Consider the following 123,431-nt stretch of genomic DNA (forward strand, 5'->3'; position numbering starts at 1 on the left):
CTGCGATGTTCCAAACAGAGTGACAGGATGCAATGCCTAATAATCTCACTGCCTACGGCATAACTGCTAACAGTGCGCCTAGGCCTACTGTTAAACACCTGAAAAATATTAAGCTGCCGTTTTCTTTTCATGACGATCACTAGGCCTACGCTTGAATGATTTATGACTGAATGGAACGTTGCGTTTTTAAGCGCCAGAACTGCTTATCACGTCGTGTGAGTTTACAATAATCATCATCTTCTAATGTATCCTTATGTTGAGATGAGATGTCCATTCTCTTTGCCCTAGGCTATCATTTGTGCGTGAAGCATGTTTCAATTAAGACAGTACACAAGCTATTTTTATTGTTGTAATATTGAATGATTTCATGAATAAATTGTACGCACAGTGCGTAGGCTACAGGATTACGGCTGGCGGCGCCACTGACCAAGGCCACAGTAGCCTGTGAACCTCTGATTTTCAAAGGGGGAATCACGGCCAACGCAGGGGGCAACTATTACCCTTCCAAATTACTTTTTATTGTCTGAAGACATCTATCGCAAGAATTCAACATTCTAAGCAACAGCAAAGCAAATGCAAGCTAACCAAAGTGCAGTCGGTTCTCCCGCCATGGTTTTGGAAATCACACACCTGCTGCATCTGAAGGCCCACGCATAATAAGGCCTACGACTATCACTCTACACGCCCCTGTTGCACGTCACATTTATAGCTGATCCTGCCTCCTGGCTCCCCAAATGCCGCATCATGTGAACAGATCAGCAGGCCTGCAAATAATTTTCACCTCGTTTTGAGACACACGTTGCGGCAATAAGACTTCTCCTATTCCCGCAAATTTAGCGTGATCTCTGTGTGAAAAGGCCTTTTGTTGAAGCATATCCTACAGTGCAAATTCTTCTTGTTTTAGTGTTTAGTTAATAAGAAAGCATTGTCTCTACCTCAATATAAACTGCAAAGGATAGCCTAGGCTATAGGGACATTGTTTTTTTTTGTCGGTTCGGGTCAGGTTCGGGTAGTTAATCAGTGCATATTTTTTAGGGTCGAATGGGTGCAGATCGACTCTCCTGACAGGTCGGGTGGGTGCGGATGTTAAAAAACCTTAACCTGCGCAACACTACTGTTGAGCATATTGTAATGCAGCGTTGAATGGATGAATAGCTTACATAAGGGTACCCCGCACTTTTCAAACCACACTCAAGCTTATGGTTATTGTCCCCACCACTTCTAAAAACAAACTGACGCCCTTGTTTAAACTCAATGTCTGTTATTATATAATGTCCATTGAGCAGGGAAAAAACCTGATATATGATGTCCTAGAGCCCAAAAAACTTTCCTTTGGACGGGTGGGAGAGGTATCAGATAGATATTTGAATGCTTTTGACTCGCTCCAACATGTTAGGTGGAGTCCCTGCCAGTCAGAGGCGAGTGAGTATCCTGTGGGACAGCACAGGCCCAGTGTGGATTTATTTGACTTGGCAAGACGGCCTAAGCACATTCTGACAGTTGTCCTCACTTGTCGGGCTTCAGACGATGTCTGCTGTGTAACGTCGGCCAAAAACCAAATAGCAGCACAGATCGGATCCTGTGAAGCCCTGTGAAATGAATCGTGACTGTCTTTGCCACTGGTCTTCAAAATCCCCAATACCATATCATTTTTGTATTTTAAATAAAACAAAACTTTTCTGACTTCAGTGACCTCATATCAACAAATCATCCAGCATAAGAAGTCCACAAGAAATTCCTCTGTTTAATTGTAGCACAATCTTGATTGATTAAAAACATTGTTTTTTTTTTTTTTATTATTAATCTGCTGCTTTTTCATTGTAATTCACCATGCATGAAAGGGATAAGAGTTAGAAACGTGACATGCTGGTCAGATGTCCCAATTAAATATATTCAGGCTGGCTATGCCAACAACGAAAAGCTCCAGACTGCCTTCTCCACCAGACCATTAAATCTCTGGCTGAAAGGCCAGTCAGGGCCAGTCCACAGTGACTTCTCTCTGATTTTGCTGTCACTCCGTCTGGTTGTCACATCATGGCCGCAGGCTAGCATCCAGATTTTGGAGGCTGCAGACCTGGACGTGCTCACAATCTTCCACTTAATCTGAGACTCCCAGGTCCTGTTTATTCTGCTGAGTTCTTTCATCAGGCTATTCATTCCAGGTTGATCATTTGTCACTTTCTCACTGTGTTTCTTCTACCACCTGTGTGTGTGTGTGTGTGTGTGTGTGTGTGTGTGTGTGTGTGTGTGTGTGTGTGTGTGCACGTGTGTGGACTCAAAGGGAGCTGAAGGAAAGAAGGGTGCTCAAGGTCTGACAGGAAGTCCAGGTGTTGAGGTGAGTGACCTCTGTAGACAGCAGCTTCATTTAGAAAGTTCATTTATACTTTGAGCTCAATGTTTCCGTTTAAATGCAAATAAAGCACCGTCCTCTTTGTACTTGAAAGTAATTTAACTGAGTACTAAGCACTCAATAACAATGGTCATTGTAAATGAAAAGAAATGAACATTCTTACAGTCTGTGAGATATCATGTCATCACTGTAATCACACTGCGTCACTAGTAGAGGTGACAGTCATGTTATAAGATGTTCCAGACGATGGCTGGAGATGAAAGGGAAAGTGGGGTCTTAGCACAGTAAACGTGTACCAAGCCCAGTGTCTTGTGCTTCCCAGGGCCCTACAGGGTTTCCCGGCCTGAAAGGCATGGCAGGATACCCAGGAGCAGACGGCTCACCAGGACTGCCGGGGTTTGCAGGGTTCCCAGGCATGGCTGGACACAAGGTGTGTGTGTGTGTGTGTGTGTGTGTGTGTGTGTGTGTGTGTGTGTGTGTGTGTGTGTGTGTGTGTGTGTGTGTGTGTGTGTGTGTGTTTGTTGGGGATGGGTAAGGCAAAGGTTTATACACAAAAGAAACAGGCAAGAGAGAAGTACACATTACATACTGTACACAAAGTCATACACTCGCGCACACACACACACACATACACTGTCACTGTACTTACACACACCCTCTGTCACTGTACTCTGCAGCTGGGTCTGACACATGCACACAAGCACACACACTCACCCTCACACACATTCTACCTCCGGGCCCCTTAATCTGCACTCTAACAGATGGTTATCCCCATCATCACATTAAATGAAAGGTCAATAGGAGTCAAACTATGATATAACCTCCTTTAAAATTTACTCATAGAAAACATGCCTCAGGGCCTCATTTGGCCATTGCATTCTCCCTCCATTTAAGAGTCAATTTAGAAAATATCCCAAAGTCATACGCCACACCGATTAGGCCAAATAGCTGCTGTTCAATCTGCAGAAAGATCTGTTAGAAAGGCAACTTGTACAGTACAATAATCAGCTTAGAGAAATAAACCCATGTCAGTACTTCTTGCCTCATGCTGAGTTCCTGCCATAATCCACCTTAACATGAGTCAGTAGACTTTTTCCCAGGCTAAATGGTTGCAGCAGAAGAGGAACATTTCCTCTAAAATTTCTCTTGATTGACTGGGCTGAGGAATAATTTGACAAATTGTATGTTTTCTTTTTAGTGTGTAGTCTTTATGAAGGTGCCTGTAGCCCACGCTGGTTGCATAACAGTAGGGAACAGAGGAGCAGAGTGGAGAGGCAGGGGGTGCAGGCTAATGTCCCTGCAGTTAAGAGGAGCACTGAGAGCCCTTAGCAGTGTCCAGCAGGAAACAGGCTGATTTTACACCCACACACACACCACACAGGGGGGAAACTCAAGACCCCGGCGATCTCTCAGAAGTGCCCTGGGAGAGCAGAGTCGACCTACTCCAGTCCTTTTTATTATTATTATTATTATTATTGCTTCCTACTTCCATGTGAATTCACAAAAGAATGAAAGGGTTGTCTCCCATCCCAGCCGAGGGTGAAATCTCTGGCCGGCAGGTGTTTTTGTTGGCAGCAGGTAGACAAAGCAGTGAGGAATCTGTCATGGCAACCTCCAAATCAGACCCACTAAATAAACAGGAGATGGGGAGGAAAGATAGAAGCCAGCTCCTGTTTCCACTCTAAACAGACCGAATGGAGTTCCTGCACCTCTGTCTGGCCAAGACTTTAAGCACGGTCACTTTCACTCTCCCTCTTCTCCTTCGCTCTCTTCCTGTAGTCCTTCTGCTCGTTCGTTTCGTCTTTGACTTCTTCACCTCTCGTTTCCATCCACCTTCCTCTCAGTTTTAATAATGCAAACACAAAACAGGCAGGAAACAGCAGCATGCCAGAGACAAGATTAGACCACATAGCTTATAGACTATGTACAGTATGTGCTCCTAGATTGGTTCAGTACTCACTGAGGTATGTCTGCAGCCAACTTTCACAGTTGTCTTGGCAGGAGACAGAGTGCCTTGCCATCTTTTAAAGTCTTTTTAAGAAAAGTCTGCTTGAGGAATCCTGAAATGACCCTACAAAAGCACAAGTCTCATTTTAAGATTGTGACAGTTGGTAATATTGTGGTTTCCACCACAAGCCTCTCCTGGCTTAGAAACACCAGTTGAACATTTGCTCCACAGCAAGTTTAGTCCGACAGGCAGCGCTAGATACCAGCCCACTGTGACCATCACCAGGGGAACAACAGTCTACATGTCTGCCCCTCTGCATTTTCTCTTTCTCTGTCTCTTTTTCTCCTTTGTTTTGCGTCTGGATTTAAACACAATCATGAGTTTTGTGAGTGGCCTGCCAGCAGCAGAGCCTGTACGTGCAGCTTGTCACTCGCCATCTGCTATTCCCATACTGTACTCACCCTCTCTTCAACTTCTCTCTCTCTCTCTTCAATGGAAAACCAGTATGCACTCGTTTTAATAACAGAGCAAAGTGTGTTTGGAGACCTTTTAAACACATTGTCACGGACTATGTGGAGGTTTGATGTTTTGTGGTGCAAAGCTTCACCTCGATGTAAGCCATGCTTGTAATGTTAGTGATCAGAATGATAACATAACTCAGCCTCAGTTCTTTGTTTTGCTAATTGCTAGGTAATTTGTTTGCATGTGTTTAAATGCCACAATACAATACAGGCATGTGCAGTCTCCGAGACGACAGAAGACATGAACCATATCAACAGTTCAGGCTTAAAAGCTCTGAAAGTAACCTTGTTTAGCATACAGTATTTTACAAACATTTTGTTTGTTTTTGTTAACAAATATCCGTCATAATCAGTGTAAAATTTGTCATCATTAGAGTCATATGGACATTGCAATGCTAGGACATAGGACAGCTGAGGGAATCCTTTACTCAATGATTTTGGTAATATGTGAATGGTAGGCTTGATTCGAACAGTATTCCACCACTGGCTGACTGACGGTCTTGCCATTAGGGTCCACGTGGCATTCCGGGTCCAGAAGGACGAGCTGGCCTGCCAGGGCCGAGGGGTGAACCAGGATTTCCAGGTTTAATTGGTGATAAAGGACCTCCAGGCCTGAAGGTAAGGAAGCTGAAGAACCAAGTGGTCACCACAGCATCTCAACCACTGCTCTGTTCCCTTTCACTCAACATCCCCTTTTATTTAAGACCCTCTGGTAGTGATACTGTGGAATTATCTGACTTCAAAAAGGCAACTTTAATGTTTTTGGCCCCCTCAAACCAAAGCCTTTGTCCAGATTGTCTACACAAGTCAGGATCCCAGATGTGTGATGAGAACCATACTCAAGTCAAGATAACTGATGTAAACACTAGGCTGGTCAAGGTCTCCCGCTGCCAGCCCGGCTGCCATTGAAACAGGGAGGGACTGAAGTTCATTTGATGGCCGCCGCTGTACTCCTAACTCCATCTGGGGTGGGTTTGTTCTCCGCAGGGCGAGACAGGTCTTCCAGGAGAGAGGGGGCCTGCTGGAATGAAAGGTCTGGAAGGCAGCACTGGAGACCAGGGAAGGGAGGGTGACCCCGGGGCCAAAGGACAACTTGTGAGTATCTCTGTGCCCACAGATCAGCCCATCCATCAGACAGAACACTACCACTGTCTACCACTGTGGTCCTCAATAATAAAACACTGTTGAAAATGCAAACGCTAGGCTCCATTAGCAGGCCAGTCAAGGCCTTGTTAAATGTAAGCATTCACAGCAGTGTGTGTGTGCTGTTTGGAACAAATGTGTCTGTTGAATGTAAATTAGATAATAGACGACTTTTGCTATGTTGCTTGTTTGTAGATGATAGATAGTCCCTTGGCTCAGTTAGTTTACTTGGCGTCACATGAAACACATGCATCGAGAGAGGCAGAGAGAGAGAGAGATAGAGAGATATAGAGAGAGAGCAAGAGAGAGAGAGATGAATGGGCTCATCGCCTTGCAGCTGAATCAGGCCTCTTGTGTTTTCGCTTCCCTTCTTCTTCTTCTGTTTGGGTCGTTCTATGCCAAAAAGGGCCCACACAAAGTCCCACACATGCCTTTAATCCATAAGTGGATCTATATATAGCAGCCAGGCAGAAGCTAAGCTGCGGTGGGTCAGATATGCGCCTCTTTCCGTGCCTTTCCGACACTTGGATCACAGCGAGGCGAGGACTGGAAGCATTCCGCCTGGCAGAGATGGCTTATGTAAGACACAGAGGCAGCGAAGAGGGGGAGACTGGGGGGGGGACCTGAAAACGATGTGCTCCATTTTTCTTACATAACCGCTGCTGGCGGTGGGCGAGTAATGAGAGCGCTGCCAGGAGGTGAAATGGAGACTGCAGGGCCCGGGGCCCGCCGGTCAGATCACCTTTCCCTCTTGGCGAGGGCGGCCGCCGCTGCTCCTGCCTTGCCGTCCCGTCTCGACCAATCCCAATGGAGGTGAAAAAAGGAGCTCCCACTGTGAATGATGTGGAAAGAGAGAGAGAGAGAGACAGAGATACCCCCATGTCTACAGACAAGCAGTACCCAGACACAATCACCGCTGTGTGCCCCACTTTTTGTGTGTGTGTTTTGTGGTGGGTGGGTGGGTGTTCCTGTGGGCCTTGTCAAAGCCAGACAAAACGGCATGTACATGGGTAAGGGGAGATGGAGAGACGGGAAGTGGAGGCCGACGTGAAAATGGTTCACATCGCTCTCCTGGACTGGGCCCGTCTGGGTTGAATGACTTGTCAAAGACTGGGTGCTTATTTTCCATTTCCTGCAGGGGGAACCAGGAGACCCAGGTATGCGCGGCCTCCAAGGATTCCCCGGCCCAAAGGTTAGTGTACCCCCTTTCACTCGATCTGCAACCATTCTCACCATTCACGCTGTTCTGCTGTCTAAGAGCCTCACTGTCCACTCTATGGCTCTTTGATAAAGTCAGGACTGCAAATGAAATCAATGAGGTTTCAGTTATGAACCAAGCTGAAGGCTCAAAGTTTCTTATTTGTTTATGAGGCTTCAAAGTGTCTTATTTGTTAATTTGTTTGTTTGTTTTGTTGTAGGGACCAGACGGAGACTTAGGCTTCAGAGGCATAGCTGGTCCAAAAGGCCCGATCGGTGTTGTGGTAGGTTTTTAAGGCGGAAAAAACAAGATGTTCTCTCTCTCCATTCTTTGGCCCGTGTTTGTGTTGATGTGGAGTCGCTCCTCTGCTCTCTGTAGGGATTCACGGGTCCTGTCGGTCCTGCAGGGATGATCGGGCCAGTGGGCATGCCAGTAAGATTTTCATTTCTTTAACTGTTTGTGTGGGAGTTACGTGCGTGCGTGCGTGTTTGTGGTTGGTTTCCCTGTGTATGTATGAGAGTGGACATACTGTGCATTATGGATATGAGACAGTGGACAGAGTTGGATTCACGTTGAAGGGGATGTATGCACAAAGATTGTGAGACTGACTAGGGGGGGGAAATATTACCTGCTGCTCCACAATGAATTAATAGAACTCCCTGTTGTTTGCAAGACAAACAGACTTTTAACGAGAACTTTTTTAAGTGCAACAGAGTGCCAGAACCCTTAAGTGTTTCCATACTGACTGTTCCCTCAGGAGATGGGAATAGGGCAGCTCTGTCAAAGTGAGGTCACAATCACCTGCTTAATTTTATGTGTCTCCAGAAAAAAAAAGCTAATTTGGAAAAAGTCAAATATAACATTATTTCCTCTCTCCCTATCTCTCACTCTCTCTATCTCTCACTCTTTCTCACTTTTGATTCTTTCCTCACTCTCTCTTTTTGACTCTCTCTCTCGCTCTCTCTCTCTTTTGACTCTCTCTCTCGCTCTCTCTCTCTCTTTCTCTCTCTCTCAATCTAGGGCTTTCGAGGTCCAACAGGAAGCCAAGGGGAAATGGTAAGCACAGAAGTCTTGTCACTTTAATTGTACATCAGAAATTGCACTCTGGGTTTCTTAAGACCGCATAGACATGTTCAAATGTAAACATTTGCATTTTGGTTACATTTTGACATGTGTCTCCAAGGCGTTGGACTTTCCAATGTAGACAGCCTAACTGTTAGCGAGGTGCTGAGCGCTTGTCCTAGAGAGACACAATAGGTCAAGTAAACTTGGTTGCTGATCATGGTTGCATCGATTTAGCCACATTACTCTCCGGAAATGTGCAGACAGGAAATACACTGTCATAATGTTTGCACTGTAGATCACAGAGGTGGGTCGCTCTATGAGTCAGCGCTCGGCTCCAGCCTAGTCATGTAAACTGTTTATGATTCCTTCCGAATGGAAATATGTAAGCTTACATGTACTCACTCACACACACACACACACACACACACACACACACACACACACACACACACACACACACACACAACAAACACTGGTATGAGGGGAGAAAGAGTGAAGAGAAGGAGACTGGCTTGTATGCTGGGGCCTAACCATAGTACACTCCATAATGGAGGCCAGCTTCAGCCTGCATCTCCCCCAGCTCTCCTGTGTTTTTATGTGCAGTTCTCACAGTCTGCCTGTAGGGGCAGTCACATTCTTCCCTAGTGTGCTTGCACTTAGTTATACAAGCCTGTCTGATTTACTGTGGCCACTCTGAAAGCCCCTTAGCCTTGTTGACTGGCTGTAAACAACCATTACTATTGAGTCCGTCCGTTATTGGTTTGACCTCATCATAGTCCTAATGGGCCTTTTTAATGCTCAGAGGAAGGGTCACTAGTTAGACCCCCCTTGCAAACATAATGACACAACCGAGTTAAATAATCGAACACATCTCGTGAATCTTCTGTTGTGTTCATGTGCTGCGGCTGGCTTGCTGCTAGATGAAATTCGAATAGTTCTGAGTGTGCCTCAGGGGTTACCATAGTAACGCGAGGCATGTTTCTGTTTCTGTTTTAGGGGCCCCAGGGGCCACGAGGGACTCCAGGGCCCAGAGTAAGTGTTTCTCTTGCAGGATGCTTTACTGTACATATGATGGATGGAAGCCTCAAAGCTGTGACTATTTTTGCTTCAAGCTCCTAGCTCATATGACCATATTACTAATCAGTTTAATTTAAAACTTGCCATTAAATTCTGGGTTATATTTCAGCTTAAACTGGTCATAAACTCTGCAGTACTACATTAAAATAGCCACGTGTGTCTGTATAGGTCTCTGTAGTGCAGTGCAACATTGCAATGCGTTTTGCATGTTTTTTCACATTGTACAGTAGTTGCACCAATTCATATTCTACAGCGAGATTCCACTGTTTTTATTAATATTGCATCTTCTCTTTCTCTCTCTTTCTCTAGGGTCCTCCTGGTTCTCCAGGCCCTACGGTGATATATCTAATTGTATCATTACTGTTGACCTCCTTTTGATTCCTGCAGTCCTTATTATGGTTGTGTGGTAACAGGCCATGACTTGCACAGTCCAGGTTCAGAAGCCTACAAAGCATTTGATATAATGCTACGTCTATTTGGCAGGAAAGCTGCTAAGTTGACCTATTAGCTCTGTGTCCTAGATCAGTGTTTCTCAAACTTTTTCAGACGAAGGACCACTTAATCAATAAAAAAGAAACCACCTAAAAAAAAGATTAGACCTACTTCAACAGTATATAAGCCTACACAATAGGCCTACTCACTTAACCACCTTGCTTATTGTCTCGGCTCCTTGCTTATTGTGTCAGAGGACTGTTATGATTTAAACTGGCATATCTTACATAGACAGTGTTGCAGAACTGTTGGTTCAATATTGCAAACAACTCATCTATATTATATTTTACCACGTCTGCTCACGGACCACTTAGGATAGCTTGCGGACCACCAGTGGTCCCCGGACCAAACTTTGAGCTTTAGCTGAGACTAGCATGTATCAGGAAAATACCCCCAAAAAAAACTCCCTGCATTTACCGGCACTAGCAATTTCCCCACGTGGAGAATGTGACCACACTCTGTGCTCGGGGAACGTGACCTGTCTCATAAACCCCACTGGAAAACATGAAGCCCTGGCATTCTATATGGCCCCTGATGGGTAGCATCAGCACCTCAGGAAAGATGAGCCGAATCCGTGGTGTGCCACTGTTACCCCAGACCCCCATGAAAGTGCAGAGGCGCCCTGCCTAAGTGCCCCCTGACACCCTGGGTGGGTGGTGGGGAAGTTTGTTCAGTCACTATTGAGCCTAGGCTCATTAAAAAAAAAATGATAAAAAATGATGAAAACGGGTGGAATGTGATGTTTGTGTACACTTCACGGGAGGATAGCGCTCGCAGTCGAGTCCAAGTCCGTCGGGGTCGTTGTCTGTCCTCTGCCCCCCACCCCCCCAACCCTCACCCCCCACCCCCACCAACCCCACGGTGAGTGGTGGAGTTGGTTTGTTGACTCAGGCTCTTGTTTGCTTTCCTCTTCACTCTCCTCCCTATCTCGCTCAGAATCCTAACCCTCTGTCTCTCACTTTATGCCCCAAGAAACGTGTGGATGTTGACACAGCAATGGAGATACTGATGGAGTCTAACGGTCCCTATCGCATGGAGGTAATCCCCCCTCTGCCCCGTCCCTCCACGCCCTGCTGTTCAGTCACTTGACCTCCTTCCTTTCTCCGTGTCTTGCGCCATCACATTTGGCATATCTCTCCCTTCCATCTCTACATCAATCTGTTTAATTTCTCACCCTCTTGTTCCAGCAGAACGGAGGAAATTGGGGGACTGTGTTGATGAAAGCTTGCATGTCTTTTCTGCGTAAATGGTTGTGTAATGCTTTGATAGGAATGTGCTTGCATGCAAAGAGCTGTTTTCTCTTGATGGACAGAAAAAACATTTTTGGAACATTTGGTTCAAACCAAAGTTTTTTATGTGAGGGTCAGGGTTAATAAGACTACCACACCACACCGAACAAACGATACACAATTATGTAGTCAATGTATTAACATGTTTTCCATATCAGTTTTATCTCAGTCTTGTCAATGATCTTACATTCATTACTTTTTATAACACAAAATTATAAAATAGATTCTGTATTCATATGTAAATTGTGAATTATTATGAGATGACGTTCATGACATCAAGTATGGCTTCTACCTTGATAATTTGTTGGTTGTGTTTAATTGTAATGTCTTATTGTGTTTATTTCTAATGTCTATATTTTGCGCATGCATCTTCACCCTTTCCCACATGTGCCCACTCCTACACCCACAGAACTTCCAGAACACAGAGATGGCCCAAGTGGATCAGAACTCGGAGATCTTTAAGACGCTGCGCTACCTCAGCAGTGTCATAGAAAGCATTAAGAAGCCCATCGGCACCCGAGAGAATCCGGCCCGATTCTGCAGGGACCTGCTAGACTGCCAACAAAAGCTAGCCGACGGTGAGTGTCTGCCTGGCCTCTCTCAATGTTTACCCTCTGAGCTTCCTGTTATTACACCAATCAAAAAGGAACATGGCCCCTATGTTTTGTTATATCCGAAGAATGTGTCTATTTGCAGGAACATAGATTTCCAACAAAGTTGTTGTTTTTAGTAGATGCAAGCCAAAAGATACAAAGGTAAAGAAACATCTGCAAATTACTCTTCTGGTATTGTAACGGTCTCTTTCCTGACCCCCATCCATTAGGACCGTTCTGGATTGACCCAAACTTGGGTTGTACGTCAGATGCCATTGAGGTGTTCTGCAACTTCACAGCAGGTGGCCAAACATGCATCCACCCAGTTGCAACAAACAAGGTAACCTCAACACTCCTCCAGTATAAAGTATGGGGGGGGGTTATTAAATAACATTTCGATATTTTGGAACAGAGAATTAGAATATTTGAACATATAAACTGGACTGCTTTGAACACTGAATAGCCTGCATACACATATTTTATATAATAATAATATACAATATTATATGATGATATAAAATGATATTGATATATAAACAACTGATATAGAAAGTAGCCTACTGAATTTCTGATATTCATGACAGCACAAATTATAAAGAATATAGCCTAGGCTAGGTACTATTTCTTTTACAGATTCAGTTGTCAGCAGCTCTGGTTGAAGCCTGGAAATATTGTAAACAAAGTAGCCTAGGCCTAGTGTAACAGAGTTGAACTGAGCTAGCATGCTAGCGAATTACGACCTCGGTTACAGTGGTGCCGACCCGGATCATGGGAGTGATCAGTCAACGGAGTTGAACTGAGCTAGTATGCTAGTTGCTTGTGTAAATCCTCACACCCCTAACCTTAAAGCTGCAGAACTTTGGCAAGATTTTTTTGATCATATTCACTGAAACCGACACTATGCTCCAACAGAACAACATAAATCAGCCAGTTTTAGGGGGAAAAACCGCACTTCTACCTCCACCTAGAGCCTGCTATTTGTTTTGCAAAAATCCACAGCTCCCGGTTCTTCTGGTCCAATCAGAGCAGGGCTGTGTGAGATCGGATTGTCAATCACAGTCTGGTGCAGTCTGCTGCGCACTGATAAGCACAAACTCGATGAGAGCGTCCTCGATGGTAGTGGGGGAGGGGCATGAGAGTTGTAAACATTCAAAATGTTGGTCCCCTCAAGTCCACTCAATCTGTCAGACTTGCCAACTGCAGCTTTAAGAACGGTTTCAACTGCGGAGTTGGATGCCTGGGCTTTTAGCTCAGTGGTTAGAGCGTTCGACTCCCATGCCGGTGTGTGTTGAGGTGGCAAGTTCAAGGGCCGTGAGCGGCGGACGAATTACGACCTCGGTTACACTAGCCTTAGCTATCTTATCATAGTATACTGTTCAGTTTCCCCATGTGTGTTTAAGTTTCAAGGTAATACTTTTTCTCCTTGGGACAGGGCCTTTTGAGTCTTTGAAACCATTGATATTGAGATGATCAGTCAACTTGAATGCAAGAGTTTTAAACAAATTTGCGCAGCGTAGCCTACTAATGATGCTAAGCGGATTTAATAACAATTTAGCTTTGTCATCCTTGCTTTCACAATTTAATTGTGAATGTTTTATTTGGATTAAATGTGCATGCTGAGGGGCGTGTTGATTGAGTGAGAGAGAGTGTGCGGGGCAAGGAGAGGGGGTTTAGGGTAGGCTACTTCTATAGGCTACTGTTTGGTAAAGTTGCACGCATAGCTCTACAATGAAAACTACAAGATTTATTTATTTATTCTTGGACAATGCAATGGCGGAAGACGTGTGTTGGTTAAGCGGCTGCCTAAGCTGCAAAGTGCTGCAAGAACCACTGGAAGGGGTGTAGCGTGATTCTGCCTTATCAAATCGCGACAGGTTCATGCATATGACTGTTGCGATTTCGGTTGTGATACGCATATTGTTACAGCCCTACAAAATAACACTTTAATGTGTGCATGTGCATTTTGCCAAGGTGAACCTTTATAATGTGGCTGTCAATATAGTAAGTATTGTAGTTATAAATGTAACTGTCTCTGCTGTATTTTTAACTGTATAGATAATGGCATGATGCGGTCTTACTGTTCATATTGGTATCTTGAAGAACAATTAAAATGTTGCTTGGCCTGGTGTTCATTCAAATCAATTTTTCATCCTGGCAATCATAGATGACATTTGGCATTGGGAAAGTCCAAATGAAGTTCCTTCACCTGTTGAGCACAGAGGCCATGCAGACCATCACTGTCCATTGCCTGAATGACCCACCACGAGGGTCAACCACGGCGTCACAGAGCCAAAGACCACCGTTACAATTCAAGGGCTGGAATGGACAGATTTTTGAGATGGACACTTTACTTGAACCTTATGTGCTCTCGGATGAGTGTGAGGTACGGTCCAAGTCTCTGATGGTAAAATACTGTGAAATAATTTAGGGAATTTGCTTGTGTGGACTTTATAGTGCAATTGAACAGTGGCTCATTTAGCCCTCAATAATGGCTTATAGCTATTAGCCCTTGATAATGGCTCAATAATGACGAATACAGACTGAGAATAGATTGAATTCTAAATCAGTAAAATTAACTTTGTTTATCTCTTGAATGGCCATATCTTCTCTTGTCTCCTGTTAGATTCAAGATGGCAGCTGGCACCGGTCGCGCTTTCTTTTTCAGACTCAGGACACCTATCAGCTTCCCATCGTTAACCTCCAGGGGCTCGCAGCTAGGCAGCCAGGAGAGCTGCGACACATTGAGGTGGGGCCTATCTGCTTTCTTTAGGAGGGAGTGCTCGCTCGCCCACCCATTCTCTTCCTCTCCCTGTCAGGTCAAACAGCCTGTGAACAAAAAAAAAAAGAAGTAGAACACCTCAGCTTTATCCATTCAAAATGGATGCCGTCAAGGGGTCACAAGCAGAGTACAGTGCAGCTTCCTCTGAAAAGCCACACCAGTCCCCCTGCGATGGCCAAACGAAGTAACAGCGTTTATCTGTAGGACTATTGACTAATTCTGAAGAACTCAACAGAACTCAACGGAGGGATTTGTGTCCTTAAAAGGGAGCACAGGACGAGGGTCATTTGCCAACACATTATCAAGAATATTGTATTCTCTGTTTGTTGGTTGTTTTTATTTTTTTATTTTTTTTATTTTGTTTGTTGTTTTTGTCCAAGTAGTGGTGCTAGGGTATGGTGTGTCCAGACCAAGAGTGACTGCTGTACCCAGAGCAAGGTTGCTACCCCGTTTCCCTACCTGAATCCCCAGAAGGCCCGAAACCCACCTCCTTTCCCCTGTTTTCCCCACCCCATCTTACCCGTCTCTAGCCAACCAGGCCCATTTGCCTATGGAGGAATACAGACTCCACCAGTGGAGCACTGTCTACATATAACTTCCTAAGAGTGCAATAGCTTGTGCATTATTTGCGGGAATAAAATAATTGCATTTTTCAATCAAGTCTTTTTTTTGTTATTATTTGTAAATTTAAATCCGTTGTCCACCCTGGACTCGTACATCGTATCAGATGGTGCTCTACCTCCTGTATGTTTTGCCTTCAAGTGTAGGTGCTTGTGTCAAGATTTTATTCAAAGTTGTATGTACTGGCTACATCAAGATATGTTCTGTTGTACAAGTACTTATTTGAATTTGGTCATTTCTTTCGTACTAAACTTAATTTATATGAACATTGTGTTAATAAATTATGTCACATTGGCTTTTCCATGGTGCTGCAATAGACACAAATAGTTAATCAGTGAGTTAGACATTTTTCCTGTGTATATTTTGACATTATATGGTTAATTATTTATATTAAGTTTTGTTTTGTTTTTGTTTTTTTGTTTTTTTTCTCTCTCTCTCTCTCAAATTACTGCACCCCAATAAATTATACTATCTCCCAGAGATCTATTTGGTCAGTTACCAATTTTTCAAATAACTATTTATGTTAAATTTGTATTTGTGTATATATACACACACACAAACATGTGACATGTTTATTCCTTTTATATTTCCACTCTCAGTTGGTGATTGTTGAAATGTTAACTGGCAGCTTACAGATAGCCAGAGCCAGACCACATCATAAACAGGAATCTTCATGTGTTAAATTATATAGCATTGAATGAACTGTAATTAAATAAATACTTTGGAGGATTTAAATAAAAAAATGTAAATATGAAATGTGTTGACATTAAATAAAAACTGTTTTAATCCCAAAGTAGTTATTGTTCTGGTTGTAGCTTTGTTAAGGTCGAAATCTCTTCACTAATACTAACTAACCACTTCCAAGATTCTCTTTGTAACATTACCTAGACGGGCATTTGGAGGATTCCGAGGGCCATAAATCGATAGGGGGCCCTCATGGAACATAATAGCCAATATTATTATTTTTGGAAGGAGCTGCAAATATATTCTTTCATAGGGCCCAAAATGATCCTTATACGCATATTTGTGAATGGATCATTTCAGTTGCTGAGGGTGTTCACTGTTTTTTGTCTGTGTTTTTAAAGACATGCACTCTGATGTAGGCCTAGACAGAATTTCAGTGTACTTATTAGAAGGCCAAGCAAAGATTCAGGTAAGATTGAGTGTTCGTGGAATAAATGCATCCAGCACATCATGAACCCTTCCATTTTGTGTGGAACACAGGAAACAATCTGAAGTGAATAAAGTGTCACAGGGAAAACTATTACCAAGAAAGCATCATCCACCTCCACCTGTTGCCTTACTGTCCAGTCCTCCCCACCCCACCCCTCCATCTCTCACACTCTGTCCCTCCATTTATTTTTATCTTGTAAAATTCTACTGGGATAGACATAGGCAATCTTTGGTCATGGTTCTTTTCAAAGAGGGAATTATTCAAGTCCTTGGTGGATGTCGGTCTTAGCTTTTCTAAAACGCCCTGGGGTGATTGCTCATGCCAATATATTGAATTGAATATATTAAACTTGAATGTATTTTAAATGATATATGAAAAATGGTGCAGTTTGAGACTGCTACAGTGAACAGTTTATAAATATATCATGTTAGAGCAAAAAATCTTTCAAGATGGAAACCCCTATAATCCATAGGCCAGGAGCCATTTATAACTCAATTTCTAATCTAAGCAACCTCAGCCACACATGTAGCCTACCATTCAGTAACATTTAGAAAAATAATTGTGACATTAGGCTTGTAACATTATAGTACTAAGGCATTAATGACTTTCATATGGGTGAAAGACACTCAGTCTCCAGGTAAGAGCAATGGTCCAGCAAGTCATGAATATTTTCCACCATTGCAATTTGCCTGTGTTGTTCAGATATGTCCTTGCATTAGGTTTTGACAGCTCTCCTGAAATACCGCGCTACACATTCTTTCTGGGTAATTTATCAACATGAAACCTTATCCTTGCATTTTTTCTTGGAGGCCAGTGGCTCATAAAGCATTGTTGTCTTCATATGCTAGCACAGAACAGGGTGAGGTGGAGGAGTTGTGTAGTAAACTAGACCCTGAATGTAGCGTGAAGCTGGATTAGGAGCAAAGTACCTGTTACCTTGGATATGGTCATACCAAATAAAAAAAGCTAGTGAAAGGAGAGCCTCCTCTTTGGCATCAATGATATAGTTTTGATTTATGTTGCACAGTCCTCTCCAGCCATAAAACGGCATATGACAAAGGAATTATGGATATAAAACAATGATGTTAACAGAAACCATGCGTGCATGGTGTGTAGGCCTATTAATTGTAGATAATTAAAATATGTTAACAGTTGGCTATAGGCTACATAGCAAGAGTTCGCCATCTTCCACATACAGGTTTAGTTTCCTGTAATAAACAAAGGCATTATTGATAGCCTGACGCAGAAATCATTAAGCAATTGTTGTCATTCGTTGCTTTATCCTAGATTCATAATATAAAAATTCGATTTTCCAAACACCAGGGTGCGCTAGCAGTTCCTAACCAAACTGTACTGTCGTAATTGTCAACACGAATCGAATTACGGCATCGGCATCTCCACGTGTAGTCAGTGAAAGAAGTAACGTTAGCTGTTATCAAAACACGTTTGTGTGTAGAGGTTTTGCACAAATTTACTTGCTTTAATGTATGACAATATGGAATCATTGATCCTTCCAACAAAGAATGACTTCGATAGTGAATGCGACTTACCTGGTGAAATGAATGAAAGAGGAAAGAAGCGAAAGATATCCCTGACAAGGTAAAGTTAGCTAAGTCAAACGCTTACAAACAGAACATGAAGTTCACAACATGGCAATGGACAATTCTGGCATATCGTTTATTTGTGAAGTACTTTTGTCTTATACTGTGATGTTAAACTAGATGAGTAACAGTTAAGTGAGAGTGTGTGATATGCAAGACGCACGTAGTGATACTCTGTTAAACTACGTCTTTTGACAACCAATGTGTTACTGTTAGGCTGTCTATCAGCAGCCAACAACGTTGGCTCGTGGTTGTTTGATAAGATAACGTGATCTAATTGAATTTCATACCACATAGTATACTTTCCATCTTAGCTTTCATGTGTAAGTTCCTCAACTAGATACGCATGAGCATCAGCAAGCAAGAGCAACGAGTTAATACGCCTGGCAGTCTATATCTTTATTCCATCTGAGTTCCAACTTCTCAACAGGTGTGGTATGTGTGACACAGAGGAGGCGAGATATAGGTGTCCTGGCTGCATGACGCACTCCTGTAGGTGAGTTTGGAGAACAACATGTGTCGTAGCATTTCACTATTCTTCGAATTGCAAGACTTACATCCCAGATTCTCCCTCTTATATCACTCTGTAATAACCTTTTCATTCCTAGAATCCACAATTTATCTTCAATATTAAAATATACTGCCTTGAATATTAGAATTCCATGCTCAATGAAGTGCCAGTTGGCATTAGGGGTTGTATAAACGGTGCTATATCAATTCCTGAAAGAAAAGTTTGGGGAGTCCAAAGATTTTCATATGCAAGGTGACCTGTAGTATTCAGAGGAAGGGCACACACATCTTTTTGATGTTGTCACCATAAGATTGTTATTACAGCCTTCAAAGTGTGCCAAAGATTTGTCATTCGCTTGATTCTGTTTCTTGGTATAGTTTGATCGGACCAATCCAAGGCCACTTTCACGCTCATATGTTCTTGACTGATTTAAAGACAGTGCGTGTCTGTAACTAAGCTATCCATGGATGATTGAGCTGGTCAAAGGATTTATAGCCAGGCTTTTAAACAGTAAAATGGCTAACTTACGCCAACAGTCTTGCAAAGTGGTAGCACATTGTGTAATTGTTGGAACATAAAATAAAAGAACATTCTAGGATGCTTGAAGGCCTAACTTTGAGAAACCAGTATCAATCAATCAATTCAGTGTAGCCTATCATTCTGATGGAGGTAATATTGACCATCTCTCCAAGTAAAAATGGTAAGTGAATATATAAGCTAGTGTCAATAGTCTCACTATTACATAGTCTGGTTTCAAGTGGGCCTTTCTATGGCAACTTTTTTCCAAGAATCACAACGACTGATTTCACTCTTTAGTGTATAAAGACATCAACAGTGCACCTGCCGAACAAGTTTATTTAAAAAAAGTAAAACTGAACAGTAGTATCTGCATCTGCATTTTTGCCATGGTTTCTCATTGTTTAGGGGCTCCAGTAACATTTTTCAGCAACAAGTATTCAGCGATAAGGTCTGCAAGAGGGTCTTGCCAAATATTTTGCTTTCAGCGAGTCCCTGAAACGTAGGCCTACGGTATGAAGACAGATGATTTGGGCTTGGACAAGGTCCAGCAGATAGCTGACTCCTGTCTGTGGTGACCCAATTGTGGTCAAGAACCTGTCACCTTCTTCTGTGTTTATGAATTCCTTTTGTGATTAGGCCTATTACATAGCTTAGAAATCTAGACGCACCCTAGCGGCGGCAAATTAATTTGCTCAGCCTGTACGTCTAGTAGCAAACCATAGAAATTTCTATTGGCTAACACCGTGGATGTTATCCAATCACAGCGCTCTATTTTGTTAGAGAGTCTTAAGGCGGGCTTAACAGGATAACGACAGTCCTGCGACGGTGAACAACAAGGAAGGTGGCTATGGCGAACGAAGAGCGGTTGTTTGAATCGGCGTTGGCGTCAACTTTGGAGGAGTTGGACTTGTGCTTTTCTTTGAAAGTTGAGCAACACAATGCACTTAAGTCATTCCTTTTCGAAGAAGGATGTATTTGCCGTTTGCCGACCCGGATACGGATATGGTCAGTAGCGCTGGCCTGTTGCATGCCTAGGCAGTTTGAAAGACAATTCTCTGCCCGCCCCTTGGATTAAGCGAGGTGAATGGCTCGATTCCAGACTATACATTTCAATGATATAGGATGGCCCGCCAGGCTACCTATTACAGTTATTCTCAGTCACTTTGGGGCATTTCTCAGATCAGAATTGAAATTCTCAAAACTATGTGTTCAACTTCCACACCACACCATCTAGTTGTTTGTAATATATATATATATATATATATATATATATATTTTGTGCAAGCAACAAATGCTTTTGCACATCATCCATGCAACTGACTGTGTATAATTGTCTGCTGTTTTTTTATATCATCAGTTGCTCCTGTCATGTTGGTCACAATGCATTATAGGGGAAACACAAAGGGAAATGTAGTGATCAACCAGGACTCTAAGCTCAGAAATGCATAATCATGAACTTTCAATAGTGCAGTACATGTAGGACAGTTACTGTGTGTATATATAGTTCTGTCAAAGGGATGTTTCCTACATTTTCTATTATTTCTAATGTTGTGTATTTTCGCTTACTATAAGGCGTTGGGGTACTGCAAAACTGTCTGCTTTTTCTTTCTTGTTTGACTGTGTAGTAAATTACATGATCTGGCAACAAACTGCAGTATGAATTCTGGTCAATCTCCCACATAAAGTAATGTGTAACATTGTAGAACTGAAATTGATATGCGACTCAAAAAAGAGTAATATTTTGCATTTTTATTGTCATCAATCAGTAGGAAAATACTTATCAGAATAAATATTTTGACTGCCTTGTTCGTAAAGAATGACGCAAGAAGTTGTCATTCTGATGGCACTGACATGTCCATTAGCGTAAATACTTGTACTTGCTTTTGAGACATAAACTAAGCATTTTGGCCAAGTGACGTGCATTTCGGGTAATCCACTCTGTGGTGCTCTGTGGTCTACAAATTGTTTTGAGAAATGCATTTACTGTTTTGCAAACATTCATGATTTGAGAAATGACCCAAAGTGACTGAGAAAAAGTGCCATGTGTCCCATTCCAACCTCAGTTCTTTTGGCCCACAGAGCTAGTGAAGTGAGGACTTGCCAGTGTAGCATGTAGCACCCTAACATAGAGTGGTAGTCATTAGCATGTTTTATCCTCCTTCAACATGCTATTTGCCATCACCAGAAATGCAAGTGCAGTAAAATCTCTAATTAACAAACATACAATGGTGTGTTTAGCTTTTTTCCATGTAATTTCATAATGATATTTGCTACTGCTAATGGTTGGCAAAGTCACCAGAGACATACAGCAGATCGAGCAGACATGCAGCAGATGATTAAATGAAAGTGGCATGCTTATGGTTAAAGCACAGGGTGTCAACACTTATCATGTCACATTGGTCAGGCGTGCCCCCTCAAATAGATTTATGAACAACTCGAGGCTCTAAAAGTCTCCAGGCTGTCAAGACAGTGTGGTTCAAAGCCCAATCTGCCAGTCTGTCATGGCTAAATCTCCCCTGCCCAGTGTGGGTTTTGGATAGATTTACGCCCTCTCTCTCTCTCTCTCTCTCTCTCTGCGCCGGTGGTGCACAGAGTTTTCCAGCTCCTCTTATATAACACTGATTTCACATTTGGCAAAATGAGCTCCCACGGCAAGCACTTTAGTTCTCATCAAGACACCGAGTCGGGATAGTGCCGGCTGTCCTTAGGAGTTGAGTGTTTAGATTCAGGCCAAACCCGAAGCGTGTGATCTCGAACCACCATCACCACCACGTTTTCAAAGAGCAGCTTAGCATTGTACAGTGGAGTTTGTTTTGATTTGGCCTTGTAGCTTTTGGCTGGTGACCCTTGAGTCAGGTTTTTCACGAGGTGTTAGTGTGTGTGATTGTGTGTGTGGGTTTTCTTATTTTTGTAACAGTAGGAATGATTTGTCAGGAATTGCTGAGGTGTTGATATGTCCTCTCTGCTCTCCCTAGTTTGGTATGTGTAAAGAAGCATAAAGTGGAGACAGGATGCAGTGGTGTTCGAGATAAAGCTGCTTTTGTACCCCTCTCTGAGTTTGATGAGATCAACCTCCTCAATGGTAAGGTTGTGTGTGAGTGTGTGTGTGTGTGTGTGTGTGTGTGTGTGTTTCTCTACATGTGTTTCTCTACATGTGTTTATCCAGCAGATCCCCATTTCATTTTTTTGCTGTTAGCGTTATGCTTTTCCATAATGTTTCCATTTCACCCAGACTACAGGTTTCTGGAGGAGACTGGGAGATTGGCAGATAGCACCACAAGGGATGTCTTTACTCAGCTACCTCAACAAACCCAGAGGGTAAGACAGGGCTCAAAAGCCCTACTACAGGTGGGACTGTGTAGTGTTGTTGGGCTATTATTTTACAGTAGATGTTTGAGATGAGGGGTGCGGGATGACATACCGGTCTTGTCTACAGGTCCAGAAGCTGGCTAAGCAGGCCAACGCAGCTAAAATCAAACTGAAGGTCCTCCCCAGAACATTCACCAAAAGGAAAGAGAACTCCACCTTTTACCACAGAAGGTAGGCCATATTCCTTACAGCTAGATGTGGAAGTTAAAGAAGCTACTGTGATTATGTAATAGGACTCACTCTGAAAATCACTCATTAAGTCTTTAAAAGTAACATAGATCAGCCATAAGTCCTTTTGTCCTTAATTCACCCCTGTGTCTCACATTTAAAATAGATTCACTCATTCTAAACTGAGGTAATCATGTGTTTGGTTGCTTTTGAGGCTACCTACAGACAGACAACACAGGTGTGCGGTTCATTTGTTCCCCTTCTTTTATCAGCCTGACTTAGGCAGGGATCACACTGGAAATAACGAAGCGGCAGCAGTAAGCGTGACGCAATGCTCAGACCATAATAAGTTCTATCTCGTTCCTACGTAATACAAAGCCGCCAGTTGCACACCTGGTTTAACTTGGCTGTTGCTCACCTGTGTACTCTAGTGTCCTGCTCAGATTTCCACTTGTGTAGCCTATCGTTCCATGTTGCCACAGTGTGCTTTTCATCAGTGAGGAGCATTCCATGCAAACATGGGAATGCTGTTTCTTCAGACAAAGAACAAGATGAGGATCGTTAGTGTCATTTTACATTTTTGTAATATGGCAGCTAGACATCTGTGTGAAGCTCAAAGGGGATATGCTTACATAGGCCTTTATTGCCAAGTGTGCTAGACTAAGACATCTTCTACTGATCATGTTTTGTTTTGATTGGCTTGTGGCTTTGTCTTGCTGTGCTGCTTTGATGGGCCTCATTAACACAACACAAGCAGTCTGCTACTCTACATTTCATGTGACGTGAACAATGTACCGCAAGACATATCAGATTCTAGATCGCACTTATCACAAGTAAGATCTCGGGTCCCCCACAGAAATGCTGTCTGAAGTCTGAACCAGAGGATGAGCTGTCAGTCCAACAGGCCTACCACATGGTGTCGCCCTTGCTAAATTTACAACAGTTCAGTTGATGCCTCCTCTCACTGCTCGGCATCCACTTCAGAGGGGTGTGAGGGTCACCCCTTAAGATGACCAAGGATGATGATTTTATAAAAAAAAATAGAACACTGAAACTTTTTTGTCGTGTTGTTGAATGTGTGTAATGCACTGATTAATTTTGACAGGTTTTTTGTTTTGTTTTCAGGATTTGTTCATTTGCATATCAAGTTGTGACTTTACTGTATGGGTAATCATTGTATACAGTAGTGAATTTTTTTCAGTCGTGGAGCAAAAATTTCACTCATCCTGCACGTAATTATGCTTCTGTTGCTCTGTTGGCTCAACATCAGTTGCAAAGGTAACAGTAGTATATAATGCAAACCAAGCACACAGTCCCAGAACAATATGTGAGGGCTAATGGCTGGAGAAAAACAATATGCAGTTTACTACAAATAATGCAAGTTGGCAAGGTCTGGACCAGCTGTTCAGAGTCATAAAGTTGGCATGGACATAAATCTCAACTTTTAGGATGGTGCTTGAACACTCCTTGTAGGGTTAATAATGGCACTGACAGCTTGTAACTTTTACGACTTCATGCTGATTCCTCGCTCGTGGTCTTGCCTGCACAGCACACCCCCAAAGATAACTTACTGTATGTTTTTGTGCCCGTGTTGTTGGGTTGCCATGGCAACATCATTCACACTTCCCCAGGCCCCCTAGCCCACCAACACCCCCACCAATTGTCCGTACAGAATGTCCGCATGTTGGCGTACCATAGGCCCCTATATTTTCGCCAACGCTTCTCTTCCTGTTTCCACATCACCGGACTTCCTGTTGTGCTGCTGGTGGTCCAGCCGATTCTCAGAGCGACGCGCTCCTGAAGGGGACTCCCCTCTGTCACTCTGGAAGAATAAATATTTATCCCTAAAATTGACTCGTAAAAAACGGGAAAGGGGGAGTGGGTAGAGCGTGGTGTTCTAATGGATCTTTGGCGTGGCACATTAAATTCAATATTTGGGCGGCGACATTCTGTCATGTCTAGAATGGAGCCGAGATGTCAGTCAGACTTGCCATGTGTGAATGAGAGCATTGTCTCGCAGCACCCTCGTTTAGGTCACTGCTCTAGTCCAGGCCGACCGCCTCCCAGCTCTCCTGACATCTTTCGTGGATGCCACTGACATTGGAAAGAGTGGGAGTGTGGTCCAAGGTGAAGAGTGAAGGCCTGTGTGAAAGTTAGCGAGTAGCAGGGATGATGAGATTATAGCCTAAATGAGAGATCGATCTATAAAACTGACTGAGTAAGTGACATGGTTGAAGATGGGATATTTTTTCTCAAAGCCAACAGACATGGATGTCGGTGACAGCCCTGGTTACCTGATTCATCACATTTTGTATCTGTTAGTTGATAGTGTTTTGAGTGTAAGCCTAAAAAAACACACATTATAATGTCCTCTTGGCTAAGTGTGATGGTTTCCTTTCTAAACAGCTATTTGCACATGCTAAAAAAAAAACTGTAATTCAACCTTGGCTATTATAGCTATTTGAAGCACTCCTTAACAGAAATACTGTCAAAAACACTGCATGTCAACATAGTACACTGTGCAAAGACCACTAATGCTGTGCCGAGACGTTTGTGATACTGTGCCTTTGCAAATGAAGCTGCTTGGAGTCTGTCCTTGTTTTTGTTCAACAGAAAAAAAGATTTAAAAACTTCCCATAAGGTGCTTGAAGTGTGTACTTTCAAAATTTCCCAAAATAATCCTATGTATAGTTCCTCAGCATTGTTTCCCTCGAAAGCCTCCCTGCTGGTTGTCAACACCCTAAGATTCTGAGGAACAGACGCGCGGATTCCAAATCCAAATCCAAACCCAACCCGGCTTCGCATTGTCTTCTTGCTCAGCCTCATTCTTTTCAAGTGTCTTGTGCCAGCAGTAGGCTGCCTCCTACTTATTAATGCAAAATCCACCGGACAATAGTGCAAGTGAGTGGGCTTAGGTCAATAGCATCCATCCACTATCATGCGCACTACCACTGAGAGATGGATGCATGATAAGTTGCTGGAGGACAAAAATGGGTTTCAGAATGTACCAAGTACATTATATAAAAAGCAGATGTTTTTACTCAAGTGACTGCAGATGGTTAGCGACATATTCATGCTACGCATTTGCGCTGCCAGAGAGAGAAAGAGGAAGATAATTATTGTCGGCTGGGTCTTAAGGCTTTCGTGCTTGGCTGATGGGTTGGTGTTGGTTGTGGGTTGGGGTATGTGTGTGTATGTGTGTGTGTGATTGAGAGATTCTATTTTTATTTTTTTCAATTTTATTCACTCTCCCTCTGCCCCCTCTACCTCCTTTTCCATGGTGGCTGATGTCAGGCACAGGGCACACAATAAAGTATTTAACGAGAAATTACGGCCCCTGTAATTCCAAAGCAGCCATAGGGGCACAGATATGTAATAACTGGCACAGCATGTGGAACATTTGTCAGCTGCACAATTCTCAGTGGCTTCGCATGACATGGCAGTTTTCCTCTTTTTGCTCATGCACGGCTAGGTCAAAGGTCGTAGAGATGTGTCTTCCTTGTAAATGTTTTTGTGCTTAGAAATGTCTGATTAGATATGCCTGCCTACTTCTGATATGAATACTCCTATGCTTGCACCTGGGCGATATATAGGTTGTAATTGATTCGAAGCTCAAATTGCCAGACATTATTTATATATTTAGTTTTGCTTTCAAAGCCAGTTGAGTAACAATTCAGCAATTGCACAATGACAGTAACAGAATCACCCGTCCTGAAGGCTGTAGACCCGCAGAGGAAATGTCTTTCATCACCACTTAAGTTCCTAGATGGTTTGGTGTTCTGGTGTGTTTTTTCGTCTTTCCGAGTGATTGTATGTCTTTGGGGGAATGGGAAGGAACAACGTGTTACCGTCCGGGCTTCAAGCAGTTTAGGTAATGTTGTCCCTGCAGATGTGCGATGAAACCACAGCAGGCCCAATAAGAATGCGACCCTGTGGTCCGCCTCGCAGCGGGAACACCCAAACAACGCGACTGTGTTCTGTCGTTTCTGCTTTATTTATTTCCCTCCCCGCTCCATGCACGGGATGTGTGGCCGCCTTCCCTGTCCAAAATCATTTTACCTATTCACTTGTAGCAGGACGCTGGCCTCCTTCGGGACCAGTCTTTTCCACGTACTATAGCTTTTTGGCTCGTCGTCGCACTCGCCGCCAAGGATTGCCGGACCAAGCCCAGCGCAATGCAACAATTTGCGCATTAAGTGGGACTGCAGCAAGAAGCAGCCAGCAAATGGTGGGCTTAAGGAACATCTGCCTGTGATCCGGCCTGGGCTCATGAGAGACCCGCTGTCCCTCCTGCACGGAGCCAGTGGATTTCTCAAAGTGGACCCCCACCCCCCTCCCCCCCATCTACCAACCCCACCCAGAAACACCTGGACCAGGCGCAGTGGTGAGTGTCGTGTGGCACTGCCACCACCATCATCTCCCTCCTGTCTCTTGTGGTCCTGCAGGTGGTTGGCGAGATGGATGATTAGAAGGATACATGGAAAACGGGTTCTTATGCCTCGCATGAAGTTGAGCCCGTTTGCCTGCCAGCCCCATGCTCAGCGCTTACTCATATTCCATATGCGATCGTGTTGTGTTTTGCGGGGCTTATTACTGGTTAGATGACAAAATCCCCAAAGGCCTATTGGATCCATCTGTCAGCAGCCCTGTTACACATGTGCATGTCTTGCTACCATGGCAGCGCTTCTTAGCTGGTTTATCCTTCTTTCTTTTTTTTATGTCCTCGCTTTTTTTGTGGCAACAAAGCGTATGCGGCGAGGAGAGGAAGAGCCAGACTGAGAAAGTCATCATTCTGTCATAGCAGCCGTCTTCAGTGTTGATTCTTTTGATATTCCGAGCATGTCTAGAGCCCCGCCCGCACCTCTCGGCTCTTTGATCCCGAGCATCTGTGAGGGCGCACATAACGGCAGCTGCCTATGGTTCCACTCAGTGAGAGTACCCCTACCCACCCACCCACCCGAGACTGTGACATTAATATATGCATTCAGGAACGGCTTAACACATGGCAGAGACCATGGGTGTGTTCCAAAATATTCCCTATGTCATGCACTACAGTTGAGGTCATTTCATGGAAAATGCGAGTGGTGTACTGAAGTGTGTGTGTGTGTGATTGACTGCATGCCTTGCCAGCCCAGTAGTGTGATTATTACCTGTTCATGTTCTTCATTTCATAATGTCCTGGAAACTCTCTACCTCTAAATGAATGTGCAACGTGACTGGGAAGTGAAGGCACACGCAAATCCACTGTCGTCTATGCTACTGTAGATGCACAAACGTCTCTAGCATCCTTTGTGCACAAAGATTAAAACAAAGAGTCCGAATAATGCCATTTGCCTTTGAAAGGACAATATTCCCACAGGGACTGTTATGACATAATCCGCAATATCTTTGATTTAATGACAAGGATATCTGTTGCTCTCTGTGTGTTTTTTGAAGTGATTTAAACATGAGGTCATTGCATCGCCAAATGATGTTATTGGTTGTTTTGTTTTGTCCTCAAGGCCTACAGATCAAGACCATTTCTTCCGTTGTTTTCCCAAATTAGAACCGTGACGGTTGCCTTGTGGAAATCAAACACAGGGCAAACCTTAAATGGCTGGCTGACTCTGGATACTGTAATCAGTGACACCAGAGCTGGAGGTTTTTGGGGCTTCAAGGAGGGCTGGTACATCTGGCAGCATCAATGATGGCCCCCGGTATCCCCCCACCGATGGAGGCATGACAACAAGGCTCCGCGGCATCTGCGGAGTATGGCTGGATGTGGAAAAATGAAGCTATTTTCAGTATTTGTGCCTCCACGCTCAGAAACAGCACTGAATGAGAGGAATGTGGAGCACACAAGATCGTTTCCAGAGACCACGCAGCATAAAGTACAGTGTGTCACTGAGGCTGTTCTGTTTTGGTGGGATGCTTTCAAAAATGTCTTGTTGACCCAGCATTTGACCATAGCATCCCTGTGTTTGTTTTTCCGACCCAAAATGTAAGAGATGGTTTCATACACATAACCAGGTGTAGCCCAAAGTGAACTGCTATTAACTGTTTTAAAAAAGACAACGCATATCTTTCTCCTGACCTCATTCGGGTGAATGTGCATGGAGATACGACTATGAAAGTGAAGATGACCCCTGAAGCGTGGGTATGCAAGGTAGGCGCCCTAGTTTTCGAGTTGTTGTGGCTCCTTAAGGTTTTCAGGCAGTCCACTATAGACACTCTCATGTCACCACAGAGACATGAGGTATAAGCACTAATGTATGTGTCTTTTCTCATGGAGCCATCTAGTCTTTGACTTTTCACTTTCTCTTGGCTGGAAGGATTGTTTTCTTGCTGGTTATTAGTGCCATCCCTCCTTCATGCCTTGACATTGAGTGATGGCGTGTGTGTGCTGCTGGAATGCATCCTGACCTCTCCTGACGAAATGCCTATGTGCGTCCTCCAGCCAAGCCCTTTTTCCATTGGAAAAATGCTTTCCATTCGCAGTAAAGGCAGAACAATGCCCTTACACCTGGCATTCCAGCCCTCCTCCGACACGCTCCCTCTCCCCTCACCCCTCCACCCCCCACTCCGTCTGCACCACGCAGTCCAAGCAAACACTCATAAATTCCTCAGCCCTGGAGGGCAACGGAATACCTCCGCACCTGCACAGGGAATCCCTCTCAGCGCACACCATAGCTCACCTCTACTCTCCGCACATCCCAGGCCAGCCTGCCTCTGCCAGTAACCTGTCTGCCAGTCAGCCTTCCTGCCCACCCGCCCGCCTGCCCACCTCCATGTGGAAACTCATAACAACCACCTCTGATTAGGATGTTCTGCCAGCTGTGCATATTTCTGTGTTTGGCTTCTTCCTCTTCACCCTCCTCTCTCCTCTGTTTTTCTTCAAAGAGAGAAGACTTTGTGGGGTGGATCAGAGGGGGGAAGGGAGGGAGAGAGTGAAAAGAACAAAAAAATATCTCCCTGGGTTGTGTAACATTGCCATCTGGTACAGAATATTCTCCACCATTAGAAACAGAACCAGAACTGGAGTTTGGCTGGTGTTTGCGGGAGCGTTGGGAATTCCAGGCTAGGCTGGGCCTGTTGCACTGTTTTCCTGTCTACTCCTGTTCAGAAGGCAACAAGAACCTTTCGACTTTCTGCTCCTGCTGCCTATCTTAACTTCCAGTTGATTGCTGTGAGCTGCCTATCAGTAAATAACAGTGCTATTTTCCAAAACATTTTTGATAGTTAAAAATTAAGCAAGTAATCTTGAAGCCCTCCCCACACTGGTTTTGTTGATATTTTTTGCACCAGTCTTCAGGCACTGCTAAAAGAGGGCAGATTAGCCAATAATAAACAACCAAATGAGGACCATAAGTGGCTGCAGTGCTGTATTTTTAGTACAACCTCTCTTGACTGAATCCCTGCTGGTGAAACAGGGCAAGCTGTTCCCCAGCCATGCCCGCCACCAGCCTCAAAAGTGGTTTGAAACAAAGTCAAGCGCTAACGTCCCTCAGCTGCGGTGTGGCAGCCCTCGAGTTAACCGGTGTGGCCCGTGCAGGGTCAAGCTGTTCACAGACCTCTACTGAGCACTAATAAGGAGCCGTGAAGTTGCCCAGAGCTATTACAGGACTGTGGGGAGCTGTTGATCAGACAAACATCGCCCTCTGCCTAATGCACTCGCTGATTGAGATGGAATAGAGAGAAAGTTGTGTGTGTGTGTTTTCATGTACATCTGTGTGTGTATGTGTATATGCTTGGGAGAGGGGGAGCGATGGGTAGTATCGAGTTGAACCCCACCCGTTTAATTGGCACCACACCCTCTGCATGGATGGCTCACAGCAGTGACCACATGAAATAAAAGCCGTACTTTATAGCCTGCTTGAGCTCGTGATGGACCCGGTGCCAGCAGAGCTGTCTTAAACAGATGCCCCTGCTGTAGTAGCTACACCCACTGTCCTTTGCGAAGTGAATCATGACCGGGCCCTCGTCTGTGTGTCTGCATTTTGTGTGTATGTGAAAGTATGAGAGAGAGAGAGAATGTGACTATCGAAATTATGACAACGACTTGTATAGAGCATGTATATTCCTCCAGATTGGAAGGGACCGCACCTAGTTTGTCTCTCCACAGTGCGAGTATGTAGAAGACGGTCCCAGCTCTTAATTGTCACCATATTATCTTTACATGTGATTACAACAGCACCCAGGCTACAAGAGTTTGATCTGCACTGCACACGTCGAAAGGGAATCCCCAGTGGACCCAGAGGAGTGATCCGTCATAAATCCCAATCAAAGTACGAAAGTTCTGTTTTGATTAGACCCGCGCTTGTCAAAATACACTTCATCATTCCCACTAATCCCAGTAGGCTCAGTTGCTTCGCTGGGGTCCCTTCACCCCTATCGACGCTGTTTATGGCAAAGCGAGCTAGAGTGAGAGAACGTCACTGTGATCACTGTGTTCTCCCTCTGTCCGAGGAGGGAGCATGGTGGTGGGGGGCAAATGTTTTGCGCTCAGCGGAGAACACCTAGCAACCTCTAGTAACTGCAGCCCCAGTCGACACCCCACAGCCGTGCCTCATTTCAGCATTGCTTGCCAGCTGGAGCACCACTGCAGAGCCCTCGTCATCGTCGCCTTGACGACTGGGGTCAACTCGCTCCACACATGCACACACAGCTACGTACACACACACACACACACACACACACACACACACTTCGGATGTTGAGCCAGTGTGTGCTGGTTGCAGTGTGCGTGGCCAGCGAGGCCTCGAAGGACAGAGCTGAAGATCCGAGCCGCTGGGATCGGTAGTAGTTCTGGACGTCTCGCTTGCGAAAGATCTAGGCGAGACCTGAGGTTGAGAAAGTCCTATAATTATTGCCCCTGTGATTAGTGATAATTGCAATGATCCAAAGTATGTCGCACAGTAAGAAATATTGACTGCTGAGTGTTTTTCATTTGGTGGCCTCGAAAGGATATTCTTTCTATCAGTGTTGAATGAACCTCTAATTCAGCTGTCAATATCTGACTAGTGTCTGTAAATAAGCATCTGGGTTATGGCAACCTTTAATAAGTTAGCACCATCTGTCATATTGTTGTTTGCTGTTGCATTGAAAGTCCCATTGATCATTTTTCATTTTCTGTTCCCACAGAGAGGGACGTTTCTACTGGCATCTGAAGCTCCTTTTCCCCCAGAGCAGTGCTGAATACGCAGAAAAGAGGTGTGCACTGTTCCTTGAAGGAACTGTCGAGTAGTAAATATGTAGAACTTAAGTTTAATACCTATATTTGTAACATCTGTGGAATTATGTTTTTATTGTCTAAAATAGCTGTATATAATCCTGAAACTATATAAATCTTGAAATTGAAAAAGAATTTCCTTGTGCACTCTCAACATCACCTGTCATGTTTGGACTATTTTTCTTTTTCCAGAGTTCCAGATAATCAAACCTTGGAGGAGATTCTCAAGTCTTACATCCACCCCACAGAGTCTGACCCAATTAGACGGCAAAAGTAAGCTTGTGTCCTCATGTTGTCAAGGTTATCTAGTCCCAACGTTGTCAAAGCTACCAACTGAACACTCCTTAGCTCTGTGTTCTTAAATAGATTTTTGTCCTGTGTGTCATGTATTTTGTAGGCCTTCCAGAGCCAATGTGCATTGCATGTCACTCTGGTTTGTCACTGCCGTTTAACTCCCTGCCGTCCAAGTGTGAGCTCAAACTGCGTCAAAGGAAAACGCTTATAACACCCGCCTCGTGGATTAAGAGAAAGGTAGAGAGAATCAAGCCTTCAGCACATTTACTTTGGCAAGCTGGCGTACCCCTGGGTTTCTTGACAGACAGACAGACATACAAATATATAGCTTGGGGACAGATTTAGAAATCGGTGAACCGTGGTAAGGTTTGGTCGTCCAGATGGCTAAAACACTGATGTGCTCCTCCAGGCTATTAGCGGTCTCTGAAGAAAGGATATGAACAGAACAACGCGTCCCATCTCGGCAAGCTGACAGAGTGATGAAAGCGATTTCACCAGTGGCCCTAGGAAAAAAGAGCTAAAATGGAATTATGTGATATTTTCACAAAGGTCATTGCTACGGGGTGTGGGTTCATCTCTGGGTTAAATGGGTGCCTGAATTCAGATTGAATGCCTCATGCCTGTTAAGTGTTTGAGTGTGTGCGGGGGGAACCTTACACCGTTCCAAAGTTGAAAACGATCATGACAATGGGATGAAAGAAAAGGTTAACATGTTGTTTATCCTCAATCTGTTCCATACAAATGAGATAGGAAGGCAGACCATGTGCACCCATCAAGCGAGAGCTATTATCTACGACCTCCTGCAAAATGTCACACAAAGAAAACTGACTTTGACCTTGCGAAACACACTTAGCTTGCAGTCTGGCTCACTGGAGAGTTTCACACATTTTTTTTCTTTTTCTTTTTATGAGACCAGAGTGCCAGGCCTTGTTACCATCTTCAAATCTGAACCAGCGATTCTTTGAAAAGTGTAAATACACTAGATTACCATATTTTAATGTCACCATATTTTAAGAATAGTTGTAAAAGACTAACAATGTGATAATGGTCCTTGAGAATCAGCAGGCATTCTTTCTCCACTCTTGAATGACCCATTTAGCAAAATTGATTTGAGTGTTTTGTCCAGCATTGTGTCTCCACAAACTAAAACGAGAGCCATTATAGTCAGGGAATGTACTCAACAAACAGCACCGTTTGGTTCTCATTTCTTTTTCCAAGTAGACCACTGAAGTGAGGGTGTGGACCACACTGAGCTCATTGTGTCTCTTAAGAGTTGCGGTTCCCAACTGAGATGAAGATAAAAGCACCATCGTAGACCTATTGACATGGACTGTAATGCAGCTACAGTCTCCCCTATGTCCTCGGTGTGAAGGCCATCAGAAAAGTCCGGAAGAGACTCTAGACATTCCGCTCAGCCCAGATGTCACTGGATCCTTCTGTCCCCCGCTGCTTCTTGGCCGTCCTGCCCTAAGGATATATCAACAACCATCAGCAGATTCTCCGAGGGGAGGGATTCATTAAGTCTTTGTATCCTAGCCAAAAGAATCTGTCATCTTCGCGAGGCGGAGTGCCATTATAGCTTAACCAGACACAACAGCCGTGTTGTCGCTGTCGTTCTCTCTGATATGTCTAATTGACCCAGTTAGAAGACAAGCCTTGTCAGAGACGCCAGTTTGATCCGCAGATGAAACCTGTGCCATGGATACCCTCCCTCACTTTATCCCCCCATAATCAAATTGTGGTACATTATATCTGAGTATTTCCCAGACGAGTCCATAAATCAAATCTTGCACAAATTGCTCTCCATGTCTGGACATGGTAGGAATGCAAAAAAAATCGGGTACAAATATAGCTCTAAGCTGATAAAGCTATGTCCATGGTGAACTCATTAGGCCGTACACCAAGCTCCAGTCTAAACTATCACTTACTATTATTGTTACAAGTTGCGTAACACGGGGGAGGGTGTGCGCGAACACAGCCATATTTCAATAAGGTGTTGGCTTACAGAAAATGATTTTCTTTCACCTTCCTGCCATACGTCGTACCCTCAGCTCTCCTTGCTAGGGCTGCAAAGTGCATTTGGAGTGGCAAGAAAAGTGGGGTTAGTCTTACAGACATTTACTGGAGCTTGTGGTTCGCTGCTCTGGTCAATCACGCCAAATAAAACCCTTTTTAGTCTGCACACGTCTGAAGCAGATGTAGCAATTGACGGAGGCGAGAAACTAGGCCCTCGGGCGTGTCCAGGACATAAATCATCTTCCAATGTCGCCTTTTCCTCCCAGTCTTAGGCTTCTTATTCACGTTTCTTTACACAGCAGTGACTTCTTCAGTCATCTCTCGTAGACGCATGCCCTCACGCTCTGCCCTACTCTGCCACGGCCTCTTCCGTTCTCGATGGAATCATTAGGAAGTAATGCAGCAGTATGTCACCCTTTGGCAGCCGTGAGCCAGCACGCCTGTCGTCTTTGGTAAGTGCGGTGGCGGTGACGCGCAGCTTGGTTGGCTCAGGCAGCACCATGACCGAGCAAGCGGTGGAACAAGGACTTTTTACACTCCCGGCGTGACAAGGTTGCCCATAAAGCCATGTAAACGGATCCAGTTGATTGAGCAGAGCAGGCATGTGCGCCAGAAACACTCAAGCTGGCGTGTTAGCGATTAGAGTCCCTATCAGACCTTCGCTTGCAATCACACACAAACACACGTTAATGGTCACCTTTTCTTCCAATGACTCACCATCCCAGTCCTGTAAAAAGGGCCTTTGCTTAGTCTAGACTCAAGTGTTGGGGTTAACTGGACAAGAGTCATTGCTAATTTGTTTAGAGAACTGCAACGGTGGCATTGCTATAGGTTCTCACAGCAGGGAGCACTTGGCCTTGTGTCACGCCCAACAGACAGTATGTTCTCCGGGTTGTCTGGACCTTCTCACCGATCCTCTTTCAACATCATTTATCATAGATAAAGGAATGTTCCCCTGTTAGGTCAGTGTTATGTCAAGAAGCCATTGTGTCTAGTAGTGTCTGCTGTCTCTGCTCACTTACCAAGCCATCCTGTTTGGGTGAGCACTGGTAGTCTTGTCACTAGAATGTGTAGTGTGTATTGTTCATTTTTTTTGTCGTTTTGTTTAAAAGAAAAAAAAATAGTTTGACTAATATAATTATTAGATTTTTGCTGTGTGTTTGTATGTATGTATATGATTTTATCATGTAGCATTAATGAACACTAGATGTGAAAATGTGATATAGATGTGTTTTTATTATTTTCCTTTTTGTCTTGCAGGTTAAAGATTTATGCTCATTCCCCAGTGGACCATGTTAGGGTCTTTATGAAGGCAGAGGAGAACAGGCCTAATTCGCTAAGGTAAGGCTTACTTCATTTTATATGAGAACTCTCATACGAGAACATGGGATTGTAACTTTTTATGGCATGAAGCGTTCTACTTAGGTACCAGTGTTGTGGGGGGAAGTCAATCCCAAGTAATTAAAAAAATTCACTCAAGCATGCACGCTCTGATGAGGTGCACGTTGAATGTTTTAGTTATTGCGCCCAATTGGTTGGTGCCACCATGAGGTCTTCACGCTCTGAAATTCCCTCGGAGGCTGCTGGCAGTACAAAGACGTCTCCGTCATCGCCGCGTTTTACCCTGCCCATCCAATCCTGATTGATTTATCTTGCTTGTATGAAATCGACATAATTGCTTCATGAATACAACATCACTCCTTGTAAATTCCTTTCGAGTTATGTAGTGATAGCAGGCCTGGGATTTTTTTCTCTCTCTCACTTTCTCTGTCTGTCTCTCTCTCTCTCTCTCTCTCAATCTGTAGTCATCTCTTTAACTCTTACGAATGCCATAGATTGTGTTTAAGAACAGAAGGTCAGAAAGGAAGTGATCGTTGTGATTGACCCACCTGTGTGTAGGAGTTGTGGGGCAGGGTTGGAACAGAGCCACAGGTGTGCATGCCAACTGAATGCCCCCCCCCACCCTCCTGTTCCACCTTGCCCTTTCTCAACCTTCCTCTCTTTCTTTCCCTGGCTACACTCCATCTGTTTCTGTCAGGCACATTCTGAGCGATAGCCTCCCATTAATACCCTCTACTCATGTACTTGCCCTCCCTGCAGCATTCCTCTACCCTATTCACCTCCACCTCCTTCAGCCTCATTACCACTCTACTCCATAACGGGTACAAGGCGTTCACATGTAACCTTTGCTCCAACATCCCTTAGATACCCCCCCCCCCCCCGCCCTTTCCTAGCTTAACTTATTAATAATTAAATAATAAGTTAAATATTAATAGTTAACTTAATATACAGACTTATGCATCTCTGGCGTTGTAAGGTTTATGTAAGTAGCTGTCTGTGGCTCAGCTTGTCAAGGGGAGAGAGCACTTTAAAGCCCTGGATTACGGCCCACTGAATATCACTGTCTGTCTGCGGGGGGATTCCAGGCACGGTGTGGCGCGTGGGGGCAGGACAGAGGACAATGGGCCCAGATGTTGCCAGCGTGGCCCCATCGGCCAGCTTTTTTAATGGGTGCACTCGAGCACCGCCTGAGTTTACACTGCGGGCCTCGTGGTTTTGCCCACCATGGGGGTGAGAGTTCAGAGTTGGCACGCAACCACTATCTCTCTGGATAAGCCACCGTGGACTGACCCGTGAAACCGCAGCCCATTATTTGTTGCCACGATGATGAAATAGTAGCACTTGAGATGTGAATGAAGGGTTTCACTTGAATGGGCTGTTAAAAGACGTCACCACTCTACTCATGAAGCAGTTTTAGATTTCGGCAAGAAAAGAATTCTCTGCAATTTATTCTCTGCAGTTGCGTGCTCAGCGGGAGGTTGCTAAAACCACACTGTCAGATTTGCAGGGTAGCCTTACGGTTTAAGGTGTGAGCGTGACAGCTGGTTTACTCGGCGTGAATCAGCCTGTGACACACTTCCCGCCCCCATTTAATGGCACATCCATCCGTCGACACCTCATGTGACTCCTCCGAACCACTCAGCTCCACTGTCAGGAAGTGGCACGGACATGCCAGGAACCCGAGAAGCGCTTTCTCTTTCTCCCTCCCTCCCTCGCTCCCTCGCTCGCTCCCTTTTTTCTCTCCATTAAATGGTCATACAGGTGGAGGTCGGGTGTCGCAGCATCCGCAAAAAAGTGCAGCAGTCAGCAGTAAAAGAAACGTAAGCGAGGTGTCGAGCCTGGTTAATGAAAGGTGACTGTAATAAAACACTCTCCCTGAGGCCTGCGTGTCAGCCCTGTGCACACGGGCGGCAGGGCTTTAATCACCGGCCCCTCTATCCCTTACCGACCACTTTGCGCCGATGCGGTAATGGATCCCAGTGTGTCCAGACCTGAAACGGAGCCTGGGCGGCGAGTGCACGAACAAAAGTGTTTCATTATGGATCGGGTTTGACTTAAACATGACTTGTAACGCGACCTGTGGCCGTTGTGGGATTACAAGGCACCATGAGGCATGGTTATGTAAGTCTCGAAAGAGCTGTGTTGTGGGGATGGCACGCGATGGACCCATCCCAAGTGGTTAGACTGGGCACTGAAAGAGTTCTCAACAAGACTCGCATTTCCATTGACAGTTCCCACTCATCTCAATCAAATCATCTCAATTGAGAGAAATGTGAGATGTTTGATTTAACTTAGAAGATCTGTTACATCTCGGCAGATGCACTAGGCCTATGCATGCTTGACATGCATTCATCTTGCACTGATATGAATTTAATTGTGCATGACTTCTCAGTGAATATAGACCTTTTTGAGGAAACCAGACTACTTTGATGTATTATGTAACAGTTCTGAAGATCTGTCTAGGATTTTGCTTGCTTGGATAATGGCTTTTGCTTATCTCTGTTCTTTTTGGAGTGTTTGGGGACATTTGAGACCACGCAGATGAGAACAGATTGGAGGCTACTTTGCAAGGTTATCCGGGGTCAACTCCTGAAACAGAACGTTTCAGACATTCAAAAATGGAACGAATGAGGAACGAATTTATTGCTGGCCAGAACCGCAGAGGTTGTGCCATGTTGACTCTTTAACTGGAGGTGTGCAGAAATGTACGGCCCCCCAATAAAATAATGCTGCCACTGTACTAAACATAGCTGCCTAACCAGTAAACATCCTCTTACGGGAAACCTGGGAACCAAGGCACAAGTGGGCCTTTGACACGCAAGGTAGCTAGTTTGTTTGTGTCATGGTTTATTCGTCTCCTTGCTTCTCTCTCTCTCTCTCTCTCTCTCTCTCTCTCTCTCTCTCTCTCTCTCTCTCTCTCTCTCTCTCTCTCTCTCTGGATGTTTTGTCCTTCTGGGCTCCAAGGCTATGGAACAGCTGGCAAACCTTGGGAGAGATGAAAGTGAAAAACGGAATCTTTTCTGAATCGACGCGTCTCAAATGACTGTTTTCCACTGAGGGCCCGTGGTGGGGGGGGTTTCTGAAGCTTTGCACCGCAAACGTTCCTGCACCACTCCCGAAGACAGTGGTGCATACCTGTGGTACAGCCAGGCCTCCCTGCATGCAGACCTCCTCCCTCTACCTCCTACCCTTCCTTTGTTCCAAACTCTCCTCCAAAGGCATTCGCATACCTGTGGTGAATCTCTCCATTGGCCAGAACCCTGATCACAGTGTCAACAAGAGAAAAAGCCTGCGTCCTTGAATCATGGTGACCATAACTAAAAGCCTTTGTCAACAGCACTTCTCGAAACATAATGAGCAGAGATGACCTGAGAGTGTGTTTGAGAGAGAGACAGAGAGAGAGAGACCGAGAGAGAGAGACCGAGAGAACGGGAGAAAGGGGTGGGTTGACTTGACAGCATCCCATCTTGGAAGATAAAATATGTTGCATTCACCATTCAGTAGAACACTATATACAGACCAGATGTGTGCAGGTCTGCAGCTGCCAGAGTTGTGAGTTTCATGAATTGCACAGGCTCAAGAGGTTCAGCAAGTGGGTGCTGGATGAGCTGCCCTAGTGCCTCGCAGAGATGCACATTATCTCTTTATTAATGCAGATAAACACAGATGTGCTTGTTCTTTTTCTCTTTTCCGCTCAATCTCGCTCTCTCTCATTCTTTCTCTCTCAAACGTTGTCTTTGTTTAGTCAGTGTCCCTCATTTCCTGCCCTTTGCTAGCCTGTTCGCCACGCAAACTTTGACACTCTCCTTTCCCACATTTGGCACTGTGGAAAGTGTCCATGGGTCACGTTTTGTGGAAGTTTACCTCACCGCTTGGCCAACGAAAGGTTATGCCATCATGCCAGGATACCAACGAGCAGACGCACTGGCCATCTGTGTGTGTGTGTGTGTGTGTGTGTCTGTCTGTGTGTGTGTGTGTGTGAGAGAGAGATGGAGTGGAGAGTCTTTGCCATGCCTGGAAGTGTTTTTGCGGTGGCTCATCGGATCAGTGCCTCAGAAGTGAGATATGCAAGTGTGGTGACTTTCCAGCGCCTTATACATGAGCTAAAGCACTCAGAGTGATTTGGACAATAACAAACTTTGAGGAGATAATTCTGTGGTCCCCTTCCAGGCAGGCTTACTGTCCTGACGGCAGGACCGAGGAAAGGAGGAGGGGGTAGATGGTGGTGGTGGTGGTGGTGGTGGTGGTGGCGGCGGCAGCGACATGGCATATTTTCATATAGCATCATGTCTCTCGGCTGTCACTTGTGACAGGCCAGACAGAACGTTCTCTGCGCGGCTACAAACGGGAAAGGGGGGAAAAAAGTGTTCCCATGAAGTCTTGCAAACATATGATGGGATTAGCTAAGGGCTCGCTGATGTAATCTCTGCAAATGAGAACGTGGGCAGAAAAGAGGGTGGCAGGAGGACCAGCAGCCGGCAGATCAAACAGTTACAGGAGATGTTATTCAATCAGGTTCATTTAGTTTCCATTCTAGACGATGGATGGAGTTCAACACTGAAGTGTTTTACTGCGCCAAAGCATAACCACTGTCTCCATTAATCCTCAACACGACCGTAACCCGTGAAGTCACCACAGGATTCCTGAAATGGAACGCTCTAGGCATTTTGTGAGTAGGGAGGGTTGTCAACAGTCAATTAACCCCTCAGGTTTGATAATGGAGTGCTGTCATTTCTCCTTTTTGTCGTGCAGGTACCATGAGCTAGACCTGAAGAAAAGCTTAAAAGACAACCTGATGCACAAAACCATCATTGAGTATCCTGCCCTGCATGTGACTTTGAAGGACCACTGCCAAGACTACCTCACTCAGAGACAAGGTAAATCTGCAGACATCGAAAACCAGCTGCCACGCAGCTATAAACAATTCGGGCTTAGCCCATTTCGCATTGCATAATGTCTTTTTTTATTTACATTGCTGACACTCAATCCAGACCTGGAGTTACTTAGCCTGTCACGGTACATAGAGTACCTAGCGTGTCCCATGCATAGCATCACAGCAGGGCCCTTGCAGGGAAAAAAACCCTCCACAAATGCAAGTTTGTCTTTCCTTCACTAAACATGACATGCCTGTGGCTCTGAGGCAAACAGAGGTGCATGAATGCACATCCTGTGCTGTGCTGTGGCAGAGCCTATTCGTGTGGGCTCTGTCAAAACTCTCCCCCTTTCTAGATACTTTGAGCAAGGCCAAAACCCCAGAACTCGTTTACACACACACACACACACACACACACACACACACACACACACACACACACACACACGCTAAGAGGCTGTGGGGTGGCAAGAGGAAAAGGGGATAATGGCGGCTGTGGGGGTCGGTGCAGAAATTGGCGGCCAAGTCCTTTCCGAGCCGGCTAATCCCAGAGGAAGTGCGCTCAGCACACACCTTTCAGGTTTGACTAATGAAGGTAATGAAAGTCAGCGGGAGGCCTCGTTTGGAAGACGGGCACAGTGACGAAGGAGAGAAGTGGAGCCGAGACTTTACCCTTGCGTAACCGCAGTTTCCTATCTGCATGGTCTCCTCTATCTTCTGTCCCTGCTGCTGACAGCCCACCGGTTTGTTAACTTAAGTTTGTCATGTGTTTCAGCCCCCCTCGGTGAGCACATGGGTCTAGCTGTCAAAATAATATCAGGCCTAATTATGGTTATCGCATGCAGCGCACCGTGTGCTGCTGAGGAAAGGAAGGGACAGTGAGAGCAGCTTGCAGTGCTTGATAATAATAATATATAAAACACACACACACACACACACAGTGGTGGCTGCTTACTCACTGCCGGAAAACAAAAGAAAAGATATCCGCACACTGTCTCTAAAGCTCCCAGTTTAATGGTGCGTGATACACAACGTTTCGATCACTCAGGTCTTCGTCAGGTGTGTATAATAAGACACGCGAGAGCATCGAAGGTCGTTCTTTAACATTGTTTGTTCTGTAAACACACCACAACCCCCTTATGGCACATTCACCCTGAAATATACATTTCTAATGCTGGTTCCGTTTGTGTTACTGTGAGCTGGGAAAAGTCTGTGTGTGCTGTTCTGTTCTGTTCTGGGCCCCAGCTTTGTGTTAATAAAGCCATGTTTTCACGCTGACCTCACTCCCAGCCTGTGTGAACAAGAGAGTGAGCGAGCGAGAGAGAGCAAGCGAACGCACATGTGCGTGCCCTCATTTGTGCGAGCCGGGAGAGAGGGAGCCGGGGCGTGATGAGTGGAGCCGATGCTGAACGAGATGACCGCTACAACCCCTTAACCCTCCTCTTCCCCCACCGCACCACCCCAGGCCTTCCCTCCCAACCCCTTCCCCAATTCTAACATGGTTCTCCTCACTGTTTCTTCTCCAGGAGAAATGTGGACACCTCGCTTCACCACCACCACCACCACCACCCCTTCAGAGAGTGTTGTCCTTGCTGGTCCTGAAGCTGATGCAGCGACAGAGCTACCTAAGGTGGACCCCCATAGCCTTTGTGTAACCCTCTCAGCCAGACCCCTGGCGAAGAAGGTGAAGAGGGCCCCGCTCAGCGAGGATGAGCTGGAGGACGGCGAGATCCTGAGTGGTGGTGAGGAAGAGAAAGATGATGAAGGCAAACCTGCCGATGGACCCGGTAGTGAGATTCTGGGTGCAAATCACAATAAGCAAGGTGAAAGTGAGGTTGATGGTAGTTGTCAAGAGGATAAGACTGATGGTCATCACGATGAAGGGTTGACCGGTGATGTGAGCAGTGATGAGAACTGAGTCGAAGGCAGTCACAGTGAAAAAAGACTGCTACAGAGGACAGATGGCAAGGGGATGAGAGAAGAGTTGATCTCTACCATGGAGACACAGAGCTGATTGATATTGTGATGAAACCTATGTTTGGACTTCATCACAGAGAACAAAAATGTGCATCTTGATCATGAAGTTTATTGTTACAGATAAGTTGGTCTTATAGGTCTAAATGAATGTTTATGTGGAAAAGGATCATAGATGCAAGTGGTGTAGGAATTGATTACTTTTTCCACTTAAAACACTGACTGACTGACTGACTGACTCACTCTTCTGACATTAACTCAATCCAGAGAAAACCTCTTCGACTGCGCATCAGGAATGTACTGTATGAAAAGTGATCAGTGCTTAATGTGTTATTTCAAGCCACATATTATGCTTTTAGATTAATTAACATATATTTGTACTTGCACAAAGTAATATAATTGACACCACACCTTTGACAAGTCATATCTTTTTAGTGTTTTTTATACATGGTGGTCCATTCCATGTGTTTTTATTTTGTTCTATTGTTTGAGTCATTCCTTCGTTGCTGATGCGATGGATAATGATTTGCAGACTGTGCCATTTTCAATCAGTGAAATAGACTGATGAGCCTGGATCTAAAAGTTCACAATAAAAGCTTCATGTTATTGTCCCCTTGGTCATTGGAATTCTACTCAGGACATCTAAATTATTTCATTTGCTCGGACATGAACGAAGATTGACCCAGACTTTCCGAGTGAACGTTTGCCATGTTGTGTTAAAGCCATTTCCCGCTGACCGAGAGAAGTTCAAATCATAAATAAATGTTTGATGCCGTACTCCCCCTGCAGCGTAGGGTTGTGTCTGTGTTGCATATGTTACCATTCAATCAGGGCCCTCTGTCATAAACATAACATAAACCGACCATATGCAGCTAAACCTGGGAGAATTGAACACATTGCGGCGGATAAAGTCAGCATTTCGCCCCGGAGAGTAATTCTCTGTGAAGGTGTAATGGCTGTGTTCTCTGTTGCGTAAACGCCGGCAAGCCAGCGTCGTAATAAAGCAGAGAGGACTCTCCACGGGCCTCAGCTGTGCCGCTGACACCTCCATCGTGTTATTGGTATTGATAGCGGCGCCCAAGACCGCCCGGACTCCGGCTGTTGCCACGACTTTGATGTCTGAACTCCAATGACGTATTTTTCCTAGCCCTTGCGCAGTGGGGAGCAGGTGACCTCACATCCCCTGCAGGCCCCCCGCTCCCATGGCGCCCTCTCAGCCCCATCTCCCCACCACCCCACCCTACCCTTACTGTCCCCCTCCTCTCTCTCTCTGTACGTTAAATCCATTTTCATCCCCTTTTTCCCCAAATCAGTTGTGATTCTTCTGTCTAACTTCATCTCTGCCTTGTATTCTTCCTAAGTAAAATCCTGATTCTGTGTTCTATGCTTCTGATGTTGCCCTCAAAAGATTAGGGTTAAAAGAGGCAGCTGATTTCTACACAAAAAGCATCAATCTTTTCTATCTGAAACAGAAAGCGAGTGAGTGTGCCAACTCTTGAGTTGGATTGCCTTGCGTAAGAAACATAAATGAAAAGCTGGAACATTGCTGCCCTTCCACAAGCTCTTACACAATTTATTTATTTCCCTCCCACAAATAACCCCTCGTAACCATCGTCGTCTTCATTTATCTCCTTGTACCTCCAGCCAATGCCTTTCGTAGAAGTTTGCTTTCTATCAATGGTAAACCTGTAGCAGCGGTAGTTGTGGCTGCCGCTGCTGTTGCTGCTGCTGCTGCTAAGCAGTCCAAGCTGCCGGTGTTTGTGTGCTACAGCCTGCTGCCAAGGCCTCTCCGCAGGACGCCCACAACACCGCAGGGCTGTTTACTGTCTACATGCAAGCAAGTGCCACGGTAGACAGGAAACAAAGCTATAAAAGTAAGGTGCTCTACGTAAGCACATACCTACCCATCACTCTCCCTGTCCCGTCTGTGTCCTGGTCCAGGGACGGCGTTTGGGCCCATGGGGGGCCTGCCTGCCTGCCTGCCTGCCTGCGTCACAGGGAAAGAGTTGTGGCTGCCTCGACGCCTGCTCTGAGGACGATAGCTTTTCCAGTGTTAAGGTAGCAAAGATGAGCTATGTTGTGTGATCGTTAAGAGACAGGGCTTTGAGGAAGGGGAGGCGTGCATGTGTGCGTGCGATTCTATTTTGCCTGGTTTTATTTGATGACTCTCAAGGCAAATATTTCACCTGTGCTCAGGATGCTTCCAGCTGAACTTTTTGTTTATGGGGAAAAGAAGTCTTACATTCTCTGTATTTAAACACGTTATGGCTGTTTTATCAGAATCTCCCATGTGTGCGCCAACTCTCACTGTTGTCTAACAAACCACTTGGAAAACATATTCAGCTTTTATCTATCTTCCATTGCACTTAACAATGAACACAGTTTTGTCACCATGGCCTTGTGTGTCTGCCTGTTTAATTGGATGCAATGTGTGCCTATTGTGTAATAAAATGTTATGAAAATCTTTTACAAAGTTATTTACGCAGTGCAGAGCCAGGGCAAAGCTTGAATACTTATTATCAAAGACATGAAAGCCTCTTGAAACAAAGTGCTTCTCTTCTTGCCCTTGAAAATCGCTTGCTGTGCATGTTCTTGTTTTTAGTAGCAGCATTTTCTAAATTCTCTTTTTTATTAGAACTGATTCCTGAAGTAGATATAAAGGCATGCTTTATGCTCTGGTTTTCGGCAAAACGGTTTTGCAATAAACCCGGCCCATTGTGAAGCTCACTGGGATCACTCATCTCCTGATGTACGCGGTTCAGCTAAACGATTCCTGATATTTCTGAACATGTTTGTAACTCATTAGCGTCAAAGTCTTGGTTTTTTTGTTTCTTTCTCCTGTTTTTTGCACCAAGTTGTGTGCGTAATCAGTCCTTCATGGCCCAGGCTTAGGGGACCAAATGTGCCCCTCATGGTGTTTCTGTGTGTCAGGAATGCTCATGGATATACGCAGGAGCCGCATCTGCAGTAACAGGTGTCGAGACACACACAGACACCCCCCACCCCCGGGAGCGGCTTGGCTTTGTTGCGTGTGTTCTCCTGGTCTTGTGTTCATGGACCGCCGCCAACATGGACACCGTGGTCCACGTCCAATGTGGCCCGTTCTCCTCGTGTCTGCTCTGTGTGTTTGTGTGTGTGTTAAGAAGAAATCTTTATGTAACAGCATGGTGTGTTTACCTTCGCCACGATACCAGAGAGGCAATCTGCGTCAGTGCTGTGCAAACAGACAGAGAGGAGAGTCACGAAAGCCTTTTCAATCTGGATGACATTGTGTTCAACTGGCAGATCATCAAGGATGGCAACTCTGACTTAATCCTCTCCCTTGTCTATGCCAGTCTCCTAAAGCAATTGTGTATCGCTTCATTGAAACTACATGTTTTAATTAAGAAAAAAGATGAAAATCCTGTTGCTCATAACCAGTTGTTTTATGGTTTTAAAAGGCTTCTTTGTGCTTGTGTGCACAAATTTATTGGGGGTTTCTGGGGATCAATAAAGCATCTATCTATCTGCATACGTGCATGTTTGTATGTACTGTATATCTTTCCTGACTTAAATTCAGTAAAAAGTTTTTTTTTTTTTTTTTTTTTTTTTTTTTTTGGGGGGGGGGGGGGGGGTATTTTTAGTTTGAAAAGACAAACACTGTAGGTCATGCAGCAGTGTAATCTTAGTCTTGAAGGATGACTGTGCACACAGTCCGCGGAAGTTGAATTGCTACAGTCTTCTTCCTGAAGTGGCCTAGAGGGTTTGAGCCCGGAAACAGCTGCTACTAGAGGAGAGTGGACTGGCTGCTCATGGAGAAATAACAGGACTCTGTGTGTGTGTGTGTGTGTGTGTGTGTGTGTTGTGCATAGGGCTAATGATGTGCAGTTTATGTGCACTGCTCTTGTCGGACATTCTAGTGCAATGAAGACAAAGACCAGGCCAGCTACGTCACCATGGTGCCGTAAGCTTCTTGTTCCATCTGTCCTGCTTAACTCTATGTAAATGATAGGTACTTAAATGAATAATGCGTCACCCTCTGCACTGGTGTGTAGAATATTCTAGAGATCGCTTGGCTCTGCTCTCGTCCAGTCTTGCGGATCTCATTCGCTAGGGACAATGTTGGACAGGCCATATTGATCTATGTTTTCGGCGACCCTTTGAAGAAACCACCACCTCGGATACATCTTCGATGACGCAAGGCGTTAACTGCATCAGTCACGGCTTGTGATCGTCCAGTCCATGCGTAAGTACATCACATTTGATGACACTCTCTTCCCCATCACATTGTGTTCCGGGACCATTGTTCCTTCTCAAACTGGAGAAGCTGCTGGCTCCGGAACCTTCTTGGTGCCTGGCCACGGGCTCACATCAAACGTTCCCTCTCCCATCAATGCACTGCTTGTTTGAACAAATAAACACAATCCAGCCCTCGCTTTTCCCCCAGTGGGAGAGTCCGAGCAGGCCTGGCCTGGAGGCCTCCGAACGAACACAGTCTAATTTTCCTTAAGCCAGTCTCATCAATTATTCTTACGTAAGGGACTGGAGTGGGGAGACGCGGGGTGTTTTCTGCTGAAGGTTGCGTCATTGCTTATATCTCCAAGCTGTGCGCCGGCCGGGGTGACGTTATATGGAAGTGTTGCAGCGCTCTGCCTCGCTAATCGACTTTTGCTACCCAGGGCCATGCGACTTAGGGAGCCCCACACCCTCCGTTGGACTCCGTGAAGGGCCTTCCACGTCGCATCCCCACCTACGCCCTCACGCCTCATTGCACTGAGTGAGTGAGTGAGTGGGAGACGGAGAGTGTGAATGTGTGCATGAGTGCGTTTTAGTGTTGTTGGGTGAAGGTGATGTGCAACTTGGAAACTGGCAGTACACGCCCTCTGTTAACAGAGACCTCTTTCATTCAAGAGTGATGAGTTTGACGCAAGTCAGGATCCATGGGACTTGAGATGTACAAATGAATATGCAGCCATCCTTTGACTGCCAACATTTTTTCATTCTTTCTTTTTTCTTTCTTTCTTTCTTTTCATTAAGTCTGTCCTCTTTCTTTTTGTTCGCACATATAGAAAACAGGTAAACAAACATTCAAATCTGACGATCTGAATTTGTCTGACATGCAGTAAATTCAGATCGTCAGATAGCATTTCAAAACCTTGTGGAGATGCCCTGTTTTTTCGAGTGGGGTTTACTCTTGAGCTGTCTGAAGGGGAAAAGGCCCAGTGTCTGTTCCCATGGCATTATGAAACAGGCCTGAATGAAAGGACTGGTGTAAACACAGGGGGAGATGCTATCTCTGTCTCGTCTGTCTCCTCCTCGCTGGCTTCCCCTGCACCACAGACATCACAATAGCTCTACTGGGTCTTAAAATTACAAAACACCCTTACTGGAGCCTTCCAGGCACCAACAGAGGGAACAGTTAAAAATGTTCCCACTTAATTTTTTATTCTTTTTTCCTTTCCCACTTCACTCCTTTTTTCTCTCCCTCATCTTTTTTAATCTGTCTCTTTCTTCTGTCTCCTTCATTTTCATTTCACAGCTCTCATTAAACAAGCTCGCTGTTCCATCTGGATGGGGGGAGAGGCGGTATTATCAGGCTCCCTGGGAGAAGATGAAACAGAGGAAGGCATTTATATGACTAATAAACTTGGCAAGTCATTAAGACTGGTGTCTAAATTGAGCTGCGCCAAGGCTAATTGCAGCGCTCCCAAACCTGTCTGCATCCTGCAGGTGTCTCTGAATCCACCAGGTGGCTCTCTCTCATGAAGTACTGCTCATCCTACTTCACCAAGGCACTTAATGGCTGTTGAGGGAATGAGAAAGAGTGAACGAGAGGGAGAAAGGGCCCTCCTCCCTCTTCTGTTGGGTTCCCAATAACACTTGGTATTAACCTGGTGTTCTGAGCTCGGGGGCTGTTAAAAGAACTGACATCAGTCCACAGACCGTTTCCAGCATGCTGTAATGGCCACTTTTTACTCAGTTATGTTCTTAGGCACCCAGCATTACGTATCTTTTAATGAAGCCTGCATGTTAATGTCTTTGTCAACACACTGTTTTCTAATGCAATGATGTTGTCTGTGGCTGATCATGAACCTCTGACCTTTGAGTACTGTGCTGTCAGTAAAAACATACATTCACATGTTAGCAATTAAATATTGCAAAACTATACTATTATGGACTTAGATGATACTAAACATTGCAGATAATTGCAATATATCATTTGTATGCATAGCAAACATTTTGGCATGAAGACCTGGATTAACAAATCTATATGGTGACTACCATTTGAAATTATGAAGTAGGCAGCACCCATGCACAGCTCTCATGCTTGCAGAAAAGAGAAAAGTTGTTTTCTTGACTTTTGCAGAGCACAGTGGGTTTCCTGCCTATCCTGGCAGAGCCAGCATTATAAAATGGCTCCACTAGCTTTGCAGTATTCTGCTTAATGCATGGTTGGAATGTAGGGTAATGCAGTTGTCCCAGTTCTGCTTGATGTTGTGTTTTTCTTTTGCTACTCTGTTATGGTGCAGTGCAGCTTGAGAGCTATGTGGTGGAGCTCCGACATTGTGTATTTTTAGAGGGAACTCCAACCAAAGTGAACATGTTGCTCCGAAATATTTTCCAACATCTGCCGACCATCAGGATGTCTGCTTTTCGAGCCACTACAGCATTCCTTAGCCATTCCTTCTCACCTGGATCAAAACCTTTCTGCATATATATCACTTTTCCCCCAAAGGGAAGCTGATGTTGACTGTGCTCAGGGGAGCAGGGACTCTACAGTCCAGTAGAGGATGGGCTATAGGTTTTCTTGGAAGAGGAGACATATTTGGACCAAGCCCACACCTTCATTGTGGTCCACATACCACTTAGCTCCTCAGTCTCTCTTTCACTCTTTCTCCCACACCATCTTGATCTCTCTCTCTCTCTCACACACACACACACACAAGCGCACACACACATTCTGCAATCAATTACATTGATGTTAGACTCTTACTAGAAAGCAGTGTGAGGAAACATCAGATCACATTCCAAGAATTCATATCAATTGGAATTACTGTCCCCATTAGTTATTTTACCTCTTGATTCTTCCGTGCCTGTGAACAAGCCTCTCAAAACCCCAATAGGCTACAATGGCTGGAAGAAGAAGAAGAGAAAAAAGGCACTCGTTAGAAGCAGTTCTCTTAGCAAGCCTGCCAGTCCCATTTGGAAAAGCACTCAAGATTTTTGGCATAGCTCCAAGGCTGATTGTCATTGTCAAGCTTTTGATCATTTTGTTAATAGAATTAGTTGAGTATGTGGCTTAGGCTGGTCCGCAGTGTTAGCCACCCTTTGAGAGTCCACAATAACATTCCATTCCACATAAACCCTCTCTATTCCGGAAGCACTCTGTTATATAATATGACTGACCTATCCAGGCTCTCCCATTCCAATTGCTCCCATTCTGTTTCCTTCATTTTCCCTGAAGAAGACAAGTTGTGTTGATCTACACAGTTTAAGATTCAATGTTTGTTTTGGAGTTGAATGTTCTGTCATATAAAGACAAAATATGTATTGTTGATGTCTGTCTTTGTGGTAGTTATTTTGTTGTTTGTACCCATTCTTGCCCTGAATTATTGTTAGAGTTCATGTGGCAGAAAGACAACAGAGATAATCCAGTTTTCATAAATAAATCATTTTTTATTTGTTACATATAAAATTAGATCATTTTACAATTTATTCCAGTATGACAATATCCAAATAAAGTAGCTACATTTTAGATAAATAATATTAACAATAATAAAACATTCATTCAATCTTTAACATGTCTCATTCGTCTTGATGTACTAATGGAGTTGGAATTCAATAGCTGCCGTACAATGCGAACATGATGGTTCACACTTGGAAGGAATGTTCCCACAGACTTGCTGAACAAGCACGCAGTGGTGTCTGTTTCTGGGATAAAACTCGCAATTTAAAAATTTAAGTTACATATGTGCATATATATGAACGTAGATATATACACACACAAGTCTACAGGCTGGGTAGTATGTCGCATTTATGAATCAAAATATACACAGCAAATTGATATCAACAACTACATTGTACATGTTCTCGTTAATTACAAGTTGCTCCATAACGAAGCTACTGAATAATGCTCCCCATAATTGAAGCAAGACTTTCAAGTTGAAAGCTATCAAACGCTGACTCAGTCGCAGCAAACAGTGCACTTCTTCAAAGTCCTCATGAAGCAAGTCTTTATAGTTCCATGGAAATCCAATTAAAACAGGAGATGGTAGGTGGGCAGGTAACTGATTGTATGTCGGACTGTCATAGGTTTTTATGACATCACTGCAGATGCATTGCTAGTTTGTGTCTTGTTCTTGTTTTTTGTGTCTCTGTTTTCTTCTCTAGTGAGGTGCTTCCCTGCAGGAACTTAGTCTCTGAACTTGTGGATGTCGTTGAAGAGTCTGTAGAAGGGGTAGGCCACCTCGTTGGAATGGGGACAGTTGAAGGTGCACTTGCAGGTCTCGATCATCATGACGTTCTTGTTGAAGGTCTCGCCATCCTCGCAGCGGAACTTGACCCGGATGGTGCGGGTCTGCTGGGGGCTGCAGCAGCGGCCATCTACGCAGGACCCACAGTACTTGGGCCGGTACTTCTTGATGCTGGAGCAGCCAGCGTAGGAGAACTTGACTGCTTGGGTGGACTTCTTTGTCCTGTTGCACTTCTTTCCTTTCTGTTGACAGAAAACAAGGGACAAAGGCAACATTAGTCAAGACAATCCAGTGACCAAACCTTTGCAGTATATATTTGTGTGAGCTGAATGATTTTAAGGAATATATTCCATTTGGAGTTAATCTTTACCTTAAGACTGGAGTAAGGAGACTGGGTGCATGGGCGAACTTCACAGATGCGGCTCTCTTTGACAAGCTTGCATTCACTGTTGTCATTGGTCACTCTGGTTGAGATGCCAGTCCCGCAGGTCTTGGAGCACTGCGACCAAGCTGTGGTCTGAACGATGCACTTCTGGCGCTCAAACATGCGTGTCTGAGCAGGTGGGCTGAATGCTGTAATTGAAAGAAGAAGACATATTTAGCCATCACATTCACAGATAGTCAGGAAAACCTAAGGAAGCCTATTTGGCTAAACTCCTAGATTGTACTGCTAAGTTGACTACTTACCAGGAAGGGACTTGAGTCCACCCTTGAAGATGGTGATGAGTTCATTCCTGTTGGTGAGGTCACTCTCGGACTCGTCAGTGGTGGTATCCTTGCCAAAGAGCTTGTCCAATGGATTCATCTCTTTGTCGTCATCACAGACCCACTCTTCACAGCATTGCCCTGGCACCTTCACCAGTCTGGGGTTGGCACATCCCAGGTTGGGCAGGGACAGCTCCTGTGGGCACAGTGGGATGCAGCCCACTGCACCATCGATGCATGTGCACTGGTGCTTGCAGTTGGGTTGAAAGCTTTCACCATTTTGGTAAATCCTGCTGTTGTACTCACAGGGTCTTCCCTCAGACTTTGCTATAAGAAGAAACAGAAAAAAAGAGCGATGGTTATTGCTGGTTCAGTGCTGCTGGTTGACAATGGTTTACAGTCACATTTTTTATGTGGAATCTTCCCTTCAAAAGCAACATTTGCTACTCAGCTTGTTGATTTTTCAAAGTCTGTTTTCTGTCAGAGTTCAGTATTGTATCACTTAAAAGAATTCAAAACTTGCATGCTTTCTCTCTCTTGTCTCTTTCGGGCAGACCGATGTAGAATTATGGACAGTCCACTCAATACCGTACATTCCTTAGAGCCCACCTCCCCATCCCACATGTGTTTCTCATTCAGCCCTTTTTATTGCAATAATGAGGAACATACCTCGGCAGATGCCTCTGATTGCCCCGAAGCTGGCCCCGAAGTTGCACTCGAGCCCCTTGGTGAAGTCGCATGGCTCCGTTATGCTGCAGTCTTCGTTGAGCTGCCTGGCGCAGACCTTGCAGCACTCGCAGCCGTCTGAGACGAGGCTGACTCCTGGTGCGCACTTTGGCAACTCCAGCGGGCACTCCGGGCATTCCGATGGACAGGACATTGAGAGGACCTGAACGAATGAACCCCGATTTAATGACATGCCTTTAAGCCACCAAAACTCTTTTCCTACACACATGACAACTTCACATCACATGTCTCGAGTTTCTTTTCACAGAGTTGACTAATAAAAAAGTACGACCCGGTGCCATTCAACAACTTTGAATATTCAATCAAACGTTAGCGACGTTTGTTTATCTTACAGAAGGCAGTTAACTAGTAAAATTGTACATTTAAAAGCTGTGAGAAGTAACTTACCATGTTGAAGCTCCCAATGAGGATCAAAGTAACAGATAATACGATCATCTTCGCAATGTCTCCAGGTGTAGTAGCGTATAGTCAAAAAACAGGAAAGCTTATCTTATTCCCTCGCTTTGGGACTAGTCTCCGTTGAAGTTGGTTACTGAGTAAGTCAGTAAAGAGTCTTGGATTTCGGCAGCGTTTGTTTTCTTGTCTCTGCAGGAGAGGCCGAGGTATAACTCAGGCTGTGGTAGCAGTTGCAGTCTGCTGAAAGAGAGTTCCTCCCCTCTTTTATACTGTAGTGAAAGCTGACGTCGTTGTTGGCTTACTGCTGAACTGTTCCAAAACTATGCGTGGAATGTTTCTTGGCGCGTTTTCCATCCAAGCTAAGCACCACCCTGTCTAACTTTTTTTTTCTTAAATGAATTTTCCCCTCTCTCTGAACACATTCTCTCCTTAGGTTTTTCATCTTTTCTCTCCCATTCCCCACGTCTTTCTTTGCTTTTCTGGATTTAGAACTTTCAATAGACCATAGCCTACGTTTACAGAATGATTTACGCACATTCAAATCCATCGTTCCTTATCTGTATGTAGTCTCTCTTTTAAATAATAATGATCGATTTCAGTAGATTATAGACTGCAATTATACTGTGTGTTGACAGTAAGTCCTCAATAATGTAGGTCTACTAGATAGTCGTGGATAATAATGTACAATAAATGTCATAACGTTACCATATTAATTCATGTAAACATAGCGACACATGTCAGTGAGACATCCTTTCATTGCGTCAGCGAGTTATTAAAGACAATTGGCGTTTGCTAGCCGACCACATGCCCGCCTCTAAAGTTAGGCTGTATGTCATACATTGAGTGGTCTGCAAATGAATGTTCACAAATGAAATGGGTTTCTTCAGCAATTCTACACATCTGACTAACGGCAAGAAGGAGATGGCAAAATGACGTTAATTTGTTTGTTTGTTTTCCTACTGTCCTCGTGTTCGGGTGGAATAGGTGGGCTACCTGTGTTTCGGAATGAGCAGTGTACGTTTGAATAACGTTTGAAAACCCAGAGTAAAGTTTACAGCTTCTATTTTTGGCTCGCTATGCCCCTTTATTCTCTCGCGCTAAGCAATCCCAGATGGAAAGCAGACTCCAGACGTAACAATATTGCCATATTTGGTATGGCAGTAGCCTGCATTATTAACATATTTCTACCTCAGTTAGCCAACCACAAAGCATTCCTGACAGCTTAAAGGGTTGTTAAATATGTTCTCTATACAGGAAATTCCTGTGCGTTCCTTTGGGTTAATTTACTTTTCACGCAATCTGTCCATCACGTTTTGAGGGGAAAAATCCGATCCAGTTTCCATGTAAGATTTTGGTTGGGGAGAAAATTGCAAGGTAGTTTAGTCTACTTTTCACGGGGGTTCAAATAAGTGACATTCAATCGATATCCGAAATTCAGAGATAAGACTTGAACAACAGGATTCAACCACGCAAACCAACGTTATAGTATAATGGAGAGTAGGCTATGATATATAATTATATAGCCTACTGTAAATGATCTAAAACGCATACGCTACGGACAACTTGTGAGTAGCCTATATGTTATACTTTCTTGGATCCTGACCGTCATTCGTGAAGTAACGTCATGTCTTCTGTAGGTTCATGTTGGGAGATAAGAATCTGCGCGTTAACCAGCTTTACGGAGATGCGTTCGGAGAAGCTATTATCAGGTAAGTTCATATTTTCTCTAAGTAGCTATGTGACGTTTAGCAGTTTGGTCTCCACAGTGACAGCTACCTTACCGAGAGTTTAAACGTTATCAAAACGCTTTGTTGACAGTGAAATGTATCATTATGTTTCTTGCTACAAGACTATGTCACTTAACCTGTTGATAACAGTCTGCAAACAAAGTTGTTGAAGTTCTTGTGTATATAACCTTTCGAAGTGAATTCTATAATTCTATACTTCCTAATCAAGACACTAGATGGTGTTATGCTGTGGATAACGTTGGTGTTATGCTATTTAACATGTACGTATTATCTCTAGATAAGACATAATTTCATCATTTCAACTGTGAAGTGTTGAACATGTGTTATCTTAGCCTACATTTTAATGTCAATTGTGTGCATGTAGTTTCATTTGAGATTATTAGTTTTGAGGATGATTGTGAAATGTGCACTAATATCAAACTAGTGATGCTGGATTATTGTTGTTATACACATGTGTATGTTTTTTTTAGATGTTGGTGTGTGCGTGTGCGTGTGTGGGTGGGCGGATCTGGTAGTGTCATTGTGAATGTGGGCGTGTCTGCTTAAACAATGCGATTGGTAGCCTGCTGCTTGAATCACATGAGGACCTACAACGGGGAAGAAAATGATCTATCTCCCATCAAGTGTAGTTCTGTCTGTTTCAGCTAATTGAACAATCATACCACATTGTGGTTAATACTGTTCACAGTATATGCGTAATGCTTTGAAGTGCAACGTCAGATGTAATTGCTTTGTACTGTAATGGCATCTGTTTCCAAATATGCCACTCAAGTCCTTTCTCTGCAAAAGACTGTTTTAGGAAACAGTGGTGTCATTGTATTCCAGGACCCAATGGAATAAGTTCCCAGTTTGCTGTACAGTAATTGCACATTAGGAAACATTACAAACATTGGACTTACGTCTTTATGTTGTAATGGCAACAATTACATTTTCCGTTGAACTCCCACCCTTTCTTGTCTGAACATGAACGATGACTTTTTGATCAATGAGCTAACATCTAGGATATCCCTCTCCAAATATAGTCCATCACACTTGTAATCTTGTTTGTTGGACAATTGCAGGCCATTAATGAGAAAAATAAGGCCATTCTGGGTTTTATATACACCTATGGTAAGGATTAAGAGACCACTGACCTATGACTGCCAACTCATTCAAATGTCACTCAGCAACCGTAGAATGACATTGATGTTTTTAGTCTTTGGTCATTGCATCTTAAAACTATTGACATTCAACAGTTGATGTTTGAAGTGCACATTAAGACAGATATGGTATTCTTTAGATTCATAAAATCAAATCATCTTTTTGTATCCTCACGACTTTTTTGGCATTCTATTGCACAATTCTAATTTGACAGAGCGCCCTCTATCCTATTATGAGTTACTGTATGTCAAGCAATGGCATATGGACACCCAGCAGGTTTATCTTGATGTTTTTCATAAGGTTTACGGGGCTGGACTCTGTCTTTAATCTCTAACTGTGTGTGTGTATGTGTGTGTGTGTATGTGTGTGTGTGTCTCTGTCTGTCTGCCTCTTTCTCTCTCTGTGTGTGTGTGTGTGTGTGTGTGTGTGTGTGTGTGTGAGTGTGTGAGAGAGAGAGAAAGAAAGAGAGATTGTTTGTGTGTCACTGAGTGCAATTCACTTGGCATATGCTTGTGAGAAATATTGAGCTAAGGCAGATTCTAATACTGATTACACAACTAAGTCTGAGTATTGAATGACTTAAATGAGCTAGTCTGTGCCGATAAAGACGTTTCCTTTCATCTGTGAAGCCAGATGCTGGGTTTATGGCTCAGAAAAAAAGAGATGGCTGTGGAAGAAATATTAGAAAAAACTCACAATCCTCTTGTGTAACTCACTAAAGGACTAAATGGCAAAATGCTAAATACCAAAGAGGTCACTAAATGTTCAGTGTGAGCAGAATTATGAGTGGGAATCTAAGCCCAAAGTAAGTTTAATAATGCATTTGTTCACATAGAAGAAGTGAGACACGCAAGACATAAGAAGAGAAAGATAGAATGTATGGTACTGGGACATAGCATGGCTACAGACTCAAATAATGTGCCAAGGATACTGTCTTGTGCATTTGCACACATAGTTAACCACAGCCTCAACAGATATGGGAGGAAGTTGAAGCAAAGCATTCAACAATACACCATGTACTGTATATAATAATAATAATAATAATAATAATAATAATAATACATTTTATTTGTAGCGCCTTTCAAAGCACCCAAGGTCGCTTTACAGAGTAAACACACGTAAGACAAAAGATGCCGGACGGAATATATATATATATATATAGAGAGAGAGAGAGAGAGAGAGAGAGAGAGAAATTATGTGTAATGTTCCTGCTGTAATAATGCAGTTAGTCTGCCTCATATATGTTGGTGTTTCTGACCAACAATGAAGCAGCCAAGGTCTTTGTGATAGACATCGCCTTTGATATTAAGTAAGGTAAATGGGTCCATCAATCATTTGTGTAACTCAAATTAGCAGATCTTTTCATTTACAGAATGTTGTGTTGTTATGAAACAGATTTACATATGAGTAGAATTCCAGTGCAATATTTTTTGTTTCTATTCAATGTGTTTTGATGTGGTTAAAATGCCTCCTGTTTCATTCATTTGTAACTTAAAAATGTGTCTCCAGGGGAAGTTGTCCTTTGCTTAACCCAAATAATTCTCCACAAGAGAGTAATTTTCTGGGGCAGACAACAACATGGAAGGGAATGGAAAAAATATATACTTGGGGAAAAGAAGGGGCAAGGGGGCATATTTAAGTGGAAAAGAAGAGTGTGGGACTCTTGGAATGTGAACACCAGTCCGGATAATTGAGTGGATCTGGAACAAGAAAAGGCAAACTGTAGTCTCAGGGTATGGAAGAATGCGCCCAGGGATGTCTGAGGAAACATTCCATTCGAAGCTGTCTTCCTTCCATAGCACTGTGGATCTCATTGCCTTATATGCAGATTGCGCTACCCATTGCCAATTATTTTGTTTTGATTAATTAGAGGAGTATCTGCAACATCTTAAATTGTGGCACACAATTGCTATTAATTGTTACAATTATTATGGTAACAAATTACTATTGCTTGTATAAAGTAATGATTTATGAATAAATTAGTTTGTTGACTTTGAAGCAGACCAAGGCTGAGAGATGATCTCTGTAGGCTACTCTGTTTTCTTGAATACAGGAGTGTTTGTAGCAATGACATGAATTAATTGCACCACTTTGTTCATGTGCACCACTTTGTTAATTTAGGTTGAGAATGTAGTCTGGTATAGGGGTTTATTAATTATATTAAAAATAATAAATGGAAGTTACTATGAAGAGGCATTATGGAAAGTTAGACTAAAACATTCTGTGCAACTGAGTAGTTTAGGACCACGTTCATTCATCTGTCAGAAACACGCAAACTACTTGGCACTAAGACAATAAACTTCGTAACCGAATGTAAAAGCATGTTACTGTGTAACATCCTGATTACGCTTTATCTTGGTTACAGTTTTGTATATTGTAAGTTGCAACTTGCCAGGTTATGCGGTTCAGTGGGAATTGATACAGTCGTAGGCTACACGTGATAGTTTGTTGCTACGCGTCATCAGAGCGCTGCTACTCGCTTGCAAATCTGCTGAAGTGAGGGTGTCAGTTAGTTTGCAAAATCAAAAGAAAGCAAGAGAAAACCAACAAATAGAACCACAGCTACTCGGTCGGCTACAACAGCATTGAGCGTAAAATTCAATTTTGTTGTTTAAATTTGAGCGTTAGAGTTAACGGCTTCTAAAGCAAACATGGCTGGTTTGATGGCAGGTTTTGGTAACTTCACTCACGCCGTTGTTCGAGCAGTCCCTACATCTTTGGCGAAAGAAGCACTGAGGACAAATAAGTTAGATGTCGACCTTTTGAAAGCCCAACGGGAACATGAACTCTATGTAGAGGTTCTTAAACACAAATTGGGTCTGGAAGTGATCGAACTACCCGCTGACGAGAGCATGCCAGACTGTGTGTTTGTGGAGGATGCTGCCGTGGTTTGTGGTGATACCGCTCTGATTACCAGACCAGGAGCTGAATCCAGACGAAAAGAGGTAAATCTTTGTATTATTTCAAGCGTGCAACCGGTCAGGTGCCTTTTTCAGTAATTGTCACGTTTGGTTCTTCCCCGGCTACTGAACAGAGTCGTGGGGCTGCTTGACTTTGTCTGACAAATGGCAGGCTACCCTACGTTTCAATGATTGTCAAGATTTTCCTCTTATCCAAAGTAACACAACAGGCAGTAACAATTGTAAATTGATAGGCTACAGAATTCACATGAAGGAAATTGTAATCCTCCAGGCAACGCCCTTCGAGAGAGCGAGATATGGTCACTCTTGGGGAAACGCACCATTGTCCATTGACCGCTTCACCTTATGGAGCCAAAACTATCCACATGTATCGTAAAACGGCGCTTCCTGTTATATTGTATATTCCCATCTTTGTTTTAAGTATTCATGTATTGATAAACCGGACAGTTTCTAGTTTAATAACCTAATAGTCTTATTAAAACAAATGCAAACCACCGTGGGAGTGCACTTAGATGAGTCACTTGAGAAAATTCGCTACATGAGTGATAACAACATGGTTTGACAGCAACACCTCGTCACTGCTTTCATGTAAAAGCCGGTTGACCATTTGCCACAATAGCCTATACTTCTCTCCAATGTCGGTAGAGATTGCTGAAATAAAAGAGGATCTTTGTGGGCTAATTACAGCTCTGACTAAATACGTGTTTTAATTGGCCAACTGGCCAGGCATGAATGGAACAATAGCACCCCCCCCCCAATACCGATGTGCATTACACCGATGGTCCACTGATTTGTCTAATGCCTTGATGCAAAGATCAATGGGGATTTGAAATTTCACTTGTCCAATCAAATCACTTTCATGGCACAGAGAAGCTTAGGCTTCTGTAATGCTGGCTCCTGAACCAGGATGGACACTGATTGAAATCCTCTTCTGGAGGCACACAGAAACTGATCTTAGGGAACTGAGTTGGGTTTTAAAATAATTGTTCAGCCGTGTGTTTTTCTTAGGTGGGCTCAATAGACATTCCCACCAGACTGGATTTTATTTATTGAGAAGTCAGACGTCTGAATCATTTGCAGAAGCCTCACAAACAGACTGCCTAATTGGCTGTGCTGGTGCGTTTTTGATCCCGTGGGTGGGTGTTTGTGTGTGTGTGTGTGTGTGTGTTTGACAATCTCCACCTATGTGGCTGGCTCTAGGGATAAGAAAATTCTCATCGGTCTGCCTGTTCAGCTAAAAAGCAAGAATGATGTTGCCACTGACAGTCCCCACAGACTGACTTAAAACTTTTGAATAGTTAACAGAGTGAAACTCTATTGTGTCAATATCAGGGATTATGTGTGAAGTGGTTTCATCTGTAACACAGTAATGGAGATCCCACCATGCCAGATACACACTGGTCTATTGATGTAAATACAATGTGAATACCATACATTTTTTTAGAAGGTCTGGAATTACCAGTAGGCACATGATTTTAATGATATTCGTAAAAAGAGAAAACGTGGTACAGAGGAAAACTTACATCCATAAGGTCTAAGGACCAATAACAACATGTCATCACCATCTTCCTCACTGTAATGCCTATTTCAATTTGTCATCTTCAGCAGAATGTTTCCTAAAAAAAAAGAACTTCTGGTCTTCTGGTCAATGGTAATCATATGGTTAAAAGTATGACCAAACCGGACATTTCTAACATGATTTGTAGATTTTTTTGTGAAATCTTTGTGTTTTGGTTACATCCATATATAGCACGGGAGTGTAGAACTGCACCACATTCATTCTCCCTACGTAATTCCCAATTAAATGCCCATTGCAGGCAAGCCACTTTCCCTGTCCACATTGATGGATTGACTAATCTGATGACTATTGTACTGTAAGTCAATTTGGAGTACAAAATTGCGTTACTCTGCAGCAGACTGGATCTAAAGACTGGGGGGGGGGGGTGGGGTATAATGAGACCCATATTGATTAGGGCCCCAGACATAACTTTGAGTCCATCTGTTGGTCTTGCATTAATAATAGATTTAGGGAGAATATTTAATACTCTGTTGTACTAAATGGGTTCTGCCAGAACATACTGTATAACCCTATAAGTATATGGAAACTCTAAAAACGTAAAATATGTTTTATTAAAGTACCTTGGACAGGGCTAGCATCAAGATGAGGTTATCAGTTGATTAGTGTGTTTTTAAGTATTTTTTTAAATGGTTCACGTGATTATAAAAGCGCTGTCTGAAATTCCAGCTCTTATGTTTGGTGAACATGTCGCATTGTGTTTCATTAGGCATGCATCTCTGTTAGTATTAAATGATCATTCAGCTACAAGGCAACCATTATGGCCCACACCAGTTACATTTTAGCTCTCCATTTAACTTGAAATTGATTTTGAACATTTATCTTTTTTGTCTGCTCACAAAGATGTCATTGAAGTAGTTTGAGAAAAATAAATGAATATTGAGTTGTAGCCTCTCTCTCTCAGGATTAAAGTAAAGTTTACTCAGTAGAATGTATCAGTTTCATTCAGTAGCTTTCTGGAACAGCTACTACTTGCTTTACTCACTACAGCCTCTGCATAGCTGCATCAGATGGTAATGGAGTTGTCCCCCATTAACATAAAGCGAAGTGGCTGCTATGAAATTAATCTGTCACCAGGTCTTTTCCAGTCTATGGTTGATTATAGCTGGGAGCACTGCATATCCCCAGAGTGTGTATCAGTATGTGTGTGAGTCTGGGCTTGTTTTTCCTTATTGTCTGTAATTGGACAGTGCCCCTGTAATTGTGTTCCCAATTAATTTGTGTGCTGCTACTAATTAAGTTGGTTTTAGCATGACCTCGCACAGAAACACTTAAATGTATTTTTTATGCTATTGCTGAACATGACGTATGCTGATAGCTCCAAGTACACAATTGCCATTAGTGTCTGCTAAATTGGAATGTCTTGTGGAAATCTCACAAAACACCAACCACTAATATGGACTGTACACTTATCAGGCCTGACTACCATTGAGAGACAGCAGAGTGAATACACTTAGGCTAATGTGTTGCGGGTCAGTTAAGGCTTTGAAACCTGATAAGGCTGGTGAAGGAACTTTGGACTCACTAGACTTGATTGTTAGTCTTGAACAACTTGTTGAAGCCAGCCATCTTTGGACTTTGACTTGCACTCTGTTAATGTTGTTTGAAAAACTATTTGAAGTGTTGCCTCTCTGGAGGCCCAAGTGTTATGTACTTTATCGCCCTGGTTGAGTACATTAGTTTTGGGTGTATGAGAATTGGCATCTGTCCTCATAGGTTCAAGTATTGCTGATTTGTTACATTTTATTTCTGAACTTTGAAGTCATGCCCAGGCGTGAGGTTCATGTTTTGTTTTGCTAAAACACATTTTCACACCACCTCAGTCAAGCCGAAGAGACCAAGGAGGGCAATCAGGGATGTTGAAATAACAGGTTATACAGTGCAGGTTGTTAGTTAGCTATCCTGTATGGATGGAGATGGTCATTTGCCAATTGAACATTCACCTCAAGGAGCTACACCTTACTGGTTGCTCAATAACATGTTTCACCCTGCTATCATTTTCTATCCAAATATGCCTCTTATTACGATCTGTATATCAATGTTTTGCTATCATAAATCACAACACAATAACTCATGTTATATAGTTCAATAAACCCAAAACGTTATCACATCACACAGTGACCGAGGTAATTTGAATTGGTTTATAGAAGCTGATTTAAACTGTAAACAGATATGCAGTGCTGAACGATGTGCTCTGTCTTGTATATGAATGTAGGCCTACTGTGTATGTTGAACAGTACAATAAATATTGGTGACCTTAACGTTGTTGAAACTTGAATCAAATCCCATTGTTCTCTCTGTGTAATGGTGGTGATTGTTCTGCTTAGTGTAGCATGTCATTTAGGCTTTGTCGATGAATGAATCAGAGGTCATGTGTGTTTTACACCCCTCCTCCAATCTCCCCTGGGTGATGACAACCTTCCAGGGTTGGTCCTTCTTTGAATATTTTAGCATTAAACATCATCATAAACAGCATAACGTCTGTCTGAACGGTCAGGTTTTCCCTGGTTTTACCTGGTAATGCCTTTTCAGTCCTATCTCTCTAGTGTTAATCCTAACTTTCATTGCTCTCATAGTAATGTTTATCCCATCAAAGCTAGGGCAGCTGCTAGGGTAGGGTTTTACCTTTGCCTTGGGACGATGTATATGGATGATAGAGTTGTCTTTATTTAGTCACTGGATCACACTGGTCTGTTATTGTTAAGCAGAAGCGTGCTGTTCTTTTTTTTTGTGGGGCTGAAGTGTATTTTAAGTGAATTATGTGGTCACAACTTTTGACAGGCTGACTGCTATTTAAATAAATGCATTTATCTATTTTGTCAGGTAATAAATATTAGTTACCGGTAAGCACACAGAGCCCATTAAGAATCATTGCTGGATGTGGAAAATACATTTTAATCCTATGAATAGGGGCTTTTCTGGCAGCTCACCAGGTTGGATCCATTAATGTGTTTCTGATCCATTAGTCCTGTCGAGCGAATGGATTTATGCTTGGGGGACTTTATTGATTGTTTTTTGATGGACTTCAGCCTAAGAGCAGATCAAGGCCAACAGACCTTTTTTGGACTGAATAATCAAAAGGTGACTGCTGAACGGCTGTGTATATGAAATGTGTGATAAATAAAATGTCAATCATCAATGTATTTAAATGAAGATAATGAATTTGGCTGGAGAGAGGGGGGTACAGTTAATTCAATTCTTGCTTTCCTGATAGTTTCACCTCACCAAAATGTATTCCCCCCACATCTGCTGTGGTCTTATCTGATTCCTCTTTCATAGGCCTCCATTGGAGGAGTTGATAGACCTCACTCACTCTCTTGACTATGGGGAGTGTTTATCAGGTGGCTGCCATGGTCCACTGGGCGCCACCACATTTCTGCATGATGAGCACTTCCCTGAAAGCAGCCCTCTCATATCAGTCTGTCTCTCCCCACTGAGTTGCACACTGGAGAAGGCTCCGCAAGATTTCATTGTAATATGAGATGCCTCATTGGGGCAATAAAATACCCTTTAATACCTCCATCTCTACCTCCTTTTCCTCTTCTTATTAATAAGTAATTATCCTGTAATTAACTGCAGTGCTCCAAGATGCTTCCCAAGATGCCTCAGTAGGTGCAGTTTACTGGTTCAGTTTTGTGTTTTTGTCACCTGCTTATGTGTCATTTGGAAATGGTTGTGCTGGGTGAGCTGTGGAATAAGCATCTGCAACGTCTGTACCACATTTGGGTCCTAGTGCTCACTGGAACTTGGGTTGATATCCGACCTGCAGTCGTTTCCTGATAAGAAACCCATCTCTCTCCCACTTACTTCCTGTCACTCTTTACTGTCTTATCTGATTGAAGGCAAAAATCCCATTTATATATTATAAATGGTTGTGCTGTTCTAGTTTTAATTTGTCATGGAATGGTGTGGTGTATTCAGAAGACACAACAACAGACTGACTGACAGCTCACTTTAGTAGCTTTTCATTTATTACCATTGATTGTCTTCATAGCTCTTCTCTCCTTTTTTGAGAGAAATGATTTTCCATTAAGTGCATTTTTGTACTCATTGTGCCATATGGTTCATTCATTCACATGATGTCAGGCAAAGGGAAAGCAGTCGGAGCAGTAAAATTCACAACGTGTGAAACACTCCCTCGCCAATATCAGCAACCTGCAGCAGATGGATCTTCTTAAAAATTCAGACGCTTTTCTGCTCAGTATAAACACACTCTCCGCTGCTGTCTCGCCGCTCCCTGCTACCTTAACATAAACCAGACAGTGGCGGGCTTTGTTATGGCCAGACAGGGCGCAGATGCACGTTCTCTTCTGTCCTGGTTTTGTAAGACTTCCTGGGAGGAAGCGGCCCGGTTTCCGTATGGGGGGCTTTGACATCCGTGTGCAAAATGGTGACCGTCTCGAAGCGCTCCGCTCTGGGGTCATCTTAGTTTTCCGACTGTCTGTGTCAGATTCCTGCACTTTAACCCAATGAACCTTCAACCTTTTTTTCAGGCCAGACAACACAGGCCCTAGTGTCTTGCCTATGTTTTGTAAGTGTGTGTTTGCATTTGTGTGTGTGTGTGTGTGTGTGTGTGTATGTATGTGTGTGTGTGTGTGTGTGTGTGAGTGAGTGAGTGAGTGAGTGAGTGAGTGAGTGAGTGAGTGAGTGAGTGAGTGAGTGAGTGAGTGAGTGAGTGAGTGAGTGAGTGAGTGAGTGAGTGAGTGAGTGAGAGAGAGAGAGAGAGAGTGAGTGTGAGAGAGAGAGCATGTGATGAAAACCCACATGTTTAACTCTTTCTCTCAGACTTGCTTCCTCTTTTGTCCTTTTTCTCTCTCCTCTCTCTCTGTCTTTCTCCTCCTGCGTCCTTCAACCCTCTTTGGGCTGCTCTATAAAGCACCTATGCCGCGCCTGGCTCGACCCAATCAGGTCACAGTAAACCGGCACCATGTCTCTGTACGTGTAAGTCCAGTTTTGCCCCATACTGTAGGCACAGGAAGTAGGGCACAGACGTCGGGGGAAGACTCTGACGGGACCGGTCTGCTGGGGTTGTCTGAGTCTCTCGGTGGGCCAGATTGCGTGTATTATTTGATGTTGAGGGGGACGGCAGGATGTTGAGGGGGACGTTGTAGTTCAGGTCACGTCTGCCCAATCCAGCTTTGACAGCAGCTGAGATGCGGAATGGCCGGGCCTGACACAGATCAGGCCAGATCAGGACCCAGATCCCGTCCAGCCCCTCGCTGTGATCCAGGCCGATCTCACCCTCAAAGCACACACCTGCTCTCAGTGCGTCTCTTAAACGTCCACGGTGACTAAAGTAATGTCCTGACTGATGGGGTCAAATGAGGCACAGTATTGTTAAATATTGCATAATATTGATGCATAATAATCTTATTTAAGAATATAGCATGTGCTATCTTCAGATTCATTTGTCTTTGGATGGGGACGGGGTGATTGTAGACTTGGATGCTTGTTACTTTGGCTTAGTATAGAAGAGTATGTACCCTCATTTGTCCCCTCCTAAAGTTTATACTGTCGATGGTTTTTCATCTGTAACTGTATCGCGTGCGTGCGTGCGCGGTCCCTTCGTCATTCTGCATGTAGTTGTTTGATGGAGTGTAGACTGTGATGTCTGTGATGTGACTGTCATTGTACATCTGGGCTGACAGGAGCACATAAAGGCTTGGAATGTTCTTTTGCCTGAGCTCCGTCAGGCTCCATTTTCCATTCTCAGACTGAAAGGGAGTTGAGATTCTCACTCCTGACGCATAGTCTTATCTGCGCTCTGTGTTTAGACCACCCAGCACCTCACAAAAAAATGTAAGAAGCAGCAAGCCATCTTTGTTGGTTGAATGCTTTTAAAAACCTTTAAACATTTAAAACATTTCTTTGTTTCTCTTATCTTTGTCTTAAAAAACAAGACCTGCTAAAACATGGCCACCTGTAGATACTTGAATGGGAGTCTTAGGTTCATGCTTGCATTCATCTTATCACCTTGCTGTTCAACTTTCCATGTCCCTGACTGACTGCCTGCCTGCCTGCCTGTAGTATCCTAATTGATGGGAAACTGTAAAAGCCAATTCCTCAGCCCCAGTATTGACGCAGCCATTTTTCAAGTCACTGAGCAATGGTGGAGCCACAAGGCTCCCAGCACCCACTCTCACAGTCATAGTGTGTGTGTGTGTGTGTGTGTGTGTGTGTGTGTGTGTGTGTGTGTGTGTGTGTGTGTGTGTGTGTGTGTGCGTGCGTGCGTGCGTGCGTGCGTGCGTGCGTGCGTGCGTGCGTGCAGACATAGCCTCATCTAAGTCTCACTGGGCGTTTAGCGCCGGTCCGCTAGTCTGCCCCCTCCCCCCCCCCCAGCAGAAGCACCCTGCCGCTGCCATGGTGATGCCACTTCTCATTGTCACTTAGTCCAGCGCCAGGCTGCCAGCAGGCACCGCGACAGTGCCGCTACCATCAGCTCACAGTCTGCCTAGTCTGGCATGCAGCTCGCTGCCAGTTGTCAACATCCAGCGCCATGCTCACTTTGTAGGGATGGCACATATGCGACTGATTGGAAGCTCAGGAATACAGCAGAATATGATTCATTGCAGTTTGTGCTAATGTCATTGCAAAATAATGCATCTAAAATGTTTCTTTACAGTATATTATTTTGCCTGAAGATTCCTTTCCAGAGGGAAAAAATGTTGATTTGTTTAAACTAAAATGGAACCTTCACTCAAAAATATGTTTTCATAGCATTTGATTTTGTGATGTTGGTTATCTTCCAGAAGATTGACTTATAATATTAAATGTGAGTACACGTCAAAAGGAGCAATGCAGTGCAATCCTTAGCAAAATGTTCCAATTCTAGACTAAATCACGCCCCCCTCCTTCCCCAGCACTACTTCTCAGGAAGTCGTAGCACAGCACTGCGGTGTGACCCAGATGCATCACACATGCCTGAAGAACATCTACATTTGATCAGCTCCCTTTTTGTGTTGTTTTTGTTCCTTTCTTTCCTTTGCACTTTTCCAAGAGCACTTCCTTCTGTATGTTAGGTGACATCAGTTTACATGGAAATTCTTAATTTCAGGCCATTGTGTTAACACATACCCCCCCCCACACACACACACACACGTCCTCTGAGCAAAAACATAATAAACTCCTTCTCACCTTGGAGGGGGTCACATGACTTCCAGCGTGTAGCTTTTTCTGTGTGTGCTCGCCAAGGCTCGGCCAACATGAACACGACCCCATGTCACCATCTGTCTGGGGTTCAACTCTCTGTCAGATAACATCTTCCACAGAGGGTTCAGACAAGGGTTGGTGTGTGTGTGTGTGGGGGTGGAGTAGTATAGTTGTTAGAACTCGTGTCCAGGTTTGGTGCATAATCCTTTTTTAAGAAAAGCTCTTAATTTATTCCCAAATGGGGGGGGGGATCTTCTTGAGTAATGCTGCAGGGCAACCACATAACCGCTTCCCTGTGTTCCAATTGGATGATCATGTTAATTTGTCTGCTGATGTTCTCAGGCGAAGTTCTCAAGAAAAGTTGGCCAATATCAAAGGGTACATGCCAGAACAGCAATACTGAGGAACAGCTCCCAGCAACATTGCTCAGAAAGGTGCCATGTGTATCATCAGCTTTGAAGGACACATCACAGGCAAAGTTGTTCCAAAGTTCTACCAAAAACAGGCAATCTTATTAGTGTGGGTGAATGAGTAACCATGTGGTTGAGTGAGTGGGTTGGTGTGAGAGAGGGAGTATATTATGTGTGTGAGCAACCTACACAACTCATCTTGCATCTTCCTGAATCTCAATATTCTGATCACAACAAGTCTGGGGAAAGTCACCAGTCAGAGGCTACATTCATTGTTTTGCACTTTTAGATTGCACTGTTATCACATCACCAAAAGTATTTGTTTTACCAAAAAACATTTTTAAACTACAAAAAGACACACCTATAGCATATTTTGAAAAATACAAATCCTTTATTTTCTTCAACCCAATTAAAGACAAATTACAAAATACTATTTTGTATTTGATATACAGTACATATTTTAAATACATGTATCATAAATACTGCCCATCCCTGCCTACGCGGTGCCCCAGGTGAGTGGTCAGTCTTGGGCACGTCAGGGTCACACATGGACTCCAGTCCCACTGAGGAGAGAATGTGACAGATGAGCAGAGTAGTGGAAGCAGGCGCTCAATGAGCCACATTCTCAGCTGTTTGTTCAGACACTGGCTGTGTGTGGGTGTGTGTCCAATGGACTGCATTTGTCCTGCTGGCCACAATCTAATGTTCTGTGCACTTCTGCTGCTCATTGCAAACATAATCAGCCTCTCTGTCCAGTATTGTGTTAGGCTCAATGACCGTATGACTGAGTCATTGGTTAGGCTACCTGATTAGGAGCTTACTGAGCCACATCCAGAGCAGGTTCGGGCCAAATCCGTTCCTGGGTAGTTGCAGCACTGGCGAGCTCTGGGTAATTTGGCTGATGAGCGGCCATTGTGTCGTTGAGGGTTTTTTTGTTGTTGTCTTTTCCTGTGTTCTATTTTCGCTCTGTCTCTTGTCTTCTATGCTTTGCTCCGTCAGCTTTTTATTATGTCACCGGAATTGCGCCTCTGCGTTTCGACGATGTTTTGATGTAAATGATGTCACACGGCAGCAACCAGGCAGGCGGTGGCACACGCTGGCACATTCGTTGTCTTTGAAGTTTTGACAGAATGAGTAAAAAGAGTTGCCCTGATCGGGCAATCAACCCATTTATCACAGCGACCTCACTCAACATGCCAGGTTTCACTGTCACGAGCGTTCAAAAAAAATGTACATGCGGAACTCCCAGAGGGATGAACTTTAATCAGCTTACATCCAGCTGTCACATCTCTTTAGAAGTTTATATATATTTTTACACAGTCACATTTTTCTCTCCTTTGTAGTTCTACCTCTGTGAAGGTATTCAGGTAGAATTTTAAAATAAGACTTCTATTCTGGCCCAATTAAGCAAATGGCTGCACAGTAGTGCTCGTGTTTTTTTACGTGTCAAATGCAGCTGGCTGTGCACTGCAGGACTCAAGCCACTGATTTATGAGTGCCATGTGACGGCCCATTTGTAGGTCTCTCTGTTATGAGCAGTTGTGATGATTGATTGGAAAGGCACTGGAGGTTATTGGCTGTGGCAGGAAGCAAGGCGTGTCCTACAGTGTTTGTGTATCTGAGAAAGAGAAGTCTGAGAGAGGGAAAGAGATAGAGGGAGTGAGTGTGGGCCTGTGTGTAACTGTGTGCACGTGTCCTTGAGAAAACCTGTGTTGATCTAGAATGTGTGTGTGTGTGTGTGTGCATGTGCATGTGCCTGCATATTTCTGTCCATATGGCCATATTTCTTTGTATTTGTGTGTCTGCCCAGCATGCGTGTGTGTGCCTGTGTGTTTGTGTGTGAACAGGGGCCACTGCAGATGTTCTGGTTCCCACCACAGTGTGGTGAGGGGCAGAGTGAGAATGTTTAGGCTGGGTGCCAGAATGTATAGAGAGTGTCAGGGGCAGGGGCAGCCCAGGTGACCCCGGCCAGGACGTCACAGTGTGGCGCGAGCTCCCGGCTCTCCCCCTCGTTCTCACGCTAAGGCCACAGCCAGAACCTGGGAGTCGGGTGTGAAGAGGACCCCAGGTGTCGTCTAAGCTGAGCCTCGGGCTCAGGGGCTGACAAACATCCACTGTAGGACGCCACGGAACCTCAGTGTACATAGCCTTTAGAACACCACCATTCATCTCTTCTGTAGCGTACAGGCGAAGGGGCCTCTTTTTAGTAATGGATAGCATAGTGCTCTGCTTACTGTTAAACCTTGCTTCAAGTTCAAGACTCAGTTTATTAGTCATGTGACTAAGAGTCTTTGCATCAATTGGACATCAGCTTGGCTGTCCACATCTGTATTTGAACAGTTATCCGTTAACATAATGAAAGAACGGCAGTTCTGCATACATGTTGGGCATAATGAAAACAGGCAATGCCCATTGCATGTAAACATACATGGAGATAGTTTGTGAAATGGCATACTGTGTTAATGGTTTGAAAGTTGTGTCATACATTGCTGCAAGGCTCATTGGAGGCCTCAATATAGCATTATGCACAAGCTTCAGTAACTGAGATCTAAAGACACTGGTCAGTGAAACTTCAAGTAAGGCCATTGTGAAATGAGGGGTTTTTGATTATTCTTTTTAAATTCACAAGTACTTGAATCATTGTATTCTGCAATATTTCCAGAATGGAAATTGCGAAGTAGCGGTTAATACCCTAGACTTTACTCTTACCTTCCTGTAAATAAACAGTCCTGTTGACGTTTCAGTCCAAGTAATGGCAGTAATGGCAGGACATGAGCTTTCTCACTGAGATCTTTACCACCTGTTAACTGTGAAGTGAAGGTAACTAAAAACCCTAGGAGAACCGCAAAGTCTTAAGAGAATCCGAGAATCCAAGAGAGTCATCAGGAGCAGACTTCACCATCGGCTACTACTCAGTTACTCCGCCCTCCCAGGATTTGATCTGCACTGTGTTTTAACAGAGGCTGACAGCACATGTTCAAGGCTGAACTTATCTGATCCCCCATCTGACACTTCGATGACTCCTCCGGATAGCGCGAAGCTTGACGATTGATGTGTGACAGTGAGTCAACAGAGCACGCCGTGTGTTTTAATCCAGGGTGTTCCCCCAGATATCATCCCTTAATCCCATCAGACACACACTCCAAGGTAAAGAGGTAACGCTGTGTGTAGGTCGAGGGTTGAGCGAGGCTGGGGAGGGGTGTTGGAGGTGAGGTGGGGTGGGCCACAGCTGGGATTTCTGCAGATTAGAGGTGGAAAGGGGCAAGGTTGATGTTGTGGATTTTAAGGAATGACTTGGCTTGTGTTGCATAAGCTGTTTTCCATTGTGTAAGTAAGCATGTTTGTTTAATTTTCCACCAATTAGCTTTGCAGAAGAGGTGAGTGGTGGGAGGGGGGGGGGGAGCGACTAGGGTCTCTGAGGTGCTCTACTGGCACTGAGTGTGGAAAAAAAGACATCAGGGCTCTTTAGGGACTGTTACCTTTTATATTCCTATTCGTATTTTCCCCCTTTCATTAAAGGTTAGGGTTGCATCTGGGGTGCTTCCATCATCCCAAAACGATGCCTGTTTCTGTCCTCCAATTCTCATCGTCTTCATTCATTCTCGTTGTATTACAACACTTGGAGTGAATTTGTCTTCTGCACTTGCCAGACGAGTTTATCTGATACCTAGCACACCATATCACTCGAGTAAGAAGGCTTACTCCCTCAGGCGATGGTAAGTCTTGGGTGGACGACGCCAGTCATGCGTGTTTATTGGGCGGTGTGCTCACAGCAGGTCACAGCCTGATGGAGCCCCTTTCAGCCTGGCCTGTCTTTGCACCGAACCACTGCATTACAGCTTGAGGTTAGTCATCGCTTTAGAGAGAGAGAGAGACAGAGAGCGAGAGACAGACAGATAGAGAGAGAGACAAAGAGTGAGACAGACTGAGAGTGAGAGCGAGAGAGATTTTGTTCCACTGAGTTGTTAATGATTTTTTGCTCCTGTTCGCATCATGGCTCTTGATCCTGTCCAGGATAAGTGCGGGCATGCCCTGTTGGACACCCTGATGCGCTTCCGTAACCCCTTCATTAGGATTTATTTCAGGATTACTGCACTGGATTAGTGCTCAAACAAAACAGGGAAAAGGGGAGAGGAGGAGGAGGGGGGGGTCCCACACGGGTCAGCATCTGGCGTCATGAGGAAATGGGCCGTGACAGAGTGACAAGCGTTTCCGACTTTCACACTCCACATAAACTCATCTAATTGCCTCGTGGCTTTCAAACCCACAACGAAAAGAGAAATGCCTGCTTTGAAGTTCAAATTAGGAAAGTTGTCGGCTGACTTGGACTTCCAGTAAGTTCCGTAGTCTCCACACAGGCATACTCATTTGGACAAGTACACACACAAATATACACACGTACACACACACACACACACACATGCCTCTGAACTGTTCACAGCTGGTGGGAGATAGCCTAGTTGGTTCCTAGAGTGAGGTTTCCCTGTGTCATTAGCGGCCGGGCAATCAGCTCGGCTGGAAATTGCCCGCCCAACTTTCCATTGAAATCCCATTTAAAAGACACTTGGCAGGTGAACAGAAGGGATTTTTGTACACTCGTTCGGTGATTGCCCATGTGTAATGTCTTTCCTGACCTTTCCAATTGCCTCACAGTGACAACAAGCGCTTTAATTTCAGGTCGACTTGCATTGGGACATTAAGCATTGCCATCAACCTCTGCTCGAGGGCATATTTACACAAAGGCCAGAGTGATTCAGTGGATTAATATCACCATCAGCAAATGTACAGCAGAGATGTGAATGAACCAACGCCCAGACATTATCAAGCCAAAGATGATGGATCAAGTCAAAATTCTGCATGAGTGGTGGTTTTGTGTGTTTGTTTTTGTGTGTATGATTGTGTGTACGATTGTATGTTTGTTTGTGTGTGTGTGTGTGTAGGTGAGGGACATTTCATTTAATAATTGTTATGTTTTAAATAGGCAATTACTGATTATTTTCAAAGTAGATTAATCTATTGTTTTCTTGATTAATCGATTAGTTGTTTGATCGATAAAATGTCAGAAAACTATGAAAAAATGTTGAATCAGTGACTCCCAAAGCCCAATATTATGTCCTCAAAGCCTTGTTTTGTCCAAAGTTAGTGAAGTTATTTAGCTTGCTGTCATAGAGGAGTAAGTAAAGATGAATATATTTAAGTTTGCGAAGCTGTACATACAATGTACAGCTTCGCAAAGAAAGTACATACAATCAGAGAATTGTATGTACTTTCCTTCAAAATAGCACAAACCAACTACAGCCCTAGTTTTAAACCTTAAGCACTACAGTGTGTAGGCAAGGAGAAAATGTTGTGCAAATTAACTTGACTGGTGCCATGTGTACTAATGTCAGGAACATTGTATTCTCCATTAGCAAGATTTACTTGGCCTTGTCTTTCAGACAGCTCACTCATTTCACGAACAAAAAACATTTCCACACCTCTTTAGTTAACAGGTGCATTGGATAAGACCAATGGATCGATGAACATAGAACTCCTATAAAACTCCCACACACTGTCTATTTCACTTACAGTATTAATTTATTATGAACAATATTTGGGTCCGTAGACCTTTACCAGTTTAGACTACAGACATTGTTCATGATGAATTTAATTGCAAGTAAAACAGACACTATGTGGGAGTTCACACATTGTGTGAATGAAAGCGATCCAAACAGATCCCCCTGTTTTGTCTAAGCAAGCCAGACGTCCTCCAACACATTTTGTCTGTGCCTCTCCCAAATGTTTGTAGCTTTGCATGAAAAAATGTACCTTTGAGTCGGTGTGATCCTGGGCCCTGCTGTCGCATTCCCAGTACATTGTCAATAATGAAAGGGAAAATCCTGTTATTGTTTTACATTCCGTGATGGTGAGCCATGACCCCGACTGCGGAGCCGGAGTGGAAATACATTATCCCGCTAATACAGTACATCACGTTTGTTCTCTCGTGCCTCGGAACCGCATGGGCTTGGACTGGAGACAGAGGCTCATTCTGGTCCTGTGGTTTCAGTAAGGTAATAACTCAGGGGTACCTCCCCCCCCCCACCACTAATCCCTCAGCCCCCCTTTCTGAAAGGCTCTCATCACTGCATCTCCAGCTTTCATTTCCACATTCAAGATGTGTGCAGAAAGCCACAGCCATGAGTTGCTGGCGCTGAAAGTAACGAAACGCACACGTGTATGAGTTATGGCAGGTAGGCCTATTTGTTTGGGCATGGATATGACCCCCACACACACACACACACACACATCTCCCCCTCTCTCTGGATGTGTGTGTTGGGGGTGTCTGTGTGTATGTGTATACGGTTGTATTTGGGCCTGTAGATGTATGAGATTGTGTGTGTGTGTGTGTGTGTGTGTGTGTGTGTAAGAGAGTGACTCCCTGCTGGTGACTTGCATTCTTCCAACCCTGGCATATCCAGTAATGGCCTCGGACCTGTGTGTCTGTTTCCTATTGGCATTGGTTTCCTATGTGGTGCAGTGGACCTCCGTCCAGTCATAACAGCTATGCCCCCCAGGCCCTAGGCCATGACTCCTGCCAGTCAGCAGGCCTGGGGTTGTTTAGGGCGAAAACACCGGAAGTTCCCGGCTTTTCTGTCTAATTGTCTGACTAAGGCACAACACATCGTGGTTCCACAGTGGCCTGAGCAAAACTGGGCTTGAATCGAGTAGGAGCTTGTCCATGTGATGTTACTTTTGTGTTTCTAAACTCACCTTGAACACTGTAAACTGTAAAAAAAATAATCTCTAATTGATAAGAAATTGCTAATCTCACTTAGCCCTCAGTCACCACAAACGTATGTGCATCTTCATATGGTGTGACAGAATAGTGAGCATGAATAGTGAGCCTCTATAAGAGAAGAGAGTTAGTATTGCCAGCAAAAATCTTCTTCTGGTGATAGTTTAGGTCACATGCCAATTGATCAGGCTATCCTTGCTACCTAACTGTACCTCTAACTAGTAGTATATCTAACTAGTACTTTGGAGGCCAAGAAACAAACACAGGCACTATTTTCTATGATTTTATCAATGAAAAGTTACATCAGCTAGATAACTAGCTATGGTTTCTTGCCATTGTAACCTTGCAATTTGAAGACTATTGAAAAGTTTCCTTAATCAGAGAGTTAGCTAGCTCAGCAACTGGGCATATATGAAACGGCACTGTTTGCGGTGTGGTAGAGCAGTGGTAGCGCTGTAGCCTGGAAGGGAGGGGGGGGACTTGAGCAAAGGCAGAAGATGAAGATCGCCAGACTTTACAGTATGTTTCATTCTCACATGAGGCCAATAGTGATTAGCATCAAACAGCTATCAGTATGAGTGGGAATTGGGACTATTTATTTCTTTATTGTGGGGGTGGGGGGGGGGCAAAGTCTAATTCAAAGATAAATCTTCCCTTCTCTGGAAATGACAAAGAAAGTAAACATGTTTCATGCTGATTCAATAGCCACACACTATGTACAGTAATGCTCTAAATCAGAGATGGACTTTTCTCAGGCATGTTTAAAAAAATAAGAGATGCTTACTGTTCTTGCTCAGTAGTCATTCACTCAGAACACATTCCGAGGAGTTAATTTCAACAGATGTGAGGTGGATTGATTGGATGTTTGTACCTTTTTTAAATAGACGCTTGCATTGTGGGTTATGATGCATGACCCCGACAGTGTACAGATGCCCCCCTACACACACACACACACACACACACACACACACACCACATAAACTCTCACACACACATAAACTCACACACACACATAAACACCTAGGTTCAAAGGCCTGGAATTATGGTCAACGTGCTGTAAAGCTTAGCAATACATCAGTTGTTGAGAGTATTTGACTCCTAGTGTTGTACTTAATGTTGTGAAATTAAAGCTAAATAATATAGAGCTGCTCGATTATGGAAAAATCATTATCATGATTACTTTGTTCATCATTGAGATTGCGATTATTAAACACGATTACTCAGTGATTTTGGAACTATCACCTATTTTCAAAAGGAGAGCATTGTTATGAAACTGAATGTAGGGAAATAATGATTATACAGTATTTCTATGATGTTGTTTTTGTAATCGTTTGAAGTCATAATCACGATTAATTGATTAATTTGATTCATTTCACAGCCCTAGAATAATATAAAGACTATTTGCATTTTATTTCACATACTGTTGCTTTCAGCAACATGAAGACACAGTTTAATTAAAGCTAAGCTAAGCTAAGTCATCCATCCAGTCTTTCAGTAGAGGTTTGTGTGTCATGGAACTGATGAGGTCCCTCTGGTACTCAAATTACAGGCACAGACACATGCATCTACTCCCAGAGGGCCGCCACTGGGTATGCTGACAGGTTTAGCATTACATCACTCTCAGACGTGCACACACACACACATCCACACACACACACACACAAACTCTTGCTCTCACACACATTTAAAGGCCGGGTGTCTTCCATCATCGTCTATAAACAGCACACTAGTTGGCTCTGGCATGCGTGTGGATGATCAGCAAGATGTTGTCGGCTCTTTTGTAGACCGAGCGGAGATTGCCACGGCATGACATCAGTGTTTCCCTTCTAATCTACTGACCCCTCACTCCACAAGGCCTCCAAACCCATCCCATCACCCCACCACCACATTCGGTAACCACTGGACGCCTTCCAGGCCATGACCAGAGTTTGGGAGCCGAAGGAGATGACATCACTACGCTAGTGAACTGTGGAGACCACCATCACAGCCTCACACACAAACACACACAGACATACACACATTGGGTGACCATTAGTGTCTCGTTCACTACCGTATGTCCTGCCATATCATGGAGATGCGGAAAGAACGTGGAGAGAAATGAAAACGACAAAGACAGAAATGGAAGGAAGCGTTCTTTTCTGTGCTTTTTTTTTTCTTTTTCTTTTTTTCTCCTTACTGGAGTCTGAGCGCCTGCTTTCCCCATCAGCCCTCTGTGCTGTCCCCTCTGCATGCAGCTCGCTGTTCAACAGCCCACTGACTTCAAACATGAGCCACTCCAGGAATGATAATGATAGAAACATGCCTGCTGGAAAAGCATATTATTCTCCCAGCATACTCAGTCCTCGGCTATTGCCGTGTTTATTTTTAATGGATTATTTTTTGGAGGGTTTGCCTCAAAATCTACAAAATTCTCGGTCACAGTCTGCAACCGTTGTTTTATTGTTTTTGTCACTTTCGCTCACTGGGTCCTACTGAGTGCAGTGGAGCGTGCCGACGCAGTTGTCTGATTGGCAGGGAATATTCCTCCCAGAGTACACCTGTCCCCTGCCAGAGTCGAGTACAAGACCAGAGCCTGCAAGCCAGTTCCATAATACACCTCACACATAGCTTTCCTGTGACAACATGTCTGCTTTTATAAGGCCGTATTGGTGATTTTTTTTTTTCCTTAAAGTAGCCAAAAAGCATTTGGAATCTCATTTTTTTTCCCTCTGTAGTTCATATGCAGGATTAAATGGCAATTTTAAATGGACAAATATGGTGACACAAGCCACTTGTATAGATGTTTAAACCATTAAAGTTAGAGAGGCTGACAGCCCCCTGTGCATTAGTGTGACTCGATGTCAAGCCAGAGTTGCCGTTTAATGGGCATAAATGAGCTGGGAGGAAAGAGTTCTCAAAATCCAGAAATTATAGCCACTAAATGTCAGAAATGTCGTGCAGCTGGGAGCCACCCCCAGAATGACATTCACTTCCAATGCCATAATTTAGAATGTCAAAAAACTCCACCTGCTCAGTGGTTTGTGGCCTTTTAAGGGTCTGACACACACACACACACACACACATGCTCACCACATTAACCTTGTTGATGACTTGTCGTAATCATCTTACCCTCCTCCTCAGATCAATTAACCACAAGAATGGAGTGGTCAGATTATCTGCCCATGTATGGATGGCTCACCACAAGAGGAACGTGACCACTGATGCATGTGCCCCACGGGATGAGCTCAAGAGACGGGCTCGTTCTCTTGTCCTTGGGGCTCTGCCTCACTATCCTTGTATGGACCAAATGTGCTTCCCTGCCCTTCACTGAAAGACACCATTTATTTTTTTTCTTTCCAGTGGTAACTGCTCTGAATATATTAAGAAATTCATCATTGTGTGTCTGCCGAGTGTTTCAAGGTGTGGAGTATTTTGAGTAGTGCATGGTATGCCTGCATACTTCTGATTGTGTATTATGATTGAGGCCCCCATCCCCAGCCACCCACTCTTCCAAGTCATGTCCTCTCTCTCTCTCTCTCTCTCTCTCTCTCTCTCTCTCTCTCTCTCTCTCTCAAGGATAATAGGGAAGCAAGCAGAGTGTATTCAGGAGCTGGGAGAAATTGATCGAATCCTGTCTCTTTTATTTTCACTGGCCCTATGCTACTGTTCGCCAGAGGGCTGCTGATTTCAGCTCATCACTTAGGCCTGCAGTCAAAAACGAATGCCCATAATTGTCATGCATTGTGAACGGCAGACTCAGAGCTTTGTAATTGGAAAAATGATGGTCATTTGGAAAAAGGTTGTGAATAGGAGGAAGTTTTTCGACTCAGTGGCCTAACTTTCTGGCAGTCACTTCCCCTGACTTAGGCAAAAATATATTTTCCTTAAGCTAACATTCTCCCTCGTCATCGTTCCATGAGGGTAGTCCTCTCATAGTGTTCCTATGAGCTCACAGCATGGGACAACAATGAGTTCCAGGAGCGATGGGGGTGGGTGGAAGCTGAGTTTACGGAGAACATTCCTAAATAAAAAGTGGCAGAAATCATAACAACGTTCATTGGGTTTTATAAGAACGTTAGGGCTGCCGGCCAGAGTGCAAGTTTCCTTCGGGCTGAGTGCAGCACAACAATGCTGTGATCTGAAGGGGGTGGGGGTTACATTTTGGTCTTGGTTTTCTCAGTGGTCGATAGGCGCGTTCAGGGGCGGTCATGCTCCACGCCGTAACTCGCTCCTCGAGTTCATCTGGGGTCCTTGTGAATGAAGAATAGTTTGTGTTCACCCCCACCACCTCCTCCCCGCCCTGGGTCCAATTTAACACAGAAGACCTGAACCAACCGGCACTTCAACTTCAATTAGCATTGAAGGATCATTGTGCTATAAAAGGCTTTTTCGTTTTTTGTTTTGAGCTTTGTGTTCCAGGACATTCACTGCTCAAACAACTCATTGACATTGTGTAATCCAAATTCTTTTTTTCCCTCTTGTTTTTTTTTTTTTTTAGCCTTTCGTAATAGTAATACGTAATTGTCCTTAAGGCCTTTTGTTGAAATCTTTCTCTGCTTGCTGTATTGACCATGAACATAGGAGAAGAGTGCCCCCACTCATATCATTTGGGCAGGGCCTTGCTGTTTTGTGTTTACCATGCTGTCTGGAGGCTGCCACACCATTAACCGTTACAACCTTTATATATAGTGTAGATTTATGGAGGTAGCTCAACCTGTCAGACTAAAAATAGAACTGGAGTCCACATCACCAACCTCTGCTCATGTGATCTTGTGTGACCTTGGCACGGCTCATGAAAGAAGGCCTCAGGGGTCTGCATGGCACATTGGTTGGAGTTGTTGTGGGGAGGGGGGTATACACACATGGAGCAGTGTCTTATTAATAGGCCAAGGCCATGTTTCCTTGTGGACATTCCCCAGTGTTACAGCCCTTGACGTTCAATTAAAGCAGGCGGCTCAGAGCGTTGTTGTTATTGTTCCTGGTGGTTTCAGACACATGTGTGAGGCCTGTGTCTGGACTTGGTGAGTGTTGCACCGCCCTGCCTCCACGGGTCTGCTCTGGTCTGGTCCGGGTCCTGTGCCGGGCAGCGTGGGCGGACTGTGTCTGGGAATGGCCTCGCAGCTACTTTCCCACTGCAGGTGTTTTAGCTGCTTCTGCTCAGGCACGAGTGCTCAGGCGCTGTGTGTGCGTAGGGGGGCGTGTAGAGCGAGGATAATAGCCAGGAGGAAGCGACAGACTGGACATTGGTCAGGATTTGAACTGATACATCAAGCCGACTAGACCAGACTAGTCTCATCGCCACGTCTATCCATCTGTTTATGTCCTTGTGTGGAGTTATGTCTCTATTTGGCTCTGTCTTTGATTGTTGCTGCCTTTTTAGCTGTCAGAATGAAGTGACCAGGCCAACTGTGACCTGTGCAGACCTCTTTACTCCGTCTTTGTCCTATACGCATGCTTTGACTATGTCTCATAGTTTCCTTTGGCAGTTGGTAGACATTCTTCAGTACTTTTTGTATTGTCTATTGTGCCCCAACACCCACCAGTTGTTATCGTTCCCTCTTGATCTGTAGGTGGCCGCGGTCAGCCCTATATGGAGACGGTCAATAGGAAATGCCTGTCGGACCATGGATACACGGCAGCCTGCTGAGTCACACACACGCCATGCCAGTGAGCTGACACACCAGACACACACATACGCACACATGCATGCACAATACAGTACATACACACACACATACACAATATTTTTACAATCACACACACGTCACACATACCGACACTGACCACTACCCAAAATAGAGCCACTGAATGAAGCCATCTTTAGACAGTTGTTGGATCTGTGAGAACATTCCCATGAGTGTAGGAGTGGAGGGTTGATCCCTAATCTTGATTTCCTGATTTTTTTTTTTTTTTTTTTTTTTCATTTTTATTTAATTTGGTGTTCCCTTAGGGCAGTTTGTCTGGAAATATAGTATGTGCCACCCTTTTAGCCAGGAAATATTAACTCGGTCTCCTCATTTGTTTTCCATCAGTGGGAGAGAGTTGGACAAGCGTGGGAACGGACGGACGCAAACCAACAGTAGCAACGTTCCACTCCCATCATCTACACTTTTATATGTGATCCCATCTGACACAAGCAGAGAATGCTACAGAGAATTTTATCTGGCAGTGGGATGAATATTGTTACAGAGATGTTATCAGGAAGTGGGATAAATGGCTTCCTGTTCTTATTTAGATTAACTCACCTTTATCTTATGTCACGATGGCCCATGACGATCGTAGTAAAAACCATCAGAGGTGAATTTTTATGGCTGTGTATTTTTCAGATACAGCTGGCACACCCTCTATGTCAGTGTTCTAGTGAAGCTTCATGAAGATGGATTACACAAGTCAGCGATGACTTTCCTAAAAGCATTGTTGAGCGAGAGCCTCTTTGTCTAACATCAGTGGTAGCTGCTCGACATGGACGCCCCTGATGAGGTCCTTTGTGGTTCCTCTGTAGAGTGTGTCAGTAACTACTTCCTAGTCATGGTTATGTCGCTGTCTCCTTCATCAATGCAGAAGAAATGTCAGATTAGAAGCCCTCTGTAACCCCAACTAAATTCCACCTGCATCCCACCCCCATCCCCTTCCGCCCCCCTCATCACACACAATCATGGACTTCTCGACAGCAGGAATGCTCCGCACTTCTAGAATTTCCGAAATGTTCCAGAAGTTCTTTCTCAGAGATTCTTTGCCCCTTTTCCATCCACCCCACACCCTTTCTCTACCTTTTTTCCCCTCCATCGGCTGAATGGAATCAAGTGTTCACAAGCTGTGTCAGCAGCCTTCTCGACATCATTCTCTCGACTCGCTAAAGCTGCTTAAACTATCCGGGCAGTATTCAGAGCACCGTAGAAGATAAACCAGATTCACCAGCTGGGAGAAATATGTTCCTCAATACCAGCACTTTCATCTCAAACCTTATATGGTAAAAGAGCCCAGCAATCTATTTCACAGTATTGAGAAAGGGAACTTGGTATTTGTGACTGGAAAATGCATCAAATGTGTTCTAAAGACATCCCTCTGTGTTTGTTTTCTGTCTCTTCTACGATGAACATGCCGTGGAATTTCAACTGGTTTCTGCAGGTACATAAATAGCCAATCCCCCCGTTCTCTTTTGCTTGTCCACGTAGGACCATGTGGTAAAAGCATCAGCTAGCCTTCCTGTGCATGTGTGCCTGTTATGAAAGCCGAAGAAACAAACAAACCTGCCTTCTGGCTCTGTGGAGCCCATTGAAGAAATCTGTTTGTATCTCTGGCCCTCCATCCAGACCTGATCTCACTGTTACGTCTAGCCAGGCAATGTGGCCTTAAGCACGCCTGTCGGGACATCAATGGGCGAGGGAGAGGAAACGCTGAGTATGACCTTTGGATATTAGTTTAGTCACCCAAAACTGCTGGGCCCTTTCACATAAGAGTGGGTTGGAGTGGCAGAAGATGCCAGCAGCTGGGAAGCTCAGCCCACACAGAGGCTAGCGCTACTTAGCTTCCAGTTTAGCAGGCACAGCAGCAGCAGCCCTGTTTGTGTCCTGGTTGCAGATGCAGAGTGGGTTAGCCCTTGCCATCTGGAGGGATTGTGTTTTCTGAGTCTGATGCAAGTCTGGCCCTAACTCAGACAGCACAGCTAAAGGCCCGCCTTCAGGCAGTATAATAGCCATAAGACAGAGGCGGACGTTTGTTGCCATGAATATAAGGAAGCGTGTCTGTGTTTGCATCGCAGCGGGACTGGTTTCCATTAAGCATTATATAACGTAGATTGGTGATGTGTGTGTTATGTTTCCCCCTTCTCCCAATGGATAGGCTCTGTTTATGCGTTTATGTGTTTATGCATTTCTGCATACTGTGTGCGTGTGTGTTTTTATTTGCTCTAGTGGTTGGTGCGTGTGTGGTGTTTTCATTTTTTCACATCAAGCTCGTAGTGTGTATTTGTCGACATGTTGGAGGTGTTTTTTCTGGAGGGGTCGTCTGTGTGTGGCACGGCATACCAGAAGGCAAAAACGAGACACTTAATCACAAGTCTCGTTTTTAGCAGTCCCTCGAGACCTGAGGTAGCTGACCCCTCGCAGCCAACACACAAGTCTAGTCTGTCTCGCTCTCATTCATGGTATAACCATTAGCACCACTAGTGGGGAGGGAGAGGAACGCAACTCGTGAGCCAGCCCAAAAAGAGGACTTCCAGCTGAAGGCTCTCCAAACAAAATTATCACTTCAATCAGAATAGCTAACAAAGCTGTGAGCTAATTAGCCCCAAAGATTTAATTGCAGCTCAAACCAAATGTTTTTGGAGATCAGATTCTCGCATGAATTTGAGTGACATATTTCAGTCACTCACTGAATGTTGTTTTTAATTTGAGAATGGTTGATATGTAATTGATATGTAAACATATGTCGGGTGAACAAATGTGATTTCTCAGGATTTCTTTGGGCAACCTCCAGTGTGGAGGTCTCTAGGTTGAATTTATTGGATACTAGTGTTCAATGCTGGTATACTTTCCTAAACACTGTACATTATATAAGTTTTGCAGTGTTATACAACTATGGTTCAGGTTGCAGTCGGCAGTTTTCTTTAAAACCATGAATCCTCGAGTAACAAGATTCTTCGAGTCACTTGTCAGGGCCATGCATACTTTGGTTTTCTATTTGAGCCCAACTTTTAATTTGCAGTCTCGTTTCTCATTTGAACGTTAAACTGAGGTGTCTAAAAGTTCATTGCTTTGCTCCAAAAGCTACTAAAACCGTTGCTGCTTTTGGAAATACTCTATCAAATGGAAGCCCAAGCGTCTGTTGATTTTGAGGCCTTAGCCTCATGCAGGGGAATTTAAAATGTAAAGTGAGATAACAGCTGGATGATGGGACGGGCTAGAATTAGTCAAGGAATGAATGTGTGTGTGTGTGTGTGTGTGTGTGCACACAGGCTGTATCTGCATTGACCTGCGAGATCATAACAGACCTTCATAGCAGCTGGAGTGTCACAACACAGTAATGTTCCTATGATTGTTTACACACACAAATACACAAATACACAGCTCCATCTCAGACATAGTGAAAAAGCAGGCACAGCGGCCCCAAGTGTTGCACGCTGCACATATTCTCACATTCGCACCCACCCCCCTCACTCATTCACTTACTCACACACATACAAAAAACCTTCAGACCCTCTCTCACACACTACACACACACACACACATACATACACATACACTCCACACACACAAATACAGCTCTGTTTCATACACAGAAGACATGCAAGCACATGGCAAAGGCCACAGGTGCAAACACATGTTATTTTTGTGTTGTACACACATCTACTTCTGTTGTATACGTATACTCTCTCTCTCTCTTCTCTCTCTCTCTAATCTCTCTCTCTCTCTCTCTCTCTCTCTCTCTCTGAAACACTTAAAACACATACATAACCTTTCATACAAGTGCATGCACAGGCCTAGAAGTTTCCATGTTGAAGCCCAGACCCGAGGCATTTTTCCTACTGGCTTCCCTCTCCAATGAAGTCACACCTCTCAGAATCCCTGGAATCCGTGGAATGAGTCATTTTAAGAGGTTTTCGAGAACAGCGTGTTATCAGATCCAGAGAGAGGGGAGTTCGCTGCTGTTTTTTGTGGTTGTGGATGTCTCTCCGAGCAAGCATGAGTGATTTATCAGTAGCCGAACCTGTCCTCTTAAAAACCCTCTACACTGTGAAACTCTTGATTCCACGTAGTAAGTGTCTCTCAACTTGTGAGATTGAATGGCCATGTCATGCCACTGAGGGCCAGTTGCTTGGCAGCAGAAGTTACCCTGGTGCACACTGTTGTCAGGTCTGTCCTTGAGACGTATTGAGTTTGTGGCAGAATCCTCCTTAGTGTGCGGTGAGAGAACGATGCCCATTTCATCTGGAAGCTTTGGGGTCTCATTGATAATGTGTGCGCACAGTGTTTGTATCTTGATAGAATTTCAGTTGTTTATGGAAAATGCTCTTTAAAATGTCCCCAGCTGTTGTCGAATCACCAGAGGCTGACTAATGTCCTCTTACAAAATTTTCAGATCAACATTTTTCCAAAATAAGTCATCCCAACACAGTTCAGTACACCTAATAGATAGACACATAGATAGACACAAAGATATTAAAAGACATGTTTGTACTGTGTTTATGAATAGTCACAACAATTTTGTCAAGGTTTGTGTTGCCTGTAGCATAGAAATGTGTTATGCCTGGCCTAATTTGAATGCATTCAAGTCATTCACAAACTCAGCACGTAACAACACGTATGCCATCTCTGTTTCTCTTTGAGATTCAGTGTTTCAAAAGTTATCAAAAGAGGATTGTGAAACAACTTTTTACATGAACAGCATGCTGCTTTTTCATGTCGTCCATATGCATTTTCTATTTATTAAAATGAGTCACACAAAATTGAGTTATTGTGTGTGGTCCTTTGAGGACTCCTATTGTACACATACACCTACGATATGTCTATGTTTTTTTCTAGGTCAGACATTGGAATGTCTGCAGAGGTGTACTAGAGGGTCAGGATGAAATTGCCACTAGTGCAGTCTTTACATCACCCAAAAGGACTGCTCCCCCATCATCCCACCTGTCTAGTTTAGCTCTGTCTGTATTTTCACCCACACAAACACACATGGACACAATCACATGTGTACACACACACACACACACACACACACACTCACTCACATACACACACACACACACACACTCAAACACACACACACACACACACTAGAATCTCCAGTATCCTTTGGCTCCCTCTCCCCCTCTACCTGTGATGTACACAAATCACACTAAAATCAGGTCAGTCATTTCCTGCAAAATGAGACTGGTCTGATGTCTGATGTATGGGACTGGGTCACCGGGAGACAGACACACAGAGAGAGAGAGAGAGAGTGAATACGAGAGGAAGTGAGCGTGAGTGAAACCTTTTTTTGCGGTGGGTGTTTTTCTGGACGTGGGGGCGCGGGCCTGGGATGCCTTGCTATTCCCCGAGGTGTCTGGCGAGTGTACGTTTCCATGACGGGCCGTCTGGTTTTCCGAGAGGGGGGCCACAGGGGCCACTGTTTTGTTGTGCAGGCCCCCGACGAGCGGAACAGACCCCGCGGGCCCCCCAAACCTCACACACACACACGTACACACACTCAGGTAAGCACTCCAGCAGCTCAGAGAAACACAGATGGAGAGCACATGTTTCTTCAAAAGCACCCCAAGAAGACGTTTCCCTCTGCTGGTATAGGCTGTTGGTTATCGGCTGTGTAAATCAGAGGCCTGAGACTTCTGGTATTCACCGCAGCGGTGGTGGTGGGGTGAGGTATGTGGGCTGTTTTTCATATGCAGGCGTTTTATACTGTATCTGTGTGGTTTGTTATATGTGGCTTCTGCCTAGTGTTGCTAAGCGTTTGTGCTAGGTGCCGTGTGTGTGTGTGGGATGCTGTGAGAATGTGCCAGGAACGAGGGCAGTGTATGTATCAGTGGTTCTATGACCTGTGGGCTAGAGTTCAAAACTTCATCACAGCTTATTGTTCCTGTGCAGAATATTTTTGTGTGCATGTGTGTGTATTGGTATGATCTTTTAGGGAGAAGGATGGTGTGTGTATGTTTGTGCGAGTGTGTGTGTGTGTGGGCAGGAGGCGGACGGCTTTGAGTTTGTGTGCCATGTCCGGTTCAGTGCATAGAAATGCCAGAGTGTTTGAAGCCTCTGGCATGTTGATGCTTTTGGTGTGTTCAGCCCCGCTCCTGGTGCGATGAGACTCTGTGAAAAGCCTACATCTTCTCATCTCTGAAAATAAGCGTCCCATCTTGGCAACAGAGAGATCAAAGCCATGATCTCGCTTCACACGAAATCACAAAATCTGCACTCTCTGTAGGTTGCACAACACGTACTGTATGCCAGAGAGTGTGTGTGCACAGCAAATGTTATTATGATAGACACCACAAATCAAACACACCCTCCAGTGAAATGATTTGAACAAAACATCAAACAATTCACTATGATAATGTCAGTTTGTTTAAAGGTACATGAATAATAGAGGTTGACATATTTAGGAGACTTACATCTGTATTGATTAAGTAAGTATGTATACTCTTTTGATCCCGTGAGGGAAATTTGGTCTCTGCATTTAACCCAATCCGTGAATTAGTGAAACACAGCACACAGTGAGGTGAGGCACACACTAATCCCGGCGCAGTGAGCTGCCTGCAACCACAGCCGCCGGGAGCAGTGAGGGGTTAGGTGCCTTGCTCAAGGGCACTTCAGCCATGGCCCACTGGTCGGGGCTCGAACCGGCAGCCCTCCGGTTACAAGTCCAGAGTGCTAACCAGTGGGCCACGGCTGCCCCAAATGGTTATTATAGATTATGGTTAATGGCTGAGATTGAGAGCCTGTCATTAATTAATGTGCCACTATGAAATATGAACTATTTTGTTTACCATATATATATTATTCATTATTAAACATTATAATGTTATCTCTGACTTGCATTATGTTCAGAACATTGTTGTCTTCTCTTGTCACATCAAACTCCTGTGACCTGTGTTAGCCTAGCTTTGATGACAAACTTTGGTGAACTGGGCGGTATATAATAATAGGCTAATAATAATCCTGTTCCAGCCCAAATCCAAACACTTGCCCACAGGTGGACATCTTTGTTTGAATGTGAAGTCATCAACAGAGTCCATTGCTTTACTTTATATGGCCGAATTGGATGTCTCCAAAGCCCTCTGAGGACATGGTATGGTATTTATAGCCAAACTTTACCTTTGGTGTGAGGTGTAACCTAAACATATAAGGACATGCAAGAAAAATATTTCCTGTTCCAACAACCCATCTTCACGTTATTGATTTTCATCCATTCTTGTGAAACAAACGAACAACGCCCATTTGGAATGTAATCCTGTGGTTATGCAGTTCTTTGAAGACATGAGTGTGAAGGTTGTGAACTTAATGGTTGTGGCTTTGCATGCTGGATAGGTCTCTGAGTTGTTTTAACAGTCTGTTGCAATCACAGGAAGAAGTAGAAAATCATTGTGCTTGGTGAATTGGGGCTGGATGTTTTGAGGTAAATCTGGGAGCCTCAGTTAAGATTGTGGCCTGGTGGTTGGAAGATGTACGTAAGCAGCCCACAATTTTAAAAGAGAACCGTTCATCTGGACACACACTAAATCAACAAATATTACATCCTCATTTAGCTCACCCACAAAAGACGCAACTGACAGAAAATAGCCTCCTTTTGCACTGTGGTTTCTCCAGTGTCCCGACTACCATTGCCGTCTCTCTGTGCGTGCACACCCCTCGACCCTGTAGCAACCCAAGCTCTGGGAGGTCTGAAGACGATGGCCCACCCTCCAAGAGAAGAGGAAACTCCATCTGGCAAGACTTTTTTTTTTTTTTTTTTTTTGACAGTGCCAGAATAAAGGACCTCCAGCAGTGTGCAAGACATTTATTCACCACCATGCACTTCTGCATCATCTTAGTTTTTAACCTGCCAAATCATTTCTGTCTAAATATTAACTAGCTGTCAAGCCAAGGGATTTACAGAGGCAAACCCAACTGGTAATCATCAGCAGAAAGCTCCTCATCCTCATCCATTTGCGCTGGCTTAGTCATTGGGGAGGCTGCATTCCAGGCTCACTGCTGTCCAAATACTCTGCTGAGTATTAGCATCAGGAGGAAGCAGTGACCATATAAAGGCTGCATCCTCCCAAAGCATGGCTAAATTTAGATTGCGGTCCGTAGGCCCTGATGGGAGTCGCTAACAGAGTGAACTTGGCGCACCCTGTGGATATTGTGACGTCGAGGTGGCCTCCTCGCTCTTTAAGTCTAGGTCAGATTTACGGATGTTCGGGGTCTGTGAGCACATCTCCTCCCCGGAGACGGCCGACTGGTGTTAATAAGTTTGTTTGGGTGGACGGTCGCTAATCTTTCAGCTTCATGTAAAGTCACATTTTTTAAGGCCTTGCTGAAATGTTTGTTGTGGGGGGGTGGAGGGGTTTCTGGGAAAGCCCATCATTAACGGTGATGGGAAGCCTCATGGCTCAGTCTCCATTTTTTCCAGCACTTTTTTTTTTTCCTTCGTTTCTCGGATGTCTTCCAGGAGGGTGAAAAAAGGGGGTGCCGTCTGCATACCCCTGCTCTGATTCCCCTTGACGGATTCCTCCTCTCGTTTTTCCATATGGGCCTCTTGTGCTTATTAAAAAAAAAAAAGGGCCTCCGATAGAAATCCCTCCGATTATGTTGAGTTTTTTGCCAGAGTGGCAACCCCTTTTCCTATCGGGAAGTAGGCCAGTACATTCTTCGGAAAAGTATGGGCGTTCCTTGCAATGCGCTTTATGGTGTTCTCATACCTCAGAGGGTTTCCTTTTCCTCCCAATCTAGGCCTTGTCAATGTAGAAGGAACAAAAAAAAGCCTTCTGCTTAACTTAATCAGTCTGAGTGCTTGCCCTTATTGGGCTTATTGGATCAAATTAGTCTGAATCATCCTATCTGATGTCATGTCCACAAAACAGGCACATCCTTCTCCGGACTGGCCTGGCGCACATGCTGGATAATGTGATCCCCGTTTTCATACATGTTTCCCTGACTTTAATGTAGAGAGGGGAAAGGAGAATGCTCGCTATTGTGGCTGATTTCTTGGGCAGGAGAAAGCAGGGTGGAGCTGGTAAGATGACACGCCGCATACTATGGGGCGACTGAGGAGGGATTCCCTCAGTACAAAAAGCACTCGTACTCCTACGCGCCCTTGACTCAAGCGGAGGTAACTCCTCATGGATGGAAGTCCAGCCCTATGCTGGAAGTGCACACACACACACGCTGCGCACGCACACACACACACACACACACACACACACAAACACCACTGCTATGACAACAGTGGTGTCACCACTTAACTAAGCAGGAGTACACCAGAAAGGAGGGAACCCTTTCTGTTATTGATTACTTACTCCTGAGGGTTTCCTTGCTTCTCTCCTTCTCTTTCTCTCTCTTTTCTCTGTTCAAACAGAGCCCTCTGCAGGGTCAGGATCCTAACAAACGTAAATCCATGAAAAGAGTCGTGTCTGTGTTCATTTGAAAAAAAAAACACCCTAAAGCGTCTGCATGCGATTGGTGTGGGGTCAATTCTGGTGACCCCTCTGATGTCATGCACTAATGCCTGAGACAGAGACACACACCCACACTGGTTTAGTCCCTTTCTGTTAATTTTCTGCATCTTGATAGTACATATTGACAAAGTACTGCTTTCAACACAATTGAAGTAAGACCTAGCATATGAAGCCATATTTGATGGGGATGGGCGGGGGGCACAGATCCAGATGAATCAGAGCAGTAGGCTTCCTCAGGGAATGTTTTTGATGTTTTGAGTCATGACCCCTATATTACGGTCTTTATGATAGGTTTTCAGAGGTCGGTGTGAATCGCTTCTTTAGCCATGATCTCCACTGGGTGGTCTTGAATGCTTGTGTAGATGAGCCACTGGTAGGAGCAAGTCTAGATTTTTCACCTCAAGATGGACTCATTGAATGAATTGCACAGGTCAAGGGTAGATATTTGCTTTTTTATTTCAGTAAATGTACTAAAAAGCTTCTTTCAAAGATGTGGCCGATCCATTAAATATATGAAGTATCATATGCCAGAATGGAAATAACATATGTCATCTTTTGGATAAGATCTTTACCATAAATCGCTCATGAATGTTTTTTTTTTTTTTGTTATTTTCCCTTAATGAATTCGTGGAAGAGGCCAAATAGTTTTTATCTCTCTCTGCCCCCTGCTGCTCCATGCTTCCCTCAGCGGGACCAAACAGCATCTCCTGATAGACGAGTATTTGTTTTCAGTCTGGCAGAGGTGGCTGAACGGGCAGGGGTCCTCGGTTTAGTTTGCATGTTTATTTACCACAGAAATACCATCACCCAAAGCATGGAGGGGTCACTGCCCTGTCGCGCCATGGTCAAAATTGAGAAGACTAAATCAGTGAACCGAAAGCAACCCCCCTTGCAAACCACCTCCCCACCAATCATGCCACATCTCCTTGGGGGTGACCCACTGCGAAAGCCCCCCCCAGCATCACTCTGTGTATTTGTGGAGCCGCCTCAGTGTGGGGTACTGGGGAGAGACACATTCCTCAGAGATTGGCCGATATCGCCTGTGTAAATTAGATGGAGCCCTTCAATTTTCTCCCCTCAGAGCCGAGACCGCCGCAGGGTCACAAGAGCGGGAATGTGTGTTTTGCTTTTCTATGATAGTGGTCTGTCTGCGGCGTGTGCGTGTGTGTGTGCGTGTCTCTCTGTTTGTGTATAGTCGCAGTGTTGGTGTAAGACTTCGGCCATCGATTGTGATTGTATGTGTGTTTGTGTGTGTGTGTGTGTGTGTGTATGTGTGTGTGAGATACTGAGCCTTGTTAAGACATTAGTGTTGTGTTTCTTTCCATCGATCTCAAGAGGTTCCCTGGAAGGAATGTTGGATTTTCCCCTTGTTTGTATTAACGTCTCTCCTCATAATACCGATGTGTTATTTTTCTTTTCCCCTGATCGGCCCTGACGTTCCTTCACTGTGGGGATGAGGGGATCCTCTTTGGTCCTCTGACATTGCCATAATGATGAGTGAAATAGTTTAGTGTCGTAAACTCAGTCTTGCTTGAGCTCTCACCACTACCAACAGCTTGCCCATCTTTGTTCAGTACTGGTGAGACTGGCAAATACTTTTCTTAGTGGAAAACAAAACATGAAAGAGCTAATTGTCTATAGTGGTGGTGCCATTTAGGGCTATTAAGTGTCATTGAGGGTTTATGTATGAGTGGCGGTTGTAAAATCTAAAATGACTGGAATATATCATTTTTACAGCTTTATTTTATTATTGTAGACACAAAAAAAAGTTTTTTTTTTTTTTTTTTTTCCCTGAACTCTGAAAATGACAGCCAGGCAGTAAGATATTTGCTTAAGGGGTTGTGAAGACTTAGTTAAGTTTGGCATGGGAGACCGAGTGGGGGGAGAGAGAGCGAGAGACTGATGAGACTCGATAATGAAAACAAAACAACTCAAGCTTTTCAGCCGAAGTGCTTGCGCAGCCTTTGCCACTTCAGAAAAAAAAAATCAGCAAGTGTAAATAGACAGACGAAGGAGGTGAGGAGTGAAAGAGAAACAAGGAGAAGAGGAGACAGGCAGAGAAGGTGATCGAGAGAGAGAGAGTGCAGGTATGCTGACTGATAAAGACAAACCGCCGAAGGAGAGTGAGATTCCTGGACAGAAGGCAGGAGGGTGCAGGTGAGGAAGGAAGCAACCAGCGCAGCTCCCTGAATAGAACCGATCCCGGTGTGAAGCGACTCAGTTGGGGGCGACTGAATTAAATGAAATTCAAACCTGGTAATTGTGGGAAGTCCACAAAGCCTGCCTCAGGGGAAGGGAGGGAGGGGGGTGTACACCATATCCAATGATGGCTAGAGAGGAGAGAAGAGACAACCGATGCCTTGAATGCTGAATGAGGCCCTGGCTGACACACCAGGTGCCTCGGTAGGTTCCAGATCAGAGTCTCCATTTGGGAAGCTGGAGAACTAATGGGACTTTTGCGCCAACAACACCCTCTGGGGGTAATGGGGTGTGCTAATACCATAGGGTGAAGGGTGAGGAAAATGTGGAGCATGAGGTGGCTACATGGGGGGGTCGTCCGGTCGCTCTTATAAGAGAATGGTAACACTTAACAAGCGCTGAACCCCCCCCCCCCCACACACACAAACAAACACACACACAAACACATACACACACTCCTCCCACGACTGATGCCAATATCCTACAGTCCTTAGAAAATGTCTATCTGGCTCTCTTGCCATACACACAAACACACACACACACACACACACACACACACTGCTCACTCGTAGCATCTTTGTGTTACGAGCGAATCCCAGCCCTGGAACTGAGATGGCTACATCTCACTTTCAACCCATAATGCACCTTGGCAGCCCTTCTCCCCAGGCTCGTTTTAAGAGCTCGCAATAGAAGGTGTCATCCTAAGTTGCGGTAGGGTTTTTTTTCCCTCTTCTGATTGTCCATACCTCCCAGACCCCATTTTTCTGACCGAAATCCCAGCTGGCATCAGCTCAAACCACAGCATAATGGATTGTGTGTGTGTGTGTGTGTGTGTGTGTGTGTGTGTGTGTGTTCGTGTGTGTGTTCATGTGTATGTCTATCCATGTGTATTTATTTAGGGGTGTGTTTTTCAGTGTGTGTGTGTCTACAGTGTGTGTGTGTAAGATTCCATGAGTTCCACTGACCTACTTTTGCAGTATTTATGCAATTCTTCAGCAAATGGCTTCATTGTGTTGGTATTCTATACCTGCCCCTGTCAGTTCTGTTCCTCCTTCCTTGGTACTTGTGGTTGTATGTTTGAAAAGTGCCTTGACACACCATGAACAGTTTGTTTTGATTAGCAGTGTTTTGCTATCTTTTTGTTTGTTTTTCTCCCCATCACTGCAAAATTATCTGTCAAAGTTGTTTTTTTTTTTTGTTGTTGTTCATGACACCCGTTGTATTGACATAATGTCAAAAACGCCTACACTGTGTTGTCCAGATATCCACAGAAGTTAAGCGCCAGGCCAGCTATCTTGCAATATCGTGTTGTACCATTGTGACCCATATATTACATATAATGCAAGTCATTGGAAGAGTGTCATATGGTTGCATTCAAGACAACTCAAAGACTTTTCCCATTCTGCTCCTTTAAAGATGCTGTCTGTGTTTCATGTTTTTAGATGTTAGAGAGTTAAACGTGAATTGGGTGAGACAGCAGGCCATATATATTGTGTTTGTTGTTTTCACATCATGTATGTATTCTAGCAAAGTAGCCAAGCATGTATGCTAGCAGCACTCAACCCTCAGTGCTATTAGCTAGCTAGCCCTAGCATGAAGTCTTCATTTCTGTAACCTGAATTTGACCCTCTGACCTCCACTAGAGCAGCACTCCATGGAGAGATTGAATATGAACATGAATGTGATGCAATCCTGCAGGCATGACATGGGCTGCTACCCAAGCTGGAGCTAATGGACGTCAGTCAGGCCGCTGACGGTTCACACGATCAGGCTAAGAAAATGCATTATCGGCTTCAAATAGAAATCGTTTGGAGTGTTTGTGTGATATCAATCCATTACAACACCACGACTGCTCCTTGCCTTTTCTCTCATTGCCATATTAACAGCTGACAGTATGCAGCTTACAAACAAATTGAGACTGTCATCAGCAGCTTGACGTTTAAATTGTGCACCCGAGTATCCACAGTATATGCCATTTGATCTCTTATGTCTGAAGTAGAGTCCATTCTGCATCTTATGGTGCAGCATCTAATTACTGTTGGAGAAAGTCACTGATCCAGAAAGCATCCAGAAAATTTACTTTTGAATGCAGGTCCGCCAATCCCACCTGTCTGTATGCAGAGTCAAATGCTACAGTTTCGCTGACGTCAAACTCCAATTTCCTCAAACAATTTGACACTGCTCTCTAATTTTTCGTGGTGAAATTTACATTCCAGAGCTGGAATTCGGTCACTATTTTGTTCCTTTAGATTTTAGAATGTCACAGATAACTTTGAACCCTCCGCATTCTAACTTTAAAGTGACTTGCCTAGGCTGTCATAATTGACATCTTTATCTTTTGAATTTTAAAATGCAGTAGACTGGGTTTTGAATGGACTTTACTTGATGTGTAAAATTGACTGTTATCAAGTCATTATAATTAAGGCAATTTATTAACATTTGATAACATGTAATAGCCATTTGCCATCTATATAACCAAAACCAAGTCAAATGTACAGAGAGCTGAATAAGCTCTGCATATATAAAATATGAAATTGAGCACTAAGTCATCAAACAGCCGGTCACAACAGGAATACAGCAAAGTTTGCTATCATCTCTCTGCATTTATTTTTAGTGACTGAAGACTTCCATATGAGTACAGCTTGCAAGCTAAAGCATTACTTTACAGATATTGTTGTGTGGTGCCAATATCGAATATGTTCCTTCCCTCCACCTTTGTGACAATTCGCTGCCCCACCCCACCCCCCAAAACTCTCCCCATCACTCAGCTCAGCTTGGGAGGCTGAAAGACTGTGCTGTGCTGGACAGTGCTGCTGCCCTTGGCTGCCCTCTCTGTCACAGCTCTCCCATCTCAGCGGCAGCAGGAGCAACCACGGGAGGAATGCACCAGCCTGGCCAAGGGGCTCTGCTCACTGAAGTCGAAGAGAATGGACCTTCAGGTGGAGAAAGGCCCACTGAGTGTGTGGCCCACAGGGCTTGGCACTCGCTCCAGCCAGTGCATTGTGACAGGAGAGTGGCCTTCGCTGATTTGTGCCGCCCAATGGCCCTCCCTCCCTCCTCTGCCCACCCCACCCGTCCCCCCTACCCAATGCATTCTTGTTTTTTGGCTGTGCATGTCCTGCTGAAATGGGAGAAAGTGAGAGGACAGTCTGTTTATGTGAGGGTTTGAGTGTATGTGTGTGTGTGTGTGTGTGTGTGTGTGCTGTGTGTGTGCGCCTGTGTGTGTGTGAGAGAAGGTGGAAGGATTAGGCGTTTGTGTGTGTGTGTGTGTGTGTGTGTGTGTGTGGGGAGAGAGACAGTGAATAGGTAGAGGGGGAGATGGGGAGTTTCACTGCCAAACACATAACGATAAATCATTTATGTAAGCCACCGAAAAAGTGTCCCATTGAGAACACACAGGGCGGTGCAAAAGTGCCTCTGCACGGCACACCCACCCCTCCACATGACTTCAGTCCAAAAGCATCTATATGATCTTACCTCCAGGGGTCCTCTTCCCCCGAAACCCAGAGGTGATTGTGTTGGGTCTGTTTCTCTGGTGTGTGTATGTGTGTGTGTGTGTGTGTGTCTGTGTATGCGTGCATGTGTGTGTGTGTGTGTGTGTGTGTGTGTGTGTGTGTGTGTGTGTATGTGTGTGCGCGTGTGAGGTGGGTGTGGTGTTTAGCCAGATTAGCTTCTTCAGTTGGAATGTTAATGGTGGGGCATTTACAGCCGTCAGACCCGTCAGAGGCATCATCGATGGGCTTCGTGCTTCTCTCTGGACCAGAGAGGCGTGAAATGGCCGAGAGGAGAGGGGGCCCTGGCGGGTGGTCACGGCTGGGGAGCCTTAGCCTCGGGGTGGTCTCTCTCTCTCTCTCTCTCCGCACGAGGGGGCCGGGATGGGGCCTCGCACCGCAGATCCATTCCAGTGTGGACAGGCGCTGGAGCAACCAACTGTTGCCGTGGCCCTTATCTTGGGAGATATGTGCATATATGGTGTCCCTGTAGTTGGCAAATGACATGGGGACATGATGGATCACTGGGGTCATGGGATTGATACTAAGCGAGGACCTACAGTGCGGAAAAAAATGAAGAGACCACTTCACATTTTTCTGATGTCATCCTACGGTTGCTGAGTGACTTTCGAATGAGTTGACGGTCATATTCAAATGTGCAGTGGTCTCTTCATTTTGGAGTATGACCGTCAACTCATTCTATTGTCACTCAGCAACCGTTGGATGACATCAGAAAAATGTGCAGTGGTCTCTTCATTTTGGAGTATGACCGTCAACTCATTCTATTGTCACTCAGCAACCGTTGGATGACATCAGAAAAATGTGCAGTGGTCTCTTCATTTTGGAGTATGACCGTCAACTCATTCTATTGTCACTCAGCAACCGTTGGATGACATCAGAAAAATGTGCAGTGGTCTCTTCATTTTTTCCAGAGCTGTATACTATTGAGACTCTGTGGAGTACAGTACGCTAAACTTTGGTACTAAGCGAGGGCATACACTGGTGAGACTGTGGAGTACAGTACGATACACTGGTGAGACTCTGAATGGAAATGGGCAGATGGGCGAATTTCACACATTTGCTCTAATGGTAGAGCACTTGAGGTTGAACTTGGACCCCTCCCACAGCCCCATGTGGATAACCGTGACACATCGAACCAATTTAAGTACCCTGGCCTGCGAGACTACACACACACATACACACATACTGCTGTTTTCTGGGTGTCTAAATGGAATGGCTCCAGGGGGCTCTATTGATTGCTTCCAATGGTGTGAAACCAGCCCACCCACCATTTCACCCCCCACCACCACCCCATCCCTTATAACAACCACCAACAACACACTCAGCCACCCCACTGGAGCCCACGACTCCCCCAATCCAGAGCTTTGGCTCCAGCCTCACCTCTCGCTGTGTTAAATAGCCTGATAATAATACTGCCACTATGTCAATGCAAATGGAGTGGGTGGTATGGGTCTGAGAGAAAGCAAGAGAGGAGAGAGAGAGAAAGGAGAATGGGGGAAAAAAAAGTCCTTTGGGTTTTCCCGGTAATCTGAACTGTAAAGTTTGGCGAACAGAAAGGGGAACATTGTGTTTTTTTTCCTCTCTCTCTTCTGGGGAATGCAGGAATGCTGTGAGAAGCATCTCCGCACAAAAGAGCCCCCGAAAAACAGAGCAGTGACAGCGACACTGTTTTACAGGTCAGCGCCCTGGCCTGCACTCCCTGCCTGTTTCAGTGCCAGGGAATGGAGGGAGGCAGAGAGAGATGGAGGGGTGAAAAAGAAAAAGGGAGATGGGAGCCAGAGGGGGAGAGAAGGAGTGAGCGAGAAAGTGCTGAATGCAGACTGATTAAGAGGACGAGAGAGGAATGTGAGAGATTATTAAATTAGATGAGATCCAGCGAGATAATGAATGCTTAATGACGCTTGATGGATGATGTGGAAGTGGAGAACAGGATGCTGAGATGGAAGATTTAAGAATTTAAATGGATTGAATGAGAAAGACAGACATAGATGCCCTCCATCCAACCATCTGCATGTCTGTCTAACGTCTACCTGTCCCTCTTTTTCTTTAATATGCACTCTTAGACCATACATCAGCTATATAGCAGTTTCTGCACGGTCTCAAAATAGGTGCACTTGCACGCGCGTGCGCACACAGCATGCTGACAAGTCTGTCACATGCACTCATGCATGCAGACACACTCACACAAACATACACACAAACACAGACTTGTTCATGCCATGCACACACACACACACACATGCTGAGCGAGCGGGTGAACTTCCGGGGCTGAGGCATGAGGCCCTCACCAAGCGCTCAAGCATTTGGGGGGAAAAGAGGCTTTTGTCATGCAGTGCTGGCACCATGCTTCAAGGTTCATTTCTTCGCATTAATGGCCTGCATAAATGGCCAGCCAGCCGAGAGCTGTGCTGAGGGCCGGGCATGCTAATTGTTTTCCTGTCTCGCGCAGATAGGGAGGGAACTGTCAATCATTGTTACCACATCAATTACAGGAGAGCCTCCAAACACACAAAGAGAGAGAGAAAGGTGAAGAGAGAAAAGTACTCAAAGTAGTCAAAGTTATATGAGGGAAACCTATCTATTAAGGGACATGAACCATGTGTCATGAAATTCACTCAACTGTTAAAGGCTGTAGGCCTATATAGTCTTACAGGGAAGCTACACCAGTCGCGTAACGCGCTGGGTAAAAATCATTTTCTCCATACCATACCATATTCTCTCTTTCGTGTGAAAATAGCCCAACAGCATGGCAAAATGAACAAACATGATGCTTTAATTGCAATCACTGTATGACACTACTTTGAGTTTGGACCAACCAGACGGATCAATTGTGAAAACGGCCTTAGTCTAAAAGAGAACTAGTTAGCAATAATGCAACCAGCAGTGAGCACTTTCTCTGCTGGTTAATTTATATAGTTTGGCAATACATTACCCAGATAGCAAGAGGCTGGGGGACCACTGTCGGCCCACTCGGGGAAGATCTGGCGGTCCGCTGGCGGGTTGCAGACAAATGGCCCAATATTTTGCCATTTGTTGAGTTATACTCCATACATCATTTTAATAACATTTCATGTATTTTCTTAATGTTCATAAAAAGTTAAATTTAAAGAGATGGTGGTCCAACGGTGGACCACTAGTGGCAATCCACCGGCGGCATACCACCAGCGGTCTGCTATCTGCCAATCTGATTTTGCTATCTGGGTAGGCAGCCTCTGGCCATAAGAACTGGGTGAGTGACCCAGACAACTCTAACAGGGAGGCTACACCGGGCACGTAATTGAAGCATTCCGTTCACGTTGCGTCTGCTGCAACAATTAGCTTCCACTATAATGAATGGAACTGGCTACATCAGACGTGATGGCTGCATGTACATTCAAAAAAATTAGACCAGTCTTCTAAAACCATTTTTACACAACACGAACAGAGCACTTCAGTTGCACATCCGATGTACTGTAGCCTCCCTGTTGAGCTACTAACAGCCTGGGTGGCAAAGGGAATAGCACATGTGTCCATTTGTCCATTTGACCATATGCCATCAACATGAATTTGAAGATGGTCAAAAATCGAGCCAACAGCAAACCATCCCCCTGAAAACAGTGGACATTTGCATAATGTTATACTTGCTTTAAGCTGAACAGGAAGATGTGAGCTGGACTCAGTGCTAGAGCAGCTGTGTGTGTGTGTGCGTGCGCGTATGTGTGTGAGAGCTGAGATTTCATCCCTCGCTCCCTCCCACAGGGCATTTAGGCAGGATGCTCACTGCGGTCAGGTTGAGACGCTCTGGAACATCCCACTGGCCTACTTGGCACAGTGGTGGCGCACTTCGTCTAAATACACTCCTGAACACGAATCAATTTTTAGCAGGGTGCGCTTTCATCAAGTGCTTCTCTTTCAAAGCCCAGAAAAGTGGAGTGCACAAGGAAAACAGAACCAGAGTAGCATGAACCGACAGCCAGAGATGTGTGATGAAGTGATGCTGAGACGTCTTTTGAAGGGAAAAAGCCTTAAAAGGCTGTTTGATTATGCTTCCTGTGAAGTGATTGGTAGAAAATCGACCTGGCAAACATCTACCTTTGACCTTAGATGTACCACACTACATTGTGATGAAAGGGTCAGACTTCACCGATGGATCCATCAAGACAGGCCTTCAAAGAGATAGCAGGGTAACATGTAATCTGAAAAAAGATGAGAGATTAATAATGTGTAATCTACAAAACCTGACAGCCTGCAGTAGTGTAGAGAGATTCATTTAAGGCTGTAGAACTATCCATATTCAAGAATAGAAAAGAAAGGTTACTGTTAAACTTGGCAGCTCGTAAAAACGCGGTGCAGGCCGGCACCTTGATGAAAACTTCCAGACAGACAGCCATATGAGATGCTCTGGTTTTCCGTGAGAATGTTCTCTGTGTCTCATAATAGACTTTGATGTATCTCTGCCTTTGATTCTGTTGTGACATGCAAAGTTATGTCATGGATGCTGTTTTGCGGTTTTGGGAGGTGGGTGGGCCCGAAATCACGCTGACTGGAATTCTTTCCCCCTAAGCTTTTTCATCGGAGCTAGACTTTCCTCGAGCTCTTTTATTCCTGGAAATGCTAATTTATTGTCTGCGGCGTGGATGGGAGCCTTTGATAGCGTGCCGTATTTGTGGAGCATGACATTCAATATCCTCGTGCACATGTATATACAAAGGCTCGGAACAGGACACTTTTTTTTGTATGTGCATGCGTTTCCCATGGAGGCCCTTCTCCATTGTAATGTCCATCTGGTGCAGATTACTCATCCGTACCATGTAAATGTATGATCCGGAACCAGTTTTGTTCCGTCAGAAAGAGTCAACCCCTCTGCACCCTGCACCACACATGGGTAGGCCTACACATTTGGCACATACATACACATGCACATCACAAGCCTATCCACTATACACACAAGAGTATACATAGTATAATCATTGTACCCACATAGTATAGTAGCACAAGCTCACATATACAGTCATGTCCAGAATTTCCCCTTGGGGATCAATAAAGTATCAATCTATCTATCTATCTATCTATCTATCTATCTATCTATCTATGTAGACACACACATGCACCCAAATACACCCTGCTCCAAACACATAAAATAATTTGTCCGCTGCACCACCACACACACACAAATGCACAATTGCACACACTCTTACAAACACTGATGGACACGCACACACACATCGTGGCTGTCCTTTCTCCCTGCCTCATCAGAGCTTGCATTTAAGGGTCAATGCCTTTGACTCGCGGCGGCGCATTTGCGGCCTGGCTGTTCCTTCGCGCTGCGTGCCACAGGAAATGCCTGGGGGCTGATGCAACGGCTCCTCTCCACTCTCCTCTCTCTCCGAGCTGCAGCTCCTGGAAGGGGACCCACAGCTGCGATAGCAGCAGGCTCCTGCCACACCACATGCGCTTTGCAGCAGACACCAGGATGGAAGGGAGAGAGGGATGGAGGGAAGAAAAGAGAGGGAGGGAGAGCCAGAGGGTGCACTGCAGAGGTCAGCCAGCCAGACTGAGCAAGGACCCAGCCAGCAAGTGGCAAAAACAACCTCTGGCCCTTCCTCCGGGTCCATATCTCTCTCTCTGTCTCTCTCTGAGGTCAGGTGAAAGGAATGGGAGTTCAGGATGCGGCCCTCTCGTCTGCCTCTCTTGTAGTCAGTCCCCCCTGCTTTCTGAACAGAGCCCCTCCCTCCGCCAGTGAGGCTGCCTCGCTGCAGGGGAGGGGGGTGATGATGCCAATCGTGCCCTCTGCAAGCGTGAGAGGCAGGGTGCAGTGGCGATTGTGTGGGAGCCTGGGGTGCACAGTCTGTATGTTAAGTTAACCAGGGCAGTTTCAAGGTCAGTTACTGTCGAGGTCACAGAGCTGTTTAGAAATGCCCTGAACAAAAATGTCCTTTATGATGGTCCTTATAGCTAAAGAGCAGATCATTTAATGTGAGGATGCCTCTCATTCACTGCAGTCTGCATAAGAAGAGGTGCAAGTCTCAGGCTTCACTGGCATCAGCCAAACAAAGCTGCATTCAGAAAGCTCTTTTCAGTAACATTGGATTCTATGGCACAGTCACTTCCAACAGCGGTTTTTGCGGCTGGGCTAAAGAGCCTGACAATATGTTAGCAGTGTGGAATAAAGACAGACCATAATGCTATGATATTTACATGCATAGCACATGAACCTTTTCCAAGCCAAGGCCACCAACAGCTTTTCCCGAGATATCTTTGGCAGGGCACACTCAGGAAGGTCGGACTGTAAAAGGAACACAGTGTACCCAAATACTGGGGTAAACGAGGAGACACAGAGGTTGAGGGGGGAAAAACGCACAGAAGGAATGTGCAAGTGTTTGCACGTTTGCATACGTGTTTATATTACTCTAAATGCTATTTAGAGAAGAATTAGCATACCTTTCAAACACGTTATGAAACTTAAACTGCGTGGGTTAGAATCGCACTCCCGTTATGTAGGTTAAGTGGTACCAGCATTTAAAAACAGTGATTTCTGTCGTCCTATTTCTTGTGTCCTGCCTCAGCTCTGGGTAATTCTGTTTCCCTGATGAGTAGTTTACGAAGACTAAACTCTTAAGACTGTTTATTTACCGTAACATGAAGCCAATCTCCCTGGGCTCCAATTAAACAAATAACGATACCGTAAACCAAACAAGCACCCCCGTATGTATAATATGAAACGGCCGAAATGGGGGGACAAATGGATGAACTGCACTATCTCATGGAATGAAGTGAGGGGGGGTCGTTTCCACGGCAGCGGCCCACCTGGGTGACCTCATGTTTTGGCACGGCCATCGTGAGTAGAAGCAGAAGCCTTGAATTAGCGAAGCGGCTGACCTCACCGTGAGATAGGGGCCGTGGAAAGACTGACTCGGCCGTAAACCCTGGGCCTTGCTCCCAGCCCTCCGGGAAGCGGCCAAGCCGGACAGTAAAACGCGCGACCTCTCGCCGGCCCCAAGAGCTGCTGCCGCGGTTGCTGTCGAGGAGCGTCTCCAGACGGCCGCATTAAAGACAGCTGACCAGTTTTTTGGGGGACGTTTCCGACAGTTGGGAGCTCAGTTTTTTCTCTCTCTCTTTTCTCTCTTCCATTTTTTATTGTTGTTTTCCTCTGCAGGTCACTTCCTTTACCCCTCTCTCCTTGTAAAAGTTTAACATATTTCCTTTTGCGATGACATCAGCCCCCTGGTCCCTCTGAGATGATGTCATCGCAGTGTTCTGCACGGGCTGCTTTCAGTTTGTTATGCAGTGAGGGGCCATGGGAGGCAGCCAGCTACCATATCACACACACACACACACACACACACATGTGGACACACACACACATACACACACACTCAATAACATTTCACCACTTCCTGTTTGCTTATCTAGTATCCACACATATGGGGGCTATCATCACTGGATTTCATTTCACAGAATTTCATGTCATAATTTGCTTGAAGCACATTTCTTGTGGGTTTTTTTTTTATCTCAATGCTGTCACTTTTTCCATGTACATTTTCTGTGCAAAGTTAGATTATTGCCTCTTTTTCCAAGTTTAGGTCCACCACAACTCACTCTCCCCTTCTCTCTCTCTCCTTCAGACGGAGGCCATGAAGAAGGTTCTCTCAGACCTGAACCTGAATATTGTGGAGATGACCGATGAGTCGGCCACCCTGGACGGGGGAGACGTCCTGTTCACAGGTAACTGACCAATCGGATGTCACTTTCCTCACCCCCCTAGTCGATCGCGTGCCACCGCCTGGCTCCTCTTAACCTCCTGCTGGACGTACTCCAGCGGTCACTCTAGTAGTCCTCAGCACTGGCCGTGGAGCCTGATAATGACCAGAATAAGCATATGATGAAAATCTCCCACTGTGCCTTTTAGAGAGCCTCATTGTCCTGGAGACATCCCATCATAAACATGATTAGCTAATCTGGGTAGCCATGGTAATTAGTTGTTTTTTTCCTCCCCCCTCCTTCCCTCTTCTTCCTGTACATTTTGTTACAGTTATGCTGTGAATTAAATGTGGGTCATTCACTGAATGCGTCTGGAAAAAAAGGAAGGAAAAAAGTGAAAGTACACCTAATTGAGTTTCTAGACGTTGGCTTGGCCTCCCCTCTTCACCCCTCCCCACCTCCTCCTCTTCCTCTCTCTTTCCCAGCGAAAATGACTTTCACATGGCAGTGCTAAAAACATTTCCTTTTGGCTTCTGCGCGGCCCGTGCTAAATGTCTCATCTGTGAAGGACCTCGGGCCCGCGCACCATCTCTCTCTGCTGCGCTCGCATCTCTGTCTCCAGCCTCCTCGCCCTCGTCTGAAGAGGGGGTCACCTGCTTCTGTCCTCTCACCTCGTTCCCTGGCTCTGTTTCACAGGTCGAGAGTTTTTCGTGGGGCTGTCGAAGAGAACGAACCAGAGAGGAGCTGAGATCCTTGCGGAACACACACACACACACACACACACACACACACACACACACACACACACACACACACACACACACACACACACACACACACACACACACACACACACACACACACACACACACACACACACACACACACACACACACACACACACACACACACACACACACACACACACACACACACACACACACACACACACACACACACACACACACACACACACACACACACACACACACACACACACACACACACACACACACACACACACACACACACACACACACACACACACACACACACACACACACACACACACACACACACACACACACACACACACACACACACACACACACACACACACACACACACACACACACACACACACACACACACACACACACACACACACACACACACACACACACACACACACACACACACACACACACACACACACACACACACACACACACACACACACACACACACACACACACACACACACACACACACACTCTGACCCAGCTGGTTGTTAACATGACGCATGAATGGATAAAGATCACCCAGCACAAGCCCATCTCTATACATCTTACTGTGACCAGTGTCATCTTAACCTCCCCCCCCCTTCCATCAGACTTTGAGTCCATCTGATACAGTATATGGCTGCTGAGTCATAGACTGGGCTGTGTGTGTGTGTGTGTGTCTCTGTCTGTGTGTGTGTGTGTCTGTCTGTCTGTCTGTCTGTCTGTATCTGTGTGCATGTCTGTCTGTGTGTGTGTGTGTGTGTGTGTGTTTGTCTGTCTGTCTGTCTCTATCTGTGTGTGTGTGTGTTTGTCTGTCTGTCTCTATCTCTGTGTGTGTGTGTGTGTGTGTGTGTGACCTGGGGCTGAGTCCACTTGGCTGCGCGCGGCCCGGTTCCCGTCTGTGTTTCATCTAAATTCCTCCGGGCCCAGCTCACTTGCTCACTGTTGCCGCTCACGCTCCATGGGCTCTGCTGTGAATGGCTCGCCCCTGGCAGACACATGCCTCTCCATTTCCCGGTTCCACTCGTCGGCTCACCTAACCCGTCAACCCCCTCTCCCTCTCCCTCTCCCTCTCCCTCTCTTTCACTCTTTCTCTTTCTCTTTCTCTTTCCTTTATCAAATTTAAGATGCTCTTACAGCATGTTCTGTTCAGCCCGGGGATTAAGTGCAGATGTGCAGAATGATGCGCAAAAAAAAAAGGAACATTTTCTGCTGCTTTTTTTGCGGATCCCTGACGGCACGAGAGTGAAAAGACAAGAGGGGAGAGAGCGCTGGCAGGGGTCGAAGGTCACAGGAGACGTCTCCGGCAGCTGTCTGGCCTCGTCCTGGCCCACGTGCACCGGGAACTCCGGCCGGCTCTAGACGAGGCTGACGATTGAGGAGTCCGTTGACTGACTGCCCATCGTGATAAGCCAAGGAAGACATTTGCGTGCTATCTCCACAGAATTATCATTACGACCCAGCCGCTCCATGCTGCTGCTGAGAACAGTTTGGTTTGGAGGTGGGGGGGGTGGGGGTGTGGTTACTGGATAGGGGGTATGGGGGGGCAGCCTTTGATTTGGAGGCAACAGGCCAATTTAAGGGCAGGACACATTTTTTTTTCTTTTTTTTTCTTTTCTAGAGGCAGATAATTTCACACATGGCTCAAAGCACGCCATCAGGAAATGCCTGCTTGCGCCTTGGAATGCTTTGATAAGCAGAATTACACAGGAAGCCGTGCTTTCATCCTTCATTTGGACACGGCTGTGGAAAGTCTAATGAGTAGATGTACAGGGACAGATATGACGAGCTAATGCTCTCTCCCTTGGAGAGCTGCCCTAGAGCAGTGGCCAGCTCTCAGGTTATGTTATTTAAAATATCCCTCAGATTCATGTGAGATGATGGTCTCTGTGGCCGGGAGGCCACAAGATGTCAGGCTTTGTTGAATCATACATCCTCCTCTGCAAACTTACTGTCTCTTTTCATTTGGCTTCTAGCATGTTCCTTGTATGTGGACCAGTATGCAGGAGATGGTAGTGTGGGGTGGGGTGGATATGGCTATGAGCCCTGTCTGATCCTGTGTGTGTGTGTGTGTGTGTGTGTGTGTGTGTGTGTGTGTGTGTGTGTGTTTTTGCAGGACTATGCCGTGTCCACTGTGCCAGTGACGGATGGATTGCACCTGAAGAGCTTCTGCAGCATGGCGGGACCAGGCCTCATCGCGATTGGTTCCAGCGAGCATGCTCAGAAAGCCCTGAAGGTACTTTATCTCATATTTCTCTATTGTTAGAAATATGAACGTACTGTTTGTGTATGTGCATGAATGGGAGTCTGTCTGTGTCTGTGTATCAGTGTGAGATAGATACACTGTGTCCTATGGGGTTGTCTATTGTATCTGAAACATTGCAACTTAAACTCTAGTTTTTGATGACTTTGTCTTCTCATCCCATGTCTGTGGAAGAGGCCTTATGAGTGACCTCATTTTTGGTCTGTGTGGCTGTTATGGATTCTTCGGCACTGACAAACTTCTTCAGTCACCCCAGAGCAAAATAGTACATCATCCACACAATCCTTAATGTTAGACAGCTACCTAAACAAAGCGCAGCACTACTGTGGAAAAACATGGTGTTCAGAGGGATATTAATGAATCAAGATGGTTTTGTTATAACGAGGCATTGAAGATGTCATTTCAGAACTGATTTTAGCCAAATAAACCCACAGCATGGTCTCATTTGAATGTTTATCATTCTAGTGTCTTCAGGCAGGATCAAGGCTGGAATGCAGGGATTTTTTGGGATTCGGAATGCTGTTGTTGCCTAAACAAGTATTCCAGAGGGCTCTCTGATTGGACATGTTGTCATGGAAACTTTGGATCATAAAGCTAAACTTGAAACAGTGTTTCACTAACATTGACGCAGGGAAATTTTTTCTCCCTCCCTGAATTTTTTTTTTTCTTTTCCTCTGGCTTCACTATTTTGGCTCCTTCCCAGATTCCCAACAGCTTTGCAGCGTTCCTATCCACGTCTCGGAGGTATTCGGCCCGCTTTAGCGCGGCAAGACAGAACACCACACTCACCTCGGTCCTAGCCAGCACATCAATCGGAATTAGGTGTGGTCGTCCTTTGCAAGTTTGCCCTCGCCTCAAATTGGACGCAAATGCATCCTTTTGAGACGCATTTTTATCCGATTTGTTTTCCTTTGCAGACGTCTGTGTGATTGCTTAGATAAACTTTCGACTCTAATTAGATCATTGTTCATGTATTAACATTACACCACTACTGTGGCCACCACACCCTGGGAATGTTTCTTGGAAAGGTTTCATCACATGATGGAGAGACCCTGGCTTTATCCCCCACCATGAATGTTCTCCCCGCGCCGGTGTGGGGAAAACAAACACACTGCCACTGACATATGGCCTCCATTCAAGCCAGAGCTCCTCCGAGATCAACACGTACGCACACACAGGGATTCGCCTGTCAGAACAGAGGAGTCAGACGCTGGATGCAGCCCCAGGTTGTGCCACGCTAAAGTACACAGGAGAACAGCGACGAGCGCCGGGATGTAGCACACACACACACACACACACACACACACACACACACACACATGTGTACACACACGCACACACACACACTCGTGCCGACTGACTCTCACCTCACCTCTGGAGAGGACGGGAACGACTCGGACACTCTAGCTCAACAGCTCCCTCTATTGGTCAAGTAGCTGCCAGCACAAATAAGCCATAGGCGGTGTTTTTTACAAAAACCTCACTGGCCTGTAAAACAGTGAAGCATCAGGTGACGAAACTGAGCAAGCACAAGTCACAAAGAGGTGTGAGCGCTCTCCACTTCGGCGGCACAGAATAACCCCACCATGAGGAAGCCAGGCACATTAGTGCCCGCTTGCCAGCCATTAGGGACAGTTACCAATGGGCAGTAGTAAAATAGCACAAGCCATCTCCACCCACACCAGCAAATTGCAGTTGACGTCAGGTTCTGCAGTGCAATTAACTGGGATTTTAAGAGACATTAGATTCGTTTTTAAACAGGATTTAATTTGGCTGGGGCGAAAAAATGTCCAATTTTCAAAATGACTTCACTTCGGGAGTGAGGTCTCGTGAATTAAGGCTTTAAGTAGAATAAGAGGCCCAGCTCTGATTACCACACTGGAACCAGAAGCTGGGAATTTTTATGAAACCCAAACAGGAATCCACAGGCTGTCTCTTGCTTCGAAGCGGAGTTACAAATTGTGAGTGGACTGAAGTCTCTGCTCTGAAACATCCAGGTCAAAGGTTGCAATTTATGGTGAATTTAAAAGAATGTTTTGCTTGCTTGACTCATGATGTAACTGCTCAAAATCTCAAAATTTGTGGTTGTTAGCGAATACTAAATCCGCTTGACCAATAACGGTCATTATAATGTTTAAATATTCCACAGAACAGTTAAATCAGTCTGTGTGCATTACAGACTTGTTTGCATCCTGTGTTGCTGAAAAGCATTCACATTTTGACATGTCTGAGACAAGATTGCATTACTTTGTGTGTAATCAGTCATTTCTCCATTCTAACCTTCCCTGGAAAGACTGCATGAAGTTGCAGTTCAGTGACTGCCGGGGAATATTAGCATTCACTTCTACTCTTGTTTGAAATTGGTCGACCACATCCGCTGTGCCTATTTCGAACCATTGTCCTGACAAAACAAATCCTCTTCCAGAAGGCTTCAAGCCAGACTGGGATTGTGTGCTTTTAGGCAGTCAAATAGCTTTTCTTTTGTTTTCTGAGTTCACAGACTTTTTTGGGGGGTAACTAGGAGGAGGAGTTTAAACATTTGGTCTTATGGCAAAGTATTGTTTGGGATCCTCTGATAGAGAAGAGGATTAACATGAGCTCTCATATTCTGTGGAAGTTGAAAGAATCAGAGCAAAACAGAGGTCCTGCTGAGTTCAAGAATAAGGCTATTAATGGACAGAATATTTACGTTTGTAATTTCGCAGAACAAAAATGAGTCATTTTGTCTTACATTTTTACAATGTGTAATCTTTTTCTGGGAAATATAACTTGACACATAAGTTATGTAGATAAGCAATGAAACAAAAATAGCTCTTGGCAGTGAATTCAGTTCCGTTTTGAGGCTGTGACAATGCCCAGAGCTCAGTGGTGTCCTTGGATGCCTTGCAGAGGTAATAAGCGTGTGTGTGTGTGCAATCTATAATTTGATCGTGTCGGAGGGAAGTTGTGTTGAACGGTGGTTAGCCTTCCTCAGCCACTCACACAAGTGACACCACACTAAATCACCAGGTCACTATCGGACACAGTTACGTGGCGCTACAGACACATGGCCACACTCACCGGACTGGCCCTGGCCTGGAGGAGCTTCTATCTATGGAGCCTCTCTGCAGCTGTAGCGGGGTGAACGCAGAGTGGACACACACACACCGTGTGAATTCCACTGGCCGCGCTCATAACAGCCAGACGGGCCTGAGCTGTGAAGTCATTCCAGACTTAGGCACACACTCAGCCGTGAGTCAGGCAGCTCTCAGCACCTTGGCAGAGGGAGAGTGTTGGTGGGCGATCCTCCCTACCACTCACAACGGACCGCAGTTCTCTCACTTTCTCTGCGGGCACTTCCCTGGCCACCCTCCATCCTCTACCCCTCTCTCTCCCTCCCTCCCTCCCTCCACACGCCTGTAGATTAGGACCCCTCACGTGAATGCTAATGAGCCATAGTAAGGAAGGCTTGTGTCAAGCAGCAATCAACATGTAATTTCAGGAAGCTATTACCGAGTAATAAGTCCCAAGATTCCCACAATTCCCATTGCTGTTAGTGCCCAGGAAAGTATTCTGTGTAGCAACTGTTTTGTTTGTGTTGCTCTTTTCGGAGAGGGTAGGTGTCCTGGGATTGGGGGGGTCTTTTTGCATCACATGAAAGAGCCATTGTCAAGAGTCCCACAGAGGCTGCGCTGAGAGAATTATTCAGAGGGCCCACTGCAAATACTTCAGCCATGCTCCAAAATACACTGTGTACTAATGACTGCAGCAGAATGGCATCTGCCATAATAAATAGTCCACATTTCCAGCAGAGGGGCTTTTGCTTTTAGTTGCCTGGAGAAATGGTCATTACAGTAGTTTCCAGTAAATATTTGTTTAGTGGTCTGAGATATTGGTGCATAGTTTCTCACCCGCTTTTTTTATGGGTATCCACATAAACTTTTTTTCCCCCCTAGGAATTAGGTCCAAGATGTGATTCAAATAAGCATTCCTCTGCTCCAATGTAATCGGCCATTCCCTGTGCAGGGCTGATTACCATATTGTGCCTGACGATGTATTTACAGGGAACAGGGAGAGAGTTTCACCACAAATTTAGTCACCAGCCTGCTGGCTGTCGGTCACGGCCAGTGAGCCGGCTTAACTCGCTGATACATTTACGACGCCTTGTGCCTGAGTCGTGTGCCAATGACACCAAACACACACACACACACACACTCAGACACACACACACTCAGACACTGTCCAAGATGATATGATATATCCCTCCTCAAAGATAAACTGTAGGGCTAGCTAGCTCTCGGCGGTCATGAGATTTTGAATGCAGTGGCCAAGTGATCGGATTGCTTGTGCATATTTGCTAGCCATGTGTGCAGCAGCAGGAGGAGGAGAAGAGGAAGCAGCTGTGGCCTGTTGGCTTGCAGGGGAGCTGGCTGTGTGGAGCAGAGCGGCTCTCTGACACGTGCCCCAGCATCACTGCAGCTCCACCAGGCTACAGCAGCAAGGGAGGAAGAGGAGGAGGCGGAGGATGAAGAGGAGATGTGGGCAGCCGTGGTGCAAATAGAGACTTTCCGGCATGTGTGACTTTGGAGGGAGATGGAGTGTGTGTTAGTGTGTGTGTGTGTGCGTGCGTGTGTTTGTGTGTGTGTGTGTGTGTGCGCGTGCGTGCGTGTATGTGTGCATGTGTGTGTGTGTAGAGGTGGCTGGGGGTATATGAGAGAGGTTGGCTGAGGGTCAGCATACCACTGCACTGGAAAAGGGGAAATCGAATCCGCCGACGGAAGATGGAAATGCGTTTTCGCCGTGGATGACCCCTTGAGACAAATCGATGTAGCCTACTGCTGCGTGGGGGTCTCATGACCGTGTGTCTTGGGGTGATCGTTGGCCAGCTGCGTGGCGAGTCAGAATGACCTTTGACCTGGGCAGATGACACAATGCAAAGTCATGGGATCCATTGAGTTTGGTCAGTGGGTCTGAAGGTAGGCAGGCCTGATGTTATTTTGGATACACAGTGGAGTGTGGCATAAAGATATGCTGTCTCGCATTGCAAAAATGATCCTCCATCACTCATAGTCTATCTCTTTCCTCCTCTCTCACTCCCACCCTCTCTCTCAGTCTCAGTCTGTTTCTCCCTCCCTCCCTCTCTCTGTCCTTCCCTCGCTCTCTATCTCCGTCTCTCTTTTTATCTCAATCTGTCTCCATTACATAATTTTGATAGACTTCCTTATCAGTTTCATGACAAATGGATTTAGTCAAATGTGCTGTTTTGTTATCTGGGAGGCCCATCAGGATTCCGTGTCCGTTTGAGGAACGTTCCGGCCCGTTAATCTGCTCCGTCTCGCACAGTCCCTCGGGAACGGCTGTCGGGGGTGGGGAGGTGTGGGGGCGCCCTCAGTCACGCACACAGGGGGCTGATTTCAGTCAAGGCAGCCTAAATCACGCAACCAACCGTGCACGACTTACAACACACACACACATATACACACACACACATCAGGTGCTTACTGCTGCTCTCTCGCCATCACTTATTAGTCTACAGATGTACCTCTACACACAGTGCACATACACAGACACACACAAACAGAAACCCTTACACACACTCAGCTTATGCTGCCTAATCTCCTTGTCTTTCTCCTCTCACTTCTCTCTCTCTTTCTCCTCTCACTTATCTCTCTCTCTCTCTCCTCTCACTTCTCTCTCTCACCCTGTCTGTCTCTGCAGTGTCTGTATCTCTTAGGAATGTGTGAAAGGCAACCAAACAAGAGGTCCCTTTGTGCCTATAAACTAGAGAGAGAACAGAGACTGGGAGGCATGGTAACAGCCAGGCAGACTCAGTGATTTACATCATCCATGCTGATTTTTAATAGACACACACACACACACACACACACATTGAATCAGTCTCCAGAAGTGACATTTCCCACACGCTCTAAAGTATCCGTTAACCTCGGAGAATGCAGTCCCATAGCGCTCCCGTAAACAGCCTCTCTCAGACACCTGTCCCACACACTGCTCTATCAAAGGTGCCGCTGGCCACTCCAGAGCTCACGCCATATGGACCTGGAAAGCCATGTCACGCTCCACTTCTGAAAATACTTTTTCACCCCCCCCCCCCCCCGCCCCCACGCTTTGCTCCTGAGCTCTCTCCAAAGTATCCACAGATGTTCAGGTCATAAACATTGGAGACACCTGCCCTGCATTCTGGTCATAACATCCCCAGTGTGCTGACTTCCCCTTGGCAGCTCACTTGTGGTCCCAGGCCCCATCAAGCACCCCCCACACACACACACACACACACACACCCAGCCGCCTTCTCCTCGCCATCTTCGAGCCGTCCAATTACATAAATAAAATGACTTCTGCTGCGGAAGAATGTCTGTCTGCCGCTGTGTTTCCCATTATGCGGCGGAGCAGGGGTTGAGATGGGTTGACTGTGGCGAGAGGCACGGCCTCGTTGATCCCACAGATGCCCTGTCAGAGTGAGACGTCCAGCGTCCCAGTGGTCATACCGCTGGCACGCTGTGTGTGTGTGTGTGTGTGTGTGTGTGTGACTGGCACAGAGGTGATAAAGCAGTAGCAAGGTTGTTGAACAAATACATGTGGTTTTGAGTGTGTGTGTGTGTGTGTGTGTGTGTGTGACTGGCACAGAGGTGATAAAGCAGTAGCAACATGAGGTTTTTGAACAAATACATGTGGTTTTGAGTGTGTGTATGTGTGTGTGTGGGTGTGGGTGTACACACAGGTACTGCAGCTCTTGCATTTGTTCAGCATTTTGTAAAACTGTCCTGTTTAGATCAGTTAGGTTTCACCTACAGTATGTATTCTCCTGTATATGTGTGTGTGTGTGTGTAGATCATGCAGCAGATGAGTGACCATCGCTATGATAAGCTGACAGTGCCTGATGACATTGCTGCAAACTGCATCTACATGAACCTGCCCAGCAAGGGACATGTTCTTCTGCACTGCACCCCGGAAGAGTTCCCCGAGAGTGTTAAGGTGAGACACACACACACACACACACACACACACACACACACACACACACACACACACACACACAGGGTTCAAAAGAGTTTCTCTTTCTTTATTTCTTGCCTTCTAAGTGAAACCCTCCTCTCCCACGTTGCTTATTTCGCCAGTCTGAAGCCCTTAAGGCCAATTCAGACAAAACAACACACAAAGATGAGCTGCCAATTCCTTGGAACCAACAAATCATTCTAAAACCAGGGCATTCAGACCCCTGGGACAGCTTGCAACACCATCAGTTTTTCCAAAACAATGCCTTTGTTACACATAGTTGTAGTCGGATATGAACCATCTATTTAGCCAGCAATGTGTGTGAGTTGTCCTTCAGTCTTCAAGGCCCTGTGCATCTGGCCTTTTGATTCCCTAGGGAAAGTCTTGAGAAGTGTGGCTGCTTAATTGTATGTTCTTGTGCTTTGTCCACTGCAGTTGTGGCTCTGGGTCGGATGCTACTGTGTGATTTAAGTGTTATTTTGTATCGTTATTATGGAGTGTCATAAATTAGATGAGATCCTGTTTCTCCCATCAGGCAAAAGAGACACTCGGCTTTCGGTGCCAGAGGCCACAGCCAAACCAAACTGAGGTTTTTATTTCTGGAGCCAAACATGAAATAACTCCGATGGGATCAGGTGGTCTGTCAGACTCACTATGTAGGACAGTCCTAATGAGCCGTGACATATTCAGCAAATCGATAAATCAAAATCGTGTCAAAGCCGATTTTAACTTATGACCCCAGGCACTTGTTTCTATGACACACTGTCATTGTGCAGTAGGGCTGCGGTGTTGCTCCCAGAAAGCAACAGCTTCGTGTCAAATCAAATGCCATTCGTTTCTCATCGCATACCTCTCCCTTCCCTTTTTCCCTTTTCGGAGAAAATCGCAAATTTTTTTTGTTGAAGTCTCTCTGCGGTCTCACTGGAAGCCCTTGAGGTATGTTAGAAATGTCCTGCAGCCCACAGGTAGTGGTCTTAAAAACCTCCGGGGGTCGGCAGGGCCTGGTGATGTTCCCACCGAGACGGGCAGATTTACTGGATCCATTTAAAAAGGTCTTAGCCGGGGCCTGGGTTCTGTCTCCTGGTTTTAATATGAAATGTTCTCTCCCCCCCCTCCAAAAAAAAAAAAAAAAGAAACCACACTGCTAGTTTTAGCCCAAAAGGCCAATTATATAACTTCTCCTCTTCTGTAGGACAATGGGGGAAAGTGCATCAGGGAGAATGGTGGGGGTTGGGTGGGGGTGGGGGTCATTGGGTTTGTTGAACTAGAGGTAGGGGATGGGGGGGATTCTTCTGTGTCTGCAGGGGTGCCAGTTACTGGGCCTCGTGGTCGCTGTTAAATAAGATCAGCACACAAAAGGGCCTGGTGATATACAGCAGCCTCTACCTACCCACGTATAAATTTCAAGTGCCGTGATGAGAACCCAGCTGGAAGGCCCAGGCCGCCGTAAAAAAGAATGGCGCTTTTGAGAGAAGCTCCATAAAGGAAACTGATTTAGAGATCTTATGTTTGACTCTGGCAAAAATACGACATCTCATCTAACCACCCCCCCTCTCTCTCGCCCACATCTCATAGCCAAAGTGGTCTAACCTAGAGGTTCAATTAGTGTCGGAGCACACAGGGGGAGAAACTGGTCAGGGCTGTGAACGGAGTCTGTCGCTGGCTTTTGGGGCTATGCAGGTTTGTCACCGAGAGAGAGAGAGAGAGAGAGAGGGAGAGAGACTGCAAGTATTCCTTCTTGGAACGATTCTAGGAAAACATTGGTTGCCTCCTGGAGAACTTCCACAAAATGACACATTGCTTTATGAGAGTTTTTTGAGATGTTGTAATATTTCTCTCACCATTCGTGCTCCTTTCGAGCCTGAGACTGGGAACGGTACTTAAATGTGTGTGTGCGTGCGTGTGTGTGTTCACACATTTGCCCCCCTCCAGTCCGTTCACATGGCCATAACCTCACCCACCTTTATATAACTGAGAAGTCTGAAGAATACCACATAATTAAGGAGCTGCCAGTTAAATAATCCTGTTGTAAACACACCTCTGCTCAGTTATTAGTTATTGTCCTGTGTCACATTGTCATATTTGTCATTTTTCTAGCAGTTTTTGTGTGGTATTCCACATGTGACTACATGATGAGCATAATAGATAAACATGTCCAATTCAATATATAATATATGTAATACATATCTTATATAGGGGTAGGACTTCAACATTGTGGATTGTGGATGGGAACTTGGTTTCATCTTGGTTTTTATGCTGTCTGTGTCTGCTGCCTTGCAGGTGTTTGAGAAGCTCAAGGACCACATGCTCATCCCTGTCTCCAACATGGAGAAAGCCAAAGTGGATGGTGCACTGACCTGCTGTTCCGTGCTCATCAACAAGAAGACCGATGTCTAAGGACCTTGCCCACGGAGTGGTGTGTGTGTGTGTGTGTTTGGGGGGCTCAGGTTGCCACCACTGCCATGTAGATGTCCTCCGAGTCCCCACCCGTCACCCCAGCCCTCTGTGTGCAGACCTGAGCTACTGGTCAATTTTACAATCCTCCAAGGCAACCACTGCAATATTGGCTGGTGTTGTGAAATGTCCTGATTTTTATATTTATTTTTTTTTGTTGTTGATGTTGTAATTCATGACATTTTGAATGCAACTGAACAATGTGACAGTCTGATCAATTTAATGCATAATCATGAAGATAAATATGTGAAAAAGTGAAACTTAAAATGTTTAATATAATCAGCAAGTTACCAACACCTATATTTTTAATTATTTATTTTGAATAAGTCATTACACAATCGGAAATTACATTAAGAAATCATTTTTGTCAAGAGGGAAGGGATGTGTGTGTGTGGGGGGTGATAAATGGAAATATTTTTAGTTTTTTGTCTTTGTCTACTGTCCAGGCCTGAGGTGTTTTGTGTGGATTTTATGTGATTTGTTGCCTGACAGCTGTGATAGTGGTGCTATGGCCTCTTCTGTGTGATAGTGGAAGAAGCTTAACTCTTTTCTCTCTAAACTGTGATTTATTCTAGCTTAGTTTTGCAGGTATCCTAACAAATGTATGGCTACTATTGTACGGTAGACGTAATGTTTGTAGATGGAATTTTAGAGTTGACCGTGTCAATCTAGTCAGATTCAGAGCTGCATAGATATGGCTCTGGTCAGATCGAACACACAGTTTGGACGAAACACATGAAGTATGACCGACCGTGGAGATTTTTGTGATTTGCCGAACCAAACAGCATGGTTCTAATAGTATTGTGTCTGTTGTGCAGTTGGAGATATTTTTGTAGAATTGGCGCAATGACCGTTGCTTCTAAATCAGTCTACAGATACAACAAAATGGATCATCCTGATCGGTTTAATCATTTCACTTTCAAGTCCAGCCTTTTCCTTGCCTCGTGCCCTTCGACCAGGATTAACTTTGAGTAAAAAGCTTTGCCAGACAGTCTGACCCACCAGTTGGCCAGCACATGGACATGAAACCTGAGTCTCCTCTTAGTCACTCTATTATCCTCCTGCTATCTATGACCAAGCAGTCTGGAACCACTCTGATTTTCGCTAGGTCTTTATTTGGAGGGCCTATGCAGGCGATGCAGCATCAGTGTGTCATGTAATAAGAGCCCCGAGCAACTGACCTGATGAAATGAGACCCCTGTGTTGTGTGCATCGTAACACTAGAGTAGATTTTTCCTGGAAAAAAAACCTACTAATATCCTATTTGTCGCTGCCCAGAGTTGCTCAGTTGTACAGCCTGTGCTGAGGATGAACCTACTGGGAAGGGGCTGTAAGGGGCTCTTACTCAACAGTGTTAACAGCACCCCGTTTGTCCTTAAATGTCCTATTCACTCTTTCATGAGGAGAGGCTCAGTGAAGGGGCCTGACTGGCCGTCAGCTGAGCAGGGTGTCCCAAGGGTCTTCATCACTGTCATTAGAAATTACTTACAGGTCGACACATGTCCACAGTCCTTTTCTCCAGAGGACCTCCTCAGCAGATGGGCCAGTGTGACAGTGCATGAATAAAAAATGAGCAACTCTGTTTTATTATATTCTTAAAAAAACATCATTCATCTATGATATTGTGTTGTGACAGAAGGCCTATGGGCATCAGAAAGAGTAATTGCCGTTGATCAAAGTAGTGTGTGTGTGTGAAAGCAGTAGTGTTTCCTGGACCACTGTGGTGTCTCAATCTCTGCTGCTCCATGGCCATTCCAGGACAAAGCAATTGTGATGAAACACGGAAGGAATTCTTTTTGGATGAACAGCTTGTTAGTCAATACACATAGTCTCTCACTCTCTCTCACTTTCCCTCTCTGTCTGTCTCTCTATCTCTATCTATCTCTGCCCCCCTTTTACTATCTCTCCTCTGGTTCTGGGGTAATTTATGACAGTGATATCATACAGTCTGGCAAAGATACTCGATGACCAGCCATTAAAGAGCGTAATTTGTGACACAAGCAGTATATTTTACTGGAGGCTCTTGGCAGGTCGAGTGATGATCCCATAGTTGCCATGCATCCAGCAGCGAACTCATGCACTGCACACTGAAAGCTGGACTGTGGTTTGACTACTGCAAGCTTTTAACCGTAATCCACCCTCCTGGTTTGTCTACTACGGCATCTCAGTGCTGGCTTACACACAAAAGTGAGGTCTAGTCCTCTTTATGCGAGTAACATAAACAGACAGACAGAGATAAATAGAATTGTTAGCATTATTTTGAACACTGTTTTATTTTAGCACTACTCTTGCTCAGACTATGACCTAGAAAAACTGAAACCAAGCCTGGAATGACAGCACCTTAATTTCTTTTGGAAAATAAAAGTTCAAATGTGCTTCAGTAAGATCATATGAGCGCTCTGTTGTAGTTCTTGAAAGTCATGTTGGGTTTGTTCTCAGGTTTCTTAAGTTAGATTAAGTTTGTTTGCAAATTATATCAGAAAATATCAGCATTAACTCCTAATCTTGAACTCAAATATGTTGTCATTAAATTTGGTTAATAAAGTTTGTTCTAACATCATGTTTTTGTGTTATGTATTCTATATTTTACATCTGTATAAGGAAGTACGTCTATATGCAACATTAACATCTAGGTGCCAAATGGACATTTTACAATCGATAGGCCCTGCAACATAAATTTACTTGGCGTAGGCAATGCATTGTGGGTTGTCGCCACCTTGTGGCGATACAATGTTTTGCATTAAGGTTATGTCAAATAAAGTACGCCTATTATACTTAGCATTTATTTCAACCAAATTTAGATTGGAAATAAAATGTCAGGTCAAGTTAAATCAGTGCGTTTTTTACTGTACAGTTATTTTACTCTATATTTAGGCAACTTGTTTTGACTTTTTACACGTCCCTGTGCGTGACCTCCTGACGCAATGACGCAGAAAACGCTACCAGTTCAAAATGGAGTAGTAGTGGGAAATTGCATGTAGGAGATCAATCAGAGCTTCATTTTATAACAGTTCAGTGTGTACATTTGGCTGTAGAAAATCAAAATGACAGAAAAGAAGAAGTCGGACTCTCTTAATTTTTTTATGGGTTATGATGACCTAAGCGACAGCAGTGACAGTAGCGATGATGAGGGCCCGAAATCATCCAAGACCAAAGATGGGGCCAGTGCGTCTCGTAGCGATGGATCCCAGCAAGGAACCAAACGAGCCGCTGGTGGTACGCCTTTGCCCAAACCCGACGATCTCTTCAGATCTGTTTCAAAGCCTACTTTCCTCTACAATCCATTGAATAAACAAATCGATTGGGAAAGCCGCATCGTCAAAGCGCCGGAGGAGGTAAATACAACGCTAGTAGCAGCTACATGAACTAGCTAGCAGCTACAGTGCTTGCTTTCTAGTCAACAAGTAACAAGTTGGGTAAGAATGTTTATGTCGGTGATTTTTGTTTTACTGACGCCAATCACTAATAGATATGTGCTGCGTCTAATGTAAAATTATAGTGTGGGATGGAAGCTAATGTATACTGTCTATGGTTGGTTGCAGCACGTTTAGGCATAGATCAAAGCTAGCAGCAGGATGCACCCATTCACAATGGTCATTAACGCCAACTTACCACAAGACAGACCAAAACTTATGGGGCTGGGCTTAACTTGTTCTTGATTATGTCTTAGCCCCCCAAGGAGTTCAAAGTATGGAAAACCAATGCGGTGCCACCACCAGAGAGCTATGCCACAGAGGAGAAGAAAAAGGGCCCACCGCCAGGCATGGACATGGCTATTAAGTGGTCCAATGTTTATGAGGACAACGGAGACGATGCTCCGCAGGCCGCCATGGGAAAAGCGCGCTTCCTACCTGAAGATGAACAGCTACCCGACCCCGAGTCAGGTCAGTCCAAATGGCCTCTATGTGTGATGATATGATCTCATATACCGTAAAGTTGTACTGTGAGAGCTTCACTGCTGGCTGATACAGCGATTCTGAAATACTATATTGCAAAAAACGTAATCCATGATGCATTACATTTACATTTGTTAATTTGGCGACGCGTTTATCCAAAGCGACTTACAGTAATAGTATTACATTAAGCAATTAATATTTAGGTATTTTAACATTTAAGCTACAGAGACAGTTACAGCAATATAATACAGCAATATAATAATATTATGCATTTTAACAGAACTACTCTACAGCAATAGAATAACATTTAAGTTACAGTATAGAGGAGTCTATAGGTAGGAATTAACACTGCATCAATATGCGTCAATACTTGTACTTGAGGATAGGAGTGGCTACATATTATGTACTAGTCAAAGTATAAATCATGATGATGCATCAATATCTGTAAATGAAGGAAAAAAGGCAAACATCTGGAATTATTTATTCACTGCATTTCACAACTGATTGGAAACCATGTACAAAGTGCATGGAGCTGTTAGATTAGTGCATCTTAAAAATCTAAGAATAATTCAACAGTGTGTAGCGAAATACTCTCATTCATTTGATAAGCGCCACCACAAGGATACATGAAGTAGTGACTCTGGTAAGACAAATTGGCAGATGAGTCAAGATAGATGATGAATTGTCAGACTATATTATCATCAAAATATTGATACTTGGTACCAGTGTATCCACAAGGCATCACAAAAATAAGTTTTGTGATATTTTGCCATATTGCTGTAATGATATTCTGTCCCACCCCTACTGTATTTGATCCTCATGGCATGTGTATCAATTGGCTGTTGTTAGATAAGCACACACAATTGCCAATATGCCAGTGTCTTGTTACTCTGTGGTAGTTTGTTATGTGAAAGAAACAAGAGATGCCAGCTTGTTTTGTTTGTTTAAACATTGAAGCTGGTGAAATGAAAGATTTTGGTAGTATAGCATCATGGTCTTCAAGATCTGAACAGATGTGTATGGTAGACCGTCTAATTATAAGTCTCCATGGGGATTTCCTGGACCTTGCCATTTGCAGCTTCAAATATATGGGGCGTTCCTGTTGGTTAATTGAGGGAAATTGTAAAAAAGGGGAAAACCTGGATGAGGATGCTAAACTTTTCTTCCCCTCCCTTCCTTTGACCTATGTTGCAGATGACGACGATGCCGACGACTCCAAGTCTTCAAAGAAGCGCAGGGTGGAGACCTTCCAGCAGAAAGAGAAGAGAAAGAGAGATATGGGCCAAGCTACCTCCGATAAGACCTTTGTGGAGGAGGAGAAGAGGATCCTGAGGCAGGCCCGGGATTGAGTCCTCCGTGCCGGCCAGAGTGCCTGGGGAAAGGCCCTCTCCCTGGGAGTCGTGCAGACGGAGAAGGAGGAAGCTACTGGAGGACCGCACTCATCCTGGAACATCGCCACAGCTACAGGAAACCAGACTTCTTTATTGCTCAACTGCTATAGTAGAACAAAAATGAGAGCTTCTGAATGTCCCAGTGCAAATAGACACTGGGCAGTGTTCTAGGCCAACCACTGCAGCCATATCGGTGTGGGTTGCAACTCGGTCATCTTGAGTTGCCGAAATAGATGAAACTGGTTGCCTGGTTTGGGGAGTTTGATAGCTTGTAGACAGTGAGGTGTTTATGGACGAGGTATACTGTTTCTCCCTGAGTGTTGACTCCTCTTGTCTTGTCTCACATCCTTCCTAGTCAGCTTACTCCAGTCCAGTTCTCTTTAACTTCCCTCCAGAGTAACGTGAATGACTTTGTGGTTGTATATGCTGCTGTGGACTGTTTTTAAATAGATGTTAATATAAAATCTAGACCTAGGTGGATTTTTATGTTTCATTTTACAGATAAATGCATATCCAAACATTCACGTGGTAATTGTACAGTTTCACAGATAACACAATGATATGTTTTTCTTTTTATATATATTTGGATGTTGAATATGCAATTTCCTAAATTAATTTCATGCCTCATGAGAGCCAAACGACTTTATTCAGTCCTCAATACTTATTGGAATTCCATGGCAAGAGGGGTAAACATGAAGATGTTTTTTGTGTTCATAATGTCTGGTCAGGTTTCTTCTTGGACATGGGTTCATATTGGGGGTAGCAGTGGGAAAAAGTATTTTGCTTTAAGAGGTTTAACCAGCAAGGCATTACTTTGATTCAAAAGCGCAATCTTGTCATACTTTTTTACCACAGGGTGGCGCTGTGTAACTATGTTAGTGTTCAGTATGTTGACACGAACCATACTGTCAAAAAGAACAACAAACATATTTCAGTGTATACAATTTTGAAAAGAAAATGTGAAGAGACACAAAGCAAAAGAAAATTAAATCCTCAATGCAATAAATGGTGTATTTTAAACAGTATTTCTGACTTGACCTTCATTATGCATTTTATTTAGTAATTTTGAAAATATATGCCATTAACGTTTGTTTGATGCCTCATGAATCACATAGAAACCAAAATACTAAATACATCCCAGTTGTTAGTGGATTGAGAAAATATGTTTCTCTTCCTGCCTCTCCCTCTCAATGTTTTTGAATACCGTGACTGACAAGCATGAAGTATGCAGGCTCCAAGTAACCATTAGAAACATTTTGGACAACTAATGGTGCAAATATAATGGATTTCTTGCCCCAAGAAGAAAAAAAAAAAACAAGGAAAAGGTTTTTGCAATTCATATCTGAAAGGACCCCATGATCAGAGGAATTCTTCCACTATCTGTCATCAGCTGTCCACATGAAATACTGGTAAATATGCCTGTGATAAAATTCCAGCTCCAGGTATGTGCCTGGCCCTGTCTGAAACACCTTTCTGATCCAACAGAAAAGTCTGCGCTGATTCTTATCAACCCTGTTTGTGAACAAATAACCTGTCTTTCCAGAAAGGCCCCCTGGGATGTGTGTTTGGTCTCTGGTGTGCTGCATTACATAAAAAGAAGATATCTCCTGCAGGATACACACCTTTGATAAGTCCAGTGATTTTTTTTTTTTTTATCTTCCCAGCTTTTGGGACATCATGTGGTTTGTACTTGCTGAAGATATTCATGAAAAAGCAAGGAGATACATAATCATTTGATAATTTTAGTGATTTTTTCGCCTTCCCTGGTCTTTGAACATTACATGGTTTGTATTTACTGAAGATACTCATGAAAAAGCAAGGTACACATGCCCTTGATAAGTTTAGAGAGTTTTCTTCCAATCTATCTGGGTCATTGACAAATAAGGCTTTTAAGACATTAGACTGTCTACAGTGCTTAACACATTATTTTGTAGTTGACCTTGGTATTGAAAGTAACTTATAAATACTTTATTGCAAAGGGCGGGTGTTTTGGTTTTCCAAGATCCAACTTTACATTTAAAATTTGAATAAATACTTTACAAATAAAAAAAAATCAATAATCAATAAAGTATCTATCTACAAAACAAATTTCTATGATAAACAGAAAATATGTTCAAATTATACAGGTTTTCTAGAATAAAATGATGCTTGTTATGAATACTTTAAAATTATTTTAAACCTAGGTAATGGACTCTGACACAGAAATCTGCATGTCACGTCATTGACTCATTTGCACATCACCTGGCTGGTTTGTTGTGAAGATAGTCATGTTAAAGCGTCCTACAGAAAGCTAGAGAGACCTCCATGCACAGGTTTTACATTTCTGTTTAATCTGTCTCAAGCTGGCAGTTTGTTTCCTCAGTTTGGGAGTTGTTCTCCACTCACACTTTCTTGTGAATAGAGTCCTATGCCAACTGTTGGCAGTTGCCCCCTCATACAGTATGCTCCTGCCTATTCACATTTTTGCCAAAGATGCTGCTAAGTGTTGGGAATAGGACCTGTCGCTATGACTCCCGTGAAATGCAGGGTGTTGATAAGGGGCATGGGTTGCCACCGGTCCAGGAGTTGATGGGCAAATGATCTCTCCACACAAACAGGCCCTTTACAACACCACCTGCTCTGGGTGCAAAACAGATAGAAAACACTCAGCCTGAAGTTATTGTGGGAAAGAAAGACTGGGAATAATGTTAATGTAACCAATCTATGTCCTTAGGAAATCCATGAATCCTGGTACATAGATATGGATTGTATTGATTTAGTCAGTGATCTTCTGAGACCAGTGATTCAAAGGATGTTGTTGACATAGCTTCCTGAACTATAATCAATAACAAAGTGGATTGTTCCATTGGATACTGGCTAAAAATAGAAAGGCCACCTGCACTGATATGACCTTATTGTAACCATGTGTAATGTGTTTGTTGCAAAATCAATAAACAATCCTCAAAGTGGGTCCTGATGTCCCATATTTTTATAAGCAAACTTATTTAGAAACA

General features: G+C 44.6%; 5 protein-coding genes across 6 annotated transcripts in view; 4 read left to right on the forward strand and 1 right to left on the reverse strand.

Moving 5' to 3' along the window:
* Positions 1–15,858, forward strand: part of LOC125300839 (collagen alpha-1(XXIV) chain) — a 108,186-nt gene extending 92,328 nt beyond the window's left edge. For both annotated transcript variants that reach the window (XM_048252977.1, XM_048252978.1), the window contains 15 exons: positions 2,282–2,335; positions 2,673–2,780; positions 5,330–5,437; positions 5,807–5,914; positions 7,101–7,154; positions 7,381–7,443; positions 7,539–7,592; positions 8,181–8,216; positions 9,222–9,257; positions 9,612–9,638; positions 10,767–10,832; positions 11,493–11,661; positions 11,907–12,016; positions 13,841–14,059; positions 14,300–15,858. In XM_048252977.1, the coding sequence (XP_048108934.1) occupies positions 2,282–2,335; positions 2,673–2,780; positions 5,330–5,437; positions 5,807–5,914; positions 7,101–7,154; positions 7,381–7,443; positions 7,539–7,592; positions 8,181–8,216; positions 9,222–9,257; positions 9,612–9,638; positions 10,767–10,832; positions 11,493–11,661; positions 11,907–12,016; positions 13,841–14,059; positions 14,300–14,446 (1,359 nt within the window). In that variant the 3' untranslated portion in view covers positions 14,447–15,858. The remainder of the gene's footprint in view (positions 1–2,281; positions 2,336–2,672; positions 2,781–5,329; positions 5,438–5,806; positions 5,915–7,100; positions 7,155–7,380; positions 7,444–7,538; positions 7,593–8,180; positions 8,217–9,221; positions 9,258–9,611; positions 9,639–10,766; positions 10,833–11,492; positions 11,662–11,906; positions 12,017–13,840; positions 14,060–14,299) is intronic.
* Positions 15,859–17,600: 1,742 nt separating this feature from the next.
* On the forward strand, positions 17,601–42,734 carry znhit6 (zinc finger HIT-type containing 6). Its single transcript, XM_048252687.1, has 10 exons — positions 17,601–17,849; positions 18,282–18,347; positions 21,857–21,963; positions 22,114–22,199; positions 22,318–22,421; positions 31,539–31,607; positions 31,819–31,899; positions 35,197–35,277; positions 40,030–40,154; positions 41,677–42,734. Exons 1-10 carry the CDS (start codon positions 17,734–17,736, stop codon positions 42,066–42,068), a joined length of 1,227 nt encoding a protein of 408 aa, XP_048108644.1. The 5' UTR covers positions 17,601–17,733; the 3' UTR covers positions 42,069–42,734.
* A 7,025-nt stretch (positions 42,735–49,759) lies between these two features.
* Positions 49,760–52,650, reverse strand: ccn1 (cellular communication network factor 1). Its single transcript, XM_048252215.1, has 5 exons — positions 52,417–52,650; positions 51,952–52,171; positions 51,265–51,609; positions 50,948–51,150; positions 49,760–50,819 (listed from the first exon to the last, which is right to left on the reverse strand). Exons 1-5 carry the CDS (start codon positions 52,462–52,464, stop codon positions 50,517–50,519), a joined length of 1,119 nt encoding a protein of 372 aa, XP_048108172.1. The 5' UTR covers positions 52,465–52,650; the 3' UTR covers positions 49,760–50,516.
* A 5,089-nt stretch (positions 52,651–57,739) lies between these two features.
* On the forward strand, positions 57,740–117,711 carry ddah1 (dimethylarginine dimethylaminohydrolase 1). Its single transcript, XM_048252216.1, has 6 exons — positions 57,740–58,258; positions 102,584–102,683; positions 103,356–103,419; positions 105,545–105,677; positions 112,533–112,676; positions 114,978–117,711. Exons 1-6 carry the CDS (start codon positions 57,965–57,967, stop codon positions 115,092–115,094), a joined length of 852 nt encoding a protein of 283 aa, XP_048108173.1. The 5' UTR covers positions 57,740–57,964; the 3' UTR covers positions 115,095–117,711.
* Positions 117,712–118,073: 362 nt separating this feature from the next.
* Positions 118,074–121,463, forward strand: c9h1orf52 (chromosome 9 C1orf52 homolog). The gene is made up of 3 exons (XM_048252641.1): positions 118,074–118,486; positions 118,822–119,035; positions 120,242–121,463. The coding sequence occupies exons 1-3, from the start codon at positions 118,196–118,198 to the stop codon at positions 120,394–120,396; spliced, it is 660 nt and encodes a 219-aa protein (XP_048108598.1). The 5' UTR covers positions 118,074–118,195; the 3' UTR covers positions 120,397–121,463.
* The last annotated feature ends 1,968 nt before the right edge of the window (positions 121,464–123,431 follow it).

The sequence above is a fragment of the Alosa alosa genome, chromosome 9 (genome assembly GCF_017589495.1).
Source record: "Alosa alosa isolate M-15738 ecotype Scorff River chromosome 9, AALO_Geno_1.1, whole genome shotgun sequence".
Taxonomy (NCBI): Eukaryota; Metazoa; Chordata; class Actinopteri; order Clupeiformes; family Clupeidae; genus Alosa; species Alosa alosa.

Coding starts and splice junctions, on each gene's coding strand:
- ccn1 (XM_048252215.1), bottom strand. CDS start 52,464: ATGATCGTATTATCTGTTACTTTGATCCTCATTGGGAGCTTCAACATG. Junction 52,172..52,416: donor TCATTGGGAGCTTCAACATG/GTAAGTTACTTC, acceptor TCATTCGTTCAG/GTCCTCTCAATGTCCTGTCC. Junction 50,820..50,947: donor CTCCTTACTCCAGTCTTAAG/GTAAAGATTAAC, acceptor TTCTGTCAACAG/AAAGGAAAGAAGTGCAACAG.
- znhit6 (XM_048252687.1), top strand. CDS start 17,734: ATGTATGACAATATGGAATCATTGATCCTTCCAACAAAGAATGACTTC. Junction 22,422..31,538: donor TCCACCTTTTACCACAGAAG/GTAGGCCATATT, acceptor CTGTTCCCACAG/AGAGGGACGTTTCTACTGGC. Junction 35,278..40,029: donor AACAGGCCTAATTCGCTAAG/GTAAGGCTTACT, acceptor TTTGTCGTGCAG/GTACCATGAGCTAGACCTGA.
- ddah1 (XM_048252216.1), top strand. CDS start 57,965: ATGGCTGGTTTGATGGCAGGTTTTGGTAACTTCACTCACGCCGTTGTT. Junction 102,684..103,355: donor GGGAGACGTCCTGTTCACAG/GTAACTGACCAA, acceptor TCTGTTTCACAG/GTCGAGAGTTTTTCGTGGGG. Junction 103,420..105,544: donor GGAGCTGAGATCCTTGCGGA/ACACACACACAC, acceptor TGTGTGTGTGTG/TGTGTTTTTGCAGGACTATG.
- c9h1orf52 (XM_048252641.1), top strand. CDS start 118,196: ATGACAGAAAAGAAGAAGTCGGACTCTCTTAATTTTTTTATGGGTTAT. Junction 118,487..118,821: donor TCGTCAAAGCGCCGGAGGAG/GTAAATACAACG, acceptor ATTATGTCTTAG/CCCCCCAAGGAGTTCAAAGT. Junction 119,036..120,241: donor GCTACCCGACCCCGAGTCAG/GTCAGTCCAAAT, acceptor CCTATGTTGCAG/ATGACGACGATGCCGACGAC.